At 39.3% G+C, this 121,896-nt stretch overlaps 1 protein-coding gene across 7 annotated transcripts; it reads left to right on the forward strand.

Annotated features, from left to right (window-relative positions):
* Positions 1 to 9,487: 9,487 nt before the first annotated feature.
* Positions 9,488 to 120,338, forward strand: TBL1XR1 (TBL1X/Y related 1). 7 transcript variants are annotated; one of them, XM_057411572.1, is made up of 18 exons: positions 9,488 to 9,703; positions 61,805 to 61,869; positions 83,738 to 83,951; positions 85,023 to 85,090; positions 103,664 to 103,766; positions 105,942 to 106,087; positions 107,538 to 107,757; positions 109,818 to 109,950; positions 110,146 to 110,287; positions 110,554 to 110,617; positions 110,720 to 110,817; positions 112,491 to 112,551; positions 113,779 to 113,900; positions 114,393 to 114,467; positions 116,892 to 117,019; positions 117,198 to 117,363; positions 118,251 to 118,352; positions 120,160 to 120,338. In XM_057411572.1, exons 5-18 carry the CDS (start codon positions 103,709 to 103,711, stop codon positions 120,184 to 120,186), a joined length of 1,542 nt encoding a protein of 513 aa, XP_057267555.1. In that variant the 5' UTR covers positions 9,488 to 9,703; positions 61,805 to 61,869; positions 83,738 to 83,951; positions 85,023 to 85,090; positions 103,664 to 103,708; the 3' UTR covers positions 120,187 to 120,338. The 7 variants fall into 7 exon arrangements, with proteins under 7 accessions (XP_057267555.1, XP_057267554.1, XP_057267558.1 ...); XM_057411571.1 differs by lacking the exon at positions 83,738 to 83,951; XM_057411575.1 differs by lacking the exons at positions 83,738 to 83,951; positions 105,942 to 106,087.
* The last annotated feature ends 1,558 nt before the right edge of the window (positions 120,339 to 121,896 follow it).

Genomic DNA, 121,896 nt, shown 5'->3' on the forward strand with positions numbered 1-121,896 from the left:
AAAGCACCATGGACCAGAAGCCTTGTGTGAATCTTTATTCCTGCTAAAGCATCAGATAGTCCCAGGTCAATGCCAGCAAAGAAGAACCAAAGGTCCTGTTCAAGACCACAGACCCCCAGCCCTTGCTAGCCCAGATGTCATTTGATTTTTCAGGTCTCATCCTACAGCTGCTTTGGCTACGGTGCTGCCTCCAGTCATGCCATTATGTATTAATAGGGGACAGAGCTGGCAATGGAAAAGGATAGCAGAAGTACACATTTGTCTTGCTGTCCAGTAAGCCACAAAACAAATAGCGATGCCAAGTGTAATCCTGCTTCAGTTAAAACTGTTGCTTTAGTTTGTCATCATTCATTGTTCAGAGTACAGCTGCTTAATGACAGGATGTGGGAAATGAAAAGTTTTTTATGTCCTTGTAGACTTTTTAAAATAAAAATTCCTGAGCAGTGGAGGAAGGTGCTTGCACAGAAATCCTGGGTTTGAATGCCAAGACACAGCCTGGCGGGAGCGAGCCTCCCTCAATGAGGCTCAGGAGATGGACATTTTGCTCTTAGCTTTAAAAGTAACCTGCTGTGTGAAGCCGGTCTGCCTTGGCTTTGTTTGCTTATTTTACACATCTGTGCATCTGTCTCTGCCCAGCACCTTGCAAAACGGGACCTGCGTTTGGTAAGAAGAAATGAAAACTAAAAGACAAATGCCATGGGGCCACTTATGTAAGATGCCCCAAGTCCAATTAAGTTGGCAAATGTTAGATTTTGAACCTAAATATAGGGCAATGCAGGGACTGTGAGCAAGCGGATGAAATCTGAGGTGGACAGGGTGTTTGCAGAGGAGACTTCATTAAGCCAGTAATGGAAGAGACAACCCCAGCTCTGCCAAAAGCTGGGGTGCGTGGGGTGCCTTTTTAATTTTCGGGTCCATTTTAATAATGATCTTAATTTTTATACACGCCACGGTGGAGCTCCACCCCTTCTGCGTGCTAATTGCTTTGAGCTGATGGTGCAGAATTACCAGCAGGCGCATGATCTTTGCTCTCAGTGGGAACTCCCCTACCTGTGTGTGCTGCACATCATGTAAGCAAATAGGGAAGCTGATGGCTTTGGTGGGAGACACATTTCATTCAGGCTTTAAATCTGTTTCTGGCAGGCACAGCCCTTGAAGAACCACCAAAGGCTGGGATGTGGCCAACAAATCTGCATAATAGCTAGTCCCTCCCTGGTTTAACTCTGCCTCTAGAAACATTCTCCTTCCTTCTTTATGTATATGTATTAAGCGCTGTCCCAAACTATGTGAAATCAGTGTGGAATTTACCTGAGGTTCCTCCCTGCCTGCTCAGGGCTTCTCAGAAGCGTAAGCAAAATTAAAGGAGATGGTGGGGTTGGGATAAAACCACTGTTTTATGATCTCAGATAAATGTCACATATTTTAGCATTAATTGATATATTCTTACAGTAATCACTTCCCAGCAGATCACCAGCACGGTCATCACCACTCTCCCAGTCCAAAAGTCAGTCTTTTTTTTTTTGTATCCTTTAAAAATTTCTATTTTCAACAAGCCTACTGTTATCACACTTTTGCTATTTTAAGTTTGGTGGCACGAAAAGGCTGACTCACAGAAAGCCATGTTGTAGGATATATTGGCTCAGCTGAGGAAATAATTCTCAATTCATTCTTCTACCAAGTGCTTTGAGTTTTTTTTCCTGTCCCTCTCTCTTTTTTTGTGTGTGTGTGTCTTTTGGTCTCACATTATGGTACACATCTGGTACTATGAAAGATTGAGAGCTATTTCTAATGCATTGGTCTGCCCAGTCAAATGTCTCTTTCTGTATATACCCTGAAGTGTTTTATGTGCCTGCTAGAGATGTTACACAGGATACTCACACAACTCATAAAATTTGGTCTTGTATTGGAAAATGTTTTGTGGTAGTATGCTGCTTAATCTACTGTAGCCATTCACAGTTAATGTTGTGGTGGGCATTGCAGGGGGTGAAGATTACAACCTGCTTAGGGAAGTTTGATATGTTATCAGAAATCCTCAAGAATAAAACTGAAAGAAATGGATGTTGAATGAAATGTAGATAATTGACTAAAAAAAGGGAAATATGAGAGGCCCCAGCAAAGTCATCCTTCTGGCTGGACTTCTGCTGGAGTCAGCTCCTTCTGATTAGGACCTACAATCACCCTTTCACAGCTAAGGGATTGTATAAAATAAATCCAGGGTGTGCTTTAATTGAGTGTTAAGCACATCAGTGATGTGCAGTGAAAAACAAAGCTGGAGATCCAGGATGAAATCCTAGCCCAGGGGGGTGGGAGAAAAAACAAACCAAACAACTGCAAAACCTCTATTGACTTTAAGGGATTTAATCACTGGAGTAAGTTGCCTAATAACATAGGACAGGGTGTGCTTTGGCACCACCATGTACTTCGTTCTTTTTACATTTAATATGCCAGAAAACAATGCTTAAGGTCTTGGTAGATGTGGATATAGCATATCCACCTACAGGAAAGCAGCTGATACTAACACTATAATAAGACTAAAACCCAGTGATTCCTGAATGTACCTATTGATATTTTATTTTTTAAACCTTTTTGACACTCTTATTAGCAAAACCTAATTAGAAGGTGGTTTGCAAAAACTGCTGTCCTCAGGACATAAAGTATAGCCCTCACATAAGTAATATTATAATCTTTAAAATACTTTATAAACACTAATTCACCCTCCCAATTTTCTTGTGAGATAGATAATTATGTGTTAACAATATCATCATCATCATTAGTAGCTGCATTAGTCCTCTCTTTTTATAGATGGAAGCTCATGCCCTGATAATAAACAGCTTGCTGAGGGCCACATGAGGAGTCTTTCAGGACTCTGATGAGGGAGCAAACAGTCCTGGCTCCATTGTCCACTCACATGAAAATCCAGAACAATGTAGGTACAATGAAAGAAAATCAGGGCTTTAAGTATGGGCAAGAAAAAAGGAATCCTCTTCAAGCTGGCTGGATTCCTGGGCTGCCAGGAAGTATTAGAATAGTATGTGACAGAGATAAAGGTAAATATCTAACAAATATTATACCTTTTTGTACTTGTGCCTTTATTTACTTAATTATACCAAGTAAAGTAGATTGTATTATGAATCACAATGACACAATACTGAATTTCTGCAACCACATCCTAGCAATGTGAGATAATCCGGTTTGATCTCATATGAGAGCCAGATATGTCTTGCTTGAAATTTCAGAGGCGTGCGATAGCAGCTGGCACACACCCTTTTTCATAACCTTGTTAAAATAAAACACGTTTGGATTTGCTTGGCCATTGTAGGATGTAACATCTGAATTACAACCCTGCTGTGAAGGAAGCTTTGCCATAATCATGGATTTAACAAGGCCCTCTTCGGTATTTCTGTTTGAGAAGTACCTTTTTTCACCCCCTATTTTAAGAAATGTGGATATTTACATATCCAACTAGCAACATCAAGAACAAAAAATAAAACACTCCTTAGAGAGTGATTAAAGGCCAAAAATTAATTTGTTCCTACGTCTCTAAACTAATGACTAGAGGAACTCTGAAGCAGTCTGGTCTTGCATTGCTGGGTGTGCTCGCAGAGACGTTGTTTAACAACAGCCTGCCTGCTGTCATGGTATCCATGGTCAGAACATTGCCTCTCAAGGAAACCACCCCAGTTCACATTGAAACTGCAGCTCCACACCTGCAATAACTAAACCTGCTGGGGTAGTCCCTGTTGCTTTAAGGAGTCAGATCTGTATCAGTATTTTTCTGTGTTGTTCACTCATTTTTCTTCTCCACAATTGTAAGAAACATCCGCACATCCTCCTGGGGCCAGATTCTGGGTAGCAAGGGATGGTATTCAGGGCTTTCAACAAGACACTCGTGGTGCCAGCTGGGACAACTGTCACTTTGTCCTCCCTCTTGTGCCAGAATTGCTTCTGGAGCCCAGGGGGACAGTGGCATTCTCTGCCCGCTGTGGGCAGGGAGGCCCTGGGACTGCAGCAACAAACCCATCGTTTTTTTTCCTCTCCAAATAAAAGAAAGGGGAAAAATGTGCCCCAGTGGGAGTCGCCCTTCCCCTGCAGGAAGACAAGGTGCAGGAGCCCTTGCTTGAAGGGAGCTGAAGCAGCTGGCATCTATTCTCCTGTTTCTTTCACTTTTCTTTTAAAATACGTTCCTCTGGCAGTGATCTGAAAGCGCGCCTTGGTGTGATACATTCGCACACACATTTGTGTCCCTCTTAAAGCCTTTAGGGTACACTGGGGCTCCGGGCAGGAGGTCGGCAGCAATAAAACAATAAGGCCAATGGCTTTGTTTGGTAAATATCCCAATCCCAAAGCAGCAGTTTTTAACTTTGTCATCTGTAGGCTCTGCTATTTTGTGAGGCTTGCTGGTAGCTTTTAAAAACTAGAAACATGAAATTGCCCCTATGTAGAACAGCCAGGACCAGGAGCCTGTGCCCTGCTGAAGCTCTGTTTACCAGGGAGATGCTAACTAGTTCACATGTCTTAACACCACCAATTTACAGCTGTACTAAATGTGCTTTAAGTGGAATAACTTGTGTCCTGAAATTTCTGAAAGCTGCTTCATGGCTTTGCATCACACTGTTTACCAACTGTCTACGAATAAGGGACTAGTCTTCATGGCTTTGCATCACACTGTTTATAAACTGTCTACAAATGAGGGACTAGTCACCTGGTCGTGCTGTTCTTCCACTTTTGCTGTTTATTCTGGGAAGCAGAAACTTCCAAGATGGATCTGGATAAGTGCATCAATGAAATGATCGTCTTGGGATTGAATCCTCTCTGCCTTATGGAGATCAACAATGCATTTGTGTGTGTATAAAGCAATGGATAAAAAGTAGTGCTACAGGCATATTAATCACCAATGTTAGACATTTCTTAGCACATGTCCACTGATCAATTATTGATGAATCTGTATGCCAAGGTACTGGCAGAAGGTGCTCCCTACTCAGAAACCAGTCCCTTTCCCAGCATGTCCTCTCCTGCAGCCACTGTCAGCAGCTGCAAAAAGAATAAAGCCAATCCCTTCAGAGTGGCGAATTTCCACTTCCTTTCTTGGTATACTCAACAAAAGGGCAAATAATTTAGAAGTTGTTTTGTTTAATTAGATATCTTCCTCATAGTAAGGGAAAAAATAACGCTTAGAGTACAAAGGCCACTGGCCCTAACTGTTCAGTGGTCCAAATTCATTGCTCATAGACACAGGGAAGTCATGGGTAAGTCATGGGGAAATTGCTAGAGTGTGGGTGAATGTCTGCTCCTTCTCACTGTTTTCTGGCATGGCAGCATTATTAGGTCTAAAGGTGCCTTACATGAATCCGTTTGGGGATGCAAACTGAAAACAGCATCTTTGCAGGGAATGGGAACATCCGTGAAGGGGGCTGACTCCAACACCCTGATCCCTCCTCTGCGCTGTGCAAGGGTGCTCCCCAATGGGAGCCTGCCAGTTCTTCTCTTTAGGTCAACCGAGTGTAAGTCCCGCTTGTTTAAAATCAGTTTAGTTGGGGCTCGCCTGCATATCAAAGACAGTATGGTAATTTTTACAAGGAAAAGGCTTTGCCCTGGTGTTGGCCAGACTTGTCCCTGCTCTCCCTGTTTCACAACGTGGTGCTGAGTCACTGCCATTTCTTACCCAGCAAGCGCTCGTGTTCTCTTGGTGCTATGTTTGTATAGGATGGGGTCCTGTAATTCATGCTGTAACTAGGGAGTCTCTGCATATACAAGAGCTAAAAATGAAACAGAGCCTTCCTGGTTCAGTGGTATTTACGCACTGCCATGTGTGGGCAAGATTCATTCTTGCACCTAGACTGTGTGGTGGACTGGGCTTGAACTGGCTTTTCTGGTCAGTCATTTAGTTCCTGCTGATGTACTGGTACCTCTCACTGGGCCTATAGTCTCACCCTGATCTGCAAAAGATTTATGGGTATATATTATATAGATTTAACACAATACCATGGCTTTTATTATTTGCTGGAAAATGTTAATAATAAAAAAAACAAGTATTACTGAAGCATTTTAATCCCTGAAGTCATTTTTTAGTAGAAGGCATGAATTATTAATTGTTATTATTGCAGCACATACCTATCTCACAGGACATTGTGAGGATTAATTAATTCTTGTAAAGATGAAAAAGGCCATATAGGTGTCAAGGGTTATGACTAAAGTGCTCTGAAAATGGAAACCACCCCATGAGTGCCAAGTATTATTATTTATGGAGTCCGGGCAATGTGTTTGGTGCTGTACAAACACTGGTCCAGTTACTGCAAATATTTGCTTGTATGTGCTTTGTAGGCTAAGCACTCACTGATACAATTGCAACTATTTTGTTGTCTTACAAATATGGCTGTGAGAAGCCTTTCCAGCAGTTGGGATGACAGAGCCATGGGACATGAGCAGCTGGGCTGGTCAAGCACTCCAAAAGCATACCTTTATGCAAATGCACGGATGAACCAAGACCTCACATCTGTTCCAGTTCTACATCCAGAAGTTAGGGACTGGTCCCGTCTTTCTCACTACTACGAGACACTGTAAAAAGGAAACGTAGTAACAGTTATTGTTTAAAAGTGCCTCTCCCAGATCAAGGCAAAGCCAAGTCCCTAAGCACAGCTCACTCACTGAACCACCTGCCATAAACCATAACCTGTTCAACTGCCCTGTGTTGTGTTACCCAACGTTTGTTCCTGGAAACCTATGAAAGTGAGAACCTCCCTCCTGAATGCTCTGGAAGTGGCTCCTGGTAACTTTGAGCCCAGCCGCCTTTTTTGGGCAACAGAACTACAAAGCCTAAAGCTCATCGCAGAAAGTGAGGCCTTCATGCAGTCCTGTGGGTGTCCATAAAGAAAGGAAACCCAGAACAAATCGATGGTGTAAAATTATTAAAGCAGAAATCTGCCAGAATGCACTTTGTGGATTCAACAGAGCAGAAGGTATACTGGGGTAATCAATCACCCAGCTGAGTACATCATCACATTAAAAACAAGAGCCTGGCACCCCAGAGTCGTGACTGAACATTTGGAGAACACCAGACCGTGGAAGCCTTCAGCCACATGACTTCAGTTCTGCACGCTGTTGCTGCTCAGCAGGTGGACGGGAAGACGGTGTTTGTAGTTCCTGTGGGCCAAACAGCACACACGTGAGGGGTTCTCCCTCCTCCCTTTCTCACACAAGCTTTCTGAAATTTACACCTCCCGTTCCTGTTTCCTGGGCTTCTCACAGCTCCTCCCATACTCGTCCTCAGGCCTCCAGTCTCCTGCAAGAGGTCTCTTATTTTCTTTCCTCCTGCCTTAGGATATGCTCATCCCCCCTTCCCTCATCCACTGTTACTGCTTGTTTTCTTTTACCTGGGAAAGAAAGCCATCAGAGTATCAAGAGGTTAAATTCCTTCAGAAGCATGGACAGATCTGAGATTATAATGCAGGAAGGGTTAATGAGTCCCTTGCCATTTTTTTTGCCCCTATTTCCCAATGTACAGCAAAGTGTTCAAATTTTGGAATTGGACTGGTCTTCAAAAATTAGCACCTTTTTACATATGTAAAGCAGACAACTTACACACCACTACTGGGAAGAGAAAGTGGACAATTTGGACCATCACGGTCATTACAGAAATAAATGCTGAGTATCAACTGGTTTGCAATTACAAATATGGTCCCTGGCTTTCTGGAGAGACTTTGGTTTCCTCATACAACTCAGGCCTCTCCAACGAAGGCAGCCCAAGGCTTTCTCAGAATTTAATGATTCTGCAGTAGAAAAAAAAAATAAATCTGTTTTCTCCAAGTATTTAAATACTCTTCTTCATAGAAGAAAGAGAAAAATGCCTGACCCTGAACAACACGAGCACTGTGAGATGATCCCATACCCAGAGACCCACCCATCTGCTTTCATCGAGGCTTTGTAGAGTCGAGGGGTCCCATCTACTGTGACATGAGGCTCATGTAGATGAAATCTGCCTACGGTTATGTCCCAGTCCTTAGGCTGAAAGTAAAATCCATCCTTAACTCCAATACTGCGACCTTATGACTAGCATAACTCTTCAGCAATGCTGAGCTCTGCTCACGTGGCCCATCTGTTTTCCAGTTTTGCCAGCTGCAGGAAAAGCAAGTCCTGCAGAAACACAGTGATATGGGAACCCCATTTGGGCAGCACCAGACCTGGACTTATGCATATAGGGAGCCTTTGGCACAAGCAGGAATGACATCTGATGTTGATGTCAGATGTGTGCAGGGTTTGCAGTCACTGGGACTCTGCATGGGTGCCAGTGTCCGGACATGAGAGCGCTGGACCAATGCCCAAGAGCGTGAAATGTTATTTCAAAAACATTTTAAGAGAGAAAGGATTGCCTAGTGATGTATATGGGTTTGATTAACAAAGCCTGCTTTAAAAATTGAACAAGTGATGCAAACGATAAATAGCATTTCAATTCTAAAACTGAACAGCACCCAGGTAGGATACAGCATTATTGCTGTAGAGCATTATTTTTTATTACCTAAAATTACAGAGTAGACGCAATAACGGGCCCAGGCACAAGCTTCGCGCCGCACCCCGAGCAGGGCTGGATCCCCAGTGCCGGCTGCCATTGTCAACCGCAGCGCGCTACAAAGAAAGAAGTAAACCACCATGTTAAATCCTGCATTTACACAAGCGCCTTTGGCAGCGGAGCCAAATTAATGGCTTTCCTCGAAAAACCTCCATGGCTGTGCCACGCCGCCTGGTCACACGGGGCCCGCCGGCCCTTCCTCGCTCCCTCAGGGCTCCCCGAGCAGCGGGCTCAGGTCCCGGGCGGCTGCTGGGCCGCGCACCACCGGCAGGCCCGAGCTGACTCCCCTTTCTGCCGGGGCCCGGGCGGGCTCCCCCCTGCCCGCCTCTCCTCAAGCACGCCGGGCCGCCGCTGACGCCTGGCCGCAGAGCGCGGGGACGGAGAAAGGGAGGGGATCCCCCACCCCGGCCGTCGACCCCCGCGCTGCCAGGGCGGTGGGTCTGTTTAGCCGTGCGGCCGTACCAGGCCGGTCCCACTCCCCCTCGCTTGGCCTCGCCTCCCGGCTCCTTCCCTTCCCTCCCTTCCCTCAGCGGCGGCGCTGTCTCTGGCGCCCATTTCCGTGCGGCTGGCCACCTTCTCCCCGCGCGGAGTGTCTGAGGGCCGCTGGCTGCTCGGAGCCGCTTGGCTCCTTCCCTTAGTAACAGCTTTTACATTCTGCCTCAATTCCTCCTCAATCTAAATCACACACACATACACAGATATTACTTTTTTTTTTTTTTTTTATCCCCTCCCTCCTTCCTCAGGACTTAATCTCTAACCCCCCTCTCCCCACCCTCCCCCTCCCCCCGGCCCCTGGCTCGGATATAATTGAATATCACAGCACTACGCGCTGCTTATTTTTTTTTTTTCTTCCTCCTGTGTGTGTGTGGTGGTGTTTTGGGGTTGTGTTTCCCCCCCCTCCCCCCCCCCTTTTTTTTCCCTCCTCCTCTCGGTGTGGACACCTCAGCTAAAAAAAATATATACATTACCGATACACGTACGTGTGTACACACGCACACACACACACAGCGGCAGAGATGTGTATGTATATATATATGGCTGTATAAAAAAAAAACCAGGAGGAGAGACAAACAAGGGTGAATTGCTCGTACCTCCGTTCACAAGGAGGGGGGGAGCCGCCGCTCCGCCGCCGCTCGCAAGGTAAGCACCGGGGCTGCCCACCGCCGATCCCCGCGGGCCGGGAGGGGGCCGCGGGAGAGGGCCGCGGCCGGGCCGGGCCGGGGAATGGGGGGCGGGCGCCCTGTTTGTCGTTGTGGCGGCTGGAGGCGGGCGGGGGATGGGCGCTAGCCTAACGCTCGCCGCGCCCCCCCCCCCCCCCCCCCCCCCCCCCCGGCCCCCTCTCCTTTATCAGTGCTGTGGGGTGCGGGGGGGAGCGCCCCGGGGCTCGGTTTTGGGAGTATGTTGGTTTTTTTTTAAGCAAACGGCACCCCCTCTTCCCCTCCCCCTCTCCGCGCCGCTGGCCTCCCCTCCCCCATCCCGCTTCATTTTTGTTACAGGATTTAACGGGGGACACACACCGGCCTGGGCAGCGAATGGCACACGGGAGCCATGGCGAGAGGCCTATTTTTAGCCAGTTTTGTGTGGAAAAGCACTTTCCCCTCCCCCTCCCCGTTTATTTACTTGGGGGGGGAGGGGAAGGGGAGGAAAAGCAGGGTGGGGGCCCGGCCGTTTTTGGGCGGGCTGGCGGAAAGAGGCAACACAGACCGTGCCTGATGTCTGTGTGTGTCCCCCCGAGGGGTGAAGCAGCCAAGTTATTGATCAGTTTCACTTGAGAAGTTCAGGGCGGACCGTGAGATACCCCGTGGTGGTGGCAGGGAGTAGGCCTGGGTTGGGCACAAAAATCAGCTTCTTGGCATCTCACTTAAGCCTGCTCTACTTGGGTTGATCCCTGTCCGAAACCCTGTGCAAATCGTGCATTGCATCTTCTAGGTAGGTTTGCTCATTTGGGACAATGTGTACGTTTTCTTGGCAGAGGATATATGTCCTTCAGTATGTGGCTTGTTATTATTGTTGTACTCCCGAAAGGGTTAAACATAGTGTTGTTCCAGGTGAATTTAATCTTTCATCACCGAATTTCCTTTTAAGGCAGCCTGACAGAATAAAAGTCTCCACTTGCTGGTCTTTTTACTTTATCCTCGAAAAGCAAACTTTGTATGTGCTGTGTGGCAAAGCCTCATTGCTGTGGATGACACGTGAGTCTGGAGGAAAGTTTGGTTTGTAGGTCGCTGTGTAGGAAAGTGAAGTTCTCTGGTGAAGTTTTTACTACTCTCCAGTGTGCTCAACTTCCTTGCTTTCCTGTCTGTGTAAATCAAAGACTTAGCTGATTTATGGAGGGCACAGGGGATCACAAAACATATTACTTCTTTATTGTTAAAGCATGAGAAGCATGATCAGGAAACCAAGTCTTTGTTGTGCCAAAAAAAAAAACAACCCACCAATTATTTTGGACTCTTTGCTATCCTGGTGCTAAAATAAATGTCTGAGCAGATTAAGCATGCTAACAAGGTCCTTTGGTATCTGCAGGCTCTACCCTTTGAGTGTTCGCTGGGGCAGTGGTTTGCGCCCCTTTGAGAGCGAGGTCACCATTTGCAAAGTTGATGTTTGGATTTTGAGTTGGACGGCAGCTTTCGGTAGCACAGGGCTTTTGTGGGACCTCTTACTCCAAGCAAGCTGAAGGCTGGTTTGTGTGAGACTCATGCTGGATTTGGGGCCTTCCTTGGGACATCTTGTATATTAATTGTTTTTTCACAATATATTTCAACTGAGGACTAATCCTGGAAACTTCTGTGTGTCCTTGGATTTCAGCAAGTGGATATGTATTAGTGGATGAGCTGTGAAAGGGTTTTTTTCCTCTTAGTCATAGAACTAGAAGGCTGTACTGTTTTGGTGATAGCGCTTAGGGTGCAGGTGGTGCCCTGTAAATGATCACAGCAAACTTTCTGTGTTTTTTTTTAGTGATTTTTTTTTTTTCCCTTTGCGTTTGGTTAAGATCTAGTGGAATAGCTGTGTGGTGTATTATTTACCTAAGATCACCTGGGCCTGTGCACTGTTGGTCTGAAGTTGTCTTAGGGGAAGGTGGATTTGTCTCCATGAGAACAGGGTTCATGTGGTACTGTGTCTTGGGAACTTGGTGGCATGCCTCCCAAACTGTTATTGAGAACACCTGGAAAATATTTAGTTCTCACTGCACGAGGAAAGGGGAAGGAAATGTAATCTGAGTATGAAAGGAGTTGGGGATTGGCTTTTGGGCTTTTATTTTTTTGTAAGACCAGGTGAGAGTTTATGATTTTGTTCATTTAAACTTCCACGACCATAATGCATGTGTGTAGCATAAACAATGCAATAACTACAGGAGATTCTATTGCTTAAGCTCTTTTCCTCTTCAAACAGGTAGTTATGACTTCTTTTTTTTCTCTGTGAGTTTTTTTTTTTTAATATGAATACTTCTTTCAGTTTTACTCTATATATGGTAATTATTGATATTTGTGTAATGCTTTGAAGTTGTGAGCCATGGTACAAGCACTAAGCACCCAACAGCAGTACGTCATAGTCATTTTCCCATCATGAAAGAGTTTGATGCTAAAAAGCACTACAGCCCTGAGCATAAAGAAGCTCTGGATGGATTAGCGAAATGGTCAAAATTGCTGAGAATGTTGTTTTCAGGTAATATTTTTTAGTTAAGAAGAAAAAATCTGAATAATGTAAAGCAAACTGAGTTATCTTACCTAACTCAATTTTGGTTCTGCAATTTAATTTAACATGAACTTCACATTTGAGTCAGAATGTGTTTGCTGTTATAAATTTTGTAGTGGCAGTGAAGACCCACATCCTACAAGGATGTAATTGTGCACAAGTCAGGAAGTTCTGTGGAGAAACACACGCAACTTTGTGAACATCAGTGGTCTAGTTCAGGTGAATAAGCTCTGCAGATGTCTGAAGTTGCTTACAGAAGTTAAGTGTGTTTTGTATTAGCAGTGGGCAATAGGATGTGACTCTTTCGTGACACTGATACTTTTTTATCACAGCACTGTTTAGTGTTTTGGGGAAAGCTGCGGCAGTGGCAGGCATGGCACCTTTTGGGATACCTTTCCCTCACTAATCCTGTTCCCACTTCTCATCTGGAGTCCTAGGAGATAACTACCACCCTCCAGTTTTTGCATGCTTTGCCTGTCTCTTTCATTCCCGCTATAGCTGCTCAGGATGGTGGTGCCCGTGTGAATTCTGACACCTTGATGGAGAGGCAGACACAACCCTGCCACCAGCTCTTCCCCTTCTGAACTGGGATAGGGAGTTCAAAAAGTGGTCCAGTCTGCTTTGAAGAGGAGGGGAAGAATAGGGTGTACCGCAGGAGTGTGTTTTGTCAGTACTGTAATATTGTGATACTGAATTGTATCATACTGACATACAACTAATTTTTAATCTAATTCCTGTTGTTTATATTGAGAATTGTGATACTGTTATGGGTACTGACCATCCTTGGGGCCTGTGTGTGTGTTTCTGCATGCGTACACATGCACAATGACTATATTTAAAACCCTAAACATCAGCTCATGCAAGTAGATGCAGGTTGGAGAGAAGTGAAAGTGTGTGCACGCACTCTATAATTATACATGTTTGGTTCCTACAAAAAGTGCCTTCTGCGAGAATATGCTCATTGCATGCTCATTAAAAAATATAAATATAAGTGTTTGTGCTAGGGGAAGAAGTGTCATAAGTTTTTCATTAGGAACTATGGTTGATACCTCTTCTCAGTGTTTGAGTTGCACTGTAGCATTAATGTAGTTCCTTCAAATTAACAGGTGATGAAGAAACTGTTTCTATTTTCCTGCTACTGATTAAGCTACCGTGTCCCAAATACATGCAGCTTTCTAAGTGCTGCAGTGTGAAGTTAGATGGTCTTAATTTCTGTAAAGTAGCTTAACAGGAAGAGTGACTTTACTGGAAAAATGTTCATCCAGTGATCTCAAGCAGAGTAGATGGAGACTGCTTTATTCATCTCGTAATTGGTTTCCTCCAAGATAAAGTATGACAATGAAATGAGGAATAAGAAATATCATTTGATATGAGACTGACTTAGCTAACTTGAGGTAAGAAATAGCGAAGATGAGGCAGCACAGCTGTCACTTCGTGAGAGTTGATAGATTGACTGAAAAAGTACCGAAGTCTGGTATAGAAATCACTCTGCCAGTTTGTGTGAAAACTGTGAACTACTTCTCCTCATTAGGGTTCTATCTTGTGGTATCTAATCCAAGATGAGAAGGCCCTTTTTTTCCTTCACATAATGAAAACAAGGCTGAATTTGTTTATACAAAAATGCCCTGAAGTCTTTGTGGCTGTGTTTGAGCTCAAGGTGATTTTTCCTTTGGTTGGTTCTAAAGGATCTATAGAACCATACATAGCTTTAAAATATGGATTTTTAATACTTTACCACATAGCTTTTTGTGACATCCTTTTGATTCTCCTTTTTATATTGATACAGAGCCTTAAAAAAATTCTTCCTGGATAAGAAATAAGTGGTCGCTGAGCTGGAGGATGCGTAACCACAGGGGAAAATGCAGGCACCAGCTGGGCGCATGGGATCTGGCTGGCTTGGCTAGCCAAGGAGTGAAATTGATGGTGTTGCAGCTTACCCTGCTCAGTTGCTTTCTTGGATGGGCTGATTGCTAGAAAGACTTCTGAGAATGTTTTCTCACCTGTAGAAACAGTAAGAAAAATTCTTGGTGAATTGATGTAGCTGTCTGAAAAACCTGCTGAAAGAACCCATGAAGTGATGATGAATTGTTTCGGCCATGTACATGACATCTTTCAAAGAGGCCTTTCTTTGTCTTTGAATGTAAGTATATATAGTGTTATTCAGTGCTATGTAGAGATGCTAAGGTCTTTCTAATCAACTTAGCTTTTTTCATGATAAGTAATGCAAGCAGACTGGGTGTCAGCTTGGTTGCACTGAGCTGGTTCGTTGTGGGCCACATGTAAGTGCGTGTGGCCCATCGTGCTGCTATGTGACCCTGCACAGCTCCAAGAGAGCAGGGCAGCATGGTGTGGTGGGAGTGGATAGCAGGCCCTTGGACTTGTTCTGTAGTTCTGCTTGGTGCAAATACGACTCTTCTGAAAAGTATAAATGGGCACCTACATCTATAAAGTAAGATACTAATAGTCAGATTTTCAAAGATGCTGGGCCCCTAGAGTTACATGTGAAGTTGACAGTCTGTGTGTGCTTACCATTTCTAAAAATCAGGGCTTGTGTGTGGCTTGCTGCTGTTGCAAACTCCTGTGAGGGTGTAGTATTAGTAAAAGGCTATGTTGTGTACTCTGCCTTGTGTTTATTGTTGTAAGTCTCCATGTTGCAAAGGAGCAATCTTGTTTATTAGTAATGTCTAGCAGTAAAAATTCAGAATCATGCAGGGAAAAAACAGTTATGTGTTTTATGTTTCTTTATTTATGTTAGTTATGTGTTTTTTTGCTGTTGTTTTTTTTTTCTTTAATCTGAGATTAGTTTCAAGCTCTATTCAGTGTGTGTATTACAGAGACACTCTCTATAACCATGTGCCATATGCAAACATCCCGAGAGTTATTTCAGGTTACTGAAGGTGTGTTACTAGAAATTTTAGCTGGTATGGTGTGAGTAGAAGGCCTTCCCTTCCCCCTCAGCAGGGCAGTAGTTTTGCCAACCTGGCAAGGCAGGCAAGCAGCTGTCTCTGCCGCTAATGCTAGTGCTCCTTTTAACCCATTGGTGGTTTGGGGAATGATTCATTTGCTTCCCCAGCTGCGTGCAGACCTCCCACTGAACCCCACTGACAGCAGGGTGCTGTTAGATTTCTGTGAATTGGCACTGTGAAAGCGACTCTGGAAACTTCTGTATGCAGCTATGTGCCTGCTCATGGTGGCTTGAGAGCATGCAGAAAAGATCTCTGTACAGCCTATTTGTGGAGTATTTTCCCAAGGTTATGAGTTAAGAGTCAAATATTTACTGTTTGTGAAAATGTAGTGCTAAATATGTGCCCAGTTCTAAAACCACAAGTTGTCAAGGTCTAGAGCCCTAAATATAACTTATCCTAAAAGTTGCATCCATTTGATGTTAACAGTAAAGTTCAAGCTCTTCACACAGGTGACCTGTCACAGGGAAACTGAGCTGGGAATTCACCTGCTTGTAAGCCCATGCTAAGTGAATTTCAGTCCTCTGATGATACCCTAAAAGTACCAGGCAAAGAAGACACAGTTGGATGTCCTGGAAGAAGTTGTCCAGGCTGGCTGAGGAATAACAAGTTTTATAGTTCTTTTGTATATTTTGGCCAGGCTGATTAATGTTCGAGTGTCAGCGTGACTTTTGAAAATACACTTTTGCTTTGTAAAAATAGTAATAAAAATATTGAAATATTTTTCATGTACCACTGGTACAACTTACAGTCCTGTTGGAACAATTGAGAATTTTTGCCATTAGTTGCAACGTTTGGGGAGAGTGTTAAGTGTGGCTGAAAATTTTACCTTAAAATACCAGTTGGTCTTAACAGAGATGAGTCTGTCTCTTGACCCTCCTGCTTCTAGGTCTGTTTAGCTCACAGAAATGATGAGAGATTTACCTCTTTTGGTTTATGTCTAAATTTGTGGGGAAAAGTAGTTTTGATATGGCACAGAACTGTGGGGGAACTAATAAGAGATCTGGGTCAAAAAAGTGGGACATGTGAGATTTAGAGGCTGTTGAATTGTATTTATTTGTCTCATATTAGGTTAAAGGAAGTGGTGGTGCTTTCATTTTGGCAATATGTCCCTCAGCATGCGGTGTTCTGTAAAGGGAAGACAACTGGTAAACAATGAATCACAGCTAATTTTTGTATGGATGTCAACATTCTTCTCTAGTTCAGAAATTTTTGCTTGGATATTAACACAAAAACATGCATTCTTAAATACAGACTGTTAGTGATAAATTTTAATTAGGAAGTGCTTTGTAAAAAGTATGGCTTTCTGCCATAATGATATTTGTGAATCTGTAACATTTACTTTTGGGGTTACATTTGTTCAGATTTAATACTTTTTAAGGTACTTTCAAAGCAAAGTTAGCGCAAATGTGGATGGAGGAAAATGAGGAACAGTGTTGTCAAACCATCTATTAGTGTTGTCATGCAATAAATTGTGCTAGAAACATACCTTGTGTAGCAATGGATTAGCTGGTTCCCACAGCTAACGCAGCAGATCTGGGGTTTAGAAAGGTGGGGTCCGTACCTTGTGTAGCGTCAATGTTTTGCTGATGCAGCTGTGGTGCCTGATTTTTCACTTTATTTCAAATGCACAATTGAATTTCACTATCTGGTGTATCCTGTTTAGACTGTAAATTTCTAGCACTGTGTAAGATGAAAAACGTCAGGAGTATGAAACTTCAATATGTTGAATTGCGATAAAACTTAAACCAAAATACAATGAAGAAGCCTACTAAGCAGTTTTGGTGAGCTTAATCTGATGGCAAGAACGGATATCTAAATGTAGCTGATTAATAGAAACCAACTTCTTTTTTTCCCCAACAGCTTTCACCATTATAGAAAATATTTGTCACAGCTATTTGAGTTGTAAGAAAAATGCTTTGTATTTTTATGACCGTCTTCCAGGACGGATTCTGAATGGCCTTTGATTACATTAGAAATATCAGTGTGTTTATTTTACTGTTGGCAAAGTCCATGTTAGTTGCTTCCTCTACTGTCTACACATGCAAAGTTATTTTGATGTGGATTGTTTATTTCCAGTTCATCAAGGCCCTTTGTAAAATTCTTTCTTGCAGAACATATAGTAAACACTACATACATTGGAAAGTAAGTTCGAAGAGTCTGTTCCATTGAAAACAAACAAGAAGCTTCCTCAGCCATTTGGTTGTCCCATTGAAGTGTCTGGGCACCACAGCCCTCCTTACTTCCTGGTAAAATAGGTGGGCATTGCTTATGTCTTAAAAATATCCCTCTGCTTTCTGTGTGGTTCTGTGGGCACCAAGCTGAGTATTAGTCACTCTCCTCATGGTCCTGGTGTCTGGGACATAGCTGGGGTCCTGTGCTAGGGAGATACTGGTTGCTTGTATGTACTGGGCACAACGCTGGACTTTTAAAGATCCCATGTGTATTGACAGAAATGCTAAGAATAATTAAAAAAATATAAAGGGATGGAAACTTTCAGAGGTAGCCAGGGAAAACACTTCTGATGTGTTTTGACTCACTCTTTGACTCTGTAGATGACTTCATATGAGTGACTCGGAGAGCATGTGAAATGCAGCATCAGAATCCAGATAAGAGAGTGTCCATTATGTAGCCTGAGGTTCTCTGGTGTGACAGCAGCAAGGCTTGTGTACGCTGGATATTGCTGAAGAGCTCCAGGAAGCTGCAGCTGATGGTGTTAAAATAGATGAAATCTTATTTGCGTGCTTAATGTGCCTCCCACTCTCTCAGCTGTGGTTTGTAACTACCCACTTGTGGAACAGAGTTTTTCAAGGTGAAAAGAAAGAAATACACTGTTTTTTTCAAAAAAAACTTGTGTTCAGAGTTCAGGTTAGTCAGATTTCACTTGCATTAATATTCCTGTAAATGGTGGAAGTTTGGAACTGTGATATATTGCTGTGTGTCTATTGCTGCCTACCTTTATTTGTTAGTCTGGTGCTGTTGGGCCTGCTACTGTTCTGTGTGATTGAAATAACCCCCTAAGCCTCCCCTGTGTAATTAAAAGACAAATAGTGCGACTGTACTGTTTGTACTATACAGGGGTGTTTTGTCTCAGTCTTGACTGTTTGCATTATTTTATTATTATCCCTTCCTAAGGATTTATTTGATTTTTCTGATCTCCCCCACCCCTTTTTTTTTTCCTGGGGTTTCTCTCTTCTCACTGTCATTTTGAACTTGCCCTATCAGTTCTTTCACCAGTTCTTTAAACCAAATTGGTGCTTTTTTGTTTCTGTTCTCTGGGTTGTCTCTGCTGTCTTCCCATTTCTGCTAACTTCAGTTAAGTTTACATACACAACTTGATCCTACGTAGCCCTCTTGAACCAGAGAGGTTAGATGGATTTGGATGGGGCAATCGTGGTCTGCGGTGGAACAAAACCTGCCGGACTGCTGAGGAAGTCTCATTTTGCAGGCTGCGCTGCTGGCAGCTAGTGGGGCACCAGAGGTGAGCAAGTGGCCTGCCTGTGGGCAGAGGGGTAGCTGGGACAGGCGTGCAGGGCAGGAAACAGAGAGGCCAAGTTTTGGCAGTGCCTGAATTTGATAAAAATAGTCTTGGCTTTAGGCATGAAACATTGATCTGTCCAACTGATGAAATCAAAGGGAGGCTTTGGGGGGGAGTTGGTGTGTTTGGTACAAATGCAAACAGCTGAGGAGGTCTGAGTGAAAACCTCACAGCAGTGTGAAGTTAGCTTTGGGCCTTTTAAAAGAAGGGATTTTAATGAGATACGTTTTTATTGACATTGTGACTTAAAATTTGCAAAACCAAAGTCAGTCATCATGAAATCAGTGGCAGCCTTATCTTATTGTTTTTATTGTGGGTAGTGTTGACAAGTCACATGCCCCATTGTTCTGGGTGAACAAACACTGCTTTGAGACTGCGAGCTGGTACGTGCGCACAGACGCCTTTGTCCTGCACTGCACAGATGAGTGTGCGGAATTATGACTTCAGGATTGAAAGATTGTCGTTAACGAGTTTGCATCTAGAAACTGCATAATAAGTGAACTACTCTGTTGTTTGATGTTTAAGCACCATTTTTATTTCATGTTTTGTTGTCCAGAACCTAAGAAAATAAGTGGAAGAGGTTAATGCGTCATAAATCGTCTCCTGCCTTGTTGCCCAGAGAAACCTAGGAGTAACAGGCTAGTATTCTGGCTTTGATATAGATATGCTTGGGATGGAGAGAAGGCAAGATGTGCATTTGAGAAAGTCAGTAAAAGATACTTGCTTGAAAGTCTTATAAATGTAAGTTCTTTACTGCAAAACCGTTGACACTGGAGACGATAATAGTGAACCTTATCTCAACTGAAGTCATGGTTTTGTGAATCACCTCTAGATTACTCTTGCTGTTTATAAATCCCTGTAATCAGGATATGCGTAGTGTATGCGTAGTGTAACTAAGATGGATGCAATAGAGACTGACTGCAGAAGCAAACTTGGCACGTGGAGTCTGTGGATGTAGTCATCCAGCCGTGTCTTGTGGAGAATCCCATTGAAATTGCTGGGGGTTTTGCATAGGGAAGAACAGAACAATTAGTCTTCCTGGCCTACGATGATTTTATTATGTTGTTGTTTTTAGCACATCTTAATAATGCTAATACAGCTCATTGTCTGGTTCAGTATTTTAATTCTTAGAATAAGTTTCTCTCTTCTGTCAACTCATGGTCTTGCTTCTTCAGAAACTGGTGCTTGCAGTGTATTTTATACCAATACAACATTCACCAAAACGGTCTTGCATTTTCAAAGATCCATAGCGGGTATTACCAGGATGCTTTCATATATAGTGGTGCTAAAGCTGGTAGAAATTTTCAAGCTTGTAGCAACTGTCCTAGTATTCTTGACTGCATGTCCATAATGTCAGCTGTGCGTCTGTCTGCCCTCTGGTATTAGAAGACTTCCCCAGTTTTGGTGGCTTAGAGGCAGTCTGTAAAATACTGCTTTAGATCCAATACAGAATGAATGACAAGCTTTTGGTGTACTATTGTGGGTACTGTGCAGTAACAGAGTATATCCTGTGGGTTACTGTTCAAGGTTTTCAGACTTCTTTATTGAGCATGGTTGCAGTTTGTCCCTTCACAGGGACTACTTGAGTAGAGGGAATTATGGAATTACTTTTTGGTTATAAGTTCTGACTAAATTTTCAGATGCTTGTCTAGATCTGTAGTGGATTCCCAGAGATACACCTCTGCTACCTGCAGTTTTGCTTTTCTGGGTTCACCTAATGTACCTTTATGTATCAGATAACTGTGTTTACTTCATTTTTAGTTTACCTCACTGAAGATTTTCTGTCCACATAACGGTTAGGACAGAAAGTTGATGTCAGGATTATCTGCTATTTAGGCCACTGTGTGACCTTAGCAAATGGATTAACAAATTTACCCATGCACCAGTAATTTAATACTTAGTAGGAGTTTTTTCAGACCGCTTCATTGCTCTGAGGTATTCTGGTGAAAGGCTGTGTAGCAGTGTGAAGTGGCTTTTGTTTTAGTTCTCAGCATCTACTTGCTTAAGAGCTTTTAGTTTAGTCAAGTGCTCATTCTATTTTCATAGGTTTGTGGTTCTCTTCTAGCTTTATGTTGGACAAAACGTGGTCCTTGACTTTGGAAATATTTTCTGATAGTGTCTGCACATAATGAAGAATGATGTTGAAATTGAGCTACTTTGTTCATATACTTAGGCATGTTTGTGTCCTTAGTGATGTGGAAATGCAACCTTACATGAAGTTTTAAGATGCCTGCACTTCTTCTAGGCCCTGGCAGCTCTTTGGGGCAGGGAATGGCTGAATTTTTTTGGTGGAGCCACTTCAGGGTTGGGTTTCTGCAGCTATGCAGGCAGCTGCTTGTCCCAGTGGTGGAGGTGGGAGCTGGTGCGGTGGGACCCCTGAGTTGATCCTGCTCTCTGTGAAATAGAGACACAGCAAAAGCTGCAGATGGAACTCTGTGAACCACTGTGTCTGGAAATAAAGTTTCTGTCATCTGCCATTGTTTACCGACTCCTCTGCCATGCCGATACAGTGGTCCTACAAACATCATCTCTGTGAGAATTGTGTTAAAACCCATTGCTGTTTTGTTGGGGGGTATTAACAACTATTGGTTTTGCTTAACCAATTTACACCATGACTCCCCAAATGCTTGCATTGTTGCCACAAAGGTGGTGGTTAACTGTAGCTAATCCCTAGGAATGAACCTACCTGCAGTAGGTAAGGGTGGGACATGAACTTCTTATGTCATCTTTGCTATCAGGCAAAATCTTTGCAGACTGCAGTGGGCCAGCTAATAGTGAAGCCAGTCTGACATGAGCCTTTCTGTGACTGTTACTGATACTGTCTTGACTGCTTGGGTTTGTCTATACGTCAAGTAGACATAAGTGGTAACATGGTCTCTGTTATGTGCTTACAATATCATTTGGGCAAGTCTCCCTTAATAACTTCCTAAATGATTCTTGTGTATAGATTTATAGTTAAGCAAATTTACGAGCTTGCATGAAAATGTGTTGGTTTGTTTTTTGGTTTTTTTTTTTAATGTCCTTTCTAGAGACCAGTGATATTTATCCTGTCATAGCTGTGTGCCTCAGGCAGATAGAGCATTGCAGGTGTTGTCAAGAGAAATGCTTATGCAAGAAGCACAGTCCTAACTTAGGTTGTGTCTTTCTGGTAAGAGTTTTCCCTGGCAGAGTAGGTGCTGCCTAAAGCACGTTGCAGTCCTGATGAGCACAGTTATGCTTGTGTTCCTGATGAGCACATGTGTCTTGTTACATTGTTTTGTTTTTGTATGTTGCTTGGATGTTTTTCATCTGCTGGAAAATGAAATTTTAGAGAGCATTTTAACTTCGGGAAATCTCTTCAGTTTGGGAATAGTACTTAAAGTTGTGTACACTTGGGTTTTGCTATTATAAGTCATGCTTTTTATATCACTGCACACTGAGAAGTATCCTCTGGTTAATTTAAAAAGAAAATCTTGCTAGCACTCTAATAAATCCCTTAAACTTTACAAGAATGTATTTACACTCTCTGGGCAGCATAGCTGGAAGTTAAAAGCGTGAATTTACAGTGCGTTTGCAGTTTTTTGGAATGACTCCAGAAAGAGAGTGTGTAATTCCTGTTTAGTGTAATACATATCTATAGATACATACATATCAGCAGACATAGCTGTTGACGTAGTCAAATCCTAATTGTTAAAAAAAAATAATCACTTTTAAGTGTGATCCTTGGGTATTTTTAGAAGAGCTGAGAGAAGCCCTTTCTAGTTGAACCATTTTCTTGTATTCTGAGGCAGTCTGCATTTTCTTTGTAAGAAATATATCTTCGCTCCATTGAAGTCATTTCAGGTTTTCTGGAAATGATCCAGCCTTCGGGAAAGAAGAATATTAGTGTGTGTGCTGAGGGAAAGGGTTTCCCCTTATTTTGGAATTTGCTTGTCATGTTTAGCAAGTAAACCATTTTCAGATGCATTAAGGCTCTGCAAAGCTGATTTTCGGGGCTGATGGTTTCCTAGTCTTGGGCTAAGCAAATTTTTTTTGTTTTAAACAGCTAGGATACATATATTCGTCCAGTTACGGTTTGAGTGCATGTTTCAGGAGAACAGAAAAATGAACTGTTTAAAATGATGACGATGAGGTAGTGTTTTTCAGCCAGTCATTTGTTTTGGCGTCTGAAATGCTTTGTTGCCAGTTTAAATGTTGAAATTTATGGAAATAGCCTTTGCTTGGAAGTCTTAAATATTTGCAGTGTGTTGTTTATTTGGTTCATGAAGTTTTGTGCTGTTTGAACGCTGTTTTTATTTTAGCTATGAGTTTTGTCAAAACACGGTCTAGCATATGTAGTCAGTCATAAACAAGCTGGAGACCACTAATGTTTTAGTCCTGCGGCTGTATCAAAGCATATAAGGTTAAAATTAAAACTGTCTGAGTGTCTGTCTGTGCACATGCATCTTGGACCTGTGCTCCACTGAGACCTTCAAGACATAAAATTTCTGCGCCTTCTATCATTAAAGCAGTGACTATCTAAAGTTATTATGACTTCAAGCAGATTCGCAAGTTTCTAGGCTTGGTTTATGGCTGAAGGTGAGCACTGCACAGACAAACTTGGCTGAGTGGGCAGCCTGTTCTCCAAAGCAAGTGGAGCTTCAGTGATTTTTGCACTGCCTAATTCATTTCACTCGGAGGGCTGGGATCTGGCAGCAGGCTGCCCCTTTGTAGTTGTAAGCTTTTTTAAAAGTTAAACAAGCTGGGTCATTTAGCAGTTAGTTTCTGAAGCTTGCAGACAGGCTATGGAAGGGTAGAGGCAAGGTGCAATGAAGAAGAGCCCCAAGATCAAGGGCTCTTCTTTCAAGGCTATGGAAAGCCATGTGCCAAGACCCCCAGGGAAGCAGGTGCTGAGTCAGGTTGCTGTTGCTTGAGCTACCCCAAAGGAAGTGTTGCAGGGATGGGTGTACTGTCAGTTTGGATGGCCTCCGGCTCTGGTCAGCAGAAGAGGCTGGAGTCTACCCCAGACAGAGGTGCTAACCAGTCTGTACTGGAGCACAGTGCTTCTCCTGGAAATGGCCTTGTTCCTGCCTGTAGTTGAGACCTGCCCTTCATTTTCTCTTCTCCTCTGATTTAGCTACCAAACCGATGGTATTTTTCTAGTACCTGTCCATAGTGCTTCTTTCAGTGTTGGTTCAGAACCAAATGCCGTCTTTGCTTCCCGTCGTTCATTCAAATACCTGCAGTTTAGAAATCACTTTTTTTTTTTAAATATTGGCATATTTTGGATTATTTTCCTATGTACTTTCCTAAATGGCTGAAAACCTCAGCTGGTTTTGTTCGTAAGTAATTCTTCCTGAGGCAGAAATCAGATCTGAAATGTATTCCTCTAGAATTTGCGAAGGAAAAGCTCTTTGGTAGCGTTTTTGAATTGTTGAGATTAGCTCTGAATTTCCAGATAATGTAATTTTCTTTTCTAAAAGAGCTCCCCTCCCCCCTCCCCGGGAAGCCCTAAAGTATTCTTTGTATGAATATACTATATGATCTCTAATTATATGATCACATACCATTCCACAAATAGTGCAATACAATAGCATAGAATTATCTCCAGTATCTTGTAGAGGTCTATTCAGTAGACTACCTTAAACCCTGATCTTGCAAGTTGTTTTGTGTAAATCGACTCCTTTGCCTCCCAGAAGCAGTGTTTACTGTAGCTGTGCCTTAAAGCTCAGGTTCAGAGCTTGTTAGAGAATCAGGGCTTGGGATGTCAGTTTTAAAAGTTGCCATTTAGCTGCTCTTATACAGAATATGCATATTAAGTAGGGTAGCAGAATAACAGTGAAATTGCTCACCTATGTCTGCAGATGAATTACCATAGTTAACTGCTTCTTCCCATGAATTGCACCTAACAAGGCCTGTGCTGTTGACTGAAAATAAATTGCATAATGCATTACTGTTGACTAAATTATTTACATACCTTAGAGAGGAGATGGTATAAAAGTCTGCAAAATAAGTGCTGGACCATTATAAAAATGGAATGGGGGGTGTGGTGTGTGGAAATCACAGACAGAACATGGTGTAGCCTGCCTTCTCTTGGGTCACAGAAGAGTACTGTGTCCTATTTGTGATATAGTGTGTGACTGCATGGTTACATATTTATCACATTGCATTGCATAATGCACATGCAGAGAAAGCAGAGTTAGATCTGTGCATACAGCCTTGGGCCTGCTTTTAAGAGGAGTGTATCTGTGTGGTTATAAATTGCTAAAAATGATTTTTTTTTCTGCATAATACCCTTTTTCTTTCCCTAAATATGCTAAGTCAAAAGCAAAATGTGGGTTAATAAAATCAGTTGGAAACCAAACTAGACAATTTTTTAAATGCTTGTTGTTCTGTGTTTATATGTGAAGCATCCTTTGTGTGACTGTTGCACTGAGGTGGTTCAGGATTTTTAGGTTATATTTGTGGTCTGTTTTTTCTTAATATTTTATTTAGCCAAGAGGTATTTTAAAAAGTGCAGGGTTTTGACCTGGTATCTTATTTCCATCATGTGGAATCCTGTAAGGCCCTGTTTATTCCTACCTATTATAAAGAGTTGTTCCACTATATAGAAATCACTGATAATAATTTACCAGAAAAATCACACAATAAATGTATGTGCGGGCCACTCCATGCACGAGTATTGGCAGCACCAAAATAGCTGCAGGTTGCTTGAGGTGGGCTCAGCTAGAGGTAGTGGTTTGTGTTCGAATATGCCAAAATAAGGCTTGTCACAGCTTGTATTTTCCACGAGTGAAAGCCAATCCGGAATTGCAGACCTGGATTCCTGATCTTTTTTTTTTTTTGAATTCGTTTGCTTTTGTCTGGGACTTTGGGCCTAATCTCAGCAGTCATTGACAAGACTGAAAAATACTTTTTGTTCCACAGTGTGTTGAAATGAGAATGTTGGGGTCTCCTGGGTGTAGGGTTGTCCCTCCCTCTGCCTCTGTCTCAGGGCTTTTCTAGCGAGAGATGGTGATGGAGGATGGGCAGAGGAAATTGCAAGGGGTCATGGCCCTCAGAGAAATGCTGTTGTTTATGTGATGCTTAGGGTTATGTTCCCAATGGAAATGTGGTTGCAGTGGGGAAAAATTTGGGAAGTTGGATCACAACTTTTTTGTAAGTAGGCTCAAATGTTTGATGATAAGGCTTGAGTAGACTGGCTTTTCTTGACAAATTAGCTGGAATAGTTTTCTTGAAAAGCTTTGTTTCCTGTTTGAGAACATGTGCTTAAAGTTTGGCAAAGATGTGACCTTTGTGTCAGGCGTGGAGATAATTTTGTTTTTCTTTTGTTTTGGGCTTTTTTTTTTATTCTTTGTGTTAGGTGAAGCTATTCCATAAAACACAAATCTGACACAGGCAACCTTGCTTATTGCATTTCTAATACAGCAGACTGTTCAAGCTAGTGAATCACTGTAGAGGTGGTGTGTAAAAGCATACTAAAAGCATAAATGACGTAATAGCACTAACTGGTACACAAAAGTGTAAAAAGAGCAGAATAAGCTTTGAAATAAAATGTTTTAATGTTTACTGAGCATTTGTGACATACATAAATGATGACAAAACCTTTTTTAATGAAGGTGAAAGGTTTGAAATTCCTAAATGTTGGCTGGTATAATAAAAACCTCTAACTTAATATATTGCTTACATGAATGGAGATTTCCCACTCATTTTCTCCAAAATTTGAGAATGCTTTCAAAGACTTTGTTGCACAATATACTTCATAGTGATGGGTGATTAAGACTACTGCAAATACATTCTGTGCAAAAAATACCACAGAGGAAAAAAAGATTGGCATTTTTTGTTTGTATGGTTTTTATTTTATCTTTTATTTTGTTTTCTATTTTATTTTAATTTAATTTTATTTTATTTTATTTTCTATTTAGTGTGTTGGTTTGCTTTTTTTTTTTTTTTTTGCAAGGGATGTGTGTGTTTAATTAAATTTAAATTTTTGTCTGCTTTATTTGCACTTCTAGAGAATGGTCCAAATTTAATTTGTGGAAACGAACTGGAGATTTTCAAGGAAGTGTTATGAGAGTGCAGTGAACAGAGAGGGAATCTTGTTATGGTTAGTACAGTCCTTCAGACATATGGTGAATCCTAAAGGCATTGCTGAAGGACAGAGCCTTTTCTATTGTCCTTCTCCTGTTGTTGTTTGTCACTGAACTTCTGAGCTGTTATTTAGGAGAGAGACATGATCAGAAAGGACAGCAAAGACCTTGGAAACACTCTGCTAGAATCTGAAATTTGAACTGGGTGTTGTGAATGCGTATTTCCTTTAGGAGGACTGGAAGAGGAGACTGGGGCTGAAAAAGTATACAGGAAGGGGAGGAGTGGCATTAATTCTGTTTCTTTCTCTTGTGTTTCAAGGCATATCTCGGAGCATGTTATTCCCCGAATGCTCTTGAGCACTGATTACATGAACACATTCAGTTCAGTGTCCTGCTTTAACATGGTAGGAACTTCACTAGCTTCCTATTTCTGCTTGTTAACAATGAACTACTTTATGATCATGAGTGCATTACAGAATACTGCCTCCTGATGTGGCACTACTTACTGCTGGTGGGACAGGGCTCCACCAGCGTGCAGGACACACAGCAGGGCTTAGTTGTGCTTGACTGTGTGCAGTTATAACTTCAGTAAAAAAAATGAAGCAGTAGGTCAATTAATGCAGAGAGATGAAAGTGTGCATGGAAGTACTGATGTAATACTGCCTGGGTAGAGGAATGGTCATTTCAGTAACCCATAACATAACCGTCTTCAAATTAATTTGGCTTGTTAGCTGGTTGAATGGAGTTTTTTGTGTGTTACAGAAAAGTTTTGAGAGAAAGATCTCAAGGGGGAAAAACCAAGCAAATTTTGTGAAAAGCCTTGGGGCAGTGAGAACCTATTTGAAGCATGAGTAGAAAGAGCAAGGCTTTATGTTTTAAGGTATAATTATGGGTATGGAACAACTGTAAATTTGCAGGTGAGAAAATACTCTGCTTTACGTCATAGGCTGTCTTAAGTCCCAGTTGAGCAAGGATGGAATTCCTCTTGCCTAACATCTGTTTCTTTCTTCAATAAGTGGCTTTAGAGGAAGGCATGAAATTTAAATATGATTTCTGTTTATCTCTTTGTATTTTCTAAACATTTTTTATTAGATTAAAAAATACAGGCTACCTATGCAAGCTGCTGGCTCCTTATATAAGTGATCACATGATGAATACAATTAGATTGAACTTCAGCAATATTAAAATCCCTTCCACAGGAAGTTGGCTGGCTGCCCAGATTTCTGACGTCATCTAGGAGCCACACACTCGGCCTTGGACAAATGTCTTTGGCACAGTCCTGTGAAAGTCACTGTGGCTGGGATATGAATGGAAATAAGCTCTGAAGTCTGAGCGTTCACACCTAATACGTCCCCAGGCGTCTCCCTCCCCTTAGATACCTTCCAGTATATGTCTTGAGTAGCCTTGCTGTCCACAGACTCAGGGAGAAGGCCAATCCCTAGCCGTTAAGCATTCCCTCACATATAACCCAAAGTTTCAGCCTTCCAAACTCTTGTCATGTGGTATAACAATATGGACTCAGTTGTGGCCAGCGTAATTCCTGGTAAACAGAGACAAGGAATGAGGTCTCGTTAAAAAACATAATGTGGCAATACTAAAATCATGTTTATTACTAGTTCTAGAGAAGTATAAAAATAGATACGAGACATTTCCCAAGTGTTGCCTTAGTAGAAACACTGGAATCACTTTCACTCAAGTTAATAAATCCTGGGGCTAGGAAGGGCAGTTGTGGAATGATGGGTAGAAGTGAAGTTAATGAAATGAGCAGAGGAAATGAAATGATGCTAGAGTTTTTTGAATATATTTTCACAAGGAGGTAGTTGTGTAATGATATTCAGTGATTTAGGATTTTTATCTGCTTACACTTGTTGAAGTGGCATGGCAGAATAAACATGACTTCTGAAATCATTGCATTGGGCCATTAATTACACTGTTCCTTTAGGTGGTGAGTGGTAGTGAGATCTGCATCTGCATGGCAAATGTTGTCCAAACAGTGTGGAGCTCCCTGTACTGTTGGGTCAGTTATAGGGGGATTCCCAAGTTCTAGAAGGCTTTTATGAGTCTTCCTTACACATTTACAAGATGTGGTCTTGAAAGACCATTAATGCTTGTGGTGCAGCATGAGTTGTCTTTTTTTGGGGGGGGGGGGGGGGGGGAGGGTTGATTTTGTATATGTGTGTGATTTTGGTTTTTTTGTTTGTTTTTTTGTTTGTTTGTCTGTTTTTTTAACAGTGAATGCATCTCAAAATTAAAACAAAAAAAGTATTCTTTGTGTAGTGCAGTTTTAAGCTACCAAGAAACCAGTCATAGTTTAGATTTAAATCCAAAAATAAGAGAGTAATTTATTAGGGTAATTTATTAGCTGTCTGTGCTGTCAAGCTGTTAAACATGAGCAAATAAAATCCCAATATATTGAAGAGTGTTATGAATCTGCTTTCACTGAAAAATACAGACAGAAATATCTCCCATCAAAACTGGTCACTGGTGGCCTAGACAAGGTAATAGTGTCCTCTGTGTAACTGAGTACATGTTCCTGCAGGATCAGTGGTTTTACCAAATGAAGTAAGAGGAAAATAGAAGGTGCAAGTGTCACATAGACAAATGGATGCCAGTATTTCTGGTTTTAATATCAAAGTTGGTTGAAATTAAAAGAAACTTAGAACTTACATCAAGTATACTTCAGACTAGTTTGATGGAGTTCTTAATCTTACCACTGCTTTGTTTGGTTATTTGTATTCAGGACTTTTTTTTCTTGTTTAACAAAAACAAAATAATGCTGTGCTGTTTTCTATTCAAACTCCTCCTTAGTGCCTGAGCAAAACTGGTTTTGATGGCAGTAATGTTAACTCAACACCTGTCCCTTCCCTCTCTCATGTTTACTTTCCTCAATAAAACCCCATTATTCATCCATTTCCAGTTTAACAGCCAGTTCTGCCAACCCGTTCAGCTTAATACAACTGTAAGACCAAACCAGATTCTCTGTGGAGCCTCCCCCAGTTTCTGTGTTCTGACCTTACTGCTGGGATGGCTTTTTTTTTAAGGTTACTGTTAGAAATTTTATAATAAAATATTTTTATAATAAAAATTAGTTGTGAACAACTTGAACAGGAAGAGCAGGAGAAGAATTTTTTGATCCCTGAGTCGTTCTAGCTTGAATTTTCATGGATTTTTTTTTTTTTTTTTTTTCTTCTTCAAAAGATACGTTTTTACAATGTGTATTTTTAGGTGGAAAAATTGTAACGCTTTGAATGCTGCTCAAACACACTGGGAAACTGGGTGACTTTCTAACTGCTGGTGCGTGCTTTGATGTTCTGTCACAGTTGCTGGTGCATGTGTGCAAATGGAATAATTTTCTTTCTGCTCAATTTGGATGGTGGAAATTATTGTAGTATTCAGTGAGCCAGTATGATTACTGGAATGTGGGTGGCATGGGAAGACTGAGGGAGTTAATTATTTATGGAGTAATTTTTATGTTTTGGTTCATTATATTGGCTTATAATTAATTCATTGCAAGGTCCCTATAAAATTGCTTTGTCTGAAATACTATTTTTTTTACCTTTTAATAAAATCTCTCAATTCCTATGATAGGCATGCAAATATTGAAATTAATTGTGTGCAAATGATTGTTTAAATAGGATGGAAATATAAGTGTGATGTAATTAAAATGCTTGGACTCTCGTCATTGTTCCTATGTGGAGTCTGTGTGATTTTTGGCTGAGTTTGCCTGCGTCCTGCTTTTGCTGTGTTCAGCATGAAGTTTAGCGACAACTTGGGTCAAGCAACTGGAGTGACCTCTTGCATTAGAAACATGACCCAGATTGCCTTTCTAGTAATGCCATCTTGAGCATTTTTAGTAACATCTAAAGAAAAGAATACTATTCCTGTTGCTGCTTACATTTAAGGCCTCATGTGGTTTAAATCTATATTTCTGCTGGGGTCAGAAGGCTTTTTGACTCCTCTTTGGTGTTGGGCAGGGCTGCAGCTCTGATCCCCTGTGCTCAGTGAGGAAGAAGCCAAAGTCAGAGCGCTGAGTTAGGGTTTGAGTTATGCAGAGAACTCTTACTTATATTTTGGTACACAGAAGAGTAAGAAGGGCTCTTTAGGACCCTGGTTATAGGCAAGACATTAAACTATAGCCAGATCTGAGCCTTTCTCTGGTATCTCCAGGTCCGGTTTCCTTGTATTGGTATGTTTTTTTGGAGCTCAAAATAATGTCTTCAGCTGATATTAATCATTTTACGTGTATTGAAGTGCGGATCTGACTATGACCTAGAACACTAATCTTTTAAAATCAGACTTCACTTCTTATGAAAATGAGTGGCTCCCAGAGGAGAAAGGGCTTCTGTTTTCATTTATTGCTGGTGGTCATGAGATGGGCTTCATAGCCTGAGAAGTCCCATCTTGTACTGACTTCCTCTGTTGCGAGAGGATGCTGACAGTATGATTGGCTTTGATCCCAGCCTTTACTGAGGGAAAATCTCGTAATAGTTTGGGTGGCTTGTGGACTAATCTGATAAGAGTTTCTTACGTTTCGTGAGCAGGTCAGGCTGGAATTGACAGAAATACAAACTGGCGTACATTTTAAGTATGGAGAGGGTAGGTATCACTGAAGGGAAGACTGCTTGTGGGAAGAATTAAATTGGCTTTGGGAATGGCCCTGGAGTGAGAAACTATTGAAGTAAAGGCGGTGAAGATTGATCTTCTGGGGGTTGTTGCTGAAGGATATGTGGAACATTTTACTTTCATTTACTAGCAGTAATTTGAGTGTTTTCTTACTAATACCTTTCATCTGCACCACAATTGAAGGAAGTTACTTTTTGTCCTTTGGATTGCAGTGGGTGTGTCTGTTTAATAGCCAGTTTCAGGATATTTTAGTTGAGAATGAGTGGTGCAGGGTGGTTGCCTAAGTAATGTGCAGTGTACAGCTTTCAAATGGGAAGGGAAGGGTAACTTTTTGGCATATGTTTGCTCAAAGTTAACTCAGTTGAGAAGAACATTTTAATTATTTCATTGAAAACTGTTGAGAGCTAGGGAAATATTCACCGTATGAATTTCTAGATGACGCTGGGTAACATGGGTATACAGAGTATGCTGTAGTTTCAGTGTTAGGCATGGACTAGTTGATTTTTAGTGATATTCCCATTAGAGAGGAAGTGTGCAAGATTGGTTGTCCATTTGTCTGGATTTTAGGCAGTCTGTAAGACAAAGTTGCTCCTGTAGAGGAGACTGTTTCTGGAGTATGTTCTGGAGACAGTAAGTTGGGGTGGCAATTTTTATTTGATATTTTTGATACATTTATATTTGATAAACAAGGCTTTCTTGTTGTCCTCATTCTTGTTGAGTTAGACAAAATAGTCAAATTTTAAGGCAAAAAATGTAATTCTGTTTGGGAGCTAAAGCGGCCTCCAACCTGTTAAACTGTTGTATTGACAGTTGCAGTACCATGCTTCAACGTATTTGTGATTAAAATAAGAGTGCGTGTGTTTGTGGGAGAGAATTTCTGGTGCTTTGTATTAGATGCGTATAATTGTCATAGCATGTTTTTCATTTAGGTGTCTAGTTTCAGACCTATGCACATTACAGTTGTGATCCTTCAAAGAATGTGAGGTCACAGATATAATTCTGTGCAAGGGCAAGTGGCTTTTGGTGGTCTTCCCCTAAAAAGTGAGGAATAAGCTGCATGGAAGTCAGTGCAGATTCAGAGCCTGCAACATGATCTTGTGTTGTCCTGGTTACCCGCCAGTTTGGGCTCCCGTTCGTTAGTGTTCCTTTATTTTTTTATTTTTTAGGAAATACTTTTTTTTTTATCATGCTAGTGGAAGCAAAATTCTCAGGAGGCCATGCTGAGTGATTGCAGTTATTTGTGCAAAATTCGGAATGAAGTTTAACTTTCTTTCTCAACGAGCAGGAACACAAGCAATCAATACTGATTGAGACCAGATTTCTCCTCCTATATCATCTTGTTAATTATAATTTCTAGTTATGGCTCAGGGGAAGGTGGTGTCAGTTTACCCAACAAATTAAGAAAAGAGAATCAGGTGGAGAAATGTGGTGACCAGAAGAGACTCTTGAATTTCTGAGTTGTTCCGTCCAGCACACAAAGTGTGTTGTTTGTGTGGAAGGGACTGAATTAGTTTTCCTTGCTTGTGACTTCTGGTTCCTGTCTAGTGCAGGTACGGTCTTAGGCAGAATTCTGTCTTGCAGTGCAATGTGTAGTTGGATATGAGGCATATTGTGTTCTTGATCAGCAGTGACTTTGTGTTGCATTTTATTGAGCTGCATGTTCCTGGAAATGATGGGCTCTGAGTGGCTTTAGGAGACTTTGGTGGTTTTTTTTTCTAGTTATCCTGAGAAACAGCTGTAGGCAGCTGTACAGTTTCAGAGGGTGCATGTTTAAGAGCCCCAAAGCTCTACACTACAGTTCAAGTTCCCTGCAACAGTTGCCTGTAGTACATGGCCAAATGGAAAAATGACAATCTCATCTTCATTCTCCATCCTGTTTTTAGTCTGATGGTAAGATTAGATAAATTACTTGAACTACCTAAAAACCCTCTAAAAATAGATTTAAGCAAGGGCTCCACGTTCATGCTAATGGCTGAGCAGTGTGCTGCTTTGACTGTCTTATTTCCTGGAAATCAGCAAAAGCATGACACAACTGATACGCTGTCTGTGTAGGAGAGGTAGGCTCTGGTCAGATGTGGTGTATGCGAGAGAACAGCTGCTCCTTTTGGGCTTTTTTTGTGGAAATTCAGTCTGGCAACATAGCTTTGGGTATCTGGATGCAAATTTCTGACAGAAATGTGCAGTTAGGTGATTTTTAAAGAAATGTATTTTGTGCGAATGGTGGACTCTTATTTGCTTGTTGGGTCCTCTGCTATCAATTCTCAGTCTGTCCTTCAGGCTGGTGCATAATGGGTGAGTGTTTACTGCTGATTCTCCTACCACAGGCACACACAGGTTTGCTCCTGTGTGGCTGTGGCACTTGTAGGTATGCCTTTGGAGTGTGGAAATCTGCAGTCATTAAACTAGAGGAAACATGAAAATAGCTTGCTTCAGGCAGTTTATTGCAAGGTAGTTTAATATTTTTGGCTTGTTTTTTTTTTTTTAATAGAACAGTGCCACAACAGTACAGAAGTTTTAAAGGTCTTTTCCTCACTGCTGTTACTTGTTTATTTTTTTATTTTAGGCAACAGCACTCCTCCCGCCCATTGTATCATGCAGTTTTTTGGCTGTTGTCTTACCATCGATACTGCCTTAGCGAAGATGAAAATAGTAACCTGAGTAACACTGTATGCCAGGGATGGCACTGATACCTCAATGGAATCGGTATACAAGGCTCTCTTGCTTTTCTGTTTAGCAGTGGGATAGGTGATATGCCGATCTGTCCTCTGTATTTTGGCACTGAATCCTATCTGGGCTTTCTTACATGCCCAGGGCATTCAATTGTTCTGATAGGAGCACATGATGGGAAGCAGTGGTGTTAACTTGTGGTGTCTGCTGGGCTGTGCTCCCTGGAAAGAGAACTGTGTTCATTTAAACAGCAGGCAGAGCCAGCCACTGTGTGCTTGGTGAGTAGCAGTTGGCTTCACAAGTCTTGAGCTACTGATGCCCACACTGCAATGTTTGGTGACATTGGAGGTAAAGAGCTACTGGTTGTAAGGTGGAACCCAGCTGCTTGGGGTTGCAAGGCTTGGCCTGAGAGAGAGTAGCAATTGGCATCAGCCCAGGAAAAAAAGCATGGAGATATCTGGTATTAGGGGTAGCAAGATTTGAGAACAAAGGAGATGTCAGCAAAGGCCCGAGAGGAAAAATGGCTGGAAAATGTCAAGGCAGTAGACAGAGGTGGCAGAGTGTGAGTGGCTGGCAGAGGAGAAGCTTGTTTCAAAATGACTGGGACCATTTGGTTTATGTTAACACGTTCTACTTCACAGTTTTGGAGGAGTGCAAATAAACTAGGTCATCTCATGCAAGCCTTGTTAAGAGAAACATGAAAAAATGGCTAAGTGTGGTAAGAGAAACGTCAAAGATAAAAATTGTTTGAATGATTTTATAATTTTTGAAATGATTATTTTTATTGGATGTGCAGTATTAACTTAGTGAGGCAGCATGGAGTTTATTTTCCCTGATGCGATAGTTAATTAGTATCTTGCTTCTTTCAGAGACTGAAAAATAACAGTGGTTGATGTGGCTAGAGCTTTGGAAATATCTGTGATTCAGTAGGCAGTAGTTCTTTAAACAGATCTCAGAAAAGGATATAAAATAGTGAATATAAAGATATAAAGTAGTGAAACCATAAAACCTTTCAGTGTGTTTACCAAGGTTCTTATAGATTCATGCTCAAAGGAAAGAAAACCAGTACTACAAATTTGCATTAGTTTGTGTCTCAGACAACTTCAAATCTGTACCAAAAGTGGATTTCCTGACTTAGATATGAATTTCTTAGGACGTTATTGCTGTGCTTGCTGTGGGTGTCATGGGGAAGTTGCTCATGTAGTCGATTAATGGAGGCATGCACGTTGAACTTCCTTACATAGCCATTCCCTTTTGCTGCCTATAACAGGAACTTTTTTCCTGCTGTTGCAGAACAAGGAATTGGACCAGGATGTAGGTTAGTCTCTAACAGCAGGTGTGTTAGAGCTGCTACCAAAGTGCACGGGAGCCAGGTCTGTGGCTTCCCTGTAGGTTTCTGGTTCATCACAGGTACCTCATCACCCTCAGTGAAGTTCAACCTGTGAGAGAAAATCTAATTCTTTATTTTTTCATGGTAATAAGATGAGGTATGGGCACCAAATAACCATAGCAGCTGAGGGAGGATTTGACAGGCTTCAGTAATGCTCGCTGTCCTTTCTCTTGTGCTGCCAGGGCAATACGGAGCATCTCTCTTTTCCTGGCAGCAGAAATCAGTAGGGCTGACATGTTTTTTTGTACACTGGACTCAGCATCTTATGTCCTTGAGGTAGAACAATTCCAGAAGCCTGTCCTGCTAATGAGAAAACAAGCTTGTTTCTTTTTAAGTCTTCACTAGAAACTTGGTGAAATGTCTGCTTGGGTTCACAAGTAAGGTCATCTCTGCAGTCAGAATCAGCAGTGGAAGAGTTTCATTAAACAGTGAGTGAGTAGTCTGCAGTTTGTGTTGTGGAAGCCCAGTAACAGCTGAGTAAGGTGATGGGAGAGGTTTGTAAAATTGAGACTGTTATAGTGAAGGTAATCAGAGAGTGATTGTTGTTACACTAATACTAAAGGCATCAAACAAAACTAGAAAGTGATGTCCAAAGTAAGCACAGGTAGGTATTTTTTCCTAGAATATCCCTGCAGAATTTTTTGCCTCAGAACATGGTAATGCTGAAACTGTATGTGAATTCAGAAAGCTATTGTGTATATTCATGGAAGAAAAATTCATCTGGAGCTACTGAACACACAGTTTCTGTAGGTGACATGGAAATAGAGACTTTTGAAAAAGGATACAAAGAAGACTTGTGAATTTGGGAGCACCTCTCATAATGAGCCCTATGTGAGAAAACATGATGATGCTTGTTAGAAAATGCAAGTGCATCATTAGCCGTTTGGAGGTAGCTGAAGTTAGCTCTTTGGTACCAAATCAGTGATAAGCAAAGCGCAAAGGCCCTTCTTGGCTATTAAAAGTGAAACCTATTAAGTGTGTTATGTGTGAGGTATTAGAAGGTGAAGCTGGTGAAGAAGTACAAAGAGATATGGCAAGACAAAAGATAGTAATCTTTTCAGAAAGATTCTAAATGAATCAGAATAGGGCAGACTTGCTTTTGCCAAAATCAGCATAAGCTCAGGCTTTCGATAATGGAAGTCTGGGTAAGAACTCCCATCCATAAGTTGTATGTATGTATGTATTGAATAGGCCAAGGTTTAGAAGTGCTATGCATAAAGAATTGTAAAATTTAGATACAACCTAGTTAAATCTGTATTCTATATAAAGATAGAGACATATTGACCAGTGAAAATGTGTGGGTTTTTTAATGAGCGGCACTGATGTTTTGAATCTTGTATGTTATGTACTTGAGCATTTTGAAGATCAGTATCTAAAACCCTACAAAACCACTTTAAAAATAAGAATACCTTTGTTTTTTATTGCTATTTGCAAGGAGCCCTGGAATGTACACAGACTTCAAGAACTGAATGAGTCTCACTTTTCTTCATAATTATTTAAGGAGCAGATGTTCTGATTGCGCAGGCTTAGTTAAGATTTCTATTGATATTCAATGGTGGTGTAAGTCAGCCTTTCAGCTAATATTCCAAGTATATGCTTTAATTAAGTTTTTTTCTTCCAAAATGATCATTATATGAGAGTATGTTGTGATCTGCCAAGTGTTGCTCAGGTAGATGTCACTGGTTCTTTTTTGAAACCTTAATTTGTGAGTGTTTATGATTTTTTTTTAATATTGGAGATTGTGTTTCTCTGTGGGAAGAAATTTTACACTAAGCATATATTTAGCTAAAGAGAAAAGAGGAGAATTCTTCAGGTATTTCAAAATTCAAATTTTCAAAATAGAAACACTGCCAAATTAAATCTGCTTTAATGTCAGCTTGTGTCTTCATTTTTTAGAGAATTCCTTTTAACAACTCTGAACTCAGTTTTTATCTACATAAATCTTAGAAGCCTTGTGCTCATATGATTAAGATATGTCACTTCAGTATACTTTATGATGAATTTTGTAACATAACTTTGAATATTAGCAAGATGGGATGTGTTGAAGGTAGGGCTGCTGTTCAAGCTTGGGAAGACATTAAGTTAAAGTTTCTTGATTCATTTTCTTCCCTCCGGCTGCTCACGGTTTAACCTCTAACTTTCTCTTTGTGCAGCTGCTGTTCTGTTTCCCATCCAAAGATAAGCAGGAATCACTGTGTCCCCAGCACACTTGGGTTTTCATGCTTTCAACATGCGCTTCTATATGAAAAATTTAAAAGTGTGTGTGTGCATGTCTACGTATATATAATAATGTGTCTATATGAACATGTTTCTTGGGTAGATTTACTTTGGATTGGGTTAGAAACAGCAATCGTGTGTTCGCGAGTTACCTATGACATATGCCCAGTGTGTATTTTTGCTGTAAACGTGTAGCAGTTTGCTCAGTTCCAAGCAAGTGTGCGAGCATGTGCTGTCTCTTCAACACAGTCAGATTTTTGCTTGAGGAAATAAATACATTTGGTTTTGTGTGTTAAGTACCATATTAATGAAAATTCAAATAGTCACTTATATTTATAGGACTTTGCAGTTGCTTGACTTTTAGCATGCTTGATGAGAAATTGGAGCTAAATACAAATTTGAGGAACTCCTTTGGCAAGCAAGTACAGATGCTCATTGCAGTCACCATGTGGCACTTTTTCGTGCACATAGTATTTCCTTTTTCAGCATGCACTGTAGAATGTGCCCCTTAAAATGCCAATCATGGGTTAATTATAGACACAGGAATCACAATTTTTAGTTATTTTGCTGAAGGCTCAATGTGCTAATTTTCTCTGAAGGACAGAGTGCATGTTTTTGAAACAAAAAGTCTGCAGCCAGCAGTACTTGATGGACATGGACATGCTGGTCTACATTATTTTATAAAAGAACTGCTGAAATAGATTTGTAAAGTCAAATACTCTAAAGGCAGTGAAGAGGCAGACTAAACCATTGTAAGATCAAGGAGGCCAGCAAATACAAAACACTGCTGGCTGGTGCTCGGCTTGCTGCCTGCCAAGATCCCAGGCTTTTCTCCTGCTCTCAGAGCTTCTCCCTGGCCATGGGTTCCAGTCTGGGGTGATGCAAGGGCTCTTCCCTTCCTGGGATAGCACTCTGCACTTTTCCTTGCTGAACTGCCATGGGTTCCTGCTCCTTTCAGATGGCAGCCCTGCCCTCAAGCCTAACAGCTAGTTGCCCCCAAACTGGTGTTACCTGCAAGCTTGATGAGAGTGCACTCCCTGGCTTTCTCGAAGTGATTGATGGAGACATTGAATAGGCCAGGTCCCAGGATGGATGGATGGCTGCAATATCCCACATGTTACTGGCCTTCAGGTCATCATAGAATCGTAGAACGGTTTGGGTTGGAAGGGACCTTAAAGCTCATCTAGTTCCACATCCCCTACCACAGGCAGGGACACCTTCCACTAGACCAGGTTGCTCATAGCCCCATCCAACTTGGCCTTGAACATGTCCAGGGATGGGGCAGCCACAGCTTCTCTGGGAAACCTGTTCCTCTGTCTCACCACTCTCACTGTGAAAAACTTTTCTTCCTAACATATAATCAAAAAATCTCCCCTCTGTCAGTTTAAAGCTATTATCCTTTGTCTTATCACTACACCCATCCCTTGCAAAAAGTCCCTCTCTAGCCCCTTTAGACTGTTGGCCTCTTTAGGTACCTGAAGGCTGCTCTTAACACATTCCCAGGGCATTTTCCAGGCTGAACAAGTCCAGGGCTCTCAGCCTGTTTCTATGGGAGGGGTGCTGTAGCCCTCTGATAATCTTTATGGTCTTCTTGTCAGTAACTGAAGAGCCCATTTATCACTCCCTGTGGAGCCCAGCCATTCCACCAGGTTTCCACCTGTGTGGTGGTCTCTCATCCAGATGGCAACATCCCAGAATGGTTATATGAGTATTGTGGCAGATGGTGCCAAGCCTAGCTAAAGTTGAGGTAGTAGCATCTGCTTATAGAATCATAGAATAGTTAGGGTTGGAAAGGACCTTAAGATCATCTAGTTCCAACCCCCCTGCCATGGGCAGGGATACCTCACACTAAACCATCTCACCCAAGGCCTCGTCCAACCTGGTCTTGAACACTGCCAGGGACGGAGCATTCACAACCTCCTTGGGCAACCCATTCCAGTGCCTCACCACCCTAACAGGAAAGAATTTCCTCCTTATATCCAGTCGAAACTTCCCATGTTTAAGTTTTAACCCGTTACCCCTTGTCCTATCACTACAGTCTCTAATGAAGAGTCCCTCCCCAGCATCCCTATAGGCCCCCTTCAGATACTGGAAGGCTGCTATGAGGTCTCCACGCAGCCTTCTCTTCTCCAGGCTGAACAGCCCCAACTTTCTCAGCCTGTCTTCATACAGGAGGTGCTCCAGTCCCCTGATCATCCTCGTGGCCCTTCTCTGGACTTGTTCCAACAGTTCCATGTCCTTCTTATGTTGAGGACACCAGAACTGCACACAATACTCCAGGTGAGGTCTCACAAGAGCAGAATAAAGGGGCAGGATCACCTCCTTCGACCTGTTGATCACGCTCCTTTTGATGGAGCCCAGGATACGGTTGGCTTTCTGGACTGCAAGCGCACACTGCCTGCTCATGTTCATCTTCTCATCAACCAACACCCCCAAGTCCTTCTCCGCAGGGCTGCTCTGAATCTCTTCTTTGCCCAGCCTGTAGCTGTGCCTGGGGTTGCTTCGACCCAGGTGTAGGACCTTGCACTTGGCGTGGCTAAACTTCATGAGGTTGGCATCAGCCCACCTCACAAGCATGTCGAGGTCCCTCTGGATGGTATTCCTTCCCTCCAGCGTATCAACCGAACCACACAGCTTGGTGTCACCGGCAAACCTGCTGAAGGCGCACTCAATCCCACTGTTCCTGTCAGCGACAAAGACATTAAACAAGATCGGTCCCAACACCGACCCCTGAGGAACACCACTCGTTACTGGTCTCCAGCTAGACATTGAGCCATTGACCACAACTCTTTGCATGCAGCCATCCAGCCAGTTCTTTATCCACCGAGTGGTCCATCCATCAAATTGATGTCTCTCCAATTTAGAGACAAGGATGTCGTGTGGGACAGTGTGGAACGTTTTACACAAGTCCAGGTAGATGACATCAACTGCTCTACCCCTGTCCATCAGTTCTGTAGCCCCATCATAGAAGGCCACCAAATTGGTCAGGCAGGATTTCCCCTTAGTGAAGCCATGCTGGCTGTCACCAAGCACCTTGTTGTTTTTCATGTGCCTTAGCATGCCTTCCAGGAGAATCTGCTCCAAGATTTTGCCAGGCACAGAGGTGAGACTGACTGGTCTGTAATTCCCTGGGTCATCCATTTTCCCCTTCTTGAAAATGGGGGTTATATTTCCCTTTTTCCAGTCGTTGGGAACTTCACTTGACTGCCTTCACCTGCTTCTCTCCCTTTTCCTGAAGATGGCACAAGATCTGCCTTCCTGCAGTCATTGAGGACCCTCTTGGTCTCTACCTGGCCTTGCTACGGCATTAGCTCTCTGCATCTTTGGACACAGCCCATCTGGTGCCATGGATCCAGTTGTATCAAATAATCCCTTATATGAGCCTCAGCTTTATCTCCATCTGCTGTCGCTAAATTATCCACCTCCTTCAGCAACAGGCACACTTTTCCCCTGTTTAGCCTTTTACTATTATCTGCAGCATTAAATGTCAGACTGTATGCTGAGCATTTTCCTGAAATTTTGATTTGAAAAGTTGTGGTTTGTCAGTGAAATGTAATGCAGGATGTGTGTTAACCCCCTATTACATGTACATTAGGTGTTCCCATAAAAAATCTAAACTGAAGTTTGCAAATTTTTATTTAATTATAGACTTATATTTTGGGATGTATTAGGCCACCCACTAAGTGTGAGGGAGTTTGAGATTACTCCCAAAGATCTACTGGTTGTTTCAGGGAAGCCTTAGCTCTCCTTGTCATCAGCCTGATGAAGTTTGCAGGAAATTTTCCCACAAAAATGGCAGCAGCTCTCCTTTGACTTCTCTGTTTTATCTGATAATTTAATTTTAAAAACATTGATGTTTGAAATAACTTTTTGTTTACAGAGAAGTATAAATATTTTTCATTTTTATTTAATATTTGAAGTGCATGAACGTTTTAGTGTGTGAATGTGTGCGTTTGTACACTGCATAGAAAAATATTCAGCATATGCGTGCTTCATTCATTTTACTGCTATGAAAGAAAAACCTCTGTGTACATATAATCAGCACAGAATTTTACTGTAAAGCTAACACAGTGTTTTCATTTTTTGGGGGTTGCTGCAACTGGAATATTTCAAGTGTGCAACGCAGTGGTCAGGATAATGTGTTTATGGAGTGTAAAATTTCAGCTTGAATTATGATAGCTATAATAATTGGTCATCAACATTTGCACTTTGCATAAGAAGTGTTCAAAAAAGCTGAGTATTAAATAAACAGCATGTTGGATGAACAGCATTTCTCTTTCCTCAGAACTCATCAGTGAAACAAAAAGTGAGAGAAGAGCATGTATTTGCATTGCCAATTACTGTCCAAGGAGGATAATGATAAAGTCTTTATGACCTGCTAGAACTATATGCTTAAAATAGATTTTCCCATTACATTCCTCTCAGTGTTAAAATACAGACTTTCTACAGCCGATATGTTGTGCTAAAAATAAAACTGGAAAGGTGTCTCATATGTAGTTTCAGCTTAAGTAATGTGCACTCTCTCTGTCCCTACCCAGAGGGCTGCTCTTGTATTATCAAGGGCTGCATGAACTCAGGGAGCTGGTAGATGCAGGGTATGAATGAACAAAAAGTCCTCGCCTTAGAACTTCTTACTCATTTTGAGCGTATTGCAAATGAGTAGAAATGTACAGAATTTGTTAGTTTTGCAACAGTATTTTTACACTGTATCTCAGGTAGCTACAGTAGACTGTTCAAATATCAAACAGGATCCTCCTATGGGAACTTTAAGTTATATAAGTAAAATTGTTACAGAAACTGTTAGGTTTATATACCTGTTTAATTTGTAGAAGTCAGTGCATTCAGTATGTTTAATCAACCTATATTCTGGGCATGGCAACTGAAGTACTCTGTAGTGTGCGTTCACGGGCGAAGGAGAAGGATACCGTGAATGGCTCTCTGGTCAGAGTGGAAAAACACAGTGTAACTCGTGCTTTGCTTTGATATGATGTGTTTCTGCTCTGACTAAATAGTGCTGTCTTGGGGCAGAAGCCATCAACAGAGCAATCAGTGAAAATCTGTTAGAAGATGATGCATTAGCCTCACAGAGATGTTTACACCCCGGTGTCTGTTTTCCTGGAGCACTGTGGCTGTGAAGTGAGAGAGTGACGCAGCTGCCACAGAACCAACAGGTTGCAGGGCTCTGGATGCGGGTGGCAAAGACGGGGAGTTCTTCTGGCATGGTACAGGCAAGATGAATACAGTACACCCCCCCTCCCACCCCATCACCCCCTCTTTTTGTTTTTATTCCCTTTGGCAGTTTCTAGCATCTCTAGTACATCTCTGTTTGTGTGCTAAAATGATCAAATCTGTAATGATCAATTTTTTTAGGTTTTCCTGTTCCTTTCCTGTAAGGAGTCCTTCAGGGCTTCTAAAGATCTCATTTCTATTCTTGTGATAGCAGGTGCCTTTGATAATTTCGTTGTCTTCAGTCTCGATTATTCTTTTTCTGTAGTGTTTGTTTTTTTCCCTTTGGCAATTACATCCTCAATTTTGGATTATTTTTAATTTCTGTTGCTAAAATCAAAACACAGTCAGTAACTGTCTTTCTGCATTTGCTGCTTTATTTTTGTGGGACAAGCCCCTGCCGTTTTGACATATAAGTTGTCTGCATATGTTAATTTATGTTATCTATATTCCTTTGGAGTCAATCATATTTGTTTAACAGCCTTTTCTATTACATGGCACATCAGTGTTCATGGAGTAAAAGATTTTTATCCTCTTGCTCTAATGAGTTGTTTTCTTAGCCTTCCCAAATGGTGTCCCATTCTTAGACTCAGTCCAGTGAGTGTCATTGTGGTGTGGATGTACATCAGGGTTTGGCGGATTCATTCTGCCTTGTTTGGAAATCTCTCAGGTATTGAAGTGAATAAAAGTGAATCAAGTTGATGGAGCCAGAGTGGCAATTAGATGCCAGGCACATCTTGCTGGATCCTTCTGTGCCCATTCTTTTGAGGAACTCCAGTGTCTGAGCTCAGTTGGTTCACAGAAGCAATGACTTAGCAGAACATGAATCCCTAAAGTCTCCAAACCAGAAATTATCTGAAATGAGGCTTTGATCCTACAATATGAAGATTTTAAAAATGACTTTAAGTAGAATCCTTCCCAAACTAGTGAAAGGGTTATATCTGCTGATCAGAGGGTTCTGTCCTCTTCCTTTGGTGTCCCAACCAGTGATACTCAATACAAAGCAAATTCTCAGAAAGCTCTTTAAAGGTACATCCTTAGAGATCACACTCCTTTAATAAAAGTTTTTAGTTGAAATTAAAGAAAAACCTGAATGCCCCTAGAAAACAATTTCTCTGTCATACATTCTTTTCACAGCATTCCCTATTTGAAAATATGGGAGGTTTAGAAGGGCTTGATGTATCAGCTGTTTTGTTTCTTACATGAAGATCCATTTGATTTATCTCAGTGTTTGCTACCATGTAATTTACCATATTTAAAAAAAAAAAAAGGAAAGGTATATTTATTGATTTCTGCACCTTACTATCTTGTGGTTGTATTGGCCTTTCACGGTCTTTCTAGATTTTTGAAGTGTTTAGTGCAGTGAAACCTAAATTCAGAAGAGAGTTTCTCAGTTTTTGTTTGGTTGTTTTTTTTTTTTGGTGTTTTTTTTTTTAAATATAAAATATATATTTTACATTATTATTGATTCCTTATTTTCTGCCATACAAATGGGAGCAATTTCATTGGTCTTCTGACGTTGTAGTTAAAATGAGTGCTCTTGGTCTAGTCATTGGTGTTTCTTACTGATGCTCTAGAAGGGATATAGGATTGGAACTGTACAGAAGCTTCTAGTTGAGATATACAAATTAATTGCCAATGAGTTGAGATTTTATGATATCGAAAGTGAAATTTTGGTGGGTGCCCGCATGCAGAAGTGAGAGCAAGTACAGCTCTGCTGCATATGAATTATTGAAGTACAAAAAGATTAGTTTTGAATGAGTACCAAATACAAAAATAATTTCAGGTATGATTAAGATAGGTGACTTCATGTGGCAATTGCCCTCTTACTCTCTTCTTTCTCAGTGTAATTACTTGCAGATTACTATAGTCTGCATAAAATTTAGTGTTTTATTAGTAAGGGGAAATCCTGCCTGACCAATTTGGTGGCCTTTTATGATGGGGCTACAGAACTGATGGACAGGGGTAGAGCAGTTGATGTCATCTACCTGGACTTGTGTAAAGCATTCGACACTGTCCCACACGACATCCTTGTCTCTAAATTGGAGAGACATCAATTTGATGGATGGACCACTCGGTGGATAAAGAACTGGCTGGATGGCCGCACACAAAGAGTTGTGGTCAATGTCTCAATGTCTAGCTGGAGACCAGTAACGAGTGGTGTTCCTCAGGGGTTGGTGTTGGGACCGATCTTGTTTAACGTCTTTGTCACTGACAGGAACAGTGGGATTGAGTGCACCCTCAGCAAGTTTGCCGGTGACACCAAGCTGTGTGGTTCGGTTGATATGCTGGAGGGAAGGAATGCCATCCAGAGGGACCTTGACATGCTTGTGAGGTGGGCTGATGCCAACCTCATGAAGTTTAGCCACGCCAAGTGCAAGGTCCTACACCTGGGTCGGAGCAATCCCAGGCACAGGTTGGGCAGAGAAGAGATTCAGAGCAGCCCTGCGGAGAAGGACTTGGGGGTGTTGGTTGATGAGAAGATGAACATGAGCAGGCAGTGTGCGCTTGCAGTCCAGAAAGCCAACCGTATCCTGGACTGCATCAAAAGGAGCGTGATCAGCAGGTCGAAGGAGGTGATCCTGCCCCTTTACTCTGCTCTTGTGAGAACTCACCTGGAGTATTGTGTGCAGTTCTGGTGTCCTCAACATAAGAAGGACATGGAACTGTTGGAACAAGTCCAGAGAAGGGCCACGAGGATGATCAGGGGACTGGAGCACCTCCTGTATGAAGATAGGCTGAGAAAGTTGGGGCTGTTCAGCCTGGAGAAGAGAAGGCTGCATGGAGACCTCATAGCAGCCTTCCAGTATCTGAAGGGGCCTATAGGGATGCTGGGGAGGGACTCTTCATTAGAGACTGTAGTGATAGGACAAGGGGTAACGGGTTAAAACTTAAACATGGGAAGTTTCGACTGGGTATAAGGAGGAAATTCTTTCCTGTTAGGGTGGTGAGGCACTGGAATGGGTTGCCCAAGGAGGTTGTGAATGCTCCGTCCCTGGCAGTGTTCAAGACCAGGTTGGACGAGGCCTTGGGTGAGATGGTTTAGTGTGAGGTGTCCCTGCCCATGGCAGGGGGGTTGGAACTAGATGATCTTAAGGTCCTTTCCAACCCTAACCATTCTATGATTCTAATTAAATTATAAAGCTAAACTTGAAAAAGAAAACAAGAACAACCCCAAACATGAAGGCTGCTTTTTGTAATTATTGGTAGTGCTCAGATATTGACCTCTGTATTTCTAATTTTGTGATCCGTGGCATGTTAATATCAGTCGCTGAAAATAAGGCTGTAAAATTGATCTACTACAAAAGAGATCAGGCTTATAAATCGTGGATATTTGACAATGTGAGATATATTCAAATTCATTTAGAAAGTTCATTGTCAGGACAGGAGAAAGAGCAATTCCAACATGTGAGAACTTGAGAATGGAGTTTGCAGGTACTTTACGCTTTTTAGTTCCTGCTCTTTTTATTCAAAATGCTAATTTGATTTCTCCAAATGTGTAAAGGATATCACAGATCTCTCTTCTTTTTCAATGTCAATCCAAGCAGGAGTTCTCACATGTTATAATCAATAGACTTGACGCATGCAGCCTTGCTGTTGCCTCGCAGGAGGGCAGTAAGGACCCTTTTCTTTTGGTTCTGTGTGGTCTCTAGGCCTTCCTGCTGTGTTGGATGGTTGGAGATTGGCTGCCTTTACATCAGAGCCTAAACCTGTGTCAGCAGTGCTCAGTACTGGTGGATTGGAGGGGTTCAGGCCAACCTGAGAAGCCGAAGCAGCTTTGCTACACACCCATTTTCTGAGAGTTCATCTCTGTGCAGTGTGCGGTGCCCATTGCCTGCTGTTATCCCTCTTGCTACCCTGTTCGCTTCACTGGGGCGGTTCTGTGCTCCTTATGTTACATCTCTGCAGAATTTGGCTTTATCCTTAAACTACAGGTATATTATATCTTTGCTTAGCACATTGGGGATTTTATTTGCAGTTGGAACCCCAGTGCCATCATGGTACAAATAACTATAATAGATGCTGTCACTGTATAAATGATGGGTTTTGTTCAGCAGCGTAGAAGTTACAGTTTACCAGAATACCAACATCTGAGAGCTCCTGGTCTGCCACATGGCTGTTAGAATGGAGTAGTTAAACTCCCTTAATGGTTTGGTTGGTCCTGGCTGTTTTAGCTCTGAGGGAGCACTGGCCACCTCAGGATATGGGATTGTCCTGCTAGGGATTTCTTTGGATCTGTTTTCAGTGACTTACATCTAGAAAGAGACTGCCTATTGCTGCATACCTTTGCTACCCCACTTCAATACTTTCAAAAGAAAAAGATTTTTGACTGCTCTTTGAATGTCAAGGCTTATAATAGATGTTGTTTTAAGGAGGTCTTTCAAGGTTTAATTTACACCTTTGACTACTTAATACCAGAAGAAATGTCTGCTAGGCCCAGGGTGGATCAAAGTGAAAACAATTTAATCAACACACAGAAGCCCTTGTTTGAAGTAATTGATTGTAATTTTGTTTTGGATTTAGAGAAATCAAACTTTATCAAGAAAATAGCTGTGCTGCAATCTATTAAAATGTTTGATTTGCTACTAGCAGTGAGTTGTAGTAAAATTGGTATTTCTTTTGCTAATCAGGCTGATTTACTGCTTTGCTCTGCTTTTTTTTTTTTAAAGCATATAGCAACCTTCAGGTTATTTAAGTTTTCAGGACTTTTTATGAAGTTGCAAGTTGATGCATGTTTCTTGTTTACTGTGTAAAGTGTCATTTAGGTGAAGCGGGTATCTAATGCACAAAGTCTTCACTAAATTTTACTGTTTCAGTATACTGGATAAAGAGGGACTATTTCTGAAAACTCTTGCATTTAAAAATAGGAAAAAGTATTATTTTGTGAGTGCTGAAATTAACTGATCTTGTTCTTTGATATTTCAGAATTAGTGGGGGGTTGTCATCTTATAATTGGCAGATTCAAAGATCCCATCTTTGAATGTACAGAGTACATACAAGTAAGCTAGTTGAACTGGTTGGGATATTAAAAATCATTTCTGTGTCAGTGTAAGAACTTAACATTTTTAATAAATAAATAAATGTTTTTTTTTGTGAATGCTATGCCTCCGATTTCCAGCAGTTCCATCGGTGGTTTAGCTTTCTTTAAAACTTCCTGTATTGTTTGAATATTTAATTTGTCTGAAATTATTATAGTAGCTTAAATCAGATTTTGGCATAAGTCGCCAAAATTTTAAATGGAATTTGAAATTAAAATCTAAACTTATTTTTAGCAGCTGGTTAAGATAGAAATACCGTGGCCAGAGTGCTTGCTGCCCAGCTGGGGCTCAGCTCTGCCAGCCTGCAGCATGGCCTTGAGTTAGTGTAGGGGTCAGCAGTCCTGGCGTAAGGCATTGCTGTGTACGCAAATAAGCACTTTCCTGAGAGAATTGCCTGTGTGCGTGGGTTTTGTTAGTTTGAAGTACCAGTTTCAATTTCTGAACCTGTAAATAGTTTGGTACTGGGTTGTACTCTGACCATCATTACTTTTCAGAGACATGAGAAAGAGGGTCATGAATTCTTTCTGCCTGTATTTAGAAATCCGTAAGTAACTCTATGGAAAATGGAAATAATAGCGTGTGATTCCAGTGTAAACTGGTCTTGTGTTCCAAAGTTTTGAAGGATTTCCTATGCTGGAAGGATCTCCTGTGTGAATCAGTGCTGCCATTCCCTCAAAGAGCTTTTACAAGACATGTGGTGTGTATCGGAACACATCCCTCCTCTCCATCTGACTTGGACAGATGTTTTAGGGCATCAGTGAGATTTCTGGATTTGTGTCTTTTCTATCAGATCCGGTTGATATTAACCAATGTCTTTTAATTTCAACCTTAAAATTATGTGATCCAAGATGAACTGTATCACTGCAAAAGCTTTGTTTTTTTTTTTTTTTTGAGAGAATAATAGTGCACATACCAAGGATGCTGCAGCAGGGTTGTGTTGTCAAAACACAGTGAAGAATTTCAATTAAAGAGTAAGATTTTTTTTTTGTTTTTAATAGAATTTTTTTCCAAAGGTGAAAAAATAGTACTTTTTAAAAAGAACAAACAGCAATACTTCTGTGGTGTTCCCTCTTCTTCTTTTCTACTCTCCTCATGCCATGATGAAGCAGTGGTACTGGGCAGGAGATGCAGCCCAGCTGTGAGGAGCATGCCTGCGCCAGGGCTGGAGCTATTGTGCTCCAGTTTTCTTTGGGCATTGTCATTTATTTTTGTTTTGTTCCAGTTGGAACAAAATAATAAGCAGCGGGGTTTGAAATTTACCATGTGGTATCTGTAGGGTTTGATGTTTTAATCTTTCTTACTTCTAAACACAAACTGATACCAGAAAAGTGCCTGTGCTCTGTATCTTTACCAGCATATTTAAGTTCACCATGCCTCAGTTCTGTTGTGTTTTTTTTTTCTGGGTCTCTCTGGCCGTGAATAACTCTGCTGCTTATCTTAGGTAGTATCTATACCTTTCCTTTGGAAGGGGGTATTGGAAGCATTCCAGTGTGTGTCCAGGCTGTGAGCAGCCACAGTGAAGTCCGTCTGAATCTTGGTAACTTCATTCAGCTGATGGGGCAATAGTAAGGGCAGTGCTGCAGCTATCTGTTGGGTGACTTAAGAAATATCTATCCGTTAACCTTGATTTATGTCATTGCTAATAGCAGTGAGAAATGGTTAATTAAAAAAAGTAAAAAACAGAGTCACACTGCACCACAGGAGGGTTTACGTGGAGTGCTTCAGATATGTCTGCTGAATTGAGCTCACCAGGTGAAGTCTTCTGGTAGCTAAGGATGAGCAGACTATTTGAATCCTCAGTAGTGTCTTTCTGGTTTGTTAATCACAATAAATGCAAATGTTGCCTTTAATATTTTGCCAGTATGTCTCTCTGTCTAAAATGTGTCACATGAGAGGTTTTTACAGAGTTACATGTGAAATCTAATTGCCCTATTGGCAATTTTGTTACACACTAACAGATGGGAAAAGCCGATACCTTTGTTACAATTGCAAGCCAAGAAGTAAACCTCTATGTCTATTTACATTTTCCATCATATATGTGCATATACTGAGTGTCATTATGCCATGTTGCTAGAATTCATGTCTGTTTCCTTATCTTACCGTTTATGGCTATATAGTGTGTGCTGGGACAGTGGGATTCTGTGTAGTGATGGGAGGCTTCACAGATCAGGTTAATGCATATATTGCAAACACTTTATGCTGCTGTTGCTTCTCTGGCACTTCACTGTAGCTGTATGCCTTCATCCACACTCATCTTTGCCCTGTGGGGCCATGGGTGGTCTGTGGCTTGTCCATGCAGCTAACATCTTCAAATTTTGGCAAGTGTTTGGCATGTGTTGCTTTGGGGACTGGCAGTTGTCTAACTCACTTAAGAATTTTGTAGTAAAGTCTTTACACACTGAAGCAATAAAAATTAACTTTTTGTATGCAGGCTATGAAATACGAATGTAGTTTATTTTTACTACTTTACAGGAAGATCTTTTTGTTCATAATAATGTTAAACTAGTAATGTTTTCTAAATCATTGCATTAACAAATTATTTAGTTAAAAATGCCATAATAAAAGTATTTTAACTTGAGAAAAGAACAGATAGTGCCAATTTCTCTTAAACTTGGGTTGCTTAGGCTACAAATGCAAGTAGGAAAATGGCATCCTTCTTATTTTTGTGGGAGCAGAAGAGTCACTGTGTCTGTGGTGTGCACTCACAGCCTGCTACACGTGCAGTCCAAGAGGGTCAAATGAGACTTCTCTATAAAGGTGTCAAAATCATTCTAGTAGTAGTATTCCTATGAGAATATGGCAAGTTGATTTATTTCTGGATAAAGTCGGTGTAAAAAAAATTGTGATGTATTAAATGAGTCAGAAATGCTAGTGTCTGAGGCATTTTTGTAATTCCAAGATTTTGCTTATTCCTTTGGTGGTGATAAGAATGATAAGACACGAGAAAAACTCTGATAAATGATTGCAGCTGTACAGTGTCATGCAACAAAATATATATATATTGAACCTTGTTTTTATCTGATCTGGTAAACAGTCTCTTCTGAATTGCAGCAGCTTGTAAACCTAGGTTGTTACTACTGCTTGTGGGCAGATGGAAGATACATCATTATTGGGCTGTCAAGTTCTGTGTGTTTATTACATAGCACTGTATAGGCTTTGCCTGTCTATTAGTGCTAAATACTTCATACTGTTCCATTTTAGAATCATGCCACTGACTTTGAAAAGCACAGCAAAAAAAAAAAAGCTAAAAAAAAGGGGGGGAAGAAAGCCCTTGAGTAGGTGTGACTAAAATAATATCTACAGTGTTCTGTTTGGAGATGAACCAGACCCCAATATTTGACATGTCTGACACTGAGGGGAAATACTTTTACTAGGTGGAGTATTTTTGACAAATGTGTGTGTTTGATATTCCTCACCCGAGCATTTGTCATTTGTTTCCTTGTTTAATGAGTGTGTGTTAGCATGATCACAAAAGAAAGGAGCAAAATGTAGCAGGCCTACATCTAAGTATCTTTAAGGTGTGAGTAAATTTTATATCTTTAATAAGCTGGAAAATCAAAGACCAAGACTAGAGGACTTGAGTCTTTGTTACTTTCTCTGATCAGTCTAGTAGATCACTGATAAATGTGAGGTGACTTAAAAAAAAATAAATGGGAAGAGCCCCAAAATCACCTTTTTCATGAAGTCCTGACAGCAGTTGTGTAAAATTCTGCAGGCAACCACAAAGGCAGAATTCCCAAGTGGTAAAATCCTATCTTCAGCCTGTTCTAGTTTGAACGAGATTTACAGGATGTGCAGCTCAGCCAATTTCAAATTCCTGGTGTGAAACAATCAAGATAAGAATCAAAAAGTAAAGGAAGGGAAAAGCCCCGTTAGATCAAGTGCCATACACTAGATATTTCCTTAGGCAGAATCACTCCTTTCAGAGTCCTTACTGCTTTTGCTTAAAATAACAGGAGTCCCATAGCATAAACTGTTTCTCATAACTGTTCTTCAGCTGCATGATTTTGTTTTTTCCTTGTTATTTAAAATGTTTTTCCAGCTACACCATCTTCAGTAGATTTAGCTAAATCCGAGATATTTTCTTCCGCTTGACTTCTGCTCCTGTTCAATTGCTGTGTGTCTTCACCTGGCTGGAGATGTTAGTTACTTGTACTTGAAGCCTGATCCATTAACAGCTTTCCAAGTTATCAAGTAGACTTTCGCTGAGATTAAAAAGACATTTAATGCAGAGGGTTGTAACTAGCTCCATTTTTTGTATGGATTTTGAAAATGATAAATAACATGCTTGACAAAACTAAATTTATTGTGGGATACTTTTGAAGATGGTGAATGTAGTCTCAGTTCTTCAGAAAAGTTCTTAAGAAAGCTTAAAGTCATTTCATTCTTGATAGCATTGACACATCCTTTACAGATACTATTAGGACATGCCTGTCGCAGAGAAAACAAAATGCCACTAACCCTGTTTATGGGGAGCTTTAGTGAAGAACAGAAGTGGAAAGGTGAGACACTGAGGAGAGTATTAGTCAGGTTACTGTGGTTATAAGATTTGGAATTTAATAGTTTCCAGAACAAAAACTAATATGTAAGAATCTCAGTTCTTCTGTAGGTGTGAGCTTATGCTGATGAGCACATACTGGCCAGTGCTCTTTCAAAAATAGACTTGAAATGTAATGGCATTATTTTAACATTTACCAATCTATGTTAGATGCTTAATTCCCCATTTCATATTCCTAGATGAATACTTTAATAGGTGAACACCTTCAATAACAATGTGTAAGTGCCTTTCTTTTCTTGTGGGTGTTGTACAAATTGTCCATAGAAGTGGGTCTGTATGAGTGACCACTGTATCAAAGTGGTAATGCTAGAAAGATCAAAAAGGGCGGGAAGATTGGAAATGCCATGGGAGACTTCACTTAATCCCATGTAAAGTGTGCAGTTGTCATACCAAATCATAATATAGAGACCATGTGTAGGTCTTTCATACAGCAGCTTGTTAAGGACAGATTACAACACGGGAGTGGGGCATACTGAGTTCTGTGGAGACACGAGAGTCATGGAGAGGGCGAATAGGGGTCAGAGGTTCCTTTTCTCTTACAGAAACATCAAGTTAAGCCAATAAGGTATTTAAAGCGTGTATATATAAAATTGTAAAGAGAGACACACAAGCTCTTCTTTTTCTGAGCAGGGAGCAGACATGTAAAACTCCTTACCAGAAGTAAATGCTGAATGTTTAAGGGACTGAAATGTTAACAGAAGATAATTCCTTTGAGGTTACTAAACACATGGAGACCAAACAAATTGTGCTCTGAAAAGTTATCAGAGTTAAAAATGGCTGGAGGCAAGGAGATTATTTAGGGGACTAGGGTGCGTTGGTGCCGTTTTCGCTCTTCCTTTGGCTATTGGCCTTTGGGTCACTGCTGGAGAGAAGGTAATGGGCAAGGGAGCCCTTTGGCCTGATCCAGTATGGCCAGTCTTCAGGTATCATTCAGGTCCCTTGCAATTTTGTTTGGATAAAGTCTTTCATCTTGTATAAAGGAAAATACAAGGTGCTGGGGAACTAACATTAGCAAGTTTTTTCGTTTGTTTTTTTTTTTAACTGTTTGCAAAGTGATATAATAGGTTATCTAATCACACTTCCATTTGCTTGTAGGATAAACACCTGCTATGCATTGCTCTGTATATGTAATACAGGAGTTCAAAGGGGCTGTAAATTGAGCTGTATAGCTGCAATGACTGTAGGAAACTCAACAGAAAATATTTCCAATGAAACAAAAATATTGACTTCATACATTTCGGCAACAAATGAAGTGTACTTAGGTTTTTTGTTTCTTTTTTGTTGTGTTTTTTTTTTTTTCCACCCATTTGCAACAAGAAGAACACTTTCATACAGTAGGAAAGCCCAATATAATTGAAATGTTAATTAAGAAAATGAACAGCAGTTTTAGGAAAAGTTTGGGTATTTTTTTCTTATTTCAGAGTAGACCACGTAGGGTGTGGGAGGTACATAGTTTAACTGTATATATGTAGCTAAGCCCCACTTTACTACTTACAGCAGACTTGAGTAAGGGCACTGTTAGATTATCAGTCATAGCCTGGTGATGGTCTTTATGCAAGTCTTCTCTTCTGTGGCTTCATATCCTGATGCTAATTAAATCCTTTGAATATGCTGTCATTGATGAACCAAATATATTTGTTTTCCTTGATCATGCTTAGGACCTGTTTTTCAAGGAAAAAAACAGGTGAAGAAAAAGTGGCATAGTTAGATTAGTCTAATGCCACTGATGACTAATGACTTTAATCCATTTATTTAATAAATTCTACTTTCCTTGGCCATACTGCTAAAGTAAATATTTTGCCATGTTTATCTGTAGTGTAGGCTGCTTATTCTTTGGAATAGGTTTCAGTGTCTCTTACTCCATGTTTAAGTCTAATATTGATGCAATTATTTTCCTAGTCAATCAGTGTGACAGACATAGTTTCTCAGCTCTGGTATCTAAATGGTTTGAAAAGACAATAGAATAATACATATATATATATATATATATATATATAATAGTACAGTTAGTGTCTGTGTTATTTCTGGTATGACTCATATCAACTAGTACATCATTCCGTGCTTGCTCTGAGATTTTTCTGCTGGGATTCCCATTGCTGTCCAAGGCACCATGCAACCCTTGGAAACAGAGGTGTATTTTGACGACATGGCAGTGCTGTTACCGCATTTTTTTCCCTTTCAAGGCTGTGTACTCTCTTCTGCTCTTGAGCCAGTTCTGTCCTCTTCTGACCCTGCAGTGGATGCTGGGGGGAGTGATACAAAGCTATTATTTTTACATTTTTTAGGGAAAAGGAAGTGGTGAGAGTACCCACCTGGGATGGTGGGAGGATACCCAGCTCTCCCCATGCAATAGCAGGTAGCTTTTGGCTAGGATGTGACTTGAGAATAAAACTAAGCCAAAGTGTTCAGGTGAGCTACACCCTCTGAACTCTTACAGACAAGAGGCAGTTTATTTGGGAATGAGTGTGCCGTCCCTCTGCCCTCTAAGTTTTTAGTACCTGCTACAGGGATAGCTTATCTGCTCATGAACCTGGAAAGCTTGCTGTGATAAGAAGAGGCAGAGTCTTGTTTCCTGTACCCTTGTCTGCAGTTTGTCACAGTTCAGTAGCTGCTGTGTTTGAGTAAGTTGTCCCTTTAGCATGAATGGCTGGATAATCAGTGCATGAACATTGGCAGCCCTATCCAGGTAGTTTTTTTAACTCCTTATGCATCAGAGTCCTCATGTAACACTGCAGAATTACACTGTTAGAGAAATGGTGGAGCATGGGAAGGGCAGAGACAGGAGGGTTTGTAGGAAAGATGATGTTGTCTACTGATGGTAGGATGTGGAGATTTGAAAAAGGGAAGAATTCCTTTTGTGTTGCTTGGTATTGGGCAACTTGGACTGCCACTCAATCACAGGATTTACCTTTATAGGAAGAGCTTAATGTGTTGGTTGTTTGTGTGAAAATGTGAGCAAGACACGGAATTTTTCTGAATACTGCACTAGTATGTTATGCACCAAATGTCACTCAGTTTTGAAAAATTCCTAGGGAAATGAGAGGGGACTGTAAGCACGAGTGCCACAGCTTTTGATGAGCAGTATTTCTAGAATAAAATACTTAATTATTCTTTGATACATTTAACAGGTGATTTCAGGGTAGTGAGTGTCACTGTTCTTTTGGCAGCATGAGTGGCTTATGTCTTTTTTTGGCTTTACACAAAATAGCAGTAATAATTCTAAGAAGAGTCTGGAATGTGTTACAAACACCTTATTTTAGGGAGCTGTATCTGAGGAACATCTGGAGTACATGAGCCCAAGCTCCACCACAAAGTTTACTTTTGACCTCTGGAATGACTAAGTTTTCAGAAAAATGTTTCCATACTTATGGATTTTTAAGTGCTTTTAAGTATTTGAAGTAACTTACGAGGGCTAAAGAATTCTCAGATCCTAATTCTTCAGACTGTGCTATTACTTTTACATGCCCAACATCACAAGGTAGATTTTTATAACATTTTGGTGTGTGTCTGTTTTTAAAACCAGTACTTTGCTGCGAGGGCAAATATCCTGTGAGGCACTCCTGCAGGAGGCAGACAGAAGGCAACCAGCCTTTGTAGCATGTTCTCAGATAGGAAGAGGGCCACAACTTCAGCAGCACTGGGTGTATACGATATTCAGGGTCAGTGGCCACAGCGGGACTTCTTGAGGCTGTTGGCGTCAAACTATCTGCAAAGGCTGTCTGGCAGCAGAACCCAGATCCCTCCACATTGTCTAAATGTCCTCCAAGGCTCAGTAATTTGGCTTGACAGAAATGCAGGTCGAGCCTTTACTCTGAAAAAACGCTCCATTTGACCTCTGGTTGCCCAAGAAAGAGGGTGACAGTTTTACTGACACCGGGGGAAACCCGGACAGGGCTTGAATGGTTGTTACATTCGTGAGGGCTGAAAATACTGCAATGTTGTCATATCCTCTTGTTATTTATTGAGATTTCCTTACTTAAACATTTTGAGCCCAGTGTGATGTCTAATTAAAATGTGTATCCTACCTCTCAAATCGTGGCACATTTGAGGCAACTTTTACGAATTCAATAAATTAAGCTCTTTAAGAAAGAAGTGCAGTTGTGCTTTTGCCCCACAGTGAGGATTTCTGATGCTTGCCATAATCTAGACTGATTCTTTTGCACGCCACCACCAATCCCAAAGCAGATCAATATCTTGCTCTCAGTACCTAAAAACAGACATGTAAGGCTCTGTTAGCAGAAGCATGGAAAGGGAAGAAGGTATTTTGACAGGCTGTTATTCTCAGTCTTTTCTCTGATTAATCTTGTAGTCATGAATTTAATTTTCTGACTCATTTGTAGAATAAAACCACAAAAAAATTATTATTGTGCTACAATTATTATCAATATGCCACTAGTCATCATGTCCACTATTTTCAGAAAATGAACAAGCAGCACAGATTGCCGTACTTGAATTTACATAGGTGGGCCCTGACCCTAGATGTAGCAGTCTGTGAAGATGGGATTTGTGACTACTCTAGCCCCTTCACGTAACACATAGTGCTTTGAGGAATAACTGTTTATAGTCCTCCCCAGTCTAGGCTGGATTTGACTTCATTCTCTAGGATCTCTTCACTTTCAGTTTGTGGGAATTGGGAAATTGGTTTACTTACCAGTGAATTTCACTTAAATGCCTTGCAAGTGAAATTGTGCTGCAGCCCAGCCCAGCCTCCCTCCTTCCCCAGTGGTACCGGCTGATTGGTATTGACAAGATTTCTCTGGTGCATTAAGTGTTTTTTAATAGAGCTGGCTAAGATGGTTTCCTCCCCTTTCCTTTCAGTAGGCTACAAGCTATTTTCTGTGATTGCCTCAATTTTTGACTTCCATGGAAATTGGCGTTTAAACTTGTATATAGCTACTACAATTTTCTTTTGCTCTGGTCTGTGTTTCTCTTTGCAGAGCGAATCCTGTTTCTGTGCACTTCTGAAGAGTGGTTCCTATATCCAGATAATCTTTTTTGCAGAACAGTGTTGTCTGCTTCCCTAGTTCTTATTCTTTATCTCCTCAGATATCCTGTTTTGTTTTACTAGCTGGTTCACATAAATCCATTGAAATACAGGTGCTTGCTATATGAAAGAGTATTTCTGAGGTGTGGAAAGCTGGTGCAGCTCTTCTGTGGTATAAATATATAAGTTAAATGTTTCTTCTTTGAAACATCCAAAAAGTGTCATGTTTTCCCATATTTCTGAAGTAAGAAAGGCCTAAAGACAGACTGAAGATCAGAAAATAAAGTTTTCTGGATCAATAGAGAAAAAACATTTCAGATAGATTTTAGGAATATAGGTGGATATGTCTCTGGGCAGGTCTTGGATACTTTGAATGGTGTAAAATTCCCTCAGTGATATCCCCTCCATCAGAGTGGAGTATTGGAGCAGTCTGTGTATGTTATTTTTTTTTCAGCAGGAACCCCATTGCTGCCAACTAGTTGCAGCTAATGACAGTTTTTAATGCATCTCAGGTGCGGTGATGATTTTTCCCCTTCCACTCGTATATGTATTTGTTTATCCTGGTTTTTTGTTTTTTTTTTTTATTTTTTTGTGAGTTGGTATTTGTCTCAGTTCAGCTTTTCTGTAATATCTGAAAAGCAGATGTTATTGTAGAAGTGCTGAATTGTTTTTAAAGAAGTTGCCATGCATTGCTGTGGAACCGTGATTAAAAGAAATAACTTTGATTTTCTCTGTTTATGTTCCAAGCACTGCAGTGCTAGAATCACTGTTAGTTTTGTATATGCCTATTAACCAAATGAAAGGAAGGATTCAATGGAGTGATTAGTTTTCAATTTAGGCTTTTAAAACTATTGTCTGATGCTTTTTGCAGCCTAGTTACTGAGGGGAATATCCAGGATTTAGTTATTTTTAATTCTATTTTGATTGGGACACTCTTTCCAGATACTGAATCCAGATAAAAGCAGGATACTGGAGGATAATTTAGAAGAAAAGATAGTGTGTCTTTAGAAGGCTTTTGTAATTCACAAAGCACAACATTTAATGACTAAATTTGTTGTTAGAGCTCAAATAGCACTAAAATCTCAGAAAGTAGTATAAACAGTGTGATCCTAAGAGGATTAGAAGAAAAACATGAGTGCACATGTTCACATGAGGAACCAAAGCATCTCAGAACTCAGGCAGACAACATTGTTTTAGCCTTAGCATGAACACAGTGTAACAGATAGATAGGAGAAAGTAGTATAAATGATGGTGTTTTTCTAAGTAAACGTCTAAACATTTTTGCAAATAGCTTTTAGAGAGATCTTTGCATTGAACTGATGGTGTTTGGAAACAGGTAAGGACTAACATTAGTGTACATCTGTGCTATGGGTTTATAAGCAGATTTCTTGCTGCTGGTGCCATGGTTGTTTCTATCTGTGGTTTTGTCTGTACCGCGTGATTATTACTTGGTTGATAACAGCAGCCCAATCTGTGCTAGCAACATGTGTTGGTATTTGTTTTTTTGGTGGTTAGTTTGGCATGTTAGTTTTGGTCTTGCAGATGGGAACTGCTGTCTTGTGCAACCTGTTTGCTCAGACCTTTTTGCCACCTCTGCATACAAGCAGCTCTCAAGAGTATGTCTTTGGGCATTGCTGCCCTCTATGCAATGCAGTGGAATGCTCTTTCCAAGGAGATGATGTTGGGTGTTGTAGTGAGCTGTCTGGGTGCACTCTCATGGGAAGAAACGGGCATCAAATGTGTCAGTCTTGTGCAGAAAATCCCGGTGTGGCCAAAGCTGGTGAGCTTTGGGTGACTGCCTGGGAGCGGGTCAGGACAGACAAAAATCTTAGTTAAATCCGAGCAGAACAGTATTTAGTCGATGTTGAAGGTATCAGTCAGCAGTGAGCCCCCAGACCCTCCAAGATGAAGGATCCAAACTCACAAACTACTGCGTCTCCAGGTGTGCTTTATCCAGTTCAAGAGCATCTGGTGGATTATTTCTAGGTATCACATACTGCAGCCGTTACTACACGTGGGCACCTGCTTAAATCACTGTAACAGGTCAATATGTAAAGGTGAGATACAGTCTAAAAATGACTAAATTATAGCAGTCACCTGCATTGTTTCAAGATACATGTTAAAATTGCAAAATCCAATAGGATAAATCTGGAAACAAAAAAAAGCTTTGTACTCAGCACTTGATCCTGAAGAAGGACATCACAGAGTTTTCTAAATGTTTACGTGTCATTTCAAACGCTCTTATTTAAAACTGGAGCCCTCAACCAATTAACATGAGTGAGGAATGAATCAGTCATTCTCTGCTCTCTTGAGTCTTTGCTTCCAGGTTCTTTCTGTGTCACTGACCTGTTTAAATACAAAGTGAAGGACAAGAAGCCTCTTCTACAGATCACATGGAAAGGTTTCAGAAGATTGCATAAGGGCAAAGAGGTGTTGGAAGGAAACAGTTTGGGCAGTGTATAGTGAATAAAGCCTTTTTTCATTGAAGAAAATGGTTTATGTTTGTGCAATCATCCTTTATTTATGTTTGCCATGTTCCTTCCCAAATGAAATAACCCAAACCAGGCGTCACACTCAGAATGGGGCAGAAGGGCCCTCCTCTGACTTTCTCTGTGCACAGCTTTTATAATGATTTAGACTGTTCTCAAAATAACACTGGTCGGTTGGTGGTTTGTTCTGTTATTAAGGAAAACTTCTATTATAAGCAAATAATGTTTTTTATGGGGTCTTCCAAGCAACGTGGTAAAAGCTTTCTCTACTGGTCTGCAACTCTTGCTGTGGAAAAAACAAACTTTTTGAGTAGCTACACGTAGGAAACTGTGCCACTGAGGAGTGGAGTTTTCCTCAGCCTATTTACATAATTTCTGCATCACCAGTACAACTAAGCAAGGAAACAAGAGCATATTTGCAAATACTTTCAATTCCCAGCATTCCTGCATTCTTCTTCATTCTCTGCAGTGTCTCTCACTTGGGCTGCGAAGGTTACGTTTCTACCTGCCTTGGTGGTGTGGTGATATTCTAAGGATAGAATAAGCCTGACTGCTGCAGCTTTTTTGTTGGGTTTTTTTTTCAGCTGAGTCCAAAAATGGGTTTATAATAAACCATTTCCTGCTGGTTGAGCTTGAAAATTACACGTGAGAACTTTGTGTAGATAATGAGTCCAAACCCCCATGGTTATTCTGTGCTCATAGTCAAAGTTTTTTAACACAGTTTACAGATGCTTTGTAAATAGTTTAATCTAAAAATAGTCTGATAATACTTCGTTCGTCACCCATGTCCATCTGTCACCCTTCCTGCTCTCATGAGTTGGCAATTAGATTATTTCCTAACGAAAAGTAGTCTGGCAAATATTTGCATGGAGAGCAACAAGTCAAATGTTAGTGTGAATTAAAATAATTTGTCATTACTGAATAAGAAGTAGATTGAGTTAACACATATTTGGACATCAAAATATGTTTTCTTATACTTAACTGTTAGGTGCGTGAAATTATTGATATGTAAATAAAATTACTAAAAATGTGCAGGAGCATGGATTGATTACTTATGTTTTTGTTAATTTTTTGAACACAGGAAAGATTTTTCTTGAATATTGCAGTAGGAGTATTTCTGTAATGTGCATATCGTCAAATTTCACCAGCAACTAGTGTGAGCTGGTTATTTTAATTACTGAGGTCACTGCAGGAGTTGGTAACTGTCCAGGTGCATAGACGCACCTGTGTACCTAAATGAAGTTACTCAGCGCAGTACATGGTACGAACACAGTGGATGTAACCATTTTGGAGGTCAGACCGCTGGAATGTTGACTCTTTTGTCTGGGGATTTTTAGAGTGTTTAGAAGTCGATAGCTGAGGTTTATTTCCTGAAGAAATTTGACATGGGCAGAAGATACTCTAAGCTACCTACTTTGCCTAGTTAACTTCCCAAAGATTTTTCTGAACAACCTTATATGCAGGTTGTTCTGTTTGGTGCTCTTGCTGAATGGATAAGACTCTCTAGAGGTCTGGTGGTAAAAGTATTCCTACAACAGACTTATTTGTTCAAAGATCTGTGTTTCAGGCTCCCCATGGGAGCAGTTTGTGTGATGTGGGTAGTGACAGGATATATGCAAAAGCCCAGCTCTGCATGCTGTTCTTGGCCTGATTGCTGCTGCTGCTCTGGGCTGTGTACAAATTCAGTGGTAATCACTCAGCTCCTTAAACAGAGTAGGCTAAAAGAGCCATGATAATGTTTTATTGTGTTAACACCACCATTTTCAAAATAGTTAACATTTCCTATTTTGTCTGTTGCCTTGTCAGCATCACCCTTCTGTGGCAAGAGGTACCTGAAAGGAAAGTTTCCACATATCAATGCACTGCCAATGGTAAGTACCTTTTTACCTGATTGGAGGTGGTGTGGTTCCTTCTCACAAATAGACCATAAGCTGACTTGTATTGCAAATAGTATATTTTAGAATGACTACTTCTTAGTACACAAGTGGATTATTTTAATTTTTTAGGAAACATCTAGACCATTATTCTGTATGACTAAAACATTACCCTTGCATCTGGATTTTATCTTGTGGAAAGTAAGGCAGCATGTTAATTTTGAAGCGAGAAGTGTGACTTGATAATAACGTAGTTCGTCCTGTTGGCAACTGATTTTGCTTCCTCTTTTGCCAAAAGCCTGTTGAGGACAAGCTGTAGCCAAGCTGAGTGCTCTGTTGCCCCAAGTTGGGTGCTCTGTGCAGTTTGTTTCAGGATTAACAGCTTCTCCTTGGAGAAAAAAAGAATATAAAAATTCTATGTGATGTCAGGTGTATTTTGCTTCAGCACATTTGATAGCATAACACTAGTGAAGCTAAAGTCTTAGCTTCTTTGGAAAGCGGTTTGCTTCATGCAATCTTACTTTGTTTCTGGAATATTACTCAAAGTTACAGACTATTGGAAGTTTGCATTTGCAGACTGTCTTTATGGTTTACTTAACGCCTCCTGATACTTGTGCGTATGGAAAGCAGAGGTGAGGTCTGAAGAGAAGGGCTGGAGCTTTCTGCTTCAGCTTTGATCAAATCTTTTTTCAGCAGTTGTGGTATCTTGTGTTGTCACAGTTGAGATATACAAGAATGGTAACTGCAGCCTTAGCCTTAAGAAATAAATGCATAAGGTGCTAGCCTGAGTTTTGTATTTCAAGCATCTCTAGATCACTGTACTCAGAACAGAAATTAAAGAGATGGTATTTCCATATTGAAAACTCAATTTGGGATCTAAGAGTTGAGCTGGGTTCCTTTGATTGGCATGTGGACATGCATGTAAAGAATATGCAAAGGTCTGAGTGAGGATATAATTTATTTAAAACTCCACTGTCTTCACCCTGTGAGCAAAATGACTCCAAGAGAGTTTGCTTGGATGTAACTGCTTACTTTGAAATGCAATAAGTTATTCTGTTGAGTCTTGATGACATCACAGCGTGAAATGTAATTAGCATGTATTTGGCACTAAGTAAAGCGAATATAACTTTGAAATCAGAAGATCTGCACTGTGTGTATGTGTCATTTAATAGCCTATTGATTTGGGATGAATTTCAGCTGATGGGCATGAATTTGTTGAGTGAGAAGGCATCATCTTTACCTGGTCACTTAGCCTGGTATTTTGACTTTCCAAAACTGAAACTAGCAATGCTCTCAGGCTTTTCTATTATTGCTGAGTTTTCATTATTGTTGTTGACCTTTTTCCAAATAAAAGGTACTCTGATTTATCTTTATTTTGTAGTAGTTGAGAGTATGGTTTTAGTTATGGTTTAAAATATAGGTCTGTATTACTGCTTCTCTTAAAAACATGACTCATTCCATATTAACCTAGTCCTTATACTTCATAAAATTTTAAAATACTGAAAGACTGTACTTGAAATGTTACTGCATTTTGTCCTAATTTTCCCCCTTCAAATTATGTTAGAAATTCAGAATTGCATAGTCTCAAGGGCATACTAGTTGTTGCAGTGATCGTAAAACATACTCAACTTTTGTAGTGAAGTGAAAGACTTCCCACTCTTTTCTTTAAGGGCTGCTTTTGTGCTGTAAGTTATTGTATTTTATTATTCTAGAGATTTCTGAACAATTACCTCTTAATTAACTATGGAACAGTTTGAATGTAATTAAAGAGACAAGCTAGACACATTCTTCATCATCCCCAAAGTAACAATAACTTAATCTGGTTTATAGTAAAGAAGACTTTTATAGGTTTGTATTACGTTTTTATTTTCTGATGTATGTAGACAAAGTGTGGGCCGGAGGTTGACCTGAAAAAGCAGTTTGTGTTCTTCTCCCAGACAGAACTTAGCTACCCGTGTTCAATACATATATTTGAATCAGAAAGGATCCTTGCATTTTTGATCATGATTGTCAGTTCCATTTCTTGGTACTGAAAAAAAAAGGGGGGGCAGGGGGTGTAAACCATAGACGTTACACTTCCTCTTCTGCTTTTTCTTTGCTTTTCTATTTTAAAAGTAAGTAAAAGATGCTTATTTTTTGCATCACGTACAATATGTTAACTGATAGCTAAATAGGGTGTAATATCAGTTACCACTTAAAAATATATTCTAACTGTTGGCAATTTTTTTTTTAAATAAAATGATGTTGTGATATAGGCTACTAATAAAGACTGTGATTGTGTTCAGTTGGTGTAAGTTCTCCTTCCCATTCTTCCAGTCAACTGTAACCTTCCTCAGAATCTCAGAAGGATGCAAAGGCTTAACAAAAAAGGCCTGTTAAGTGAAGGAAAACTAGGTATAATTCTTGGGACAGCATGAAATTTTGGACTGTTCTGAAACCAGTGGATGCTGTTATCAGTGAAGGAAGGTGAAGTGCAGCATGTTTTCTCCAATAACTGATTACAGCTGAATTTTCAGAAATATGTCAGAGCGTTCATACATAAGTTTATTTATTGGATCAGCATGAATTAGCTGATCTAGTGGTATATTTGTTAAAGTGCTAATAGTGTGATACAGAAAAAGAATGTGTGGCAGGGCGATACTTGGTAAGCATTAAACATTTTACGTACCTCTGCATTCTGATCCATTTTCTGCAAGTTTTTTTTAAATTCTGTTTCTTTGCAGAAAACAAGTTAAACACATCAGTAAGATCACTTTCTGATTCAGAAGGAAAACACCCCTTGCCTCTTTTTTGTAGCATTAAAGTTCACTACTGAATGAATTGAGTGAAAGGATAGCTACTGTCCTTAAGAATTTTAAGAAGTGGTGGCTCTACTTTGAGGGAGCATTTGCCAGAGAACTTTCTCTGCTGATTCTGTAACCGTTTTGCAGTTCAGAAATAAGCTTTGACTAAGAATTCTCAGCAGAATCATAAATATGTAATTATCTAAGCAGCTGGGATATTTAGCCACTGGCAGGTGCCCAGTGCAGCACAATCACAAAAGCAAAGGGAAGTGGGCCAGTATCTCAAATCTGGGAAATGTCCTCTAAAACAGAATAAAGGCCATAGCTATTCCTTGCCTATTGCCATTCCTAGGTTTTAAATCATAAATGTGCCTGAAAAGAGGCTGTTCCTGCTATGATACATTGTCTTATGTTACAGCTATTTTTGTGTGTTTTGTTTTGTTTTGTTTTCTTGTCTTCCTTATCCTTCACTCTCCCCTGCCTTGGGTTTTTTGTCTTTACTGCTTTATACTGGTTTTGATTCAATAGTTAATAGCAGCAGTAGTACAGCTCGCATTAGATTATATCTTACTTGATCAGCATGCCATCTGCTTTAGAGGAGAGGGAGATTTTATGTTTCTGCTGTGGGTTCACTGCCATATGCCCATGGTGAAGTTGCATAACCTGAAATAACCCTTTTCCTGCTCTATTATATGAAAGAATTAGCAATACAATGTTAAATGTTCTTGACAATGACTAGGTTTGCTGCAAATTTAAAAAACAAAACTGGGTATTAGGTGTGAGTGAAGTAGGATGTTGTGAAGAAAACCCAAGGACAGGCTGTTTTGTATCTGAGCACGTTAATGTTACTGTCTGGAGAAAACCATGTTAATATGTCACTTGTATCATCAGGTCATGATCCTGGTTTCCTTCTTGTCAACAGAAAGTTGGTAGTAGCTCAAGTCAACAAAAGTAAAAGCTGCCCTTAGTTTCAGTGGTATTGATGCTGGGAGATAATGAATATTGCTGCAGAGCAACAGGATGTCTGTAGGCTGAGAAGAATGACACTGAATATACTGCTGTTACTCTGGAGAAACAGAGACCTGGCCACCAAAGACCCTGTGTTGACATGGCCGTCAGCATGGATGCCAGATCTAGAAGCCTGCACCTGCATACCAAGCTTCTAGTTCACCATGGGAATAGAAATAAAGATAATAGTCACTGGGTTAATGGACCTGTATTTGTAAATGAAGGTCATGTGTGGTGTTCTGATTGTGATTTTATAAAAAATATTAAAAAGCTATTCAAGACAAGGGATCTAGATCCTCCTGAAGTTAATACTGACCATTACCTATAGAGTCACACAAATGAATGGTGTTGATGTCAAATGTGAGCTGTAGTTGCAGCACTTGTACTCAATGATAATGAAATCTTTCCCTTTCATTTAATTTATTTTGGCTGTAGATGGACTATATTTTATTATGGTCTACGTGTGTTGTAAGAATGTTTTATCATGTGTTCAGGTGTTCGACATCTGTCTTTTTTTGTTTTTTAAATACTAATTCACTAGCATAAATTAAATTAAATTCAAGTCCAACAATATGAAAAGGAGAGGACTTTTTTAATGTAATAAACTGGCAAAAAAGCTTTTAAAAATACAGCTATTTCACTCTTTTGCAAGCTTGTTTTCTCTATTAACATAGTCAACATTTTTTTGTGAAAACAGTCATGCACTTCTGGTAAAGAGCATACAGTAAGTCAAATAATATGCTATATGATGGATTGTGAAGAAAGGATTTCAAGTGTTTGTTTCTTAATGAGATTTTAGAATTAAGCCAGCAGTAGTTAAAATGAATAGAGGGCAGATCAGCTGTCAGCAGATTATTTTTTCATGAATAAATGGAACAAATTTAAAACTATCAGGTACATAACACACATATTAAGGGGGAAAATAGATGGTCAAAGGTTAAAGAGGGGATGAAAACACAAGTTTTATGGTCACAAGATCAAATGAGGCATTAGTTAATTTTCCTTTTTTTGGTGCAGTTCAGCAGGAGTTCAAGTAATTCAACTGAATGATTGAACTGGAACAGAAAAGAGTGCCAGAAAAACTGATTACTAATAATATAAACAGAAAAATAATCAAATGGACTTAAGACTTGATGTCAGCATTTCAAATTAAAATGCATTTGAAAAGGCTGGAATCCCATCCTAGTTGCATGGAGCCTGATTTACAGAGAAAACAAATTTATAACAGCTATTCTTACAACAGTTGAGAAATTATTCTACTAATGAGCCGTCAGAATGGATTTAACTAAGAAGTGACTGAGGTGCAGAAGACTTTTTTTCTAGAGACCTACCATCTGGGAAATGGGAAGTAACTGGAGGAGCAGGTAAGGGTATTTGAACAGAAGGGAACGCTGTGAGGAGGTGACTGTTAAATACATTAGGGATGCTGGGGTTTTGTTTGAAATAGAAGATACAATGCAAGTTATTATTTCCTAGTATTGGCATCCCTGAGGTGATGCTCTGCTCTATAGAGATGTCTAGGCAAGATCACCTTGTCTCCTCCAGATTTCATGATTTTTAGGAAAAGCAAATAACTGGTATGTTTGAGTTTGTGAATGTGAGCGCAGCGTAGAACAGATTGTTGGCATACCTTCCTACTACCCTAATTCCTAGTTTTCTTTGTATTGAACTTCTAAAACCAAAATCCTTTTGTCCTGAATTGTTCAATTCTGGTTATTACTAAGATGCTTCTTATGCTGTTGTAATTTACTAGAGTCGTGGTTGATAGTCCACCCCAGTCATGAAAGATCAGGACTCTTTCATGTCTGAGGTTTTGGCTCAAGGTGGAAGTTGTGGTGAATAGGCTGTTGAGCCAAGTCGCTTTCATTGACCCCTCCAGTTTTGTACCACTGTTGTTTTTGCCAAAGCCGACTCAAGTTTTTTCATTATAGTTATCTTCTCATGGCCTAGCGTTATTCAAACATGCTTTGACTGTCTCTGTGGCGGTCCGTGTATTTCCTTTTTCTCTGAATGCAAACTAAACTATTGATTTTTGTCTTGCAATAGGACTGTGTCACGGCAGTTACAGGGATTACTCTACTGAGGTTGACAGTACCCCTTGGACTGCTGCTGTTAATGCTTCTAATTCCCATTGGACTGTTTTTCAGTCATCCACAGTCAGATGTGGATTGTAGCTTATTTGGAAGAGAAGTGAATGTTACATGGCGTAACATAACTGCGATCCTCTGAAATCTTAGTCCTAAGGTCTCAGTGTCTGGAGTTCATGGGAACTCTGGTTTTGCACTGAGAGGGAACTGAGGAAGGGTCACTACTCTGCAGTGTGTGTGTGTGTACACTTTTATAATCACAATAGACAAGATTTAAGCACTTGGTCTTCATGGATACCTGTATAGCATCTATGTTCTCTTTCTTTCATAAAGTTGTTTGGTTTTGGTTTCAGACAAAAGAATGTGCTGGAGCTAATCTGTCTAGACTGTGGTATGATGCTTGCTCCAGCAATACGTGGGAAATTATTTGTTAAAATACTAATGAGATGTTGTAGAAGAATTGTGAGGTGAATAAGGAGCCTGTTAAAGGAAGGTCACATCATTTTTGCTCATGGGGATGTCTGGGGCTAAAGGAAGTTAGTTGTCTTAAGAACTGGTCTTGGGCTGATATTAATGTATTCACTAATGAATTCAGCACCAAAAGTAGGAGTGTGCAATAAAATTTGCCAGTAGTGTATAGTTGGGAGATGCTGTCAGTATAGATGAGTATTCTACAGGAACAGCTGGATGGCCTGCAGGACTTGAGTAGGAAAAGTGGACTGAAATTTCGCAGTATAGGATGCATGGTTGTGCACCTCTGGACAGATGGTAAGTTAACCCTAACCTTGGGTGCTTATCACTTGAAAATGGAGGAGGAACAGGAAGACCTCAGTATGTTAGCCAGTAAAATCAAAGCTGTGAAAAATGTAGTCATAAAATGTGTGAGGTGAAGAGGTACTTCTAGTAGGAACAGGAGAGTGTTAATGCTGCTCATGTGCAAGGTAGTACCAATAAATCCCCGTATATAAAACCAAACTACTCTGATAAATCATGTTCAAGAAAGGTGAGTATGAAGTGGAGTAGGTGCAGAAGAGGACTGTGGAAAGGGCAAAGGCAGAGCTGAGTCTGTCTTTCAGGAGGCCAACTGTGAGATTGGTTGGTTTATCTCAGTAAAAGTGAAGTCTGAGAGGGGATACGATTGCTTTCTCCAAATACATGTGGGGTTGATAAAAATGAGTGTAACTATTTTCTAAGTTAGATTCAAGACAGCACTGGAAAGAGAAGAAATGTGTGCATCTTGGCAAGGAGTACATTCATATTGGAAATTAGAAATCAGATCTCATCCACCAGGGGAGTAAGATTTTTCGATAAGCTTCCCAAAATATAATGGGAGGCAAGAAATCCTCGCTAGTTTTAAGATGTACTCATGTTACACAAACTGTGCTCAAAAGGGGAGTCCCATGGTCTTTCTGGCAAGCACAATTTGTTTGCGGAATAACAGATTCTTGGTTTTGAAATATCAGAAAGCTTAATTTTTTGTAACCTGGAGAGAACATCAGCCATCTCTCAGCTATGTTCTTTTGACAGATTAGCAAGTTTGATGTGTATAGAAGTAAACTGCGTCCTTTTAGGAACATGGGACAAAAAAATGTTGCCTGGGAGAAAATAATATACTGAATATGAACATGACAGTTCAGCAAATTCAGTAGTATGTTGAAAGTTCTTAGACTAATTTTTGTCTGATTTGGAAAACAGTTCAGTCTGTTATGTAAATATCTTTAGAGTTATGCTTTGAAAAGGAGTGTTATGTATGTGACTTGTTAAGCCTTCCAAAGAGGACTTGTGACATCTGTACATAGCAAACCTATGGAAAAAAAATACTAATTTTGAGTATTCCTAATGTTATTACCCCAAGATTGATCTGGGACCTTCTGCACAATACGTGAGTGGAGAAACAGCAGCAAAGGCAGAGTTTGATCAGGGTTACTAGAAGTGCCAAGTTACAGCTGCAGCGGGTGACATCTACTTAAAAAAGATTTCAACTGTGCAGGACTCTAAGTTAGGAACCCCAGTGCTTGCTTTTGAAGAAAAAGCATTGCAGTTTTAGCAAAGTTAATTGTTTCATGTACTTTTTTGTGACTTATAACTCACCTGGAAACCCACAATCTGGAAAATCCATAATGGTTTGTAGGCACAGTGCTCTGGGTAGGGAAGGAGCTCGGAGATCTAGGTTGCAGAATAATACACTGATTTCCTTATTCTCTTGCCCTGGCAGCACGTCGTTTGTGTTTTGAACAGTGCTGCCTCCCTGGGAATCTTTCACTGGAAAACTAATGCTTGTTGGAGTAGTTACATATTAAAAAAACCAATAAATCTAGCCTTGCCTCTCCTATCTCTGCTGGCTACACCCATGAAAATTGCCTAGAATTGAACTAAAAGGGCCAGTTTGGAACAGAAGTGAGTGAAACATGGCTGCCCAGTGAGAGGTGTATGTAGCCCTTCCTTGCATGGTTTATAGGACCTGAGTGTCACTTAGGAAGATTTGGAAGGTAACACTGTGGCTTGTTTACACAAGCAACTTGCTGCGCACTGTGTAAGGGTTGAGAAACGAGAGTATGCTGTTACCATGTGCGTGGTTTTAGGGTGTTTGAAGAGAAATTTTTGGCTATCTTGTTTTTTAAATTCATTGTGTTATACTGTGCTTCTGTTTTTGTATGTTAAAATCCTGTGATAAGAGTGTGTAATTGGGAAGCTGAGTTGAAGAATTGGGTGGGGAGACACTTCTTTGTAAAACACATTCTTCAAATACAGTTGATTTGTCAAAAGGTAAAGTGTTCCTTTACTTGCTATATATTCTTAGAAGAATTTCCTAATAGACATCTTGGGTTAAATGAAAAGAGTGATGCTGTCAAAAAGCAGGGATATATTGAAAGGGGGAGGAGGACAATTGTTTCTGTAAAAATAGGTGAAAAAATCCTCCCAAACGAAGCATTTTGAAGAAAGGGTTTTGCTTCCTTTCTGCTATGCAAAGTTGCAATGGGAGAAGCGACTGTAGGATCCGCAAAGTGTGGACTTCAGTGTAGGAAGTACATCTCTGTCCCTTGCAGCCCAATCTAGGTGAGCTGTATGGTTGGTTTTTTGTTTTTTTTTTTTTAATAATACCTAGAAAATCATTTGTTTTGGGAAACTTAAATCTACTAAATATTTGCTGAATGAAGAAAGAATCCTAGACAGAAGCGTATGTGTAACATTTTGCCTCACACTGGGATAATGGCTGCAAATTTCTTGAGCTTCAGCTGTTTAATAAGGCATTCCCAACAGCGGGAGCCAAGAACAGAAAAGTGCCTGTTCCCATGATCCTTCTTCCTTTCCTGTCTCAGCCTGTTCCCTCAGAATGCTTCCCTGCTCGCTAGATTCTAAGCTAGGTCAGTGCTTGTATTTCTGCTGTGTTCACTGGGGCTCAGCAAGGACCTATCTGTAGGAGGCTGCTTGCTATATAGTTAAAAAATAAGAGAAATGGCATTCTCTCACTACAGGCTGTATATAGATTGTTTTTTTTCCAAATGTCCAGTAGACTTCTTACATAGCTATTTATTGTTTTGTTTTTTTTTTTGTTTTGTATAAACCAAGGGCCAGCACTTAATCCTTGTTTAATGCTATAAGTACTTCATTTCACTGCCCAGAGGAGCTACTGAATGTAGATGAAGATGGCAATATTTAACATCGTATGTATCCTAACTCAGAAACATCTAACACTTTCAGGGATGACTAGAAAAGCTATGTTGCATCTTGGCGCTTTCATTATCTTTAAATACAATTCGGTGTTTTTATCTCCCACAAAAGAGGCAGGTGGTTTTTTTATGGGTTGTGCTAGGAAGACAGAAGCAGCAGCAGCAGTGGTGCAGACTATGTGGAGCACCTTGATTGGTAAGAGGAGTAGCAAGTGGTATGAAGAACATGTATTAAGATAAAACAACAAAGTCCTATAAAGGAAATTTTGTTGTTGTTGACATTTTATGGTTTTTCTTGTTGACCTTGACTGCTTGTATTATGATCTCTCCAAGCACAGGAACAAAGTCTCACATGTTTGTGCAATGTTAGCATAATAGGGCCCCCATCTTGGAAAAAGGGTCTTGGGATGCTGCTATTACCACAGATAAATAGCGGTAATGTTCATAATATCTAGTTTTAATTGCAGAGAAGGTTCCTTCAGCAAAAAGAGAAATACCTGAAATAGCAGAATAGAAAAATTAAGTAAAATGCAAAAAATCCCTGTGATCTGTTGTGTTGCTTCATAATTGTGTGTGTATTTTGTAGTTCTTTTTGTATAGTGCCATTTTATCCAAATGTATATAACAAGGTCAGAGTTTTTACAAAAGTTTGTATCAGCGCATATTGTGATTTGTGCTCTGATAGTAGTGCTCGTGACTACCAGAATTCTTTTGGTTTTATATAATCCTGGCTTTGCAGCACTGTAATTCATTTGCTGTCTGTTTTGCAGTGCAGAGAAGCGATATAAACTCTGCACACAGACTTGTCTGGCTTTTTCTTCTTTACAAGTCATCAAAGCACAGCTGCATGGGCTGCCACCCACTCCTCTGCATGCATACCTGCTCATTTTCCTCTGAGGCACTGATTTGTAGTAGCCTTGGTTTTTTCCTGATCTTTCAATGTTACAAGTGGAATTGAGGGGCATGGTAAATAGGGATGAACTTGGTTACATATGGCTACTCTGTGAAAAATGCAGCTTGTTTATGTCTAGAAATTGGGTCAGGTTTTAATTGCGGCGTGAGGATAGCTAGCGCTTGAATAGTTTCCCTCTCAGTATAAAAAGGGACAAAAAAAGGATCTGCAGTTATCTTTTTCTGGCACTAACAAAAGTATATTCTGTATGTATAAATGTAAAGTATAATGGGTCTAGAAAGCCCTACAAACCTTTAACTACTTGCAAGTGCTCTCAGTTTTCTTTTGACAAAATGAGCTTTTTTCCCTTTCAGTAATACATGTTATGGCATATCTGCAGTGAACCTCCTTCTCATCTGGTTGTTGCTCTTCTGAATAGACAGATGAGTTTGCTTCACCTGAGGCAGAAAATAACTTTTATATACTTTGAATTATATGTTTAAGAGTCTAGCAGCTTTAGGAGCCGAAGTTCAAGTCAATGATCACTTGACAATGCTGCCTCGTTCTTCCACCTCAGGCTGCCTTACATAGCCTGAATCAGGCTTTTGCCCTGATCTTTATCCACAGAGGTTGCGTAAGTGAGTAACAGTGTCTGCTTTTCTTGCTTAACTGCGTAGTTTCATCGGATTTGGCTCTCTTAATTGCAGTTCAGGTGAAGGATATGATGGCAGAGTACTTATTGTTTCTGTGGTTATTTAATAGCATATTCAGTTATAATAATTTCAATTCAGGTAATATATTAAATGATTAATGTTGTTAAAGTCAGTGGAAAGGCAGCTTCCCTGGTTTCTCTGAGGGGGAATACTCTTACCAGGAGATGGACCAGATTGACCATGAAGCCTGTGGTTTTGTCTGGTGGAAGGCAGCTCTCAGCAGCAGCAAGGAACCTGTGGGTTACGCAGTAGTCATCTGAAGAAAAAGCATGTAGAAATGGGTGTTAATCTGCCAGCAGGAGGGGTTAAGTGTCTGTTATTGGCTTGTTCTGTGGTTTGAAGAAATTTTTGTTGTGGATTTTTGTGTGGTCTGTCTGAGCCAGGACTTCTCAGAAAACCACTTGCCTTCATGTCCATAACATACCCAAACCTAAAATTCTATCCCTATTTCTATTAAGACTAATTAAACCTTAAAAATTGTATCAGATGTCCTTCCCTCTGTAATGCCAGCTTTGCCTAGGGTAAGTGTAACTAAAACATAATTATAAAATGAAAATAGTATTTTCCTTCTGCTGATACTCTTTGCATGTTTTAAGATAAGCTGTTGCATTAAACTTATTGGAATAGGAGAAAAATCAAAGATAGGAACTAGTTCTTGACTTGATTCTGGTTTGATACAAAGCAGGCAGTGTGAGATTGATTGCAGTGTTCTAGCTACAGAGGCAAATTTGCTTATTGATAGCTGGGCTCCTGTTATTATTCATAGGTATAAGATATGTGGATCTCCGCATTCACTGTTTGAGTGAAAATTACTGATAGTGGAGACTTTCACTTAGCTCGTCAAGCCCACCCTAATCCTGACAATTTTGAGATAATCTCCTTAATGTTTAAATGTTTTCAGCACATATAAAGCAAAAGCACAGCAAGGGATGGATAGGGATGTGTTCATCTTTTTTACCTCCTTTTTAAGTACCTTTTAGCTTTCCTGCTAAATGTGACAGTTATTAGAAAAAATAAATTGTACAATGGATATAAAAATATCCCATGTAATGAAAGTGGCTTTGGATCCCAGCTGGCTTTGTATTTTGTTTCTTCTTCCAGCTCTTGTTTCTTTTTCTCAATTTTGAATCCTCTAGTTTTTAATAGTTGCAGTGTTAAAGTGAATTTTAAGATAAAATGAAAATTTAGGAAATAGAAAAACATAGACAATGCTGTTACCAGATAGCAAATGATGTTCTTAATAATTCAGTATTCTCTTCAGTCCTGATGGATTTAAAGGTAAATAGACAACATGCAAAATCAGTTGCAGCTAAAGTTGATTTCTTTGTACAAATACTTTGGTATGCATAAATATGTAAGAAATTAAACAGCTGGCACAGGGTCTCTGGTTTTGTCCAAATCTTAAGGCTAGGAATATGATTTTATCTATTTATTTACAAGAATAAGAGCTAGCTCTAGAAGGAAGTTCTGTAAAATGTGCTATTAGGAGAGTGTGCTTCTGCAAGCTGATGGAAAGTGAAGTGATTTTATACCAAGAGTAAAGACAAGCAGCAGTGGTTACTGTTTCCCTTCAAGTCTATCTTTCAGACTTTTCTGAATGTTCCAAATTAATCTGCCCTAAAACTATAAAATAAACTATTATCCACCAAAATGTGAGCACAGGTCACCTCTTGAGGGGATGGTGTTCCTTAGTCTTAAGTGTTTATTTAGAGAACTGTTTCTATGTAGTTCTCTTATTTCTGTTTCCTCTCTGTGGCAGACATACCCAAAGCAATGAGTCGCACTTCTCTCTCAGGAGAAGGCTTGAGGCAATTTAGTGTGTATTGCCAGGGTTTCTCCTGCCAGCTCTCCATCTTCAGTGAACCTCTGCAGGATACTCTTTTCTGCTTTTTTTGCAGAGAGTGTCAGGCATCTGGAGAGAGAAGGGGAGGACAACTGGTTTCAAGGTAAATCACAAAACACAAACCAAAAGCAAACTCAGTGGATTAGGCCATATTCTTTAAAAATGTAGTTCTCTGCAGTGACTTTCAACCTCCTTTGAAATCCCCAACATGGTCTAGTTTTGCCAGAGGAGTCCATGAATTACATTGTTTGCAAAAGGTGCAGAGAAGAGGAGCCCCATGCTGATTGTACTCTACTTGATTTCTCCATGATAGAAGAGAAGCCGGAGAGGCCATAGAGGGACCTCTGCATTTCAGTAGGTAGCCATGTATACTGTGCATTTTCCATCTTGCTGAGCTGGCAGTCACCAGGAGCAGTTGTTTCCCCTTTGCTGGTGACTCTTCCATATAAATACAGTTTAAAGATGGAGTAGTATGTTGTATTGCATTTCATGATGCATCACTTGTAGTACTGACAATCAAAGTCTCAGGATGGGAAATAATAAAATCGGATCCAAGAATTACTTATGATCTCCTTGATACTCGCTCCTCCCAGCCTCACTGCTGCACAGGACCAATTTAAGATAATGGCTCTGCCAGCGTCTGACCCAGCTTCATACCAATGAATAACTTAGTACTACTTTTTCTTTCTCTCTATGTAGATGTCTATATGGAAAAACGTTTGCACCAGCTTATGTGGTGTAATAAAAACTATTAAAAACTAATGCGACTTCTGTACATATAGTTGCCTATAATGAAAGTTATGCTTTAATTTGGGAAGGTGCACAATAGGGGTATTGTAATTTAGCAGTGGCTGACATGTCTTTCAAAATTCCCAAGTAGGTTGTACTATAAATATAGTCTCTTGTTTTGCAATTGACATTTTGCTAGTGGGTGGCTAATTTGAAGGGAACTAGACCAGAGATCTAATATTAATAACTTAATAGCTATGTGGATATTTTAAGTCTATTTTTCTACTTATTTATAGGTATATATCATTCATCTGTACTGTGTAGCCGTCTTTGCATATATGTTTAATTCTGAAACTTTTGCTTTAGTAACATTCATGCTTATGTGCCTTTGAATCAAAAGCTTAAAAGTAATTTGGTTATATTTCTCAAAATCACTTTGAGTATGATGTTTTCAAAGTAATGGCACTTAAACTGTTTTAAGAAAAGCCTTGCTTCTGACGTAAGGCCTGAGAGGAAAGCCAACAGTGCATTGTCTACATCTTGCCTTAATTTGAGAGTCAAAGCAGCATTAATACTATATGTTTTCCTGTGTGTAAATTAAGACATAGGGCAATTTTTAAGCATCCAGTGGAAGTGGGTAGCTCATAGGCAAACTGAAGAGGAATAAAATAAGAAGGAGCATGTCAAAGAAGCTTGATCCCTTGGGATTAGAGTAAAATGTGCATTCAAGTGCACATCACTTCTCATAGCACATGTTACTATACCAAAGAGACGTTATGTTCTGGTTTCCTCTGATGGGACAAATTTCCATGTAGGTTCATATCTCTTCTACCTACTCACCTTACCTCCTGCCTTCGTTCTTGCAGTTATACTCATCTGTAACTTAATAAGCATGTGTGATGCTTGTCCTTGTCCTTTTAATGAATTCTTAAATGAATTTATAATAAGGCAGGAGGATTATGTGAGAGATGCATTATACTTAATAATTTTTAAATCTTTGTTTTGTCACATACCCAAACATTTTCAGATGCATTCCACTGAACTTGATAGAGGAGTGCTGCGGTACTCCAGGCTGTGACTGCTGACTGCAGAATTTGTGTGTGTTGTCTTTGCATCTTTTCCCTCTTGTGCAAGTAACTTTGCTATAAGTGCTCAACTCAAGGGAAACAAAAATCGTTTCCCCACTATCTGTAGAGTTTGTCATTCATTTAATTAGCTGCCTTAGGAGGTTTAAGCTGTGTACTAGAAGGTGTTTGCTGGATGAAAACCCTGCAGGCTGTTATCTGTGAAACTCGCCTGTCAGTAGAAGCATCAGCAGTACCTTCAACCACATGCTGCATCTTCTGCGTCTGTTGTGTGAGGAAAGGCCCATATTAGTTCCAAAGATCTAACAACACACAGGTGTACTTCGGAGGGCAGCGTGCTACAGCTGTTTGCTTGTTGGAGGGCATGGTTATCAGTGGTAGAGGAAGCATAGCACGGGGCTTTGAGCTTTCATAGTTCTCCTGGCAACTGCCAATGTCCTTCCAAAACTGATGAGCTCTTTGTATTTTATTTCTTCTGCCTATCTGCCCAAAACTGTGTCTCTGCCTTTGTTTAAGTGTAGTTTATATTGTCATTGTTATGAAAGAAACAACTGTGGATATGCAGACTCTGTGCAGCAAGTGGCTTCCTTCCATTTTATTGCAGATATCCAAAGATTTCAATTTTAAGGTTTTTTTTTTTTTTTTTTTTTTTTTTTTTTTTTTTTTTTTTTTTTTTTTTTTTTTTTTTTTTCCTGGCTCTTACGTACTTCACTGTGCATGATACAGCTCTGGGCAGAGAACCAACCCAAAACAATTTGTTGTGTTACTGATACAGAGAGCTTAGCTGGAGAGATTGGTGTTTGAGGCATTACGTGGGATCCAGGCCATTTCAACTGCTTAAGGTTCAGTTATTCTCCATTGATAAAATTCAGCTGGTAGTGTTTGTCCAATTCACAGTGGTCCAAGGAAGAACTGACACCACGAAAGCACACACCTACTCTGGTGATGAGAGTTGTCTGTGAAGTCAGATAATGATGCCCATGTTTAAACTCTGCAGGGCCCTTGAAGCATGATTTCTCTCGTTTCACAATCAGCTTGAGGCATGTTGGGAGTGACTGTCATGGGGTTATTTTGCAGCTTTTGACCCTTCCTCGTGTATTTTTCTCACTCTTCTTGCATGACTGTACTTGGTTTTTAGTTCCAGACTCTGGGAATATAATATTCATGCATGTGCTTATTGCATGTTTTCCTGTATGTAATGTAGCTCTGTTGATTTCACTGTAATCATGAGAATCCATCATAAGGTGCACACTTAATCTGCCAAGATTTATAGACAAATTTGAAGATTCTGTAGTAGTTTAAAAAAAGATGATTTTACAAACCTTCTTTTTCCTTTCAGGTGGCATTTCCAAAGGTTTTTCTTCTGCTAAGAATCATGTCTGCATCTGGGCAATCCCACTTGTCCTTGCAATATTTACTCGCTTAATATTTTCTATCAAAAATAGTAAACCATTTTTGCAAAGTATTAATATATCAAGCCACAACACTTTAAACGCCTTAAAAACCTGTATGCCAATCCTGCTACTGCAGTGAAAATGTCTGTCAAACACTGTGCACTGGAAATACTACTCCTGCGCAAAGTGCTCATATTTTGAACTTCTGCTGATCTACCAACACATTTAAGGAATTTCCAATGCCCTGTGAAGAATTGCAGGCAATGGCAATAGACAGTCCCATTTGTTGGAAGTAAACAAGTTACTGAGTAACTGTCACACCTACCTAAGTTTTGAGATCTGGGGCTTTCAATGGCTGGATTTCTTGTTTAGTTTGGATACTGACTTGGAATCTATTCTTCCATCTGAATCGATTTTTGAACTTTTTTCCTCTAGTTTGTCTGGTGTTGCATAAATATCTCAGTATGTGCTGCTTCAGCATTTACAGGTCTTAAGATGGTATTTTTGTACACAAACACATAACTTTCAGAAAAGCACCAAAAATTAGTGTCCTTTTGCACGCATTTTTTTGTCTCATATTATTAAAAGCCCTCTGAGTCTGAAAATTGAGTAATGCAACTTTCTGCAAACATGCATATTTTTAGTGTAATTGGAAGATGTTTAGAATTACTGTCTTTAGGCCTATACAGCCAAGAAACCAATTATAGGCATGGTTAGAAAGCGATAGTATGCATTAGTCAAATTATAACAAAGTTCCAATAATGTAAAATTGCTGCACGATAAATTAGTTTGTATAGATTTTGACAGTTGTTGCCTTTAATAAACTAAATTATTAAGCAATACACAGCTGCAGTGCTTCCAAAATTGGAGAAAACCAGACTTCTATTTCCTTGTCAAAGTCTTTTCCATAGAGCAGGACTGCAGGCCCTGGTAAGCCTGGTTTGAGTTGTTTGGTTGACTTTGTGAATCTGTCTGTCCCAAGATGATTTTTGTCTCAGTAAATAGATGATAGATTACAAGAGCTACTTCAAAGACCTTGTCAGGCACATTTTTTTTTGCTGTTAGTCTGATGGAAGCATTCAGTCTTTTGGGTTTGGGTTTTTTTTCAATGTAATTTATGAAAAAATCATGACTAAATTAATGCTGTCTATTTTCACTACAAACCTGAGCCAAGAGTTTAACTCGAGTCTCCTGAGAGTATGCAAGAGAGATGTGTGTTGTAACTCCATATACCTATTGAATTGCAACTTCGAAATAGAAGAACCTGTCTTTCCCTCTAGTAAAGTGTTACTGCAATGCTATAAGCAAAAGCAAAATCTATTTAAATTCTGGAAATCAGGCTACTCACTCTGTAGCTTTCTTACGGTTTCAGGTCCTGAGCTATGTTCCAGCTGCAGGCTTGAGATGTATTGTGGCTGTCAAATGATGCTTGTGTGTACATGGACAAGTCTGTATTTTAGTGGTACGTACTTTAATTACGTATGACGTAATTATGATGTAACCTGCTTTTGGTCCAGTTTAGGACCAAGTCCCACTATCTTTAACATGCATAGACAAGCAAATTAAAGTCCAGTTTGAAGTGGACTCCATCCCAGAAGTGCCACTTGATATTTATTCCAAAGGAACTGAGGCTCCTGCAAGACATGGTCACTGCCTGGCAGATCATCTCTTCCCCTGTCACAGTCCAAAAGCAGCAAGTGCAGACCTTATCTCTGAATGTCCTTAGCTGTAGTTGCTTGCAGTGTTTCATCTCTCACACTTTTTTCCTGGGAGAACATGGTGGCACTGACTCAGTGGGGGTAAATGGAAAGATGAAGGCTGCTTGTTCTGTTTGTGGTGTGGGTGAACCTTTCTGTTTGCAAATACCCAACACTATAAAGCTCAAAAACCTGTCCGCTCAATGTACCATCAAAGCTCATCCAGATGTACACAGTAGTGCTTCCTTGGTGTGCCCCTCAGCAGCTAGTCAAATATACGACTTTCTGAGCACCATCAATGTCCTCTGAAAATACTCTCTGCACTTCTTAAATCGTTAAAAGATGAATTATGGAAATGACAGTGGAAAAGGAAGAGAAAACATGCGTTCACTTGGGGAATTGATATTGCCTATAGGTAGTCAAGGTAGAACAGTAATGTTTTACAGATAAAGATCTTAAACTTCATAGTTTCATTTTCAGAACCTGAAATAACCGTTTTGCTAACAAGTAATGTTTTAATAGTACAGTAACATTTGAAGATGCAATAACGCTGAAGCTTTGCTTGTCTGTAGCATTTTAATCCATGCATACTTTTTTCAGGATCTGAGCAGATTCTCTCATGGGTGAGTCTCTTTTATTGGGATTAGGGCTGTTAGCAGTTTTGGAGTCTGCTTCTGTGATGTGTTCTGAAATTACTGTGTCTGCTATTATCAAGGAAATACCACTTTTATCATGTTTACTTTGTGATCATAAGTATTATTCAGTGAGTTGCAATCTTAAACTTTGCATGCGATAAATGCTTTATTGTCAGTTTAACTTCTGATGTTACGTTTGGTTGTGCTGTGTGTAAGCTTCAAATTATAACAAAATACTTAGCAATCAATGCAGTCCTACTTGAAAATTAAATAGATTTGCTTACATTTCATAAAGCAGCTCTAAGAGGCTGACATGAATTTTTCAACCCAAGACTTTGGTTTTCTCTAAGCTGCTGCTCCTGTTAGTTGTGTGTTTTTCTCTGGTGTGGCAAAAAAGGGATCTGTGGTGCTGTTTACAGAGTCAAAATGGGAAGGCAAATGTTTTTTGTATGTGAACCAACCCTTATTTTGTTAACACATTGCTTGGATTTCAGTTTCTCTGCTGGTGACATTTGTTGGTTGGATGGTCTTTGAAATAGAGGGATTAGAAGGAATAAGTTGTAGCAAGCAGATCAAATATCTCGCTGATAACATTTGGGTTTATGCAAATGAAGAATGAGAAGCAGACCAGAAATTATGCTGCACTCATAGGAAAGACTGAAAATAAGGCCTTATTCATGCTTTGAGCTCTCTGAAGATCCAAATGTATGCATTTCTTTAAGTTCAAGAGAAAGACATTTTTATATAATGTCAGTTTGTACTGAATTCTTTTTCTCTACATGCACATTTCATCGCCTTAGTAGCAGCCTCTGTTATAGTAATATGGAAAGAAAACAACATCAAATACCATTAATAGGTGTCCTGGTGGGGAAGGCAGCAGTAAACAATAGTTCCTAAAAGTAGGTAATTTCTATCTCCCTAATGGGCCAACTTTCAATTTATAAAATGCACATCGGTACTTTTTTAATGAACATGTAATTTACTTTTTTGTCTTTTTTTCCCCTAACTACATGTGATTTAATATCAAAATAAGCAAAAACCCTGGACAGTCACTCAAGAAAGAAATGTTACTTGTTTGTTGGAAATAAATTTTTGATTATTTTTAAAAACTTGCATTGACTTAAGAAGTCCCAGTCTAATAGTAGTAAAGATTTCAGTTACAAGTCATGGAAGAGAAGAATCTATAATGAAAACTGCTGGCTAAAAGCATGGGAAGGTTTTAAGAGATTAAGTCAGTCTCTTTTGAATAGTTATATTCCTTTAATTTAGAGAAGTACAAGACACACTCTTCCCTGTGTTTCTTACAGTTAGCAAAATGAAAAAGTTTGTGGAAAAAAACGCACCCACAAAATGGGTAAATAGGACTGCGTGCTGATCAAGGAGCATGCCCTAGTGGCAGGTGAATCCAGTGTGGCCTTCTCGGGTATCCAGCCCTCCAAGCTCACCGATACCGATCTAGTACTACAAGGAGAAGAGTGACATTTTCACAGAATCTTTTTAATTTTGCCATCACTATTTCTAGTGTGTGCCAAAATAAGTGTGATATGTGTAAATGTGACATCATCACAGGTATTGGTGGTAGCATGATAAAGTTCCTGCTCTGTAATTAATTTTGAAATGGGAAAGTAATGTGTATTTTCATACACACAGATATTTTAAGCTGCAGAGGGAAAGATTCCATGCTCACAATGCACAAATTCATATGGAGTGTGAGCATTTTAGTAACAGATACAATTGCTAAGCTTGCCAGTTAGCGTCATGTAAAATGTTGTGGATGATTTTGAGAACCCATCTTTGCAGTGTTATCTGGTTTTGTTGTCTCCCTGAGGCTTGTAAATCTTTTCAGCCCTTCCCCTCCTGCTTGACTTTTTTTTGTTTTTGTTTTCCCTATAATGAGACTGCAGGTTTGCAGTTTGATTCTTTTCAGATTCTCTGAAACGTGTAGATAGGCATGCATCTTGTAAGAAAGAGAAATAAAAGACTAAGCATGTAACTATGAAGCAACCCACAGCATTACCACAGAATGAAAGTTTCAAGTTTGGATGTAGTAAGGGAAATTCTACCCTATGATTGTAGGTAGGCACCCTGTGATGTTGTTCATTTCATCACATTGCCTGATAGAAATATAATTAAATGTGAGGGTTTTATCCTACATGCTTCGAATTTTGTTAACGTCACTAAAACAAAAAAAAGTGAACATATTCCTTACATGTAATCTGTAACTCTTTGTGGCACATGCCGTAAATGTTATTTATTAATTTGAAGGATAAAAGAATTGAAGTTGGTGGATTCTTTGATGGTAACATTATGTGGTGTAAGTGTCTTCAGAAGTAGATGGCAGTTGGGATCCATTTGACAAATTACTTTTGTCAGTCATTCTTAAAAGACCTGTTAAGTTTGTCTGTGCATTGAATTCTTGCTTAGCTCCCAGCTCTCTCCATCCCATGGCAAGTTAGTTAACTGTAAACAGGTTTCCTGTTGCTGTTATAGGGAGGCTAGTGTAATGATGAATTTCTGGTGTTTTGGGTGTGTTGCGTATTTGTGTATGCTCAGTGGAGAGTTGTGGAGAGGAAAGAAATTCCTGTTACAGCAGCTTCTCTTGGGGGGGGGGGGTGGGTGTGCTACATCACTCTCATTCTGGTTCTTTCTCCTGTTAGGCATCATTTTGGGGGCAAAATCAATTATTTGCTTGAAATAGAGTTTAAATGAATGAAAAATATTTAGTGTAAACTTACATCCTTTGAAGCTTTTATGTTTTAATTGTTGAAATTGCTCCCTCTTGTTTGTTCAGCCAGCATGATCCGCATAGCCTTTCCATGGCCTTTTGCACTATCATTCATTTAGTGTTAATATTGTATAAGTGTGTTAAATTTTGCTTCTGATATTTTTTTTTTAATTGAATTTTATCAAACCAGTTGATATATAGAGTTAGGTTCATAGAAATACAGTACATAATAGCCTAGTAGAAAACTAAAATTACATTCATACAGGGTCAGGCCCTTTTCACTTATCTTGTGAGCTACTCTGAGGAAGTGGTGTTAAAGAGGAGGACCAGAACACTTTAAAGCTAGGGTGGTGGTACTGGAGTGTTTTTCTCAGGAATGCAGTAATGAATAAACTGACTTTTATGATGAGGAAACTGATGATCTCCACCTGATGCTATGTAGCATTTACTTCTCACATCTCTAGGTTGTAGTATTGATATCTCTCATTCTGAAAAGGGGAACAATTAATATGTAAATATTAATTAAACAAATGTTGAGTTTCCTTATATGTTGTGGAGGCTATTGCCATCAGTTTTCATGGCATTCTCCCTTTTCTTGCCTAGGACACTTCCTGTAGTTTTGGAGGCTAATGTCCACTCAGCTGTCAGGGGCTCTGCAGGAATGAGGAAGAAGTTTATTTGAATCTCTTTGGAATTTAAACATGGAAAAGGATTGCTGACCAAAATACTCTCTAGTTCCTCAATCAAAACAAGGAAGAAACATTTTCAAGTCTTATTCAGCTTAGTAACAGACTAAATAGCGAAAGGTTTCTTAGAGGTCAATGATTATTTTTAAGATAATGGAAATTCTGAAATGCTATGTGCTATTTAGGCATGTGTTGCCTTCCCTGATCTTAGTCCTTGTTTTAAGGAGGTGTTTGGGATGTTTCAGTCTTATTTGTAATGTATTTTGTGAGCCTTTGTGGCTAGAGTTCAGTATTCAGGAAATAGTTTGCTGTTTTCATGATCCTCTTCATTTTGGGCAGGGTTATATATTTTACCAGTATGTTGTTTGAAGCAGGCCATACTTTCTCTTGATGTGTGGATTCTTTTCTTGGGGTGCCCTGATAGCATTCCTGTGCCTCTACATTCAAAGATTTCTCCTTAATCCCTTAGTTTATGTAAAATTGCTCTTTAATGATTTAATCTGTAATGAATATTGGTGGTAGGAATAATCACTGTTATACAAATATAGGATCAGTAATTGTTCTTATCACATAGGGAGTGTTTAAATTTTTAAGTTGCTTGTGGAAGTTAATTCCATGAGGATATTTCAAGGATTTTTTCATATCACATGTTCTTTGTAGTTTGTTGGTGTTAAATTCAGATCCAAAATGGTCAGTTTTGAAAACGCTGGGTGGTTTGATCATAGCCTTGTGTTTTGTGTTGGTTTTTTTTTTAATCTGGCTATTGAATTTTAGTTTTATACTTTAGCTAACATTAAAATAAGCTACCGCATCAATACTTAGCCATCTGTAAACTTTAGTCGAAATTCTCATAAAGATCCCCTTTGTCAATATGGGCAGCCAAAACCAACAGAAATTCCTTTAAAGCTACTGTTGTATTCTGTACTAGGGTTTTGTTTTCAACTAAAAGAATGAGAAGAGGGTAGAGTTGAAACTGTGCCTCTATTTTTTTTTTTACATAAATTTAATGTAACTAATCAAAAGATAGTCTTTAATTTTTGTTCAATTATTTTCTTAGCTAAGTGTGTATTGTAATCAGTAGGAAACTGAATGTTGTTTTAATGCTTTCAATAAAAAGACTAGTAGAAAAATAGCTTTTATCCTTTTTTCATCCTTTAAAATAAATATTGATAGAAACTATCATAATATGGTTTGTGTTACAGGTGGTGTAATACCAAGGGCTGTACTGCTGCCACATCACAATTTTGTGGGGTTTCAGAGAGTAGTTCTGGTAAGGACACTCAATGATTTATCTATTTATTTGTCATAAAAGTGGACTGATAGTTTGGTACAATTTAGTATTAGTAACTGCAATTACATGCATTTACAGTATTTGTTAGGTTTCAGTTTCTGCAGTCCTCTGAATCTTTACATTAAGTATTCTTTTATTCAGTGGTCATTAACAGCTCCTTTTGGAGCTGTTACTGTCTGGTGTAAATCCATATTCATTTTGTTGAGAGTTGTTGTGGTATAACACATCAATTCACAGCATGGAGATATTAATAAATGGACCTTTTGACAAAGCACCTTGTAAAAGTCTTACTGTCTGCTTGAAATGTGGAGTCACTATTGCCTTAGTGTGTATTAGGTTTTAAAAATTGGGGGGGGGGGGGGGGGGGAATACTGTGTTTTGATCATAGTCCTTTTTTATTTTCGAGTACTAAAAGCTTGGCTTCCTAAAGGAAAATTTGAATATGTGGTTCAGAGGGCAAATACCCAGACCATGAGCTGTGACTAGTCTCCTTGTCTTAAATTTAATGTACGACTTTGTGATTGTTTTCTTTAAATGTATGTATCTGCAGTCTCTCTATGGTTTCTTTTGATTTTGCACACTTTCCTTAAGCGTATTTTCTTGTCTCTTCTCCAAATGGCCAGAGTTACTTTTTCTAATAAAGGCAAGATTGGTTCTGAACCAGTCTATAGACAGCCATGCTTAGGTATTTTGCAAGAGCACAATTGAGTATTTGTTCTTTCAGCAGTGGATAACTGATAATTACATTTGTATCTGTAGAATCTTTAATATATACTGTAATTTAACAAATGTCTTGTGGGTGTAGCAGATGTCTTTTCTTTTTTCTTCCTTTTTTTTTTTTTAATCACATTTCCTTAAGGTTTTTGGCAAGCTCTATTAGTGTACTATCTTAGGTCTATAGAAGGTACTCAAAGGCAATTTGTTTTAACAAACCTTATATTGCAAGTAGACCCCTCACAAGGTAGAGAAGGATATTGCTGACTGTACTTTATGTCCTTCCTCTTGTAGGTAACTGTTGTACTGGCTCTGCTCCAACAAATCACTTAAGCAATTGAAGTCAATGGGACTAGAATATGTTTAAATAATCTTCTGGGTTGATCAGTATCTATGTATACTTTCACAAGCTCTTTACTGTTTCCTAAAAACGAGGTGGGGTTCGCAAGAAATTCTTAATGGGACTCTCTATTCAACCTAAGAAGCTGGTAGTATGTCTTTCTGTGTTGGAGATTTGGGTGGGAGGGGGGCTTGCTTGAGGAGCCTCTGGAGGCTGATAAATTAGGGAAGCAAAAGGTGCTATTTGAAGATGCAAGTGAATTGCTGTAAAGACTGAAGCCATTTTCCCTGCTGTCATTGCATTAGATTGGTCTATCTAAAGTGCTTGGGCACTGTACTATTCACATTATATGGTTTCCTGCTCTGTAGGTACATTATACCTTGAGCATGCACAAATCATGCATGTAGGCTTACATTAGAGTTTCTAAATCTTGGAGTGGAAGAAAATAAGCTTTCAGGTTTAGGTGAGAGAAATGGCATAGTGAAGTTTTGAGAACCATTACTCAAGAATGTTAAACGGCAATTCTGCAAAGACAAGACATCACAGCTTTATAAATATTGTAAGAAAAGAAAGATGATCGGAGCTCTTTGGAGTCTGAGAAATGCTGAAAATTTTTCAGAATGTTATGAGCAATTTGTGCAGTGCTTATTAAAGTATAATGTCATGTGGAGAAGTCATGGACTTCTTCCTCTCTACCTTATTTTCAAATAATGCTTCTATTACTGGAAATGGGTTAGCAGAATTTTCCATGTGTGGAACCTGTTATTCCGGTGTTTGAGGTAAAGTAAAGATAACCTAATATGGAGCATTTCTTTTTGTGAAAAGCCATCCTATCTAATTTGTTTAAATCTGAACTAGCAGAATTAGTTCCTGTGATTGCTTAATTCTGCAAAAGATACAGTAAAGGTCATTTGTGGGACAATTTGAAGACCATTTCAGTGCAGCTGCCTATGTAATGGTAGCCTGCAGTTATAAGACACGGTGTATTTCCATCTGCTGATGTTTTAACTTGACTAAGCAAAACTTTTCTCTACACAAAGCTATGATCATTTTTCCAGCTGCACCAGTAGAGAAGACTGTTTAATTCAAAATAGACCCTTCTAGTGGGGGAGAGGGAGTTATCCTATTACGCAGATGATGTATCCTCAGGTTTTGAATAGTTTGCTTCAAAGGGCATTAATTAAAAAATTAGTGAGAGCAGATGTCTGATGTTGTCCTGAGCAGTCAGAAAGAAGAGGAAATGTCCTGGGTTTGAACTTCTTATCTTAATTGGATCCTTTGTGACTCTCAGCCCATTTGATAAGGGTTTCTTCAGCAGACTCTACTTCTGCTGTATAAAGCCAACAGTTTTAAATTTTAAGGGTTTTATGCATGTGTCTAGGCATTCATGCAAGCATTTGCATACAGCTTCAAAGGATGCTTCCCTCCAGAACAGAAACTTTATATACAGCAGGCTGCCTCGGTATAGCTTTTCTATATCCCATGTTCTATACAGAAAAACAAAAATAGTGTTCTTTTAAACTGTCTTTTAATACTTTTTTTTCAGTCTCGTTGTACATCCCTCTACAGGTGTGTTCAGGTTTCTTTTACTAGTCAGACTGTCTGCACAGTGCTAAATTAGCAATAAGAACATCACGCTTCTTTAATCTTCTAAGAACATCAGTGCAGTTGCTTCCACAGATACAGATGACTACAATGTTCAGGAGCAGTCTGGGGCTGTCTTATGGCAGGCATGTTCATTGGAGCTCTGGGAATTTTTTCTTCGCAGTAGTATAAATATGCTTGTAGGCTTAAACTCTGATGAAGTATCAGAACTTGGCATTCATTTAGAGTTGTCCTTAGTCACTTAGTTCGAGTTAGTTAGCTCAATGGAGTTAAAATATTCCATTTTCAGCTAGCAAGCAAAGAAGCTTTTTTTTTTCAGGGCATTCTGTAAAAGACTATTCTTGGTGATTTAGATATTGGAACAGCTCTCAGTAAAAAAAAAAAAAAAAAAAAGATATATTGCAGGGTATGGAAGATCTGATCAAGGATGATGACTGTATTGCATGTCTCTTCCATGTATTACAGGCATATCGCCCCAGCACATATGCTGTTCTTAATATTCTGCCAAAAGACCCTTGATACAGCTTCATTTAGAGAAAAAAAAAAAGCAGCTGCTGGAAGCAGGAAGGGGCACCAGCTTAATGCCTAGACAAACCTTTGGAGGCACGATAAAGATGCGGTGATTGAATGTCCACATCGAAAGCAATTAACATAGCAGAGGTGGTTTTGTTTACCTCTGTCCTGGCAAGGGTCTCAGGTCTGCAGCTCAACTTCTTGTGTAGTTGAGTGTCCAGTGGAATCTGAGGCAGGGGTTATGCAAGTCAATTCATTGCCTCTCTCATTCTTTGGTTATTGTCTCGTTGCCTCCTGGACAGTTTGTGGCAGAGGCAGTGACAGCCGTGAGAGGCCAGCAATGACAGAACGGTGGACTGGGAATGCTCAATCTTCCCAGTCATTTATTTCAGTAGAAGTAAAGCAGTATTTTGCCCTTACAACCTATACCAGCACCCTTTTTAACCTGCCTCTAGGCTGCTCATTTCCAGAGCTGCCTCAGGCACACACCTGCTTGACCAGCTGCATTGGCTGGTACAACATCTCTGAGGTGTTGCTTGGGTTGTTGTTGCTTTATTTTTTGATAACATCTTAACAGATTGTATGTGTATTGCAGATTGGTATATATGGCAATAAAAGAAGAATTGAGAATTTTACACTGCTCTCACATTTTTGTTATTTTAGGTTGTAAATAGAAAATAGGACAAGTACTTGATCACGCTGTGTCACAACTGAAGACAAATGAATTATTACGTATTGTCTGTGGCTGCAATCAGTCATGTTCTGGAGTGGCTGTGCCTGGTCTCCTTAAGGAGAGCTAAGATCATGGATATTAAACTCTTACTTGAGTAATACATGATTTAAATTGAGCAGATAAGAGCAGCTTTGACTCTTTGCATACCAGAAATCATGTTTGTCAGACAGTGTTTGTGTTTTAATTTATTTCATGGGTTTTGAGAGGCACATCAACTTGCTAGAAGAGGCAGACACTTCACATCCTGCTCTTCGTTAGAAGTCAATTCCAATAAGGCTTCTAAGTGATTTAGGTGCTTCTGGTAAATTTAGCTACCCAATTTCAAAGTCCATCTGAGGTTAAATCTTTAGGTGCCAAAGTAAGTGGTTAATTCCTGGATCCACTTTAACCGTCCTTTTTCTAAAATTAATTTGTAAGCATTAAATCTTAATTAATACATCTCTTTTGTGAGGTATGGTCTGATTTAATAATTTCTTCCTGCTAATTAGTCTTTAATTAAAAAAAAAAAAGCTGGGGTGAAAATGGTTTCATACAACCTTTTTGCACTTGATCTTGTTTGGTAACTAGTTTCTGTCATTTAAGTTCAGGCACTGCAATTTGATTATTCTTGAGCAAAGATGTTCAGACACCTTTCAAAGATTCAGAGCTGTTGTTTGCCTTTTTAATACTGTTGTTGCATTTGGGTTTTATTTGGGAATAAAAGAAAGTTGTGTTGTAGGTGGTATCAGAGTAGTTGTAAGGAAAGAATGGATGCCTGATTTTGCAGATTGGCAATCTAATAAGGCAGGGATAGTGAGGTGTGTGGGAGTAGACATACCTAATGTAGATTCACAGGTTTTTTACATTCATATGTCCAATTGCAGAAGCATGTTGTCTACTTTTGGTTTTGTGCGTGTGTGTGTGGGGGGGATGACCTTTAATTTTTATTTGTAAAGGTCCTGAACTCATAATGGTTATTCACCTGCAGAGTCCCACGGGCTCATTTCAGGCAGCTTTAGTAAACAGGGCTGGATGTGAAAATGCTTGGGTAAAGGAAGGAGTTGAATTTTTAATCTGAGGGTAAACTTTCTTAAGCTTTCTTTAAAACTCTCTGTTCATGCATAATGCTGCAGACAGTCAGGAGTTATGTGTCCTTAAATCTTTTGAGGTGAACATCTTGGGGCTAGAAAGAACTTGTCAGTTTATATTAAATTTATTTGAGACTTTAGGATATCTTTCATAGCTGTAGAGAACTACAAGCACTAAATATGATGAATGTTAGCACATATTTTCAATACCAAGTTCTGCTGACCAACTGCAGTTAGATTCTCAACATGTTTAATATCTGTTAATAGAGAAAACCATGTCTAAAGTACAAAGCATTTCTACTGTTAACATTTATAAGTGCTATTCTACCTGTTTGCCGTGAGTCCGTAACTCATGACTAAGTTTGCCTTGTCCCAAGTAGTCAGAAGTAATCAGATGCTTTTAATAAAAACAAAAATCACAACAACCCCCTGCATTCTTAATACAATTAATTCATTGCCTTCCCTATCTGAAGGGTGCTGTTTGCTTTTTCTTCATCCCAGATTAAAAAATAAATGAATATATATGGCCTTCTTTTCAGTAAGTAGCAAATTCTGATGTAGGTGCTTTGATTACTGGCCACTAAAACTGGAGATATCCTTCCTTGTTAAGAGTTTATATTTTCTTGACTTGAAATTGTAATGAATTGCAACTGAAGGATCATCTCTGTGTCTTGTGAGGTTGCTTGGGTTTCTTTTTTTGACCCCATGATGGTATTTCCTCACAGGGGTTTTACATTTCATCATTCATTTTTTCAGAAGCAGCAGACTTGGAGCTGTTAGTATTCAACAGAACATCTGCCTTAGGAAAAAGATGGCAGCTTTCCTATGCTCACATAGGAATTTCAGAAGAATTATTTGTTATCCCCAAACTAGATGCTGTCAGAGTACATAATTCCAGAACTTCTTTTCTCACAGGAAAGCCATATAAGACTAGGCTTAACAATGGGGAAATAAGATAGGTTTATTTCTGTTTAGAATAGATCAAACCCTCTTCACCTGCTCTGTGAACAGAACACCTTGTTACTGTGTCTCTTTTTTTTTTTTTTTCCCCTAATCAAATCACATGCTTATATCCCCAGCACTACAGAAGTTACGTGCTGTGTCAGACAATCCAAGATCTTTTCTAAAATAATGTAGGAGTTAGGGAAGATGCTCACACCCAGAGAGCAACCCCTTCCCTTGGATCTTCCACTGCAGGAAATGCTTCTCTTGCTCTTTTTCTATAGTTAGTATTATTTATAGGGTAGTTTTGTCAACTTCTGTGCTGAAAATAAAATCTGCACTTAATACTAGCTTTGTAGGTGCTAAAAAACCTGAGGTGAGAGTGTTCAGGCTCATATGCCAAGGGCAGGGCAAGTGAATGAGTGGATCCCTTTGTTGGAAAATGTCCTGTTCGTGTAGCTGTCTGTGGCCAGACTGATCTAAGTGCATTTGGTCCTAGTTTTGATTTAGGGTGTTCACTGGAAAGACAAATGAGGTCCCAGAGACATGCAGAAATTCAGGATAATTGCCTAAATAATGATAGCAACCTTAATAAAACATTAAAACCTCTCATTTCACCAAAAAGACACAATTCAAAGCCATGAGGCAGTGGTGGCCTCTAAAGAGTGCTTAAAAACTTAGACTCTACCAAAATGCATTGCTGTTCATTTGAATGCAGTTGGTTCTCCTAGGCAGAGGCTGCTTGGTTCCCCACATGCTCAGCCTCGTGAGCACCAGGGCATACTGCAGAGGAAGACTTGGGGTCTTTTTGTCTTACTTTTGGTTATGGAAAAAACTACAGATGTGCAGTGTGGAATGGGCTTCACCAAAGAGGTACCCAGCCGTGTGTTTAATGTGAGTTATAGGTGTTAGCATGGTGCAGAGGGGTGCCATGAGAAGATGTTGGTTGGCTCTGGCAGGCGTGCTGCTGTTCCGGTTTCTGCACTCGATCTGATGCTGCTAACTCCAACCTCCGCTGTGCTGTTATTCTATGTAGGTATAACCTCAATTTGTTGTTGTTATGGCAGCATTAAAAAACCTTGCAAACCAAGAAAGAGGGAACCCATTGTGGTAAATACACTGAAGCGAGTCTGGCAAAGGCCTTTCTCTTGCAAGCACTTCAGGACATGACTGAGGGCACAAGGCTAAACAAACACGGACAAATAAAATGAACAGGGCTTAGTTGGAATAGAAATCACTGTTCTAAAGATTAATTGAATTTTTTTCAACCATCAGAGTTTATTTGTGCAAAATGTTAGCAACTTGTGTAGCAATGGAGAAGTGGTGAAAGAAGAATGTAGAAAAGAAGTGCCTGAAGGTTGTACAGATAAAGGCAGCACTCTTGAATGTGGTTGGAGAGATGAATTCAGGAGCGCAGAGTACATGTAGGCAGTGCATAGTGAAGAGGTGAAAACCAGGGCAAGTGTGTGACCACAGGCTGAAGATCGTATGTCAAATTGAGATGAAAGCCCAGAAGATGGATTACCAGCTTGGGAAAGATGGTAGGTACAGTGGATAGAAACTGTAAAAGGGTAACGGTATGGGGAAATGGAAGAAGAGTCTATACATCTGTATGAAAAAGTCCCCAGTCAAAATAGAGATGCTATTGTAGGTGTGCAGAGATATCTTTCCACAGATGCTTATAAAACTACCTATGCTGTTTTATTACCATCAGGTAGCAATATAAACTTTTTAATCATAACAAACATAATCAGGCCAGGCTACATGGTCACTAATCACTGTTCCACAATGAGATTTCCAGAATACACATACCAACCAAGCCAAAACCACAAATAGTTGAAAACTGACTAATTATGAAAGTCTGCCCAATCTTCAGTAGTTTTCCACTGATAAGTAAGTAGCATCAGTCCAAGCTCAGAATGAATCATTTTTTGTAAGCCATCAGTATGCAGGTCAGAAGCAGCAGCATAGTGAAAAACTGTGTCACTGTTAGTGCACCAGTATCCATCAGCTAGAGCAATTGATGTAGATGTAATCACTGTCTCTAACAGAAATAAAGTCAGGGTAATGGAACATTGTCACAGGATCAATGTCTCCTGTTTTGAAAATAAACCCCCTCAGCTTTGCCTTTGCATTTATGTACCAGCAGGCGACGACATCATTCAATTTAATTGACGCAGTCCCTTAGAGCCTTGAATGATCTATTGTGGGAACATCAGGAACAATGTATTGGAAAAATGCTATGTTCTTGATCAGGCTTACAGGCCGTGTTATTTGGCGGGTTTTCCAGCAGTGAAAATGAGAATAAATCAGCTAAGAGCAGAAACTTAGCACAGTGTGGCGATCTTTAACTCTGTTTAACAGTTTAATTTCTACACATTTTTGATCAGAAAGCTCAAAACATAATTCTTATACTTATTTTCAGTGGTGCATGGTCACAAATAGAAGGCATTTCTGGGACATTGCTGCTCCCCTACCTTAATCTCAGCAGAAGCTCTTGATAGGGCTCATTTTGACTGACTCAAGAGCTCTTCTCAATCCATTATTTTCTCTGAAATTTTTACACAGTTTGATCCAAGCAACGATTAATGGGTGTGTTCCCACATTCATCCATAATTAATTTTTTTGCTAAGGCTTTAATGCAGCATGGGAAATTAGAAGTCATATAGTTGTATGCTTAGAACTGGGTGCTTGCCAAGGAGGTACATTGCATGGGATTTTAAACAACATAGCGATAATTCTTCTTCCAGTTTTTGTCTTTCTTGTATTTGATTCCAGCAACCTACTGTTATTCTGTATCTAGGTCCAGAGAATATTAGTATGCCGTTATTTTAGCACATAAATAACACCAGTTATTAAGCACCAGTTAACAATTTTAAATTAGGTGTTCCTGAAGGATTCTGTCTAAAGGGACAACTTTCTAATGACCTAAGAATGGAAACTACAGCCTGCTTGACATTGCCACTGTTTCTTTGATGACCCCACCAATAAGAAAATTCTTCCTTTTGGGGGAACAGATGCCTCTCCCTGGAGTAACAACAAGCATTTGTTTGGTATTTCCCTCTCCATTACAGACTTAAGTATATTTAGCATACAGAGCCTAGAATGTTGACTTTGCAGGACATCTTGTGAAATAATGAGTACTGGCTGAACCTGTACTGCTGCTTTCCCAGGTAGCTGTGCTAATTCTGGTCATGGATCAGAAGCTATCTGTTTCTGATCAGTTTTACAAATGTTGCATTTCCAGTTTTTCTGCTGTGGACATCTGCCCAACTTCTGTGCAGGTAGGACAGTCTAACCCTGTAGGTCATCCCATCAAGCTGTGGCTTCCTTCTTTCCAACAAAATGCCTTTAGCCTGGATGAGGTGTTTTATTAAGGAGAATATCATAGCATTTGGTTATATTTCCTGGAGCACTCTAAAAATTATTCAAGTATTGAAAGAGGGTGGTGATTTAGCTTTTTAACTACTACTTTTGAACAGTTTTAATTTAATCCTAATTTGCCTGCATCAGTGAGTCTGTGATTAACAGGCTCTGCTTACAGACCCCTTAGCTGCCCCCAGGGGAGTGAGATGAGATGCGATGCTTGGGATCTTGTGGGAATTTGGGGAAGAATGGCTTTGATGAAGTAGTCAAAATTGAGGCAGGATTTTCTTCTGCTGGTGATTTTACTGGAATATGGGTTCATGTGCTGAGCAGATAGGTTTGTCTTTTAAATTTTGAGGAACAGCATATTTGCTTCTCAAGAAAGATGTATCCCTACTACCTCCATTTCAATAGGGTTGTAATTGTCATGCAGAAGAGTTGTGTCTGGAAAGAGATGTCTGTTTTCATTGTTCCCCAAACTTTTGTAAGGTCTTTAAAATACTAATATACAGTAACCATTTGCTATTCAAATACAGGAAATAAGGAGAAAAATGTCTCCCCTAAGCACTTCATTTCTCTTTGTGTTGCACTATAACAAGATAAAAAAGATGTTTAAGAAGCTAGAGAGTGCTGAATAAAGTGTCGGTACCAGAAATATCCTTTAGTCTTCTTTAGTCAGTTTAGGCATTTACAGAATATGGCAGCCAGGAATCACTGCAAAATACCATATAGCTGTCCAGGAAGACTCTAGAAAGCATAGAACTTTGCAGCTTTGTAGCCATAGCCCTGGAAATATGATACCGAATATACTGTGGCTTGTTTCTCTACAGAAACATCCGGAATCCCGGTCTCCTGGGTCATGCAGCATATGACTTTGGGGAGGAGATTCATAGTTCAGTAATTAAATACTACTTTGCTCTAGGCAAAACTAACAAATGGGCTTCATCTGCAGCTTATTTTGTAATAGTACTCAGGACTGCACTTGGCATTTCTGGGGACTTGAGTAATCAGATAAGTAGGCAGTATATTTAGCTAAGGTTTTGGGTGGTTTGGGCAATTTTTTTTTTTTTCTTTCTTTCAGGGCTGTAATTCTTGTTCTTCAGAAAATTTCAGACTGACTTTGTCATCTTGTATGCTTCATACTCTCAAATTGGCACAGAAAGACAGAGGCTGTTGCCATAAATTGGGTCACTAAAGCTGAAGTACAGAATACAAATATTTATCGCCTGAGCTAAGGAAAACAATTCAGATGAGGAGAGGAAAAAGTATTTTTTTTAGTATTTGGAAATGGAGCTGTATTTTGAGATTAAAAGCAAAGTAGTATTTAGAACATGAGAAGCATCCTGTAGTTTAAATTGCTAGAAGGAAAACTAGTAAAGCTTGATCATTGGGGAAATCAGTAAGAAGGTTCACTAGGTAGAAGTACAGATTTTTTATTTTTTTTAGTTTTTTTGCAAGTTCACTTTTGACAGAGATTATTGAATCTTAAAATAAAAAAAGGCACATTTAAGTAATAGCAATTTAGATATAGGTAAAAATGCAGAAAATAAGATAACTTTCATTTTGAGATATATTACAGCAAAGCTTGTACATTTAAGTTAAAAATCATTTTCCTTTAAATTCAGAAGGTTAGAAAGAACTAATTGCAGATTGTCGGATAGTAGAACTTTAATAAAGGCTCATTTGTATTGTGCCCAATGCAGTATCACACCTTATCTCTAAAGTGAAGATGTGAAATAGGAGTGTTTAGAGCAATCAGTTGAAGTGGTTAAAGAAAACTCAACCTTTTTTTTTTTCCTTCTTTTTAAAGTATGAGAAAATGTTCTTTTGATTGAAATGGATGTCTAATAAATTCTTACACAGAAGGACATACAACATTGGTCATACACTGTCTGCTTGGCATACAGGAACCACCAAGTTATTTTACGAGTTTTCTTTTATAAACTATTTCTAAAGGGCTATGCATAACTCTACTTTGAATATAGTCTTACTGAGTTCAGCAGCTATTTGGGGTAGACACATCACATCTTGGGAAGAGTCTTTGGAGAACGCTTTCGGACAGCATCAGCCACCAACAGCAGTGTTTCGTGGAGTCCTGGTTTAAAACTCCACTTCTGTAAGGTACTCACTTGGTAGATTTGGTACCCAAATTAAGTCCTTTTGAAACCTCACGCATCCAGGAGTTCACCTGGTCTGAGTGGCTGGACTTAAATAGCACCCTTTTCACTTTATTCAGCACCTCTGATTTGATAAATCCAAGCAGACTTGGCATTGCTGCCTCACAGTCTTAATCAACCTGGATGCAGTTTTATCAGCACTTTCCTGAGCTATGGTGTATTGTCTGTCTCCTGAGTCACCATGACAGCAAGCACTTAGCTGTTCAACTCGGCAGGTAGATTTGCCAGGCTGAGGGGATCCAGTGTTAGTTACAAAGTGCAATGAACAGGAATTGTGTATCACGTGCAGGACTTCATTTTTATTTTTGAGAGAGGTAATACAGATGTAAAGCAGAATTGTAATAAAACTTTCCAGAGAACATGTACACAATTTCAGGGGGTTGGGGAGGTTGGGTCATGTAACTTGCTTTTTTATTTATCTGGATTTTTTGTGAAAGAAGGAAAAATAAAAGGACTAGCGGCAAAATTTCTGTTGTAGGGGATTTGCTGTTTCTGTAGCCACACTTCTGTTTATATCTGAACACTGAACATTTTTCAGAGCTGCCCAGAGCATTATCTGTTCCCTTTAACTTACCACATTTGATATCAAGCTAATGATTGGTGTGTTTCAGGGAAGTATGATTCACAGCAGCCTGCCTGTTTTTTCTGTTATCCTACCTAATTAGAACCTGTTAAAGCCCACCTAAAACTGCAGAAGTATTACTTTCTTAAGCTGTTGTTTGATGATATAATAGATTTGCTACAGTTAGATTTATTATATGTTATAAAACCATGATTGAGAGATACAGGGCACTAATCTGATGTACGAACTTTTTCTGCTAGTTCAGGTTTGTTTATTTAAAAAAAAACAACAAAAAAGAAAGAAACAAAACATCTATTAGGCCAAGAGCCATATCAGGTGGCATCTGTTCTCCAGCATTTGGCGTGAACCTGGAAGAAGAGTACAAAGCTAGCATGAGCTTGCGGAGTAGAATAATAATTTGTCAGAAACGCAATCATTTTTGTACTGTTGGGCTTCCATTAGTCTGCAGAGCCAGTGCTTGTGATAGTGCAACCTAATCTCATTATAATGGATTTTACTTGTAAATTTTATCCCAGGTATGAAAGTGTAGAATGGTTCTCAAGGGATGGAGAAGTCTCTGCGACACCTATGTGTCTGAGTTACAGTAGGCTTATTATAGAAATACATAGGTGCATTTTTGCTCTGTGGAATCATAGAATCATAGTATTATAGAATGGTTAGGGTTGGAAAGGACCTTAAGATCATCTAGTTCCAACCCCCCTGCCATGGGCAGGGACACCTCACACTAAACCATGCCACCCAAGGCTTTGTCCAACCCGGTCTTGAACACTGCCAGGGATGGAGCATTCACAACCTCCCTGGGCAACCTATTCCAGTGCCTCACCACCCTAACAGGAAAGAATTTCCTCCTTATATCCAATCTAAACTTCCCCTGTTTAAGTTTTAACCTGTTACCCCTTGTCCTGTCACTACAGTCCCTAATGAAGAGTCCCTCCCCAGCATCCCTATAGGCCCCTTCAGATACTGGAAGGCTGCTATGAGGTCTCTACACAGCCTTCTCTTCTCCAGGCTGAACAGCCCCAACTTTCTCAGCCCGTCTTCATACGGGAGGTGCTCCAGTCCCCTGATCATCCTCGTGGCCCTCCTCTGGACTTGTTCCAACAGTTCCATGTCCTTTTTATGTTGAGGACACCAGAACTGCACACAATACTTCAGGTGAGGTCTCATAAGAGCAGAGTAGAGTGGCAGGATCACCTCCTTCGACCTGCTGGTCACGCTCCTTTTGATGGAGCCCAGGATATGGTTGGCTTTCTGGGCTGCGAGTGCACACTAAAGCCGGCTGATGTTCATTTTCTCATTGAGCAGCACCCCCAAGTCCTTCTCCACAGGACTGCTCTGCATCTAAAGAAGCTAAGTCAGAGTTGGTATGTTGGCTTTGGGACAAGAAACTTCATTTCGTTTGAAAAAAAATAGTTTCTAAATGACTTCTTGTAGGATTTCTGAAATGTATTCAGAGTTGGAATGGGTGGGTTGGTTTGTCTAAAGCAGAGAGTTAGTCTGTTCTGTCCTGTGGTACATCTAGTTCTTGAGTAGATGTTGAGGCCAGCATCTGTATAGACAATTGACTTTTATGGCTGATACGTTTTATGCCTGATAAATTTTGGGAGTTCAGAGACTTTCTATTGCAACATTAAAAGTTACCTGGAGTATCTCGGTACTATGCTGATTCTAATTGAACAGTGGTGTTACAAACCACAGGCTTAGGAAGGGGATTGTGCTGGGTTTGGCTGGGGATCCTACAAATAATCAGTGGTTTCAGATGACTGAGGGAGAACAGGGTGATGGGTTAGCTATGCTGTAATACAGTTTCATTGGCACTGTGGCATTGCTGAATGTTGCAGTGACATGTGTGGATTGAGAGACTGAGGTGTGTGGAAGTGGGCTCTGTTTTGAGCAATTAATATCGATCCTGGTGTGGTCCTAGGGACTGGAAGCCTGAGACCAATATGGGTATGATTTGTAAGCCTGTGTGCACATCCTTTTTTAACCCATGTTTTAATTCTGCTTGTTTGTTTTAATCCTACTTGTACTGATAAAGAATCTACTTCACATGCACTGTGACTGCTCCAATGTGCAAAACAAAAGTAGCGGCAAGTGGGAGAGATTTCCTTTAAAAGCATGCTTGGAGCTAGTAGTGTGGGTGCATCATACTTTTCTGTGTTTCCTGTAAATTCATGGAATGTTTGGATGAAGACTTGGAATTTTTATAAGGGCCAGAAAAAAGGTCCTCAAGGATCTTGTTTTATTTTCAGGGTGGATTTGGGGCATAGAGATATTATGAGATATTTTTAATGGGCTTTGCAAATTAGGCTAGAAATTTAAGACTGATAGGAATCATGTGTCACATCTAGTTATTTTTGGCTTATTTTTCTGTCCTTTTGGTTATTTAGTTCTTGTATCTAAAATAAAAAGCAATATTAATATCTATTAAGTACCAAAAATAAGTACTTGATTGCACATATAAATAGGGGAGTTAGGGAAAATAAACCAACATTAATGAAGTAGATTTTTTAGTACGTGGAGTGTGTACATGCATGGGTGCATACATAAAGGTAAATTTTTTTTTTTCTTCTCTACTTATTTTCAGCCTTTCCTCCTCTGTTCGTGTTTATGTTTCCATTTACATGACACCACGAAGAAATCTTCTCTGTCACCTCCCAAACAAAGCCTGGGGCTGCGTTGGGGCATTAGGGAAACTGTTGTTCACGTGGTTCATAGGTTAGCGGTTTTATTTTCTTTCCCATTACTGTTTTTAATTTGGCAGACATCCTTGGTAAGTTGTAACTTCAGCATGAAGGGGAGGCTATGCGTGTTGAGCACTGAGAGCAACATGGCTGGTGGCCTTGGGGTCAGTGGGTCCCTTCCCCATCCTGCCTCTGCTCCATTTCTCCATCATCCTCTTGCTGCCACGGTCTCAGGTTGTTCCTGCTGGTTACATCCCAGGAAGTTGTGAACGAAGAAGAAGGCAGCATGGTTCCCAGGGCTAGAAGCAGCAGCAGCTTCCCCATAATATGTGATGGGGTTCATGCAGCTCCGACCTGCTTCTTCATCTGTCTGCAAAGTCTGTCCTGAGGCTGGAGGTGGCTATGTTGCAGAGCCCTTTGTTGGGGTATTTGGCTCAGCCCTTGCTTTCAAGGGTTGGCAGCATAAGCCCAGCAGCCAGAATCAAGCCTGGTATCAATTCAAAGTTTGTCAAGCAGAAATAATTATTGTATCCTCTGCTATCTGTATTTTTGCTCTATTTTCTCTTTAATGTGATAGTTTACTTTCGGGATGGGCAGGAAGGTGGTTTGGTGTTGCTTGCTTGATCTCTTCGCAATTCCTCACTTCCCTTGACTGCGTGATAGCTGAGTGATGGTTGTCTCCAGGGCTGAATGACTGGGCCTGTGATGAGGGATAAATACAGAAATATTTTCACAAAATTTAAATATGCATAAAAAATAATGGATAAAGCAATATCGTGGTAAAAAACTGGAGCCTTTGAGGCCTTTTTGGTTTCATGTCCTCATCAGGCAAGCTGTGTATTTATTGACCACATTTCTATTTTCTGGCCTTTAGGGTACCAAAGCCAGTGTTGCACTGCCACCTCTTGATAGCCGGGCAGGACGGCATGTGGCAGTACTCCTTGCCTTACCAAAGCATCTTCTGGAAAACACTGTGAGCTTGCCTTGAAAAGTGGTACTCATTTGACTTGGACAGGTTGAATAACGCTTTTGACAGACAAGCAAAATGTTAGCTTTTTAGCTATCCAGCTACATAATGGGTGAAATTACGTGGCATCTCCACAATTCTGCTTTGAGTGGGGGGGCCCATTTTATATTAAAAACTCAGGTCATCTCTGTGTACCAAATGGCATTTTCATCTGATTTCTGCATTTTGATCTACCTTTTCAATGATGCAGCAAGATTTCAAAAATCAGTAACAGATCTATGAAATACACTGTTTGTGCACATATGTAATATAAAAAGGCTTCTTTACAAGTCTTCTGAAATACAGTTACCTTTTTTTCTTCCTAAGAAGAATATTGTTTCTCTTCATACAGAACTTCTCTAAGAAGCAGTCTTGAAGATAGTTTACGCCAGGTGTGACAAGAAAACATTGCTAAATAAAATGTTTGGTCCTGCACATGGCAGAATCGGTTGCTAATACATGAAATGACTAAAAATTACATTCATTTCACACACTGCTCAATAAACAAGCCATCAAGGTATGTTGTAGTTTGGCAGGTATACCTTGTATGTCAGACAACACTGGGGCTGTGGAGGGGTGGGGTGGCTAGAGTATCAAAGCACCTTTCTTTGCAAGTTGTGTTGCACTGTCTAGAAGCTATTGCACTTCATCAATTATTTTTTCATGTAGAAATGAGATGGATTCAAGTAGCTCTGTATTTATATTTATTTCTTTAGTCAACTAAACCCATCTTTCTTACCTTTGGCAGCACAGTATGCTCAAACTGCTTTGTAAGCATGAAACCTGGGTTTCTGTGAAAACATCCAGCATCGTTTACAACCCCTGATTTTTCCCTGCAGGATAACCCTAGCTCTCCCACCGGCCCCTACTGGGTCTGAGCCCTCCCTGTGCAGCTCTTGGGCTGTGTTACTTTTCCTGGTCCTGCTCCAAACAAAGCGGGCAGTGTTTGCTGCCCTCCCTCTTACTCCTGGCTATTAGCTGGGAAGTGGCCACGTGGCTGTGATGGGTTTGGGGGTGTCCATGCGCTCATTGACTCACCAGTGTTCGTGTGTTTTGACGAAACACACTCATTTTGATGTCCAGATGCATCCTGTAGCCCCTCTTATTCTCGAGGAGTTTAATTGTGTCTTTCTTCTACAACATTATGGGACTTGTAGAAAGTCACATCTTGAAGGGCTCTTCCCACTATCAAATTTGTTTGCAATTGACTGTTAAAATTCAGAAGTTAGAAGATAAGAAAGAGAGTGTGGTCATTTTCTCCTATTCCCTTGGGAAATCTTGCTAGGAATAGGTACCTAGAAAGAATATGTATGGCAGCCTTGTAATGCGAATTGTAGAATAGTTAGGGTTGGAAAGGACCTTAAAATCATCTAGTTCCAGCCCCCCTGCCATGGGCAGGAACACTTCCCACTAAACCATGCCACCCAAGGCTCTGTCCAACCTGGCCTTGAACACTGCCAGGGATGGAGCGTTCACAACTTCCCTGGGCAACCCATTCGAGTGCCTCACCACCCTCACAGTAAAGAATTTCTTCCTTATATGCCTTCTAAAATCATAATCTCGTTCAATCATAATCTCATAGTTGTTGCTTATTGCTGTGTTCACTGGTTTCCCACTTTGGGGAACAGTGGTGAGTTGCTTGACCATGCAGCCATGTAGCAAGAACTTTTTATTTCAAATGGAACAGGAAAACCTGTTCTGTGGTTTCCATTTTTTATATCAGTTCCAGGTTGAACTGTCAAATAAAAGTAGGAAAGTCCTTCATCTTCTCAGACTGCAGTTCCATAGGAGAAAGTGATAGTGGTGGGTGGCTGAGTAAAAACCTTGATGGTCTACTAATGAAAAGTGTTGGGTGGATACTAGGAACAGGAGATGGACCTTATTTCATACTATGTTGTGGATCTGATATTTTTATTGTTTACTAGATGACATAGAAAGATGAGGATTATCAAATGTCAGAAGTCTTGAGAATGTTCTCAAAAATAAGGCTTAAAGTTAGGAAAAAAATGTTTTCAGTCTCTGCTATCTTTTGTGTTTTAAAGACTGCTGTTGCGTCATATTTTGAAAATTTGTCATCCAGAAGCATGTGTCATCTGATACAGTATTTGTCATGCTGAATATTTACTGTTAATAAAATCAAGGGAAAATTGTGTGTATATGTCCATCCATATTTTAAAGCATTGACTGAAAGCCTAGAGAAATGTTACTGAAAATGGTCTGGTTAAAGTTTGTTTCTAATTTTGAGAATTCCTTTTGCAAAGCCTAAGTGTATGGCTGAGATGTTTTCAAATTTTTAGTGGAACTATCTGGGCTTTCTTTGAACAGATACATGGTACAACCCATATTGCACCTTTTTACTAGAGCAGGAGTACCTAAAAGTTGAAGAGGATGAGAAAGTAAAAGTGGGAACTGGTCTGGATACCGATGTGAAACCAAGGTCTAGGTCTTTGTTATACAGGTAGAGAGAAATCCACATTTTGAAAAATGTGTTCTATAGCAGTATTGTTGATTAGATGAAACTCACTTGATTATTTTTTTAAAATCCATGAAATGAGGCCTTTTTAGTACTGGTATTAAGCGGCATAGTTCCCCAGTCCTTACCAATTTGTGTCACTTGAGAATCTGTCCCTTCAATATTTAATTTACTGACCTTTATGTTGTGGTGAGAGAAATTACTTTTTCATGACTAGACTTATTTGCATTATAAAATAAAACCATTGTTTATGCTGCCAGGGAGCTACTTACTTTATAAATACAGTGTTTGTTGAGAAATACATATTAAGAATTAAAAATATTTAATTGACCTACTTCTTTGTTTTCAGGGTTGTGTCCTTTGTCGTGACCTCATGGTTTAACTGGGAATAAAGATGAGTATAAGCAGTGATGAGGTTAACTTCCTGGTATATAGATACTTGCAAGAGTCAGGTGAGTTCTTACAATTTTGGTCATTAAATAATGCATTATTTACTTGGTATTCATCTGCAACTGGCTTTAGCAAACGTGGACTCATTTAATTATTTTGCCAGTAGGTATGTGCTTCTGTCTGAACTGTTTCTTAGTGTTTTTTCTCTACAAGAGAATGAATTTCTGCCAAGTTACCTTTTGTAACTTAATAAGATTTAGTCATTTGGAATCTTCAGATGGCAGTCAACCAACCAACTAAGGATTGCTAGAAATGCACTTTCCTAGAGATCCCTTATCTGCAGGATGATGATGATACTTCACACCATTTTCATTGGGGCTGCATGAAGAAGAAAAAAGGATGACCATCAAAATACTGTTTTTTCCTGTTCTGTCTTGGAGTGATGGTGCTCCTGTGAGCTGCTCTTACATGGCTGAATTCTTCACCCGAATGTGACTGGGGGAGGGCAGATGTTTCTGTATTTCAAAGGAAGAAGTGGCAACTGTGCCGGTGTAACTTGTATCATTTGAAGTACAGATCACAGATTTTTCTTACAGGAGTGACTCCTGCGTTCTGAAAATCCTTCCTCCCTGCAGGAGACTTTCTTGGAGGATTTTGTCCTTTAGTATCAGGCTAGCCAAAGCTTCTTGCTTCTTGGGAATAAGAGCCAGAGATGGTTGAATACTGTCAAACTTGAACTTTTTTCCTGTCATATTTGTCCAAACTGACTGTGTCTGGAAAATACAAGATAGAATGCAGTAGTGTTCCCTTGACAGTTTATTTTTAAAACTTCCCAAACCCTGTTGGATTAGCAGTTTGTGTTGCATATTTGGGTTTCTAGATGTAGCCATATGGTTGCAGAGGGGTTTGCAGTGCTTTTTGGTCTTGAAGCTACGTAAAAGACATTATCTTTTACTTACAGCTATGATACCAGTTGCCTAAAGCAGCCTACATTTAGAACAGGTGGATTTGGCTGGAAATCAGGGCATGCCCCAGGAAATGAACAAGCAATAATTATCAGTTGGCAGGAGGAAATATGACCTTAGCAATACATAAAAAAAAAAAAGCCAGTATATTAAAGCAACCCCCCCCCCCCCCAATCCCAATCTTAAGGTAACAATGTAAGGACCAGCTTTAATGTATATGTTACCTTGTTGTTTCAACAGCTACTGTTTCTTAGTTTTGTTCAGTGATTGATGGGTGGCTTCAGGGTTCTTGAAAATGCTTTTGACTGATGTAACATCTGCGCACTGCTTATGTCCACTGCTCATGGATTTCTCAAACTGAGACAAAGCAGCATGAGTAGCAATGGTGGGCAGCAGAGTTTTTCGGTCTCTGCTTGTCAGAAAAAAGCAGAAGCTCATTGTTCCACCTGAATTTACTGAAAACTTACATGTTCTTATTGCTTTTGTTACAGAAGCCAAACTTACAAAATTACTTTATCATCGTTTGAGTTTGCAGTCAGCTTCTCAGTTACCTGATAGAAAAAAATAACAACCAAACCAAAACAAAAAAAAGCACATCAAAGGAGTTTAAGAAAAAAATTCTGTGTCAGTAAAGTTAATTTGCTAAAACAACTATTTTTCTCTTGGTTTAATTTTCCTTTTCAGGATGATCAAATAAATAGCAAGCCACTAGGAGTGCTGCACCACAGCACTCTTGCTCCTTAATCAGTGAACAATACTAATGTAGTTCAAAGTGCCAAAACATATACAATTATGACAGAACTGTACCATGAATGGAATTCTGTTCTGCATACAGATCCATTTCACTTTCATGGGTAGCAAGTCAGTGAGTGTAAATAACAAGTGAGTCTTGGTGTATTGGAGAGAGATATTTTATTATATGTTGTGTGTGATACAATACATATATATAGTTTGAGAATATGTAAGTATATGTAAATGCTATTGCAAATTGTGCATTTTATGTTTTTGTATTTAGTCACTCAGAAATGTTTTGCCAATGATACTGTAATTAATGACTTCTGTGTTTATATATAAACTTTGTTTTTCTCTTTTTTGTACATTTAAGCTAAAAACAAGAGAAACAACAGAGGTGTTTTGATGAGTTTTTTTGTAGTTCATAAACATGCTATAACTTTGTATAATTTGCATAGGTTTGTAAACAGAAGATCCTGCAGTGGTGTGGCAAGTAGCATTGCCGATAAATCAATTATGATGTCTTTGCCTTGTCTTTAGGGTTTTCCCATTCAGCATTTACCTTTGGTATAGAGAGCCATATCAGCCAGTCTAATATAAATGGTGCTCTGGTGCCACCAGCTGCTTTGATATCCATCATCCAGAAAGGTCTGCAGTATGTAGAGGCAGAAGTCAGTATTAATGAGGTAAGGAGGCTTTGCCTGCGGCAGCATTATGTCCTTGCTTGCAGTAAGTTTGAATGTTAGTATTTTTTCTTAACTTTCTTGTATCCTATTTATTTACTTTTACTTCAGATTCCTTACTGCTGGTGTTCACCATGACTCCAGTGGTGGAACCAGAATGGACTGACATAACTGGGTAGGGGTTCTGCCCAGTGCAGCCACACAACACCAGGCATGGTGTTCTGGCTCATTGCTTAAAGGTCCGTTGTCTGTAGAGTTTTTACCCTAATATATTGTTTTAGTAAATCCATACAAGTGCGATAAGATAATCATTGAGACAAGTAACCTCTTAATTTTTATTTTTGTAGACTTGCACTAGGGAGGTGGGAGAGCACTATGCACCTCTCATTTAGGTGATGTGTCATTATAATGAAGTAATGAGAGGTCAAAGGCAAGGTTTCCAGATAGAGAAGAGAGGGGGGGTTAATTTGTGGCAGGAAGGATGAAGGTATATGCCAGTTTACTTGTTTGCCTCTGCTGGCTAATTCATCTGTAGTAGGATCTATTAAATTTGATGTTTAAGTGGTTATTCCAGCAGTACAGAAAGCTATGTGTCTTCCTGCCTGATGGTGTAGATCCTCACCCTCAGTTTCCATTCTCATTTATGCCTGGAAGGTTAGCAGCATTTGTATGTCAGTTATATTACAGAAGGAAAGTGGGTTTTTTACTAATTTTGCTCTCTTTCCAGTCTCCTTTATATCTGCTGTGTATGTGTAGTTTTCACAGTCCCAGTGAAGCATATCCTTTCCCTTAGGAAGCCTCAGAAAAATAAAGCAAGTGATTGGAATAGAAGGGGACTCTGTATTTATTGCAAGTAATCCTTCTAGCTCCTAAAAATAGATCCTTACAAAGCCCTAGCATATGTATCATGGTATTTTTAACTGGGTCTTGTCCATTTCAGGATAAAATTCTTTCTTGTTATTTGAAAGCATGCCAGCACAGTTTGAAAAAAAGGAAGAAAACTAGTCGACTCTCCAGATAATATGTTTATGGAAACTATTAGTCTAATAGATAGAATAACTTCACAAGCCAGTGACCAGGCTTGCAATGCTTGGCAGCTCTTCAAACAAACCATTAGATTTTGTTGCGGCCACTCGTGTTTGAAATCATACTCATGGAGAGCTTACAGAAATTTTGCTTTAGCAGACTACTTAGCAAACTTGAAGCATGTAACTTTTGACTCCAGAAGTTCTGCCAGAGGCCTGCGGTGCCTTTTTTGCATATTCATGGTGGCGACTTTAGACTAAAATTCCAATCCTAAACACAACAGTGATGGAATATCACCGTTTGTAAACTGGATTAGTCTATTAAATCAAAACTTCAAATTAATTTTTTTTTCTTGGAATTTATTCCCATAATGTTAATTTGTACTTGGTCTTGTGTTTTTTTGTCTTCTCCTTCTGCTGCTATTTAGGATGGTACCTTGTTTGATGGTAGGCCGATAGAGTCTCTCTCACTGATAGATGCAGTAATGCCTGATGTGGTACAGACAAGACAACAGGCCTACAGAGATAAACTTGCACAACAGCAGGCAGCAGCTGCTGCAGCTGCAGCAGCAACTAACCAACAGGGATCAGCAAAAAATGGAGAAAATACTGCAAATGGAGAAGAGAATGGAGCACATACTATAGCAAGTAAGTTGAGACAGACATGACCTTAACCTATGTTAACATCATTTCCTTATCATTTGTCATAGTGCAGGCTCATACTATGAGCTAGTAGAGAGAGGTAAATGTGTAGAGGTACTAGTAACACTTCATCTTGCAGAGAATGCTTCTTCACAGGTGATACTTTTAACAGATGGTGTCTCACCTTTGACTGTCCCCAGTTTGACATACGGCAGGAGGAGATGCAGACTTCTGAATTCACTAATTCACAATATTCCTTTGACCAGTATCGCTTCCAGTACTGCTTCTTTCTCATTATCTGAAGGTTTTTCACAGGACTCTCTGAGAGCCTTTGCATAAAGGGGTGTGGAGAGAGGGGAGGAATCAGAGACAGCTCTTTAAATATTGCATCTTCTCAGCTTTGGCTCTACAAGGAATAAGAAGAGTTTTCTAATCCACACTGAGCATTTCTTGTGAAGCTCTGCAAACTTACTTCTGATGGGTTCTGCTAACCCTGTGCATCGGAGAGCTGTAACTGGCTCTCTGTAGGACAGACTTCCTTGTCAAGCTGAGATCATCATGGCTGCTGAGACAAATCCTGTGTCATTTGTCTCCTGTATGGGTATCAGTTTTCATGATTTACTATTCATAATTACTCAATGCAACTGCTTGCAGGTTTGGGTTATTCATTGGTTCCATTTTAATTGTGATTCCTGAAACAAGATTTGTCATCACCGGTCAAAGGAACATATCTTACAATCAAGCTTAGTACAGAAAAGTTCTGGTCAGGCATTAAAATGTGATTTTAAAAATATTGTTCTGGAAGTTATTGAATTACATTTTTGAGAGAAGCTACAGCTTTTGCTGTAAAAGCACATGGGGAAAAGAGATATTTTTGAGAGAATATTAGTCTCAAGCCACATCCAAGTTTTGCATTTTACAGCTGGATTTCAGAAGATATTTTTTCCTTATTCTGTATTATAAATGAACTGGAAAAATAATCCTTGTCTTAAAAAAATAAGCTCTTTACTTTGATGTTTTCATTTAAAAATCTCAAAGGAATATTTACTTGTTAACTGTGAACTGGATAGAGTAGGTGTAAATTTCAGATCTTAGCCACCCTTAAATGTGATTCCAGCAACCCCTACTGGCTGCTGCACCAAATTATACTGTCACTGATTCTCTTAAGCTGAAGCAATGGTTTTTATATGGTGCTCTTTCTTTAAAATATGCATGTTCTCTTAGCCTTTTCTGTTCTCTCATGCATACAAACAGCAACAGAAACCCTTAATGTTAAATTAAGTAATAGATGTGAAATGGTTTCTTTAACCACAGTGAATACAGAGCAGGTGAACTCCTCAGCATTTTTTATATTTTGCATTTACACTAGTGTGAATTTATTTTAAAAGAAAATTATTGATGGTAGCTGCCAAGAAAACTGTTTTGTCAGTTGAATTACCTCCAGTACGTTTTGCAGAACAATATGGATTCAACATCACTTCCACACAGAAAGCTATGTATTGCCACAATTCCACTGTAATTGCCGATGCAGTTTAAAAAGCTCTGTTATCAGTTTACCATATCACCAAATGTTATTATATTAATTAAAGCCATTTTGTAAATGAAGTGTCTGAGATGTTGATTTAAAACCTGTTTGACTGCAGTTGGTGAAAAGAGAGAATTTTGAAAATGTATGTGTCATAAACGTATTTTTAAAGCACAACATAGACTAGTAACATATTGTACTGTGCAGTATTGTGCCTGAAAAACTGTCAATACTTTCAACATCAGCGTTTATTTTTTCACATAGCAAAGAATTAACTTTTGGCATCAATTTAAAGTTTCAAAATTAGATCCATTTAGATGCTGATGTTTAAAAGGGTTAAGAGCTTTCTCACCTTTTTGAAACATCCCATCTGTTTATAGTACTAAAAGGAACATTACAGATTTGTCAACTTTTGTTCTTCATAAATTGTGAATTAATTGTTATGTTCATGCTGGAAGAATATGAAGCATACAGTAGTTACAGTGTACTGTCCCAAAATATTAAAATCCACCTTTCTATGCTGTTGTTTCCCATAATGCAGATAATCATACAGATATGATGGAAGTAGATGGTGATGTTGAAATTCCTTCCAACAAGGCAGTGGTGCTGCGTGGCCATGAATCTGAAGTATTCATTTGTGCCTGGAATCCCGTTAGTGACCTTTTGGCCTCAGGGTATGTGCATTAACCATGTTTGTACATAATATCAGTGCTCACTGGCATACTTCTGTATGTTGATGGTAACAAGTTAAAATAATACCTGCCTTAAAAATCTCTACGTCAAATACCACAATGCTTGCTGCTCTAAAAATAGTGCTTTTAAAAATTGAATTAATTGGGAGAGTTATATTCTCAGTAACTTTTTTGTAGATCTGGAGATTCAACGGCACGGATATGGAACCTCAGTGAAAACAGCACGAGCGGCTCTACGCAGCTGGTACTTCGACACTGTATACGAGAAGGAGGGCAGGATGTACCCAGCAACAAAGATGTGACATCGCTGGATTGGAACGTAAGTAGAAATGGCAGTGCTCAAAATACTCCAAGAAAATGGTGTCTGTAATTTTGCACAGTCAAATTTTAAGTGACAGCAACTGTGCATCGTCTGCTACAGTTCCTGAAATATTTCTATTTTTGAGTTGCATTGTAATTTCTTGTATTATGTTTTGGGGACTTTTTAGTAAGTTGTAGTCAGTGGAATAAATATTGTAAGTAAATCTTGCGCATTTACTTTGTGTCATATAGTAAAAATAAGTAAAATAACCTTTTTGCTGACAGAGTGAAGGTACACTTCTAGCAACTGGGTCTTACGATGGCTTTGCAAGGATATGGACTAAAGATGGTAAGTTAAGTAGTTTTCATTTCCAGTATATTTTCCTGTATTGTGGCTCACAGCATAGTTTTTTATTTTTTTTAATGTATTCATATCAATATAAATTTTCAGGTAATCTTGCCAGCACCTTAGGGCAACATAAAGGTCCTATATTTGCGTTAAAATGGAACAAGAAAGGAAACTTCATTTTAAGTGCAGGAGTGGACAAGGTGAGATAATCTTTGGTAAAGTTAAAATTCTTTCCTTCACCTTTATAATCTAATTGTAAACGTAATAGCAAAGCAATAGAAAGTAAGTAAATGAAACTAAAGGCAGGGGATGTAAATATATGCTTACAAAGAACTTGTAATGTAAGGCATCCTTGTGTTATGTAGTAGTTTATTGAGATATTTTAATTTATTAGATTTCAGTGTCCCTAGATCTCTTCCCAATTAGGTTAGCCTAAGTAAGTGCATTGAACGCAGGAACATTAAACCTTTGTAAAACCAAATCATCTAAAATTTGTTGAAGCACTTTATGAAAGCTGCAGAAAAGCAATTGTACTGAAGGAATAGTTTGACACTGATCTGGGTATCAGTCAAGCCTGACAATGATTAAAAAGGTTAGAGCTGTAACATAAGAAAAGTCAATATATACTGACAACTCAGTTTTATTTCATATCTCTAAACAAACTTAGACTCGCACGGTCTTTAAATTCAAAGCCTTTGTTAGTGAGGGAAATTTTATGAAAGGTAGGAAAAGCACCTAGTGATGAAGAATAGACTTAAGATGAATTCAAAGGATAGAACAGACTATTCAAACAGTAAGGAGAGTTTCGTTTTCCCTTTTAAAGTGCAGAAGTAAACACAGGCTTTCTCTTAGTGAGACTGGCAAGCTACAAGCTCAGTAAAACCACAGGCCCACAATACATAAAACTGGCAGTGTCACTGTAAAGTAGTAGATTTTCTCCTTTATTTATTAGTTTTTTCCTGCAAACATTTAATGTGATTTACTTTAGTGCCAGCTTTATAAATGCTAGTGCTGGCACAAAGGAAGGAAAAGTAAATGTCTCAAAGCATAAAAAGGATGGTTTTCTTCTTTTGGCAGCTGTGATATCTTATGCCAATTTTTAGATCTTTGTGGAGGTATTCTGGAGGAGGTAGAAGCCTTGTTTCAGTCACTAAAACTTGGACAAAGCAACTGAGATTATGCTTTGAGAAATATTCTGCATTAGCAAAAAAAGATTGACCCAACCTTATGCTGCTTTTCCATGAATAATTTGTGTTCATGCTTCCCGTGTCAAAATTCTCATTGACTGTTGAGGTAGGTCAGGATTATTGGCATATAATGTAGTGATTATAAAGTACTAATTTTGTCATGTAAAATTTCTTTCATCAGAAAGATATGAGAAGTATTAGCAGAGAACAAGTCAGAACAAAATTCAACCCTAAATCTTTCAGATTCATAAGTATGAGACTGTTTATGTAAAGATCTCCTTAGGAAATGAGTATTTGAAATTATAATTTGAATATGCAGGTATTTGAAATTAAAATAGGTGTGTGGAATGGATTACTCCACAGTGAAATGAATCTGTTTCATTTTTGTTTATTAAATGAAATAAAAAATCAAAACCAACACAATCCCCTTCTTCCCTCTAGACCCCAAAATGTGATTAAACACCTTTCTAACACTGCATTATACTAAGATTTTCTACTCCTGTCTGTACCTCTACTACCATTTCCTTAAGTACTGGGTAAAACACTAGAAACACATAATAGGGAGGATAGGAGCAGATATGGGCAATGGGAAGTAGGCTAGGTAGTCTTATACATGTGAATGGTGGTAGTTGCAGGGATATTAGCAATTTGTATAAGTTTGTTTATTATTTATCTGTTTAATACAGACCACAATTATTTGGGATGCCCACACTGGTGAAGCCAAGCAGCAGTTTCCTTTTCATTCTGGTAAGTCTTGATTTTGATCATTCAGGATTATCATCTAAAAATATGAAATAAATGACATTGATGGTGATTATTTACACCCTTTTGAAGTCTTACAGGCAGTCTTTGGATACTGACTCCTATATTAATAATCTTAGGAATTTTGAGAATGTAAATGTCGAATTTTTCTGATTTTATAATTTTGTAGCTCATGATTTTATTACAGTTCTGTGAAAGTCAAGAGAGAACCCAAATATTACTGACTTTTTGTAGTACAGTGGCAGACAAATTAAGTGGGTGGGCCAAAACGGATTTGTGTTTATCAGATGAGGACTGCATTTGTCATCTTCCTGCTATAATAATCCCAGCTCCGCATCCCATTGTTCTGTGCTGCCTGCTGTGCGGCCCCCAATTTGTTTGGCCGCAAACCAGCTGAAAGGCTGTTCATTGGCCAGCTGGGATAAGAGCGCAGCACCTCAGGAGGTCAGACAAATTGCTCTGTGGGCTGCATGCTGTGCAAGCCTGCCAGAATCAGCTGGTAAATAGAATGGAGAGGATGATGAACACATTATTGAAGGGCCTTCAAGGGATGCGTCTCATTTTCACTTTTTATTCCACTCACACTACATTTTCAGTGGTATGACAACAGTCAAAAACATCAATTCTTGATATATGCCAAGCAGTTCTGTGTGTTATCTGCCATAAATATCTTGGCCTGATCAAATGGAGTATGTTGCCCACGATTAAGCTTCAAGTTACCACAACTTATAGTGCTGGAATTAAGAAAGGAAATAAATGGTTACCTTTCACTGGCTGCCATCTGTCAGCACAATCATAGGCTGTTGGTGGAGATAAGGTCATGCATGATGATGTGTTAAGTTGTGGGAACCTGTTCCTATTGCTGACTCTTGAGATTTATTCATAGGTGACTTAACTACATCTTGTTGTCCTGTTATATTGTCTTCTGTATGACTGTTTCATTTCAGATATATTCCATGTTTTAGTGACTTTTCATTTCAGATATATTCCATGTTTTAGTGACTTCTATTAAATTTTGTTCAATTTCTTTGTGTAGGACTGGTTTTGACTGCATTTCTCACTGTTCATAGTGTTTGATTATCTTTGGAACTGCTGTAAAAGTAACGATTGCTTCCTGTTGGCATTTGTTCTAAGGTGGTCTGTGCTAAATTTGTAAATCAGACTCCTGCAGAATGCATACTATAATTTTAAATATCTTTGTTTTTCTTTTAGCACCAGCATTAGATGTCGATTGGCAGAGTAACAACACATTTGCCTCTTGCAGTACAGACATGTGTATTCATGTCTGTAAACTAGGACAAGATAGGCCCATCAAAACCTTCCAGGGTCACACAGTAAGTACTGAAAATTAGGGGGTGCTATATATTTTTATTAATAAGAGATTGGGGGCCATATATACTTGCTAGTATACAGCACTCGTGTAATGGTGGGTCTGTGGCAACAGGCAGTGGATACCCATGTGCAGGTAGCTATAGTTAAGGTAATATGTTAACTGTAGTCTCTGTCATTATTAGAAGAATTCTGACTCCCATGTATAGCTTTCTTTCCCAGTGCCAGGATGGCATAGCAAAAATTAGCTTCAGAAGAAGAAATACTTTAAGACTTTGTTATGCACAGCCAGTGTTGTGTAAGAGCATGAACGGGATAATGATGCTAATACTATGATGAACTTTAATAACAGTTGTTGTTATTGCAGGCAAAGCTAGGAATGAAAATTAAATGTTAGAATATTAAGTTATACGAACTACTGTTCAACTTTATCTTTTGTAAGCTGTCATTTGTAATGAAAGTGAAGACTCCAACTTATTCTTACTGTTCAATTTTAGAATGAAGTAAACGCAATCAAATGGGATCCAACTGGTAATCTTCTAGCATCCTGCTCTGATGATATGACTCTAAAGGTAACGGGAGTTCTGGTACTGGCTCTTGTCTTTGCAGGACTCCGAAATGCCCAGCGTTAACTTGGGGAATCTAGCAGTACCACTGTTCTTGCTGTGTCGTCTAATATTTGCTCTTTTTTAATACAGCAAAGTTAGGCAGTCCTAGCAAATCCTTGTTAATCAGAGCCAAGCTTTGGTCCAGAGAACTTGTTACAGGCTGCCACCCTGAGACTTGAAGCATGATTTATTAGGTGCTTTTAGCTGTTTACAGAATTGGGTCATTAATCATTAAACTGTCACACTTGATGGCTGCTTTTGGTTAAAAGGAAGAGTTGGAATGCATACAAGTTGTGTACCACATACAAGAATGGGTGACTAGCCCTTTTCCTGGTTTTCCTTTATTTTCCCCTTCTTCTAAGCTAAAATCTTTGGCATATTGTGTCTTAAAAAAAGACAGTTCTCTTTTGTTTTTTTCGAGTTCTTTGAGTGTAATTTTACTCCCAATGTAAGTTTTTAGTTGCCCATTGTCCTGGGTTCTTTTCCTCCAAATAATTCATAGCAACATGCTTGTTTGTAGAACTGAAGCAAACTCATGAACGTAGAGCATACTGTAACTTACACATATGACTTCAAAATCCATTAGAGAACCATAGAAGAATCCCACCAGGTTAGATACACTAGAAGAAATGAGAGGATTCATGCCTAAGAGGGCTGTGCTGTTTCCATGGTACAGATGCTTTCCTATTACTCCCATACTGCTTTACATTTAGTAGGTGTTTTAGCACTATGTTAGGTCAAGTTTCAGGATATTGTATTTTATGTTGACAGTGCTGTCATGCTAGTAGCCCTTGGGACAGTTATTTCCATCAACCTCACCATTGTTTAATCAGAGATAGGGAATGGCTGAATGAGTAGCCAGATGTTCCCTCCTCTGCTGGCACATGGTCAGGCTTTTGCAATGGAAGTCACCTTATCTAAATACAAAGCTTGATGTCTAGACATCTTTAGTCCACAGAGTGTCTAGAACCACTGGAAAATAATTCATCTTTTCCTAAGTTAAGTGTCTAAGTCAAGTGTGATGAGTAAACCCCTGAGAGCATCAGTTGTTCTCTACTGGCAGTGGATGGAGTCAAAATAGCCAGCTTAAGCAAGCTATTTAATACTTAGCTGAAACTCAGGTGAGATAAATTCTAGTCTAGAGCTCAAGGTGTTGCTGCTGCTTCTCAGTGGGTAGAGAGGTGACAATTGGGAACATGTCACTATTTGTGGGCTCAGGCAATTCACTTGGTTGCTTTTTTGAATTCAGCCCAGACTGGAAAGAATTTTATTTTTTTTATTTGGGATTATCTGGAAGACTAATTGTTTGTAGATAAGTTTACACATCACTAATCTCTTGTGGACCACTTACTTTTCAATGGCAGTAGCAATGAATGTCAGGGTTTGAAGCATATGGAAGACGATTGATTGACTGATTTATATATTTTTCTCTCTTGTGATGCCAACTTGATGCTCTCTAGGGCAGCTAATATGGACTCCTATCTCTACTAGTTTTGGAGACACTAGATTTTGATCCCATCAATTTAAACTGGAAACACAATTTTATTCTGTCTGCACATTGAAAATCAACTTCCCCTTCAGTGAGGCACTAGTTCTGAAGAGCATTATTCATTTAAACATACACCTCAATTATATCTTAAATACAGTTGGGCTTAAACATGCCTCTCTTATTTTTTTCGAGCAAAAGGTGAGCTACAAGCACTACTGAATCAGATATCATCAAAAAAAAAAAGCATTTAGATGATTAGCTACCATATGATGTTTCACATTTAGCAAAGGTACAAGAGCCTTCCAAAATCTCCTGTGTAGTGGCAATGTAAACACTTAATAGAATAAAGTTATTTTGCTTATCAAAGGTTATCATGAAAGAGTTGCTTTCCTAAGGAACTGAGTGAAGTAGTGAACAAACACCTAGAAATGCAAATCCAAATAAGCCAGGAAAATGCTTGTATAGAGGCAGAACATTTACTTCCTATGCCTTTATGTCACTCGGTCTGTGTAGCAAAAAGTTCATTTAAAACAGGACTGTGATGCTTGTCAATTCAGACATGAATATATACGCATTGCTCTTCTCATTTTAGCATCTTTTCTCATCCGTGCACTTTTCAAGAGGCTTGAAAGTTAACATTTTTTTAAAAGGTGTTTTGAAAGTTAACACTTGTAGATTGCTTTCTATAGACAGTACCTTTATTACTCATTAACTCCATCAGGTACTTACAACTCAAAGAATGGAGGGTACTGGAATAATATTTGTCATAATTACTTAAGAAACCCAATAGTCATAGCAAATGTTTTGAGTGGCCTAAAAGCTGCAAATGATAAAGAAGAAAGTATTTTAGTACAATATTGTGCTAAGTCTCTTTGTGTTCTCTTTCATTTTTATTGTAGATCTGGAGTATGAAACAAGACAGCTGTGTCCACGATTTACAAGCACACAACAAAGAAATTTATACTATCAAATGGAGTCCTACAGGACCAGGAACAAATAATCCAAATGCCAATCTTATGTTAGCCAGGTAGTATTTAATCCTGATTTTAAATACCTGTTAAACATAATTTTTACTTCACTCTTTATATATGTAGGTTCACAGAATGTTTTGAAGCATGTAAGATACTTTATCATATTGTGTTTGTATTAGTAACAAAAATATGTCAAATCAAGATGTTAATTAATCTGTGTTTTTTCCTTGGCAGTGCATCCTTTGATTCTACTGTTAGGTTATGGGATGTAGATAGAGGAATTTGTATTCATACTCTGACAAAACATCAAGAACCTGTGTACAGTGTAGCTTTCAGTCCTGATGGCAGGTACCTGGCCAGTGGCTCGTTTGATAAATGTGTACACATCTGGAATACACAGGTATAGCTCTTCTGTCTGTTTAGAAGTTTGTGTTTTGGTCTTTTCCATCAGCACCCTTCCACCATGTTTTGGCCACAAATTGCTTTGCCATTCCTAACACCCTGCTTCGCTTTCTCTTTGGTCTAATGTTATTTCTGTTACTGGATGTACACTTAATTTATCTCTTTGAGTTCTTCGCTAGGGTGAAGCAATAACTGTATTTACATTGTCTTTACTTAGAAATAAAAACAAGAATAAAACAAACCCCACAAAAACCCCAACCCAAACAAACAAAAAACCCCCAACAACCAACCAAAACCACACCACTTCCAACAAAATACATTCAACAGTGTTTCCAATAGCATGTTGCACCCAAAAATTGTCTTTGTTAACTCTGAACTTTAAACTCCTGATAAGAGTTTTGCTTTGAAAAGTGATGACTAGGTGTAGACATACAAATCTGATAGCTATTTCATTGAATTTCACTAAAAATAAGAGAATGTAAAGTGAGAGAAGATGATGACACAATGTGACATTCTAAGAAAGGACACTACTACCGGCAAATAAAAAAAGGCTGATTGCAAATGAAAGTCTAAAGACCTTTGTATCAGAACATGTGATCTCTGGCTACTGGGAATTAATTGGATATTAATTTTTAAGAGGCTTAGTAATTTCAAGTAGTCATGGCCATCCCCAGTTTTGCCTGTCAAACATGAGATCAAGGTACAATAACTGTTTGTCGTGTCCTTTAACACAGTGCTGAGATTATCCACAAGTCTCATCTGAATCATTTCCTCTGAGAATTTCAGCCTTTAAAAGCTGTGGGAAAGTTTTACATTTTATACAAATCTTAATTGTTTGCTTGGATTTTATTCATTATAATAATTACATGTTTTGTCCCTTTTTAGACAGGCGCCCTAGTTCACAGTTACCGGGGAACAGGAGGGATTTTTGAGGTTTGCTGGAATGCAGCAGGAGACAAAGTTGGAGCAAGTGCTTCAGATGGTTCAGTAAGTGTTGCTTGACTTGGCTGACATTCTAACAACCAGCATCTTCTGGAAATCTTTTGACTAACAATGGAGACAAAATTTTCTTTTGTAGCTGAAGTTTGAATGCAGTCAGCTCACCTGTAGATTTTGCCTGTTAGAGTTCAGTAATGTTATAAGGAGAATGTCTTTATTCCAGCTTAATGCATTACTGTTCTAAATCCTCCAAAAATCTCAGAAGGTGAAGATGCCTCTAATTTAGACTTTCTGTCCCTATGGGAGCTTACTATGGAAATGTATTCAGTGTGACTGGTCTTTTCATTGTAGCCTGGAAACAAATTAATTTTAATCTTTCTGAGTGAAAATGTTCAATGTAGGTGATATTATTACAGTGCATAATAGGAATGAAATATCTTCTACATTGCATTCAGCAAAACGTACAGCAAAACAAAGTACAAATTTCTGAATGCTCGTCATTAAAGGTACTAAAAATGATAGGAGCTATATGTAAATACCAGTCTGCTTACTGTGCTTAGAAAAAGCAGGATATTAATTCATGTCTAACTAATCATGAATGCACCCCCTATCATCTGATACTAGTGTACTGTAGCATCACCTCCTTCCTCTTCTGACATTGTTCTACAAAGTAATGCAGTAAGATATTAACATGCAGTTCTTCAAAACAAGGACAATGCTTGGTTTTTCTTTTTTGCTTGCCCCTCCTTCTTTTGCCATGGTTTTTAAAAAAAGGAGAAGAGAGTCTAAGGAAAAGCAAAATTAAAATAAAATAAGAGTCATAAAGGGATCATATTTTGAAGCTCTGTAGCTTAAATTAACAGATGTCAGTAAGTGGCAATCCTGGTAGCTTTGTATAGTTCAGTCTCAGTATCCTGACAAATGTGCCAAAGCATTCTCCTGTTGTGCATGCTCCATGCTGGTAAGCAAGATCACATTGTTACAGTTAAGAACAGAAAATAGGAAGTTCTAGATTTTAGGTAGGTTAAATTCTAGAGAATTGATTTTGATTTGTCTTTTATATCATTTTAGTCCTGCAAGTATAGGCAATATCATACATAGAGAAAAAGCTCAAGGCATACCCTGAGTAGAAATTAATTATCACTCTCTCCCGATGCCCCTTTTATATATATGCTGTGAAACCTTTCCAGTCCTCCAGTTAATTTGTCCCAAGAGGCTGATTGTACTTGCAGCAGACTTACTTTCGTTTAGTTTCTGCTCTTCTAAAACTGTTCAGCTTATTTTGTTTTATATTTACTAGCAAAAGCCCTTCTTCTCTCCTGTTTTAAATATATTTATAGCTGGTAACAACTAAGCAAATACAGGCACTTTTGAACTGTTTGATGACTAAAAGCATAGCTTTTGTAGGTTTCTATATCTGACAGAACTAGAAGCACTAGTTGGTGAAGGTTTTGTGAAGACAAAAGCTGGAATTTATGTACCATTAACTGTTTATTCAGAATTGTTCTGATCAATTCTAGATTCACCCACAAATTTTTAATTTCATTTTACTGTATTTTATAGCCTAGATTCAAGTAAGTTCTCAGCTCCTTAATATCAAATAACAGGCAAACCACTTACGGAAGATGTTGTTAATGTTCTTATAGTAATCCATTAGGCAGCAGTACCTGGGTCTGACTGTAAGACAGATTGTTCACCTGGTGACTTTTTTTTCTGCCCAGTCTGTTTTTAATAGATACAAGATTAAGCTTACACAATCTGTTTTGTAGGTTTTGCTCTGATACTTCACACATTATTGCATAATTATGTAATATTGTGCCATGTGCAATTTCTGTATCTGTTTTTTTTCTTGCAGGTTTGTGTATTAGACCTACGGAAATAGCGCTATTAGTTGGAAGCCATGGACCGACTATGAATGTGTACATAGCCAAAATGACTGTCCCTGACCCATGTACTGCTATAGTCCCAATTGAACCATGGCCAGTCCACTACAGCCAAACGTAAAAGAAATATATACATATACTGTATATAAAAAAAAAAAAAAAAGAGGGGAAAAAATAATAAAAAGACACCCTGAAGAGGATGACAGAGTTTTGTCACAGCTTGTGAATCCTGTTCACCAAGTGCTGGAATCTGCTGTGCCCCGAAATAACATTTAAAGGTTTTGGATATGAAAAACAGAAGAGAGAGAGAGAGAGAGAAATAATACCATATACAAGAGCAGACCCATATACATACCAAATTCAGAAGATATTAATGGCAGCCTTCATTACCCTTTCCTCCCTTTAAATCCATTATGACAATGGATTGTGGGGTATTTTTGTTTTCCTTCTTAGTAGTTGAGCAATTTGTGTGTACAGAGAAAATGAACTTACAGAAATTTGCAGCAGTAGTTTTTTCTTTGCTTTTAAACATTGGGTTTTCTGTTTTGTTTTGGTTAAGTTTACGGATGCATGAAGTAAGGGAGTGAATTAGTTTCTTGTTTATGTTTTTTTTACCTTGGAAAAAAGTGTTTCTTTGAAAGATATTTAGTGCATTCTTTGAAGAGGTAGATTGAACCTGATGCTGTTCGGTACATTTTGTGGCTCCCAGAGCACAATTTTGTGAACAGAGGGAGGGTGGAAAAGGGATTTTGGAGACAGAAATAAAAAAAGAAGAAGAAAAAAATCCTGCTTGAAGGCGTGATGTTTCACGTCCTGCTCATCTACAAAGTATGACAGTAATGGGTGTAATGCTATGTTTTATTTTCTGGTGACATGGCTGAAATGCAGTAGTTTCTTATTTGAGACATAATTCTGCCAAATTTAAGAGTAGAAGGCCACAAAAATACAGAAAAGAAAAATACAGGGATGCAGGGGAAAAAAAAAAAAAGAAAAAAAAAAGGAAAAATGCATCTTCTGTGGCTTTCAGACCATAGCCGAAGTATGGTTGAACTGTGCACTATTGTGAGAAGGAGCAAAGTGTAGCTGGGGGATTGTTTTTCAGAGTCTAAGATCTTTCTGGACAAGGGTTCATGCCACAGCTTCTTTGAGAGTTGCCCATCATTATTTGTAGGAGCTTAGATGTATAATTGTAATCAAACTCCAATATTAAAAGTATCTCATGTAATTTTCTTTATTAAAATAAAATCTTTGGCATATATTTGATAACACTGCCATTAAGAGGCAAAATGTTTACTACCTTAGATTTAAAAAACCCCACAAACCTTAAACAGAGGACTTGCTTCAAGTTTATTTTAATAGCAGTGATTCAGCTTATTTAAAAGATGAATACTTGCACTAATTCCCCTGCTGCTCCAGTCCTGCAGTTTATTGTATCTTGTGACTACATTTTTTTCCAAATATAGGGTAGATGTAAGCTGCTATTTTTTTAATAATCACTACTATATAGCGTCTTTTACTCTGTTTACAATATCAAGTATTTTTCTTACAATGACAGATGTATATGGCAAACCTTTTTCTGCTCATGTGATTAAAAGTATACTGATAGTGATTTTATTTGTAAATGATAGCATGAGGTTGTGTTTACAAGTACGTGTAGTTGAAAAGGTTGCATCATGTCTTGCGTAAGATTCCAAGAGTGTAAATTTATA

This window comes from Pezoporus wallicus, unplaced genomic scaffold (genome assembly GCF_028554395.1).
Source record: "Pezoporus wallicus isolate ANWC-B61680 ecotype Strahan unplaced genomic scaffold, APGP_CSIRO_Pwel_v1 contig_6899, whole genome shotgun sequence".
Lineage (NCBI taxonomy): Eukaryota > Metazoa > Chordata > Aves > Psittaciformes > Psittacidae > Pezoporus > Pezoporus wallicus.

Coding starts and splice junctions, on each gene's coding strand:
- TBL1XR1 (XM_057411572.1), top strand. CDS start 103,709: ATGAGTATAAGCAGTGATGAGGTTAACTTCCTGGTATATAGATACTTG. Junction 114,468..116,891: donor CTGATGATATGACTCTAAAG/GTAACGGGAGTT, acceptor TTTTTATTGTAG/ATCTGGAGTATGAAACAAGA. Junction 118,353..120,159: donor CAAGTGCTTCAGATGGTTCA/GTAAGTGTTGCT, acceptor TTTTTCTTGCAG/GTTTGTGTATTAGACCTACG.